This window comes from Tympanuchus pallidicinctus, unplaced genomic scaffold (genome assembly GCF_026119805.1).
Source record: "Tympanuchus pallidicinctus isolate F22 unplaced genomic scaffold, pur_lepc_1.0 scaffold12, whole genome shotgun sequence".
Lineage (NCBI taxonomy): Eukaryota > Metazoa > Chordata > Aves > Galliformes > Phasianidae > Tympanuchus > Tympanuchus pallidicinctus.
The window spans coordinates 11,940,263-12,062,158 of NW_026294637.1; the positions used below are offsets into that span (position 1 = coordinate 11,940,263).

The 121,896-nt window shown below is 36.0% G+C and overlaps 1 protein-coding gene across 8 annotated transcripts; it reads right to left on the reverse strand.

Moving 5' to 3' along the window:
• Nucleotides 1–13,814: 13,814 nt before the first annotated feature.
• On the reverse strand, nt 13,815–120,126 carry WDR72 (WD repeat domain 72). 8 transcript variants are annotated; one of them, XM_052671591.1, is made up of 20 exons: nt 119,793–120,126; nt 110,395–110,556; nt 109,304–109,410; nt 106,536–106,614; nt 104,502–104,673; nt 103,899–103,975; nt 102,425–102,544; nt 100,755–100,900; nt 100,297–100,393; nt 98,617–98,758; nt 97,905–98,147; nt 97,115–97,230; nt 95,988–96,183; nt 82,429–82,631; nt 66,456–67,276; nt 62,136–62,227; nt 59,303–59,385; nt 53,164–53,275; nt 19,713–19,811; nt 13,815–14,393 (listed from the first exon to the last, which is right to left on the reverse strand). In XM_052671591.1, exons 2-20 carry the CDS (start codon nt 110,545–110,547, stop codon nt 14,338–14,340), a joined length of 3,114 nt encoding a protein of 1,037 aa, XP_052527551.1. In that variant the 5' UTR covers nt 110,548–110,556; nt 119,793–120,126; the 3' UTR covers nt 13,815–14,337. The 8 variants fall into 8 exon arrangements, 7 of the variants coding, with proteins under 7 accessions (XP_052527551.1, XP_052527547.1, XP_052527553.1 ...); XM_052671587.1 differs by having other exon boundaries at nt 97,115–97,335; nt 119,793–120,122; XM_052671593.1 differs by having other exon boundaries at nt 97,115–97,335; nt 109,324–109,410; nt 110,395–110,468; nt 119,793–120,121.
• Nucleotides 120,127–121,896: the final 1,770 nt, after the last annotated feature.

Here is a 121,896-nt window from a genome sequence, read left to right on the forward strand (position 1 = left end):
AAAATGCAGAAATGAGAGATCTTAAAATGTTACTTAGGTGTTTCAGATTAGTACATGATTCAAGTTGGAGAGCTCTACAGACAAGTTAAAAGTATACACTGCTTCAACCCAAAAGGTCTGTGAATGGATTTTCTAGAACTAAATGGATGCCCCTTTTATTTGTAAGCTATTTTGGATATCCATTAGAAAGCTGACCAAGAAACACTGGCTTCTTGCATTTAGTTCAGGACTGCTCAAACAGAGAGAAAGCATGTGTGAGGAATGATAAAGCGTCTCATTACAGTACTGCACAGATCAGGGCCAGTTATCAGAGGAGAATCACTCTTCTGTTAGAGATGAGGTTTTCAAGTGAGCAATTCTGTGTCAGTAGTTCCCAGTGTTTTGTTCTGCCCAGCTCATGGAGAGCACTGGGGAAAGCACCTCTTGTATCACTCAGATATCCCCTGGTGAGTGAGTGCAGCTAAGTGGCTGAATGGGATGTTGGTTCAGATACTTGGAAAGAAGATGTGGGAGAACAGATCTAGATGCTTAGCTGAGCTTTTATAGGTAAGAAGATACGGAAAATTGATGTATACTTCCAGAAAGTGTCCAGTATTCCATTTGGCAACACAGCAGAGAGAGAGCGGTGCAAGGACGTGCCAGGAAAGTGACGTTCCCGCCCTGAACATAAGACCTCCAAAACAGTCAATATTGCTGTAGATGAATAAGCATAGCTTTTGTGCATTTCAGTAACTCTGACAGCTGAATGCCTTATTTCTTGGGTTTCTTTGAAAATCTCAACTAGAGATGAGAAAAACTAACGTGAAAGCAAAGAACAAATACATATAAACTGCTCTGTGTGTTTTGTGTGAAAGCTTGGAATGTCATCACCTATCATCATTATTATTGTTCTTTGTCAGCTAGCAAAGGAAAGTAAGAAATTGTCCTTGTCCAGTTTTCTTCAGAATCAAACCTTGCTTCAGACCTTAAATAAACAGCCTTCTCTGAGAACAGGGGCATGTGGTATTATCATTACGTTATCAGATATGTACCTTTTTCTGAACTGCACACAAGACTGTTGGAACAAAGTCTGAATATTTTTAAACCTGCATCCCTGTGCTAAATAAGACTAAATCTGTAGTTTAAGATAACCTACATGTATATTACGAGATCAAATTAACTGTTTCTGAAATTATTTGGTATCATACTAGATTAAAAGACCTTTCCAGTGTTAGTGCCAACCAATCTAATTATATTTACTCACAATAAGTTCTGAAGAGAATACTGCATCTGCTTTAGACTCAGGACTCACTTTATAGTTGACCCTCTCTTTGGCAGGACCTGAATGTTTCAGCATTTGCCTCTGAGTATCGTGAATCAAATTGCAGAATTCATACTGCAGCAGTGTAAAGCACTAAGGAAAAAGGAATACATTTCTGCATCAAAGCCAGCAGTTGAAGGACAGTATTACTAGTTTTTGGTAAATAACAGAAGCTGAAAGATGGCTTCTTCAGACAAACAGTTTGCCATAAATTCTTGGCTGCAATTATTTATTCAGCTGTTCTATAAACTTAGCAAATGAATTTTGACAGATATAGCATTGGTATTTTTCACATTAAAAATACAAATTAATGAAAAGATAGAATGTGTTGAGGGTGGGAAACTTCTTTCTTAATTCTTGTGGTAAGTGGGAATGAAGCACTGCAGGTAAAGCTTCACCACTAACAGTGAATTGAGCTAGCACTCATCAATATCTCTAAATTACTAGGAAGAATCTAGCTAATCATTATTTTCTTACACCTTCTGGCAACCTTGTAAAGATTGGTATGAGTTAATATAAATCCCATATAGATCCACAAACTGTCCTTTGACTACCGGAACTTTGTGGGAAACTAATGTAATAACCAACCAACAGGTTACAATACAAAACATTTGTTGAAGGTACCTTGGTATCTGAGTGTGACTGACAACATGATGAATGGTGATTGCTGGGCTAGCTTTGAACAAGCATTCTTATTCCAGCAAAGTCAAACAGACCTTGCAGAGGAAGTTATGGAATTTGCTTTTTGTTAAGGCAACTCAGAGATCAAAATCTATATGCCAAATCTTTAAAACTCTAATCCAGTCTCACGAGTAGGTGACTCTTCTCAATTCTGTCCTTTCAGAGATCAAAATAAAGATTCTCTTTGGAGATCTCATGTAATTGCTGCATGATAGCTAGCTAAAGACAGCTGATACACCTGTGCTCACAACAGCATTGACTGGCAAGAAAGCCCAGGGCAGCGTACAGAGGACAGCATGCCACCCTGTCCTGTCTGCCAGGCAAACTGCAAAATATTCTGTCCAGCACTGACAAAAGGGAAATTTACTGGGTGTACTTGGCAGATTTTTTGCAGAGCCCTTCAAAGCAGGCAGATAGTAGTAAATGTAGACTTTCTATGAGTGAATTTGAATGCCTGTGTTGAATTTCACCACCTATGTTTAAAGATTTATTAGTCAAACTGTCCCTGTGCTCATCGCAGGCTGTATACATCATAGCATTCATTCACAGATACAAACCAGTCTCAAATATAAAGTGGGAAAACTAAGGATAGAATTGGGTAAAATATGCAGGAAGCTATTCTATCCCCCTATGGCCTGAAATTTGCTCAAGGTATTATACAAGTGATTAGCAACTGTCTGTCAACTAAAGGATAAAGCTTGACAATTTAAGGAGGATATGGCTTTTACTGAAGTTGTGGTGGTCAGACGTTAAGTGATTATAAAAAGAATTATGAATTTCTGCCTCTGATTTTGAAGACAGGGAAAACAAATGGCCAGGTTCTACTAGATTTCTTTTGTTACCATATTAGCTGAGACCTGCCTTGTTTCAAGTGTGCAGATAAATAAATCAGTTGTATGTTCTGGCTTGACTGTCAGGATCAAAATCAGACTAATTTTTCTTTAAAATGTCTTTAAGAGATCTAAATGTGTATACAAAAATTTGGAAGCTTTATGAGGCTAAATTATTGATTATGAAAAGGCATAGACTAATACAAATAAAAATTGGTGCATAAAAGATACGTACAGTGGAAAGAGTTAAGTATTCAGTCTGCAGTCCTGTAACTAACATTTAATGATGTAACTGAAATCTTCACATTCCATTTTAAAATAAGACTCAATACAGGATGTATAATTGATATATCGAAGTACATATCTATGTGTGTACGTGTTTGTGTATGTATACATACACAGGACTCAATCTGAAATCATCTGTAATCAATGAGTGCATTTCAGTGGACATACAGCAAATACTATCAATACATATATACAACATTCAATTTAATGACTTTAAAATGCTATTAAATGATTTAATTTAGGTATTTTGCATCCTAACATATATTCCAGAAAACCAATATGAGTCATGAGCACATATCTTTTTGTTTCTTTGGCAGTAGAATATTTTGTATTTGTGCAAAAGACATATTTAAAGAAACTTGATACAGTAAATTACAATCACTTGAGATTTTCCCTTTTATTTTTACATACTCACCAAATATAAACTGTAAGTTAACATGCAAAACTTTCTCATCTGTTATTTATGTAACAATATTAAGAATAAAATCTATCAGTATCTCTACATAATGACTCTAAATCCACTTGAGATATTCTGACTGGCATCTTAAGAAATCATAGTGTGAGTATACCATTAGAGTTTATCTTGCACACAAATACAAAACGTTCTATGTTAGGATATAAAATATCTGCTATCAGACATGCTAAATTATATAATTTGACAGTTTAAAATGCATTAAAAGTTAACGTTGCAAATTTATATTAATATATAAAATCTATTATGTATATAATTTATATAATGTATATAAATATGTGTACATATTTTGTCTATGTTTATGTACAGAATGAGAACTCAAGTTATTTACCTGCATTTGTTCTAGTAAAGAAATACAATAGTCAGTATCTTCTTCAGAAAAACCTCTGTTGGTTTCTTTCCTTGCCTATAACTGGAAGAGCAGAAACCATCACACCCTCAGTGGTAAAGCAGTTCTATCTATTTAGCTATTTTTTTCCTCAGCCCTGTAGAGGCAATGTGCAATGTTCTCCCAGGCTTAAAAGAGAAAGAACTTACTGAGTCCCACGCTGCCGAAGAACAGACAAGACCATAGAAGTGATAACATGTAAGATAAAATAGTAACCCAGCAGCGGGTTGAACCCTTTTGGACCTACATTTTTTTTAATGTCACTCATTACAGACATAAACTAAGTTGGAGGGATCAGATCTGTACCAACAGCAGGAACTAAGCTCTCCAAAATTCAGTATCCCCTGCCTTGGCTTCCTCCCAACCTGCTATGAGATGAAAATGTAATAGGAAACTGTCACAAGAACATGCATTTTCAGCTCCACAATTTAATTAATATGTGTAGAGCACTTTCAAGATGACTCACACAGCATTCCGTATGTTTCTCTTGAATGCAATAAGATCCACTTATAAAAGAGGATCTGAGTTTTATCACTTCCAGAAATGCACAACTACTACACTTAATGTATGCTTCATGTACACGCTTTTGCTACATATATACGTAATAGCAAAATAAGTGGGCCTACATTGGCTGCCTGGCAGAAAGCCAACAGGCAGTGGAAGACCTGAAAGAAAAGTTGAGTGAAAAACGCTTTTGCCTTCCAGCAGAGCAAGGACATATGTGTTCAAGCATTTTCTAGGTGTTCTCATAGGGATCGTGCTATTTCCTACAGGTCACAAACATGGAGTGTCTCCTTAATTTATCATAGATAAGATAGTTCCCATACCTGAGAACTTTTCCCTTGCTATATTTTACTACTACAGATATAGCATCTAAATCTAAATCTAGCCACCTTCTCTGATGGAACAGGCATACCCAATCCTAGAAATACTATGTATACTACAAATGCTATAGTACTAAGATAGTGAAAGAACAGATTTACTTCATGGAACAAAGCAGATTAGTACTTATTTTCACACAGTTAAGCTCAAATAGACCCACGTTGTGAAAGAAGCCTGGTCTTGGATTAGTAGTGCCCACCTTTTTAGCTACAAATTGTAATCATCCTGTTTTCATTATGACTCACTTTCTAAGGACAACTACAGGCACTACAGACTTACTTTCATCATCAGTACTGAATTCATTAGTAGTATTTTATTCAACAGTCATTTCTGGTTGTAGTTGAGATAAGCAAGGCCAAACTGGCCAGTATGCTTGGAGCTGCTGGTCTCATCATAAGCACAGCATTGTGAGAAAAAAAAGAGAACAGGAATGTGTGTGTGCTGGCAAGGAAGCACATGAGGGCAGAGGGAGTGAATCAGCTGCTGGTTTTTGCTCCAGATGCCAAACCAAAGCTTTAACCACTGGCTGTCACTGAGGATTCTATGATAACTTTCACAAGAACAGTTCAATGCATTTCACTCAGTTGTCAGTTCTTTCAAAAACACTCTTGTGCAATGGTGTTTGTGTGGAATAGAAGTTGAATTTCACTGTGGAGATAGCTACATTTCAGTGGTGGGTGAAGTGATCCCAGCAGACTTTGTAAAGCACTTTGGGATTCTTACAGATGAAAGGTGCTTTACAAATGTCAGGTATTGTTATACACCACTTAGGAGAAATGTTCCCATTTATTCCCCTGAATTTACTGTTGAACGTTTTGAGATAATCGCCATTGCTGATAATAACAGTAAGAATAGAACACTGAAAGCTGCAGACTGACTGTGTAGATTTTTCTGTATTCTGCTTGTCTGTAATAGGAGGTTGCATACTGATAAGAAATTTTTGACAGTGCAATTACGGAGAACTAGCAATTTTTCTCATTATGTGGTCAAGGTGCAACTGTCTTATTTACATGGCTGCACCATTTTCAGCCCAGGGTTATTGAAAAGATTCAGCAAAAGGTAAAGTGCTTTCATGATGATATTCAAATCAGGATAGCCCTCTATTTGGGCCATTTGTTTTAGTGTATTATCTCTCTATATTTCTAAGTTCTCTATATCTCTAAGTTCTATTCACCTCATTTTATCAATAGTCTATTCAAATGCAAGACAGATTTCTAGCAATGCTTATCCAAGCACCTGTTAGAATTTCTTGGAGGGATTTCACTGTTTATCTTACCACAGGTACATATAGTTTTACTTTTTTACTTTATTTAGCATAACAGAATTCATAACATAGTCCAATACTGACTATAATAGGAATGTGAAAGGCTGTTTTGCCAGGTAGATTAGTAAGCTGAAGTTGCTTATGTTCTCTTGTATATCACTTACTGCTATGCTTTAGCAAACCAAATGGTCCTTTTAACACTGGAAAACTATCCTATGCCAGCAGTTCTCTCAACTGTATAATACCTGAACATAAAGACTAACATTTCCTCTTCATCATCTGCTTCCCAAGTCTCATATTTCTACCTTCCAGTTGGTTTATCTCACTAACCTCTGGCTCTATCCCTTTCTCATCATCTTCTCCTGAACACTGGGGAGAGAAAGAAGTGTGTATTAACCCACTAGTTGATGTTGACAAACTGGTACCTAGGAGCCCTGTTGGAGGTAGTTTTTGGCTGAGTAAAAGTGGGTGGAAGACAGAATGCCCAATAAGAAATCATGTCATCTAATGTGGGACTCATTTTTTCAATACCTTCCAAAAAATGTATGTGCAAGGGAGTTGAATCTATCTCTAAGGAAGTCATACAAGCCTCCCTCCTGTTTTAAGTATGTTTTAGTACCTTTAGAGAAAATGTAAAAGTGTTAAAATGTGTAGGACTACCTTCTCTCCTAGCTAACAAGGACACTTTCCTGGCTAATCCAAAAAGTCTAGCTCCAGGGGAAAGTGTTAAATGCTTAAGAAAATCTTAAGTGTTGCTGAGGTCCATTTTATTGTTCCATTTCCTTTTCAAGAATTCTGAGAGTGAGCTCAGTGCAGTGGAGAACTTTGCCCACTGCACTTGTGTACAGGATTGTGGCTATGGCTATATGTATCCTACGTAAATTCCCATAAATCCTTTCTTCCTAGAGTACTGACCTATCTTTTACCTTCAGCAGCTCTGGTCAAAATTACCATAAAAGATCAGAGTGCAGCTTGCAGGTCACTGTGACCATAATTTGGCCATGCTAGTATATTTACTCTTGTTAATAGAGTTTAATTCTTCCTATTCTTCTTTATTGCTGCTTTTATCTTGTTCTCTCCCTATGGAAGTTTAACCCCTGAGTGTCCTTGAAGGAAGAAAAAACTCAGAATTCTGGGAACAGTGTGATAGATTTGTCACACACGGAAGGAAGAAAGAAGCACACACAGATCTACAGATTTAGGCACAGAGGAGTAACAGAAGTTGATACGGTTTTGTGGGCTAACCAACAATCTGTGTAAAGGACTTAAATAAAAAGAAGGCACTTTTTAGTAAGAAAACTAAAGAAACCAGTGAAGCAATCAGAGTTAGTCAGATATGTGATTTAAGACGCAAGGAAAGGACTTTCTGAAACCTCTTGCAAAAGGAATTTTAAAGATAAAGATTTCCTAATGTCCAGACTTAGCACAACAAAAACTAAATGCATGAAATGTCTTTCAAATACCAACACTTCAAGTGATACAATATTCTTGAGTGTTTAGTTGAATAAGCAAGTAAGCATAAGAAGACTCATGTTCATGATATGATAGATGGTGGATTCGCCTAACTCTTCCCAGAGATTTCTTTATGGAAACCACCAAAGAACCTCTGTAATTTAATCACCAGCCACTGCAATTGGCTGACTGCCTGTTAATTGCTCAGATGACTCCCAAATTGTCAGACCAACAGTCCATCCAGTGATTCATTGGGCTGTCACTCTATATAATGAAAGCAACAAATATAAGAAGCAGTGGCTAGAATGAATCTTCCCTTGTAATGTCATCCCCAATTTTTTCTCAGGATCCAATCCATTAAAATTGTTCAACCTCTTTAAAAGTTAAAAATCTCATTGTTGCTTGTCTCACACTCCTAAAGAGCAGTTTTAAGTTATACTCCAAGGTGATTCTGCAAAAAAGTCACCAAGGAAATACACGCTTTGATGGATAAGCCTAAAAAGTTTGGGCAGGGATTTATCAACGTTTTATTGAGTAATTTTTGTTTTATATTTTACTGACAATATGCAGTGACCACCCATCCACCCTTTCAAAACAGCAAGGTTGTGCCTTGTCACTATTTCTATTCTGCAAAGTACAGATACACAACTTTTTTTTGCAGTCAGTGTTTAAAAAGTATTTCCTAACACAAGGAACTAACATCCTCACACTTTTTTTCTTTTTTTGTGATAATTTTTCCTCTGTGCCCTATCAGTGAATACTTCCAGTCACATTTGTAACAACTGCTTTTACTTCCCAGGGCCTAAGGATGATCCCACAAAGCCTCCCTGAGGTTTCAGCCGATGCTGCAAAGAGACGGAGGCTGTAAAGACAAATTTGATTCCGGGTCTCTGCTTTGTGGCTTCTCTTTCAAAACCTCTCTGTACTTCTTAGGCAAAGCAAATGTCAGAGCGCAGACAATTCTGTACAATTAGAGATATTTGTACCTCAAAATGTACTCTTTCAGGATATTCTTGATATTTTTATGAGGTACTACAATTAGCAGAGCCTACAGCACAAAATCCTACATTGTGCATTCCACTACCTTTCTCTGCATTTCCCATGAACAAGAATGCTCTGACAATACCACCTGCTAGCTGCTTCTCACTCTGCAGGGAAACCTATATATCTTGGCAACTCTTAACATTTTTGGATCTTCAGAAACATTGCATGTCCTAAACCTAACACAGTAAAAAAAAATAGTGGCAATTTAATTTACAGAAAGAAAATGTCATAATGGACAAAGAACAAACTGTGACATCTATATTCGCAGGCAGATAAAATACCTGGCCTTTTAAAAATTGACTTCATGATGTTACAGGCTTGTTTAAGAGTACATGTAACTAACCTGATATCCATCTTAAAAATAATCTTACTTTCAGTTCATTTATGACAATAACATTCTTAAGCATGGAGATATGGAATAAGCTCACTGGTGTGAATTTCAAGGCTTGAGTGCTGCTGCCATCTACATGGCAGGAAGACTATAAACCGAAACAAACAACAATACGTTTGCTGCATTTTACTTGGCACACTGTTTGCCAGCGTGGCTATAGAAAATCAAGTTATGAAACTGGACAGAATATTTGATTGCCTTAAGTTTCGGTGTGGGAAATTTGTAGTGACTTAAGAGTTCTCCAGATCCATATTAGTAAGAAGTTTACAAATTATTTATATAAAATCTGAGAATAAATAGGAAAAATACAATTATTTTACTAGTTCTGCATACTGTTAATATTTTTCTGCTGAGTATTAAGCTTCCAAATGCTAAAAATAAATACAAAAATAATTCTCTCAGTTGCTGTAAAAATGGAGGGAGTGATGTACTTAATTAAACGACATATATTACTTGAGTGATGGTACTTTTCCTGGCTATCTTACTGAGTATATTGCCAGAGGAAGAAAAATAGCTTTTAGCCCCACATTGTGAGACACTTAACGGGAAATCAGGCTGCAAAGCTCTGGTCTTTAGCTAAAGTTTCTAGAACTACATAAAAAGATAAGTGCAATTAAATTAGTACTGTGTAACAATTTCATCATGTATACAGTCCACCCTAAAAGAAAACAGCAGGTATTTAGATATCCTAACGTTTAATATTGTTTAAGAACTTGTGCTGCTTTACTTTGGCAGGTATATTTGTACTTACTGATCATACTGTAGCCAGGACTCCCATATTCATCAGAAGGTGGAGAAGGCAGTGTTTACACGAGGTACCTTTGTCCTGCAGCACAGCTCCTGGTCACCCTTTAGACTATCCAGCAGCTGCCATTCGAGAGATAAACTTCCCATGGTCCTCGATTAGACAATTCTGAGTTATTATTTTTTTTACTTTGGTTGCATCCATAGATCCATCTCAACCCATCTCAAATAATACTGTTGAAGGATCTGTAATAATAATTACTTGGGGATCAGTGGACTCAAATCATAAATCAATGGAGTCTGTAGTAATACTACCAAGAACTCTGCCAAGCACTTCATACTGGCTTTTCCATGAGTGAGGAAAAAGGTAAAGATCAATCCTCTAAATTCCTCTGCATGCTTATATCATACAAGAATGGCCTGTAAAAATCAACAGAAATATCTGAAACAGGAGGAGCAGGACTTTTTCCTCATAGAACTAACATCTATTAGCTGTTCAGTGTTGGCACAGGGACTTTGAGATTTATGCTCTAGCTCATTCCCCTAACTTGCTTTCAGAAAACATACTCTTTCAAAAGGAGTAAAAATCTGAAGTGATGCTCTTCGTTACACCCTTTCCCATTTTGTTTCCAGAATTTTCAACACCTTTAGCTCAGTCAGATATGCAAAATCATTTCCATTTATAGATTCCTGGTGCCTTCTGGAGCTTGTGGCTCTGTTACACAGTGGTCTTATTGAAGAGTTTCACTCTCTTCTCTCTGAATCTCATATAACTATTTCAAGTTCTACGCCAATGTACTTTAAGGGCATTTTCCACTGTATTGGGGAAGAGCCTTGTTTAATAAAATACAAAAAAAAAAATACAACTCAGGAATGGAAGTACATGATATTTCAAAATGCAATGGCTTGTATTTAGAGCTATATATGAATGGTTCAGTATTTAGGGATGTTTTCAGGCAGAAATCTCCATCAGTGATCATTTAACAAGTATGAATCATTTGGAAAACTCAAAATCCATCAGATTAAAGAGATGTCAGTGACTTTAGGCTTGGGCTTATAATAAAGAATCAGCGGATTCTTATTTTTTTAATATAACAAATTATAAGCATAACTATAGATATAGCATATATAGCTTATATATAAATATAACTAAACGATTTGAAAGCCAAATGTCTATTTTCAAGAAACCCCCTTTCATAAAGCATACTAAAGCTCCAATTTTGTGCTGAGATAATATTGGTGTAACTGTGGCTTGCCACCATCTTACATGATACCTCACCCATCCTCCTGGCCTGAGCTGCTTGTTACTCCTCTGTTCCATGCACTGAGACTGGTGTTCGTGTTGACACAGCCTAGTCATATGAGTGCAAACATAAGTGAGGAGACATAAAAACATAGGCTGAAGTAGGGAGAAGCTGCTCTGTTTAGTGGTAGGATGTCCTAATGTTGCTTAAAACACTACGAATTGATCATTTGAACTTAAAAGACCCTATGACTTCCGGAGGAAGCAAAAAGTAAAGCCTTGCTCCCCAAGCAGTGTAGGCTTTCATTAAACTTTTATCCCATACCTAAAATTTGGATGGGTATTCTAAAATATTATTATGTGACTTCTTTTGGTAGGAGTCTTCCAACGTAACACAACAGAGAGATACATTCATAATTACCTTGCAACTTTGTTGTAAAATCAATCTCCATAACAGTGAACAGAATGGTACATCAGAGTGCACTAGAACATAAATATTTCTTCAGTTATTACGGCTCATGAGAAACAATTGCAGGGGGTTAGTATGTATTTTTCTACAGAGATCTAAAAATCATCACTTTGATACACAAAGATTTTTCGAAGCAAGAGTTCATCCTGAGCACATACTGTATAGCTCTTGCTTGAAAGGCATCCAGAGCACACTGGAAATAGGTTCATTTTACTGGGACATAAACGTACCTAATAGGAAAAATTCTTGTCTTCCTGTGGTGGCTTAACAACCAATAGGCAGCTCAGCACCGCCACACCTCTCTCACTCCCCCTCCTTAGAAACACAGGGGGAGAAAATACAATGAAAGGAAAGAAAAGCTTGTGGGTTGAGATAAGGAGCAGTTTAATGAAAAGGGGAAAAAAAAACGCAAAGGTCATGTGGAAGCAAAAGGAGAAAAATTATTCATCCAGTTCTTGGAAAGCAAGGCCTAAGTACACTCAAAAAGGCCAACGCTTTCACAGAGTTCCCCCTTTCACCTTCTTTCAGCCAGATTTTATTGCTGAGCATTACATCATACAGTACGGAATATCCTTCGGTGAGTTTAGTTCAGCTGTCCTGGCTCTTTTTCTCCCCACCTTCAGCCCATCCCCAGCCTGCTGGCCTTTGGGGCAGCAGACCTGGAGATACAAGTCCAGAGCACAGCTAACTCCATCCTAACCAGACACAGTACACGTACCTCGCTGATACCGCAATTGTAATTAGCGCAAAGCACACATAAGCACGTAGCGAACACCAATCGTCATCGCACAACCCGTTCCAAGGGCTGTCTGTATTGGCAGTCTGCTGATGTGCACTGCTTTAATGAATTAAAGACAAGCAATCAAATATTGTGCTGCACAAATGTAATTGCTGCCACAGCAATACTGGGTGTTATGGACAAAGCCAGTTCCTTGAGCTGTGACACCTTTTTGAACACAGTTATTTTTAAGAATACCTCGTAGAAATGGCTTTAGGAGATTTGCTGCTCTTGTACTAAGAACATGCAAGTCAGTAAATACTGATAAAGCAATAAAGTTGGTAGTGAAGGGAGATGGATGTTTCAGTGCCAGTGGAAGATTACTTAAGCAAAATAGAGATGACTGCTGATGAGGGTGTGTGGTGAAGAAGATAGCAAGGTTCAAGCTTTTGGTACATTTGGTTTACTGTCTGCAGATTTTTTGTAGTAAGTTCCTGTAATCATACTTTATTTTCACTTTCTTGATATTTTGATCTTTGATTTTAGCATAACGTTTGAGATGGGGGTATATGTCAGCTGAAGGCTTGTACTGCTCTTGGCTGTGTAGAACTTGCATTATGCAAGTATAAATATGTCAGTGAAATTACTACAGACATCCAGCATGATAAATGAAAGACTGAAGCCATACCACTCCATGTCTAGATTGTTTAGTCACCATAATTCAAATATAAGCCTGTATAAACAAAAGGCATGGTTTATCTATGAAATTGACCCCTAAGAATAAGGAAAGTTTATGGTGTGATTTTTGGGTGGTCCTGTATGGATCCAGGAGTTGGATTCAATGATCCTTACGAATCCCTTCTATCTCAGGGCATTCTGTTATTCTATGAAAGCTCCTCCTGAAACATACCAAATATGTAAAACACATTGACTTTTCTATAAAAGATGTCATTTTATGCATGGTATACATAATTCCAAAGAAAGAAAATTAAATATCTTTATCTGCCCTGGGCTTCAACCTATTTTAATTGCTGTATTTTCAGCGGAATGAAATTCAAATACTATTTCTTATGATGTTGCAGTCAAATTCAAGCCACAGTAATAACAGCAACCTGGTTTGGTCACACCTACAGCCACGACATTTCCCCACAAAGAGGACAAGGATTCATTGCCAGAGGATCTTGTTGCACTAAAGAAATCCAATTTTCTAGATAAGGCAGATTATGGCTAACATAACAGGAAGCATAATATCAGGCTATGATTTCCACCATCATACAAATCCAAACAATGCCATCTTCAAGTCTCTTTGACTTCATTAGCCTTCCTACTATTGATAATACAGAAAGCAAATGTGCTGCTCAGAGAAGCAGACCAGCAGAAATCCCTCAGAACTCTACATGATATATGAGTCTCATGAACCGCAAATATTTTCCAAACACAATCTTTTTTTTTAAAGGACAAAGATGTGTATCTTCTTTTCCCCATGAGCACAAACAGCAATTCAACAAAGTGCATCAGTTGAGAACTCAGATTGGCTTCCCCCATTTTCATATCAGAGCACCTTTATTCAGATTATACTGCTGGCAGTATAAAAGGAAAGTTCAGATGCTAGACATGACCAGCCTTAAAATCAATTTCCCATGCAGACCTGTGAGCACAAAGTTGTTTATATTTTATTGTTTCTAAATATTTCAGTGCATTTTCATTTAAATAATAATAAAAAAAAATTTCTATTTTTTCAAATTAGCCAAATACTTTCTATTAGTGTCAAAATGCTATTGGCAATAAAAGTGAGAAGAAAGGAGAGAAAAAAATAAGTTTGATTATTTAAATTAGTTGCATTCAAAAGAATATTCAAACTGAAGCAAGTTTACAGTCAATCAGTACTTGGAATCACTGCTGTAGCCAATGAAAAACATCTAAAATAAGGACTCAGTATTTTCTATGTTAGAAATATCAAATTAAATTGAATAACTGTAAATCTATTAGTGAGAGAAGTGTGAATTGAATTCAGTAAATCAGCAGAGAGCAGCTGACATTATGGAAGACACTTCTTCTGAAAATGAAGGTATAAAATAATAACCACAGTAAGCCACCCCATGTCCATTCCACCTTTATCTTATGCCTTGGCTGCTCTTGTGCATCTTCGTATTCTTTCAGCTAAGTGGGGTCTTCTAACACACCTTACAGGAGCACACCTTAGATATCCAGGGATGTGCCTTCATGTCATCTGGAAAAGAAACAAACATATTTTGTTAAAAAAAAGAAAAAAGTTATTTGAAAATCTTTTTGTAGATTTAGAATCTATATTTTTGTGATGAAATTAAGACTCAGCATCAGCACAGTGGTGTTAAAAAACCAAAAAATCGACATCCAGAAGATTTCTATTCTTTTCACATCGTAATTGCAATTTACATGAGGAAATATGGAATCCAAAGTAGCTTAAGAGAATGCATAGCCTTCCTCAGAGTTTTTCTGTGAAACAGTCCTCCTCTCGTCTTCACCTTTTCGTTTTGAATGAAACACTTTCTAATAGAAACACAAAAAATAATTTCTGTTTATATCTAACAGAGGATTTGCATTTCCTATGGAAAAAGCATTTTCAAATTATATATATATATATTTCAATAGAAACAATCCAGTGTTAGCTGTAAACAGTAGTAGTAAGAAGCTTTATTAATAAGGCATTAATAGCTAAATTTGTAAGGAGTAATCTCAGTCATCAGTTTTTAGCTTCATGACTTTCTCCCATTTAATTCATATATATTTATGTATTTACAACCTGAATTTAAAGTATTACTTAAATTAGAAGCACTGCTTATATACATTCAGCACTCTTTATGAGTACATGAAACACACTGTTCTTTCCCAGCCTAATGGCTATCTTCTCAGGTTGTCCTATTGTCTGTCATCTATCTGCCTATCTATGTCTTAGACATAAAGAGAGACACATTTTCCTGTTGTCAACTATATAATCTTCTGGTTTTACAGTTTCAAATACAAGGTCAAACCAAACCAAACAAACAAATACTAGCAATGCTGAATGATGATGGGACACAGCAACACATTCAATACAGTGAAATTCTTATGGGCCTAATTTCTGCAATTATCTCCAGACACTAGCATTTCATACTCAGCTAATTAGTATCTGATCTTGTTATATCTCCACATTTTCATTTCTATTTCCTGCAGTTCAGCCTCTAAAAGATTGTACTTTAGGAGCAGTCAAAGATCTCTCCCATCTCTGTGTCAAGGTCTACCTAGGACATGCAACTATGGCAGACTGTGAAAACTGTATTTTCACTGTTATCTGTCATATGATCAGAATCACATTCTGTCCTGAAAGAAGAAGGAAAAAAATTAATATCTACAATGTTATTGCAGTGAAGATATCACAGAGAGCAATCACGAGCTGCAGAAGGGACCAGCTGACTCAGCCAAACTTCCTGCCTACTGAAGGCCATACATACATTCTTACTGTTTACACGATTTTCATCCAAAAGATAGAAAAAAATTTAATTCCAATCTACAGCTTTCAGTTGTTGCTTTGTTTTGCTTGATCAAGCTGAATTTTCCTCCATTACCAAAGAAAGCAACAACCTATTGCTTGATCTACTGCAATATCTCTGTTGGGGGAAAAAAGAGGTAAGGGGCATCTGTGCCTATATTGTTCCTTCTGACTTCCACTCAAATCTGTTTTTTTAATCTCATGAGTGCTATGCTTGCAGAAGCTTCTTTAATGGGACTGCAGCACATATGAAAACTAAAACATCTGCAATTGTGTAAACTCCTGCTATGTTCCTCTCAGATTCAGACTGACAAAATTCAGAGCACTTTCAATACCCTTAACTCTTAAGCAATGCCCTACGAATAGGATTATCTGCCTTCTAGGGTTGTGAATTTTCCATCACTGTTTACATAAGAATATTTGGGTGAATAGCTCAGACATAGAACTCAGACATCTAAGTTTGATCAGCTTCAGATTCTTTCTCGGTTTCTGTAAGAGCAGAAAAAATGACTGCTGAAATGGAAAACAATGCTATGAATATTTATTTCTACTGAAGAACCATTCTAAGGTGCAGTGAATTCTTTGCAGCAGTTTAATGTGATTAAAAGTTCTACAAAATTCTGTTGCAATTCCTATTTGATTATTATGTTCAAGGCCAGAGCAGAGTTTGAAAAGCCAAGGCTTTGCATATCAAACAGAAGTAGTCCTCAGCATGTAGGGAAAATGGCAGTGATAAACCTACTATTAGGCATTTGAGAGAGAAGCCCAGTATCTCCTCTGTGTGAGGGCTAAATAGACGTGAGCCACTATCACAGATAATGGCAGCTTGTAGGCACATGAAGGGAGAAACTAAAATCTATTTCACTTAGACAAGAAACTGCAGTCTGACATTTACCTGTGTCCATCACACATGAAAAGTGTTTGCTGTGAATTATCCAAGAGAAAAGTGCAGGTTGAGGGGTTTCATTTCCTACCTAAGCGTAGCTTGGATCACACACTGAATACAAGAAATCACAGGTAAATCTCAGATTGGGGTCTTGGTTAGTCAGATGGATTCCTGCCATCTGAGTACAGGCCTTTTTTTCCATGACTGCTGGAGGCCCATCTCTGGAGCAGTAAGAACATGTACAGGAATATAAAGAGTGTGAAAGTAAAATAAGCAGAGTACTCTTTATGTGATTTAGAAAATTTAGATCACTTTGAAAATAACTTTCACTCTTATGTCAAGGTTAGAGGCTGCACTTTTCACCGGTAGAAAGCACAGTAAACAGATATGTCTACTAATGGCTATGTACTCCAGCCTCACTGATGCTGGTAGGAGATGCAACAAGGAACCGTGTCTAGAAATATTTGGAGTTCCTTTCTGGTATGCTGTTATACTTTCATCTTTTCCTCATCAGAAGAGATAATAAAGTGAAGATATTTCTTAACATCACTTTTGCACATATAATAACATATTCTAAATGCAACAGAGTCTGCAAAACAAACATAATGACAGCTCTTTAGTTAAAGTTTATAAATGATTGTCAGTTGTCCTGACACTGAATATGAGAGAGAGCTAAATTCACAGGTTTCACCAAATCAAATGCCGACCTTCCAGGCACTCTTAAATTCCGAGATCCATTTCAAAGTCAAAACACCTGAGAAACACTAGAGAAAATCTTACCCAACTGAATGCCATATTATTGTTTCAATGTTTGCTACTAAAAGTAAGTAGTAAGTTTTAAGTGAATGTAGTCTGTTATTAAATCTCTTCTTTCAAACAAGCACTTCGGTCAGAAGTGTCTTAATTTCTTATCACAGAATTTCATCCGCACAAGGAGCAATAAATAATTCATGTTCCTGGCTCTTTGTTGTGTGTCCCTGAACTGCACAGAGCTGGAAGGCTGACAGCTGTGTCAGGACAAGCACCAAAGATCTGACATGACAAGTGACTAACAAGTTTCTTTCAGTCTATAGTGAAAGAAGACAATGGCATAAAGTGCAAAAACGAAATCCTGAAACAAAATGAAACTGTTTCTTTCTCTTTACCTAAGTGTTTGCTATGAGCTTATTTCCGACCCATAACCTCTGGTCATTTTATAGTACTGCCCAACCCCCTTTACTCCTCACATTCGCCTGGCCATTTACGCCTGTCCACGGATCAATATGAGCAATTCTTGGAGAAATACGATGTCTCCATGACAACCAAGCCACAAATTCTCAGTGGAAAGCAGTGAGACCAGTAGTGAAATCTCCTGAGGTTTTCAGACCTATAAGACAAGATGTCTTAAAATGCAGGAATGGACAGAAACAAAAGCCAGAGTAATTCATTGTTTATTACCAGTTTAATGATGTCAGATGGACCGCACGGAACTCAGTTTTTAAGTTTAGATGCTTTATCAACATGTATTTTTGCTAGCCAACATTCACCTCCTGATAGTTTTTTATCCTTTCCATTACTTCACATAGACATGCAGAATGTAGAATTGGTATTCAAGTTCCCATCCAAATGTGTGCACTTTGCTACGCATAATAATTTAAATCAAGGTTCAAATTAATGTTATCTTTAATGTACATTAATTCTCACCTCAACACTTTCACATCACATTGCTGAAATTCTTTTTCACCTTAGAACAGACCTTGGAACAGATCTTGGGCAACACACACTTTCACACAGGATCATTGTAGAAACCATTGTACAGATGGTTTCTGAAGGATGCACCATGCACCAGAAACAGCTTGAGGTGGTCATGGCAAAGAAATTACATGGCTCTCCTTCCCAAGTAGATTACATATTTCTTTCTAAATCTCATACTGCCTTCTGCTGTACAGCAGTGAGTTCAAGCCAACATGGCTTTAAAATGAATACAAATTTACAATTCATTGGTTTCAATTATTCTAACGTATACTTGTGTTCATTTCTGTGGAAAAGATGAAAAAGGAATGTAGTTCAAATCAGGTATATGACGGCAGTTGAACTCCCAAGGAATCTTGGAGGAGTGGAGTGTGCTGAAATATAATCCCCCAGACAGGGGTCCTTTCTGGGTTCTGAGATGACTTAGGGGACCTGACATGGATTTCAGACTGCACCCTTTGACTGAAAATTAAATCTCAGCAGTGTTCCTTGGGGAAGGATCAGGGGACTGTTGGCAGCTGCCCCCTGTCAGCACAGGCTGCAAGATTTGGAAATCTCTTAACTAAGCTGACAGGCCACAGAGACGATGAATCAAAAATATGATACACGGATCAGCACACAAAGATGCAAGAGGGTACACAGAAACCAGATAAAGCAGGGGAGGAAAATACTGAGTGAAGAAAGATGTTTAACTCTTTCGTTAATGAGTACTATGTGCAGGTTTCATATATGGTGTATGTGGATTAAGCCCATAGACTGTAAGATTTTAATATTTAGTTGCATAGAATGTTTTAATCAGCTGTGATTGGATGTACTTCATACTTGTTTCCCCTTGGGTTTCATTTAATGAATTTCTTAGATATTCCATAACTAGGAAGATAATGATAGTACATGAAGATAAATCTTTTAGACACCAAAAATAATGCACTTTATGGATGTTCTTGTATTTAACTGAATCAATGTTAAGAGTCATTAAAATGAAATAATGGTTGTGAACTGATTTAGAGAAAAGAATCAAGCTATTTAAAACTACCAATTTGCTTTCCTCCAGAGATACAGTATTTGAATGTCCACTGCTAAGTTTAACTGCAGCATATACAGTGCTTCTAGTTTTTCATAACCTCATTCTACCTTCAAAGGGTCAGACATCGCATATATATTAAACAAGAAGTGTAGTCCAAAACTAATTATAATGAACTAGTTGTGTCAGCTTTCTTTTTGGTCATAAAGACCTTATCCTTTCTAAGACCTGAATTCTTGATGAAAGAGGAAAGGATAACACTGTGACCCCTAGAGGTGACCGTTAATTTGACACTGCAGCTGCTAAAAAGGAAACAGCATTACAGTGTGCCTTTTTTACCGACCCAAAAGCTGTGCCAGATTTATCACATGATACTTGGTAACTGCCTTGAAATGGTTCTCACCTGGAGTCTCAGATTCTTCTAAGACACATCTGTCAGGTGCACCCTCTGCATCTTGGAAGTTTGCCGAGTTTGAGCTCTTGTCATGCTTCAGCACACTAACTGGAGCAATAAAGAATAAAAACAGAGAGGGAGAGACGTAATTTATATTTAGAAACAAAAACTTCCTGATATTCTGCAGACCATTCAATGTTGAAGATGTATTTTATAAATACAAGTGATAGACTGAAATAAAACCCAAAATCAAAATACTTATAGGCAGCCATAACACTGTTGAAAAGTCTATAGACAAGAATTCATCTGGGGAGAAGTTTGAGGCACTGGCTCAATCCTAAAATAAGAATTTAATTTCATAACCATAAAAAAAAAAGTGCTATCCTGTTTCATGAAAGAACGCAGTATACAATATCAAAGACTAGTTAGCTGGTTTAGTAATGGCTGGAGACAATCAGTAGGAAGAAAAAAATATGTTAAGATGAAAATATGTTGAATATAACAAGCTAGAACGTGCAATAAAATCAGTTGTAACTCAACATGCAGTAGGATACAGGTGAAAATGCAGTTTAGAGATGGTCAAATTTGATTCCTTTCAAATTGCTAAAAATTTAGCAAATTAATTGCTAAAAATATTTTCATTTTTGACTAGGGAAATATTTTCATGGAAATAATTGTCAATATGCAACCTGTAGCCTTCTTAGCTTTCAAACAAATTCCACATAGGTTTTCCTGAAAAGCTTAGGGGTATTTCTCTTGACAGTGTTCATTTCTTTCTCTTCTGCTTTTATGAACCCAGAGCTACATTACAGAAAAGCAGACAAAGGACTAAATCTCAAATATTCAGTGCCCTTAAAACTCTCATTTCTTGAGGAAACAGTGGTGACTGGCATTAATAAAGACATTTTTTCTAATATCTTTAAAAGTAAGCAAAGTCCTAGACTTCAAGCTAGACCGTGTGGATGAGGATCACAATGGCTACAATTGCAGTTTTGTCCTGTATTCAAAACAAGAAATGTCTTCCCTTTTTGCATGTGATGGATTTTTTTTATCAGATGAATATTTGCTGAACAATTAATTTCAGAACCCATTTAAATTTTCCAAAAATTTGAGTGAATTAAAAAAGCCTCAGTGTACTATTCAGATAGGAAGATGTCAAAATACACATATTCCACTTTGTTATTTTGTACATTCCTTTGGTTTGCAGCTATTGACCCCAGGTCATCAAAACTTCCCATAATTCTCAACTCTGACATTTACCCAGAATCCATGTGAATCAATCATGCTTCAGCATGACTGAGGAGGCAGATCCTTGAAAATGCAACATTACGACATAATAAAATAATAAAATCTATGACACTGTACATTTCATCTGGAAAAAAAAAAAGCAAATTAAAAAAAGTTAAAAAGTAGATTTTGCTAAGAATAGCTGCCAGAGATGGTAAGTACACAGCATACAAACTGCCTAGGAATAGCAGGAACACAGGTTACATTTCTAACATTACAAGAAATGACAGTGGACTTGGATCAGTGGTCAACCTCTCCACATAAGGAAGAATATTAGTTCATAACTCTGCCATGGAAGTGTTGACAATACAACCTGCGTAAGGAAAACCGACACTGAAGAATAACTTACAATAAATATGTTCTTTTCCATGAAAAACTATGATGTGCAGGAAAAAAAAGTCTTCAAAGATTTTTGTGTTTTCCTCTGATTTTTACAACATCTAAACAATTTTCCATACCATCTGAAGGCTGGCATTCCCACTTCAAAAAGAAAAACTGGAAACCACGAGTTTGCATATTATATTTAGACATTTGTTTTGTTCCCAATTTATTACAAGACTTTTTCTAAAACAGTTCATTCTATCAAGTACTCAGCTCTGTTTGCTGAGTGATAGATTGAGCCATTACAGCAGCATGAATTTATAAGACAGAACTCTTCTGAAGCAGAGCAATAGGAAAATTTCCAACAGAGAACTTTGTGGTAAAAGGGCGAAAACAAAGCATACAGCAGCACCTCTAGAGAGAAGGAAAAATCACAAAATCACCTCTAAAAAACTAACACTAAAAATTCAGAATCAGCCTTTTGAAATGGAAACCTCCCAGCTTCAGGATCAACTGTGAATAATGTTTTCATTCAGTAAGTGACTCTGAGTTTCTCTCGGGTCTACTTATAAGAAGCAACATAATTTGAGCTTAGTTAAGATAAGGGGATTCCAGTGGAAGAACAACAACAACAACAAAAAACTGGCTTGGTGTTTAATTTAATATGTAATGTGGTGCTGAAGCAAAATATACACCTCTGAAACAGATCTTTGATGGGGACAGACCAAACAGTATAAACTCATTATCATATATAACACATTTTTGATTCAGTTCAGCTCATTCTGTTAACTAAAAGAATTGAAATGCTTAAAGCAGGGCTACTGGGTGCACAGTTTTCTAGGCATCCCCACAACCAGACATTAAATCACATCTCTCAGCTGAGATACATGCGGAACATGCACCAAGATTGACACAAAATGTGTCTAAAAGTTTAGCAGAGTAAAGGCTTTGGCTCAGGCCTGGGCCAAACACGCAAAAGTGACATAATAGAGGGGTCTGTTAAAATACTGATGTAGGGTTGTGGAAAGAGCTTTCAGTTAAACACGACTTGGAAGTATAAGGAGCAGATAGCTGTAAATCAGAAAGTAGTGGGAAGGCTTGGAAGAGATAACGAAGAGATCTGATTTAGTTATTTATTCTAATGCCAGAAGAAACACCAGATAGGCTGAGAACTGGTAATGATGAGATGACAGCTGACATAGATGACATCAGAAGGACACTATGAAGTGATGGGAGATACCAGAGAAGATGGAGTTATAGAAGCCCAAGAAGGACAGAAGTGAGATGAGAAAAAGGGATCAGGAGCAGAGCTGATATAACCTGATGTGATGGAAAACAATGATGAAACTTTCACTGATGGCAGGTAGGAAAGGAGTTACAGGAAGAGTTTAAAAGGAAGCAGAAAACAGAGATGGAAAGGGCTTTTGCAGAGACAGAAAAGCAAACCTCAATTAGCTATAGCTAAAGTAGAAAGGGCTGCTGGAGAATGGTGGTCATCAGGTGAAAATGAGGCTGGCAAGAGGATCTTTCAGAAAATCAGGCTAGGGCCACTTGTGCAAGTGAGGGAATGTATCTTAAACTTGTCACTTACCCCAGTGTATGCATATCTCCCTACATAAAACTCAGGCAGATACACTTCACAGTACCCTAGTTTATGATGTTACATAACAGTGCAGTGAGAAAGAAAGGGATTTAGGCAGATGCCTCCAGGTCTTTTTTTTTTTTTTTTTTAAGCATCAAGTTACATGCTCAATTTGAAGAGGAAAGTACCTTAAAAATATCATAGAAGATGGAAGAACAAAGGGAATTGAGAAGTTAAAAATAAGAAAAGAACAGTGTGGCCCAAATAAAGTATGAAAGTTTAAAAAAGCATTATATAATTTTTGAAAAAAATATTTTAAAAATTCCATTAAATAGATATCTACTTTACTGTGTTATAGAATTTTATGCTCAAATGTCAGTAGTGGAAAGATAGTTCTGAATTTCTCATGCCCAGGACATTGGTGGAATTTCAGAACTAATGGAACCATTGACAGTACAATCTTTACTCGTTCTGAGGATACCCTGTCCTATACTGGGTTTAAATGAATCCTAACATTACTTTTGATTCCATTTGAAAGATATTTTGTGTAGCTCAAGTGATGTAAATATCTAGAGTGTAAATAAGCCCCAAATCTGCAAGTCAGAGAAAAAAGTAATGCATCAGCCATTTCTGATAAAATGACCCCAATTATTTTTTAGCTCAGTAACATGTAATTTAAGTTGCTACATAGATAATAGAAATTACTCTCGTTAAGTAAAGTAAAAGGAGAAATTTCATGGAGTCAAATGACATCAAACAGCATGTTAAAATGAGGTATATCTTCCTTGTACGGAATCAGTCCTGAGAACTGCAGTAATTTTTTCCTGATACATATTAATAAGCTCTTAAGAATTGTTTACTGAACTTGATTGTCTTATCTTCTAGCACTAAAAAGAAAAAGACAGGCAAAATAGGTGTAAAATTTAGAATAGCAAATGAATGCTATCACAGTACTCAATGAAACATTCATGTAAACAGTTTCCAAGTATTTCAAATGCAAAAAAGAAACCGAAACAAATTATTTCCATAAAAATATAATGGACTCATCCGTGATAAGTCTATGAAAGAATGGTCTTTATGTGAGAGTGCTGCAAAATGATAAGCTCTTCTTTGTGAATTTGTACCAATCACGGCAACAGCCAATCACTACCTTATTTCTTCATGTTATGTTTGAAGCCCTGAAAGCCTTGTTCCACTCAGAAATGAATTATCACATACCAAACTCCAAGAAACCTGTTCTTTATACCAACTTGCATAGGGCAGCTAAATTGCAGAACACAGGTGAATCAACAAATAAACATTTCTTTCTAATAAGATGCTTTGTGTATTCATCAGAGGGATTAATAATTTGAAGAGAAATTATTTAAAAATATATATAAAAATATTAAAAACAAAAAACAAACTGTTGATAAGTATTCATTTCCAAAGGGCTTTAAACCAACTCTGCTGCAATGCTGCAATGGCAGTTCCAGGATGCCCTAGGCCTACAGTTACCATATTACACCCAAGGAGCTGGGCTGACAGCTGGGAAATGCTTAGGGTACCATTTTAAAAAGGACGTTTCTTAGTAAAACTTCATCAGAAATGTCTCCAAAACTTCAAACTGAAACTCAGGTTCCAAAACTAGTCTTCTTTTATTATTTGTTTTGTTTAATATTTCTGTTCCACAAATTTTTCCCACTCTTCCCTTAAACGTCTAGAATTTTTGCACCCTACATCCTGACTTGCTTTAACATGGGAGGCTCTATGTTATACACATAGGGAAGCATCCCCTTTTGTCTGTTCAGATAAGTTCCTGATAGCTTCATGTCAACCCCCCAGCTCTGGTATGAGAAAAGGTGCACCAGCGCTGCGCATCTCTGTGACATCTGTGATTAACAGTCCTTTGTTGCAACAGCTAAGGATTAGTGGGCTACATTGTTTTTTTCCCCGTGTATTTTGATGCTAACCTAAAAGGAAATAATTATTTCACTAATACAAAAAATGCAAAAGGTACTCATGTGAAATAGTATGGTGAAATAGCAGGTGAAATAGTAGCAGTACTTACTACAATCAGCTAGAAGCAAGAAAATAATGAATCAACTCCAGACTGCAAGGAGCACCTTCCCTTACAGTGGGATGAGAGCAGTGCAATGGAGCAGTGTAGCAGCAGCCTGGGGCTTTCGCCTAGGTGTTACCAATGCTGAATAGAGCACACGGATGACCTCACAGCTTTTGCAGGTGATACTCCTGTTCACAGAGCCTGCTATGGGGTTTGCCTTTGTTGCCACAGTGTGAACACTGTTGAATCATTCTCAGTTGGTATCCAGATCGTTTTCTGAAAAACTGTTGCCTTGCTCTTACCTCCCATCCTGTCTGTATGCAAACTAACCAAGTCCACCTAGAAACCTTGCTTTCCAAATTGAATTCAACTTTTGTGTTTTTTTCCCAAATCATTTCTCAGGCCATATAACTACTAATTCACTCGAGGGATGAAGGACATCCGTTGTTGGTCCTTTCATAGTCTTTAGTCCCATTCAAAATAAACAAACAAGAAATAAAGAAAGCATTCTACTGACGTATTTAGTCAACACCTAATTGCTGATGGCATGTCATTTTCTGATGTTTGAATGCCACACTCTCTAAGTCTCCATTATATTTAAATTTTAAAAATAGAGATTAGGAAAGTAACCCTGCAAAATGTGTAATTCTAAAGTGACTGTAGCATCACACGAGAGCTGGAACAGTTTCTGAAATAACCCAGCATGGAGCTAGTCACATTGGAAGCTAAAGTAATTTAAATCCTTGCATTAAATGCAGTAACAGGTCCAATCACTGACGTGTATCACATGCACAGCTCATTCTGCAAAAATATGAACCACGCACCCAGAGGAGCAGGAGCCAACTGCTGCACTCTGTGTGCAAATGAAGTTCATTGCACTCCCTTCTTGAATTGCAACCAAATAACTTATCTCCTAGAAAAAGTCTAAAATCTGTTTAAGATTTTTCTAGATTTTAAATTAAAACACACAAACAAAACAAAAACACACTAGAAACTCTATTTTCCATCCCTCTCTATAACTATGAGGACAGAATTACCCCAGACAGGAAAACGAAAATTTTCAGTGATTTTTTCCCCAATATCCCTTGCAGTTTTATTCACCCGGAGGGACTTCCCTTCTTCTCGCAACTAAAATATGGCACTGTGTAACAAATTACATTCTCAAAGGACATCCGTTTTTGTTTCATTAGTGCAATGAAACATTCATTCAATTTTAAAGCAGTTGTCTCCATCTTAGTTATGATTTACACCAGAATGTGCCCATGTATTCTATGTACTGTATATAATAAAATACCCAACTAGTTAAATTTGTCTCAGTGGGTTCTGCTACAAGAAATAAAATTATTTCCCATAAAATCCCACAAAGCGTTTATTGCAAAGCTCAGAGCATATGCTTCTGTAAAACTTAGGAGGATTATGAAAAGGAAAATGTAACCTCGAGCCATCCTTAACTCTTCTACCATTACATAATGCTTTTTCTTCTCCATATCCTCTCTAGCCAGAAAGCCCACATGTCTTTTTGACAAAACATGATGTAGGACTGAGTCGTTTAATCAGTTGATTATCATTATTAGCCTCTTTTTTTTTTAATTATTAAATATATTTTTTTCTTATAGGAATTAGGAAAGAAGGCCTCACTGCAGTTCTGGTAGTTACTAAATAAATATCATCCCCTATCCTGTCTGTACTTCTAAAAAATATGAAGCATATTAGAACAATGGTATTGGATAGCCCATACTGTAGATATAACTGCCTATCAGTACATCAATGTCTTCTCCAAAAACAACAAACAAATTGGGAAATCCATACCTCATATTTTTAAAATTACATTATTGCTAGTTTTTTTCATGAAGATAGATTTTTTTGGTATTCAACTGTAAAATGTTTTTAATTCTTTTACACACAAGAATTCTAGTTGTTGATTTCTTCAATTTTCTTTGAAAAACCAAAACGAAACAACAATGTGCAGCACTTTATGACACTCACATATCCCTCTGCATAATGTGGATCTTATCACTTGCATATCCTTTCTGTCTCTTGATCAAAGCTTTCCAAAAGGCTTAATCCACAGGGAAAAAAATATACAGAGAATCTTTATTAACCTCTTCTGTCCAGATTATTGTTATTATTTTGCATTATGGCCTTGAAGATGCATTACTGATAGGGAGGTAAAGCCAACTCAGCACAGCATGAAACTCCTGAATGGCTGCTGTATGAAAGTGGAAGTACTTATTTCCAGGACATTTCTGTGATGCTCCCTACTGTTAAAATGTTATCTGACTTTAAAAGATTTTCAGTTCAATTGTAAGCAGTAAGTAAACTCAGGCAGTACAGTACTGTATACTGAAGAGTTTCACAAACTGGTCAAACAGGCATTATTCCAAGAAACTAATGTTGTATAGGACTGCTTCCTGGTGGCTGAGACCTCTGATTGGCAAAAGACAGCAGACTTTTCAGTCAGCAAGCTAGTTACCCATGGATGTGGCTTGAGGCTGACACACAGATTGACTGGTTCACACTAATTTACTTCACACAGATTCCATTTATCTCCTAGAAGATCCCCTGGCAGCAGCTTATAATGGCATATCCTAGGATGCCTGCCTGCATGAGTTTTTAAAGCGGCAGAGCTTGATGAATCTAAGTCCAGAAAACAGTTCACAGATTGAGGACTAGGTGCAATCAAAAAACATCAAGTAGCACAGCTGGGACTTGCTAGCTTGCTTGACTGGTTTGAGCAGCTGAGCATTAACTACGCTTGCTTTCCTGCTGGCAGCCCTGTGTCACTAGGACAAATAGGAGCACTACCTGACAAAGAAAAAGGGGGGGGGGGGAAAGAAAAAGAAAAAAAGAAAAAGAAAAAAAAGAAAAAATAATAAAAGAAAAAAGCAAAAAGAAAAAAAAAGAAAAAAAAATCAAAAGGAAGAAGGAAGAGGATTATGGCATTACACAGAACACTATTAACAAAAGCAGGGAAAACTCATTAGAACATTTAATCTTTATGCAACTTGAGGATTATCAAGCTAAATAACAATCTAGGAAGCAAATTTTGAGGCCAGGAATCTATAAAATTTCTTTTGGCCATGCTAAAAGTTGGTAAGAAAAAAAAGACCTGAAAAAATCTAAAGCTGTTGCCATTTATTTCCTATTGAAAATAAAATTACATTCAAGCTGGTAACACACGTACTGTGAATAACAGTTACCAGTACGCTGCGTTTTACAGTATAACAGTGAGATATGGGTCGATGTAATTCCTCACCTCCACAGAGAACAACAGACTTCAATAGGAGCAGGCTTATATTTTTAAAAAGACTAAAAACATAAGCTTACACTGTAGCTCTCCAAACTCAGGTAGACAGAGGGTATTTTTTAAAGTCCCTGTCAGAAAGGAAACAAAATTAATATTATTGGACAGCAACATTTCACAGCAAATGTACTGTGAGAGATACAAAGCACATTTAGTACTTAGGAGGTTAAAGACTCAGCTGTAGTGCTAGTTGATGAAAAAGTAGGATTAAGGCTTTAGTTTGAGTCTTGACATGATCATGTTGTCTGCCTGCTGTCTTAAGCTTTGAAAAACAGCTGGGATCATCTTCTTCTAAGCTCCAACTCAAAGATGTTTAAGCAGTTCCCAATCCAATTAAACAGAGGTAAATATAAGGAAGGGCCCTACTGAGCCCAATCATCTTATTTCTTTAATGAAAAACGGCACAATTGTAGGTTACACAACTCCTTAATCTCACTTTAAACCTAACAGACTGCTGCCTTAAAGTGCACATGGCAGGCCCAGTTAACCCAAGCATTCTGTATTGGTGTGCTTAATTTTGGTCATTATCCGTTATTATGTTACTTGTAATCCTAAAAGCCTATGATTGTGTCCAGATATTTGGCAAGGATTGTACCTGGATATGTAGGGATTCCTCTTCTAAAGAGTAATGGATTAATTGGATACTTCTGTATGAGTAGTAGTTGGTTTTGTAGTGAAACTGCTATGCAATTTTTAATTTGTGAACACCACTTGCTTTCTCTTCTGTCCTTTAAACAAGTTGTCTTTTTGAACATTAGCCACGGTGCTGTAGGAACCTATATTCTCACCACGAACATGATGGCACTACAAAAATAACACTGCTGTTCATAGTGGACTGTTTACTAAAATCCTTGTCATAAAAATAGAAGAAAGATACAGAAATCCTGCTTTTCATATGGAATTTCATGTTCAATTGAGAAGTAGCTATTTCACACACACAGCCATGTTACAGTATTATCACCTAAGGGCTTGGTGCATTAGGCCACTTATTTTCCATCCAGTCTAAAAAATTTTGAGGTATGCATATGTAGTCATGCAATGCAGTGTAGGAAATATTTGCCAAGGTATTTTTTCAGTGATTAGACTTAATACTATAAAAGCAAAAATCCACATATGTAATCGTTCTGCATTATCCTACAAATACACAGCGGGACATTCCCCAAGAATGTAAAATCAAAATCTTAAGAGGGACTACTTCACACACTGGCTCCTCATCTCTGTAGAAGCAAGAAGAAAATGTAAATGAGCAGGAGTGGACATTTTGCAGTAGCTGTTACATTATGCATGATTCCTGGCTGCACAAGATTTAATTAATGATTTTCAGTTACATTCTTAAATTTTGCAGTGAACTGGTGTTTAGGGCAGAAACTAGCATCTGACACATTTGTATCATTTTGTGCTTGTTCCCAAACAAAAACTGCTCCAATTAACCGTCCCTTTTCTCGTATTGTTGGAAACCTGTTTTGCATAAGAGGACAATGATTCTGGCCTCTGTTACAGAAGCATGACTCTAAATTAATTCAAATAGAGTTACACTTGTGATGCAATTGAGAACAAAATCTGGACATTGCTGATCTGTAAATTAATTATATTAATAATGAATTTTCACCATCACTATCAGCAACAAGAGACATAAATTTGGAAAACAGACCCTTTCACTTCAAGCTCTAGAAAAATGAGAGGACAGGCAAGTAACGCTGAAAGAGTGGGTAAAAGAGAACCTCTCTCTAATACTGCATCCTAACACCATTCGCACGTGTTTGACTTCATACTTCAACCATCAGCAACAATATCTGTAAGTGGAAATAAAGGCCTGGATCCTCTGTTTTGAGATGGGTAATAAATAGGTAAAAAAGACACTATGGACACTGGCAAGGACAAAGGCATCTAAGAAGGTGACTTCCAGTATCACTGTGGTTCAGAGGCTGTGTGAAACCACACGTGAAGAACTGAAAAGCACTGTTCTAAAAACGCAGATGATCTTTCTGTTGATACGTGAAACACGGTACAAGACTATGCTCTTACTGCAGTTAAGTTTCACAGGGAGATGAAGAGCTGACGAGTTACACGAGTACCAGCTCTTCCTAGCTCTTTTTTTTTTCTCCAAGTATTCAGTCTCTCCAGTTTTTGAGCCCTTATTATTCTTCAGGAATGCTGTTCTTCTGTTTTCATTTTTTCTTTTCTTTCTTACGTGCGTTTGTGTGTTTGCTTGGACTTTCAGAAAAGAAACACGCTGTAGCCAGAGGCTGGCCATAAAATGGTGAAAGTTAGTGAAGTTACATGACGTTCATGGTAACTTCTTCTCTTATCATGTCAGCCAAGTCAGTGTTTAGAGTCTGATTTTTTGTTCATATCTGATAATTAGTTTCTTGTTAATTCTGAAATCAAAGGTTTTCCTTAGGGTCTATACAGTGAGAATTTCTCTCTCTTGAACTTAAAATCAACATTAAAAAAAAAAGAAGCAGTTCTCATAGACAATGTTAAATCAAATTGGCTCCATTGTGGAAACGTGCTCAGTAAAGAAACTATCTTTGTCTTTTCAATAAAACAAATATATCATTTCATGCAACCTCTGATTTTCTGATTCTAAAAGTGGCTGTTTTGTTGCTCAAGTGATTTTCAGCTCCTGCATTAACACCAGCAGGGGTCTGTATATAAAACTCAAAATACTGGAAATATATTTAGGTTTTCTGAAACCTAATTCTTCCATAGTGATGCTTATTTATGCACATTCCTGTGTTTTAAAGGTAAGCATATACTGACTATTTGGAAATGATCCAGCTATCAACAAGAAATTCCATGTGGAAGTGCCCTACCTGTTCCAAACTGTAAATCCTGTTACTCTTCTCTCTTTTACTGGTTAATTTGTTTCTGCTCCTATATGCTTTCAGCCCATCTACAGAGTCAGAGGTGAATCTAGGGACAGTCACATATATCCCTCTACATATTGAAGGATAAAAACAAATTTAGTATTTCAGGAAACAAAACTGCCTGTTCAGGGGAGCTCTAAAGGTTGCACACCAGCTTGTAAGATGAGTGAAGTGGAAAAGCCAAAAGGGCTCTTGCACAAAAAAAAGGTACAAATGTGCAGCAGGACCTTGATTGCAGTTTTCAAAGACACAGTGCAACGACTGTAGCATTACTAACAGAGAACAGATAGTTCTCATAAAGTGTATCACAAAATGCACACTCCCTGCCCGGGGTACTGAGTTCACACCTATGTTATCTAGACGCACTTTAACAAGAGCCCCATGGAACCGCTTTTGTTTAATTACAACCTGAATTTGGCCAAGCAAGTAGTGCTTTTTATGTACCCAAATTCTGGGTACGTAAAAAAGAGAAGAACAGATACAGTGCGTAAAACAACTTTCCATAATTATGTTCAGAAGAGCTTGCCATCACCAGAATATAACTGGCCCTCTAGATTCCTTCTAATCCTTTCCTAGATATAGTGAAATCCAGACCCAAATCTGAAAGAAAGCTTCAGTTTTCTTAGTCCAAAAATTTGAGAATACACAGCAGTAGCACAGCTGTATGCCTAGTTTCAATGATGATTAGTTAAATGCAAGAGCCCACTGAGGCTCTTGGACATTTCAGTCTTTGCACAACAGAATTCACGGGTAAATGACAAACGCAGGTGAACTTCCAGCTACAGACTGCTCCCAAGGCCTGATGCTTTTTACAGAAGAGAAATGCCTTGCTCTGCCAAGAGAGCTCCACTTTACATTTCTACATTTTCAGACCCCATCTCTCTCGTCTCTCTCAGCCCCTTCCTTGTAAGAGAAACTCAAAAACTGAAACATCCTTGGTCTTTGCAGCACTGCTCAGCAACCACCAAAAAACATTGGTGCATTATCGACACTGTTTTTTCCCCTAAAGGCAAAACATAGCATTATACCAGACACTATGAAAAAAATCAACACTGTCCCAGCTGGAAACAGTACATAGACGTAGGATAAAGAACAATTTAAAGGAATTCTATCAATGTGGAGAGTTAAATTCAAATGTACACATTTGGGTTCACAGTGGTATTACCATATTATATTATTATCAAACACTTTATCTCTGTTTATCTGACACTTTTAGTTCCAACCACCACTTCAGGTTTTACTTCAAGGGAATCGCTCCATTATTCAGAGCTAAAGAAAGGTGCAAAGGGGTTTTTGGGAAACAATCACTTGTTTTGTCTTAGTCCATGAGGAAAGCTATTGAGTGCAAATGAATAGGGGTTACTTTCCTCATCTCATTTTTTTTATTCTTACAATGACATCTAAAAAGCAGATGTTATTTTATGGCTTCACTGGGACTATGAACTCTACTGGATGTTTATACATGCTATTTCCTTTAATTTTCAGTATTTAAGAAGTCCAGCTTCACTTAATGCTTTATGTAAAGATCCATCTATCCATTTTCTTACTATTTTTGTTAGTTTACTTTTTGTTTGATTGTGTTTTTTTGTATTAATTCCTGCCTGTTCTAGCCAAATCAGCAAAGCTCTTTATACGTAAATCATGTTTCTTTAAAAGATGACGTAACAGTATCTTATGGAAACACCAGCAATAGCTCATGTTAGCTATTCACAGAAACCGATCGTGACTGGAAAGATTACTAATGATGTGTTTAAGATGAGTTTTGAATTGGGAATTGTTCCACTATGGTAAACACTGCCCAGCTATCTTGCTATCCTTAAATGAAATAATTCACACTGCAGTTCCAACTAATTTACCCTCTGTCATCTCTTTACGGGAAACAGATGTATAATACTAAACACAGCTCGTTGAAGATCCAAAAAGCCCACAATGAGAGAACACATTTTTTTCTTTAAAAGCAGGTGCATGCATGAAAAATATGTCTATGACAAAGATTAGACAAGAAAAAAAAAGCAATATGTACAGTTCACCTAAAGATTTACACAATATGTAATTATAGGAACAATGATGGATCCCCAGGAAGGCATGAAAATTTGTGAGCAGATAACCATTTGCTAAAATATGAAATAAAACCTTTTCATTAACCTACTTTTATGTCTTCTATATATTTTTCTTTTCATTTAATCCTATGAAATTTGCTCTCGACCTCTCTTGCAGATACACATCCCACAAAGTATATTTCATGGACATGCAACATTTGTAATATAGACAAAAGAATGACAAATGCCTTTTTTCACGTTGTAAAGTACACCAGTATATGTGCTAGGATGTTTCACAAGTGAAGGCATTTCTCAGACTCTGTGACACAGTGTGAATATTCATTGCAGCACGGCTGTACACAGCATGATAAAAGTGGTAGTAGAACCCGGATTTAACTCACAGGCGATAGTACTTGGTGACTTCTCTAAAAGATTCAGAAAGAAAACTAACATTAATAGTTTGTTTATACTAGAAACAGCTTACCTGTTTGGGAGTGTGGTACACAGCTATACAGCTAAAGCAAATGAAAATGATACACAGAAAAAATACTTGCAAGATACAGATATTACTGATGAATGAGTGAAATGCTGTACTTCAAAATGTCCTGCACGGGACCAAGTAACAGCCTAGAAAGTTAGCCTGCATTTCAGTATCACGCATTAGCTTTACTTAATTTTCAGTGAACAAACAAACCAACAAACCACATCAAGAGAGCTGTAACAGATACAAAACTGCTTTTAAAGGTAAATAATTTGATCAAAAGGACTATTACGTCATGTTATAATTCTTTCCAGAACAACAAATCTCCTAGCTTCCCATTCTTACTAGAAAACCCCTTGTTCCAACCAGCTGTAATGTATGCTTTGAATTCATACTTGTATGTAGTCGTTTTTCTTTACTGCAAGAGAGCAGCTCATAATTTCATTGAATACTGATTTATGATAGAGCTGCACCTACAAAGACAATTGACTGCAAGATATTTAGAAGACAAAAACTCTTCACAACAATGTAGGTCTCTCTCTGAATACAGAGGTTCAGGTATTCTACGTATTCTTAACCCAGTGTTGAAAGTACTTCTCTTACCCCTATCCTCTAAACTGGGTTGGCCACATTTCAGGTATGTATCAATTATGATACTTCAAGAATATGTAGTTTACAGCAATTTTTAACTAACTTTAGATTTACTACAGTATTACTAGAGGAAATTCATTTCTATGAAAGCTGTATATTCACAGTACATTGTCAAAGTATTATATATTACATTAATACTTCACTGTGCTTATAAACGTTAATATAGGTTATTTGTTTATTACTATGTCAAGGTTATTTATCATATGCAGTGTCAGAAAACACACGCTGACATCTCATATCGTCTGCTTCAAGGGCAAGAACCAATGTGACCTTTGACACCTTCTTTTAAAAAGGATGAAATCATTCCACAGGAATAATGCTATACTGCACAGCTCCCTTTAGGAATCAATCTGACATATATGGTTTCCAATTTTCCATACTGTAGCATGGCTTGTTAAGCTAATTTTGGCTAATTTTCTCCTCCAAGTTTAGACCAGTAAAACTTCAAAATATTTTTTCTTATTTGGATATTATTTATTATTATATTATTATATTATTCCTACCTATTCACTACAAAATGAAAATTTTGAATAATTGGTTCTTCATTTATTTAACTAGAGACAATCTTAGTTCTGCTTGAGCAGGGAAATCATGCCTACCAGTGATTTTCTGCATCTGTACTGCATCTGTAATCAGGAGATATTTTAAAACTATTTGGGGCTGTCACTGTTTTTCCTTCCAAAGTCTACTAAAATCTCCAGGAAATCCCTCTTCATTTTTATTCGTGTTTCTTGCTTTACAGTTCTCTTAGTACTCCCGTTGTCAGTGGATAAACATATGTGCAACCGAAATTGGAGGTACAGTTTCTACTGAAGAATACAGTGAATATGTATATTGAAATAAAAAACGCTGGAAAGTAATCTAAAAGAATGGCAGTGATAAAAATGAGAGATTATCTGTGAGCAACAGAGCTCTGCTTTCAGCTGTTTCAGTACCACCATAGTGGAAACCAGATGCACAATTTGAAGGACGAATTTAGATGCAAAGCTACATGTGTTATGACAAGGTATACACATGCTCTTGAAGCATACGTGCATTTGTACAGGTAACTAAATGAACTTCATCAGTCTCAAAGTGAGTACATTTTAGGAGAGAGAGGGATGAGATTCACATGAATTGGTAATTATATTATCTGCACATGATACTGATTTCACTATAAAATTCAACCAAGGAGAATGCAGCATACTTTGACCTAGCTGATAAAAGGTCAGAAAGCAATTTTGAATAATAAATGAGACCTGCTGACCTCATGACCCGAGTCTGGCAGGGTCAGCAGCAGTCCTCTCACCAGATGCTGATGGCAGATATACAGACGCAGACAGCTCAACTAATGAGCTTCCTGCATAAGGGTTTCATATCCAGTGACATTTAAGTGCTACGCAGTATATAAAATAAACTTCCAGATAATCTACACCATAAAAAATTAAAGTGATACTTACAGAGAGGTGTAATACAACATTGTAATCCCCGCTACAGCAATTATTTTACTGCTTCATCTAGATTGCCTTTAGCCACAAAGTATAATACCTTACTGACATTTCCTATGAGGTCTATTCTCTTCATATGTATACAATTCCCATTTGGTGGATGTACTTAGAAGAGGCATAAGTTTGATAGTACCTCCTGTAATATGAGTCAGCAAAAATCTGTTATAAGATATATTCAGTTTTATTCCATTTAAATTTTTTATTTAGGGGGTAAAAGAGAGGCCTAAAGTATGTAAGGCCAACAATGATTTTCTCCTGACCACTTCGTAAACCGTGCCAGTCAGAAAGAGTTACAAAGCAGATGACTCACGAAGAAGACAGAACACAATACTAGAATTAAATATCCATCATTAGTTTCCACTCTACAAAAGGCCTAGGATCACTACCCCATTCGGGTCTGAGCTGCACAGATTGCTATTTCCTTAGTCAGCTATGCTCCAGCTACTTGCATGAATTTGCAGCAATACTTCTACATCTTTGTGTTTGTCCTCCATTAATTAGCAGCTTCACATTAAGCTTCTAAATACCATTCTGGAAGATGTTGAGATCTGATCAGCAAGGAAAAATAACTGCTTGGTTATCCCGATATCTAAGTATTTGTCTGTGGATAAAATACAGGAGCTATAAAATCCTTAGGACTTATGTCTTAAAAGTTGCTGTAAATTACTTTTCAAAAGAATGCTCCTTAGATACAGAAGTCTAGAGTCTACATTAAAATTCTACAGAAAAGTAACTGTGGTCTGTTCAGTTCTGCATTACTGTGCATAAGTAGTGTTTAACTTACATAGTGGCTGGTATTTAAGAACTTAGAACCTTTCGACACTGAACAGAGATGGAGAAAAACTGCAGCCTCATTTAATAGGAGAAAGGGAGGCATTATATATCATGAAGATTTTCCTCCAATCATTTTAAGATTTCCTCCAACCTTTCAGTTTAGCTGGACGTCTACATGCTCTTGGCATGCTCTTTATATTTGTCAAAACATTTGAAATTCCATATACTTCTGTGACTTTTAAAAATATTTATATTCTCTTTAAATCAACCAGCTTTTAAAATTACATTTATAAAGAAACCTTATAATTTTTCTTGCCTTTCTTTAAGCTCTATTTTAGCCATATATTTTCAGAGACAGAGTCAACGGAAAGGAACGTGACCTCCCCAAAAGGCCATACAATCAATGTATGTAATAACTTTGTAATATTTGCAGAGTTATTTACATTCTTCTTATACTCCCACAGTCTATCAGCTCATCTGAGTGCCGCTGTGCAACTTTTGACTGAAATGCAACACCTGACATTTATAGATGAAATTTACCTCCACAGTGGTGAGTGGCATACCACTAGGGAGAGAGAATCTGCATCCATCTGATCCAGGGGCTGCCAGGAGCCATTTAGATCTTTTTAATCAGTGCTGATTAAGGCAAGTCAGATGACTATCCTCAAATTTATCACTGCCTTTAAAGACCTTGTAGCAGCCAATAGCTAGGGTATCCAGCACAAGGGATTGTCTTGACCACATGTCCTCCCTTTGCACTTGTAAAGACTTTGCAAGGAGAATTAAACACTGTCTCTACATAATCTATCCCAATTTTTCACTGAACCATGTGTGTGTGTCCAGAATGCAATTCTTGGACTTGAGTATCGTGTGCAGATACCAATTAAACTCATTGTTAGTGAACTCAGCTTTTAAATCTTACTGCATTCATTTAGGGAACCAGTAACACTAATCAGCTCCTGTACTTCCAGCCTGTATGCAATTGAAATAAAATTTGATTATAAATATATTAGATTATAAAAGTTGCTTTAAAAAATCTCCTTGTAGCTTTGCTTCATGTATTTAAGGCAGCAGCAGACTACATAAGGAAAAAAAATATCTTACTGCATCCAGGGCATCAGGAAAAGTATTTAGGTTTCCTTGATTGCTTTTCTGCCACAAAATAACATGTGTATTCCAGAGACTCTGCTAGACTTCCTTAAAAATATTACCTTCACTCTGGTTTACAACTGACATGAGTTCTATAGTGGACAACCACTGTCAAACCAACTTTAACTACTTCCATGCTGTTTTCTCATCCTATTGACAAGTGCCTTGGTATTCCAACATCATACCTCTCTTAAAAAAAAAAAAATAATAATAATCCTGGGATCTTTGGGAAATATCATAAAAGGACAAACAAACAAAAATCCCTCTATCCAGACTGCTCTGTTTAATAGTCATGGAAGCACAAGTCATTCTGAAAGCCAATGAAGAGTTGTTTGCAAAAAATTCATACTTGATGAGTCCCTAGAGGCTATATGCACCAGCAGAAGCTTCTGCCCAACAAAGTGAATATTCCATTACATACATCACATAGGTTTATGCTGTTTACTGGTAAAACAACGGGAGGCAGAACAGTGCAGTCTGGAATTAGATTCACAGCCCTGAGATGCATTTCTTAAACCATATCTGAAAATATTTTTTTTCAAGAGAGAGGAGGAGCTCCATAGATCTGGCTAATGGTATCACCTGTAAGCAGAAATTCCATTTTGCTTTGCACAGCAGCTTTCTCTCACATATGCTATTTGAGAGCCAGGAGCCAAAAATGCACCCTACAGAGTGGATCTCTGGGACTTCACTATGGGAAGTAGAAGTCAAAAAGGTTACTGTATTCAACTGGTAACTCAATGATAGCAAATAGGCAAATATTTCTCATAGAAAATCATCCCATGCAGGTCCTTCACAGTGAATTTGTTAACCAAATCTCCTAGCTGTGCCCTAATGTACCCCCTGGCCTTGTGCAATTGTGACAACAACTAACTCAAGGTAAGCTGCAATTTTCCTTCCTTTGCCCTCCTTTTCATGCAGCACAATGCCAACCCACAAAGAATTTTATTTTTGGTACTGCACATCTATGTCACAGAAAATGAGAATTGTCTCTATATCTGTATTGTTTACTTCACAAACCCAAAGGATGCATTTTTACTGTTATTTCTGAACTCTAAATGAGGAAAATGTAAATTAGTACTGTCCACTAAAAATCAACATGCTTTCCAGACTGTACAATATTTATTCTTCTTAACCTGAAATAACGTATTCCCAAGAGCAATTAACATGCCTTATCTTCTTCCTTTTTCTACTAAAACTGCTACAGAGAAAATAAGAAAATTAATGTTTCATTTGTGCATGTTTGATCTAATCTTGATCCAAATTGTAGTCTTAGTTGCTAATCTTGAGCACAATTACGCTTGAGAGGACCTACATTTGTATGCTCCAGAACAGATTTTGCATTCTGTGGCTTTAAAATTCTATTACAATGTATTTTCACAAACCATTTTTTCCATGAGAAGATTATGAATTGCCTTGATGCTGACCGCGTATTGCAGTTTCGTAATTTGCATAAACTGGTTATTATTTAAGTAGAACTTTAACTTTTTTATAGCAATTAAACATATTGCAATCTAGTTTTATTTCACAGTTTATCTTCGTTCCCAGCAACACATTTTATATGGTTTCTGTTAGTCAAAAAGCAAAATACTTTCTCAGTTTGGGCTTGTTTGTTTGTTTGTTTTTAAGATTTTAAGGCCAAAAGATGAAATGCTAAAAATGCGTGAGCTACAAAAATACTTGTAAAGTTTGAATCTATATATGAAAACTCTTCTGCTTCCCCCTATTTTATGCAATTGTCCTCATATCCATTCTTTAACCTTTACCAACTTTGAAGTCCATTTTATATTGTATCAGAAGTGCAGCTCATTTGCAGACAGCTGCAACGTGAGTTTTCTTACCCTGCCCTGCCATTGACCTACAACCTGATTAGAAAGAACCACCTTCTTTCAGACTGAGAAGTTATTCATTTGCCATAATAGCTCTATTTTGGGCCTTCTCAGCAAAAACACGCAATTGTGCCCAAACAGCACAAGGTTTTGTGATATCAGCCCTATTTTATATATGGTGACAAAAACACAAGGATATTTCACTAATGACTAGCTCACAATCAGAAAAAAGAAAATTCATAATTAAAAATAGACTTGAAACATAATTTGTAAAAAAACAAGTGTTAGAAATTGATATTTCACATTCATAAGAATTTGTTTTCATTTTATTCTTTACATTATGGACCTTATTCATTGAATCAAATCTAGTTTTCTAGTAGTCAATTATACGAAAGTCAACTTTCAAGTGTCACCATTCCTTGAGAATAAATGAAAACATGAGATAATCAGAGACTATTGGATAGCAGAAACAAAATGTTTCTGATGAAAACAATTAGTCACAAGCATTACAAGTTGAAATTCAGTTCAGTGTTAAAGAGACAGTTTAGAAGCACATGGTACATTTATCACAGCTCCACAGACAAGTTATTGAGCTGTCTGTGAAAAACAGAGCCAAACAGGAAAGCTTTCAGCAGAAAGCAGTGGTTGAGGTCCTTGATTGATAGAGTTAGATGATGCAAAGCTGTCTGATGGCCTTTCTGCAAAATAAAGTGAAGGAACTCAAGGTCTTTCATGACGATCTCTGACCACAGATGAACAGCTACTTTATTACAGCACAGATTGAGGTTGCACCTTAGTCCATATTCTGCCACTTTTGGATGCACACGGGTAACTTTTACCAACAATCCACTGTGTTTAACACGTCTGCCATCTTTAAATGGTTTTAAAAGGGACAGTAGGTTGCAGTAGTTAAAAGCTTTGCCTCCTGTCTGTGACTGAAAATAATACAATCATTTTTATCACAGGCTTCTTACTGCAGAGAAAGGGCTGATTGTTCAGGAACAAGTGTCTCATTTAAAAGTAGTAGAAAAAACACCACTGTGCATAAAAGGCAGTAACAACCTGCTGTGCTTTTCTAAAATATAATCTCTCTCTACCCAATATTTTTCAAGTGTGGTTCTGTTTTATACTGACATGACGCTACTGATAGATCTCATAGACTCACTATATAGTCACCAAAAATTACATTACAGTTGCTTTTAGCAAAAATGATACGTTCATCTCTATGCTTGAGTTATATGGAGAAAATATCCTCAAAGCAAAAGAGTCAATTCTGCATTTGTTAGTGATGTAAAAAATTTATAGCCAATTGCCTGCAGTTCCAGGTTTCCCAGTCTCAGAAACCAATGGGTTCTGCCATTTGAGTCATGGTGTGAAGCAAACTTAGGTTACAACATTTAAAATTAACGCGCTTACTTAAGCCTTATATTATTGTCTGATATACACATACATAGGAGAATATATGAACATTTTATTCACTGCTTAATTGTCTAAACCCTGCTCACTAGTACTCAGAACATCTCTCTCATTATCCTTTACCTGAATACACTTTCAGACTCTGTTTTTCAAATGAAGATAACCATCATCTTGTCACTGCTGTCCAACTCTGAAGAGTCATAAAGAAGTAAAAAAACATGGGGAGACTATGCCTGTTTCACACTGTCTGATACTTCTGATTTTTGAACAGCAGAAATTTCCACAAACAATCTTCCAGAGTGTATGAGTTTGATTATCCCTTCTTTTAGCTCAAGTCCCTATCTCAAGCTCATAGCAAGCTCAGCAGAAGTTGGACTCACATCGCTCTCATTTACACTCTTTTGAAGAAAAAATGTATTTTCAGACATGTAAGGTTTTTCCTTAATTCTCTCTTTTTCTCTCTCTCTCTCATTGGCAAGGCCAAGGCAGCGCCACTGATATTTAGAAGACTTTCATTTATCTTTGCAGTCAGTCATATATTTCAATTTGTACTATTCTGTTAGCTCCCTTGTTTCAGTGAAGTGCAAGAGCTTAGATCAGAACACTTTATGGTAAAGCCTAAAATACTTATGCCTCCTCAGGAGATGGTTCAGCAGAAAACCAAAGTGTCAGTGGCTGCAAAAAGCAAAATTCTAATGTTGAAAGTTCGTATACGCAGACTACACAGCTTTCTAACAATTTCTGCTCACAGGTGAGGAATGAGCCTTACTGATGAACCATCTGTTCAATACATTTCTTCACCACCTCTATCTGCCTTAGTTTTAAAGTCTGCAATAATTACTGCTCCCCTGATTGTCTTCCTCATAATAGTTTCTACTTTCCATTACCTTGGTTTAATATTTACTTTAGAGGCTGCTGCCAGAATTGTCTCCTGTTATGGAACTCAGTCTTAGCTATCACAGGATCGACAGAAGGAAATCTTTTTGAAATCTTGACTTGGGAGGGGCTGGTTATAAAGTTTTTTAAAAATGATTTTACTATTTTTTCCTCTAATTGCACACTCCAAATATGACAAATGTATCTTGATGTAAAGTCACAGTCACTTTAGATAAGTTTATATAATAGCTAGGATACTACTATCTAGTGAAATAAGGCAAAGTTGACAGCAGAATACCTGCCAGGATTTGGCATTCAAAATAAACAGTACCTCTTATGTCAGGAAGATACTATGTAATTCTGTGAGCTGCTCAAAAAACAAAGTGCATGCAGTAGCTATGGTCTTTAAACAGAAAATACATAGACAAGTACATTAATTAATGATAGTATTATTACATTTGGAATGTAATAATGAACATTTAGGTTTGAATTCAGAAGCTCCTTTTTCATGGTTGTTATGGATAAAAACTTGTGTGCTCAGCTTTCAACTCAGTTACTTTAAAAGAAAAAATACCCAATTATACAATAACATATGCCAATAGTTGATTTAAACTACACTGTTTTAAACACACTACTTGATTTGATTTGTTTGGATTTATTCCTACCAGTGAATACAGTAACAAGTCTTGCAGGGATTTATGCAAAAGGAGATCTTTAGTCTAGGATTTGCTCCTATAACATGCAAAAGACTTTCCTCACCACAGTGCAACCTGATAAAGAGGCCCTCAATTGCTTGGGCTAAATACTTGAATACACTGGTTACTATTAACAAGACAGGTGTTAGGAAAAAGATTTCCTTCTTAAAACTTCAATCTGATAGTGTGTATGTACCTACAAAACTCAAAAGAAACATCCAATGCGTTTTCAATTATTTCAAAGCAGCATTTCTCTTTGTTTAATACTGGGAGCACTGTTTTTATATCCTAAAATTGATCTATGAGATTGCATGGTTGCATAAGGTCAGTCTTGGAATGAAATCCCTTTAAATATAAAACACCATGTCTGCTTGAAATAACTCAAGGTGTTTTTAAAATGTGCATTGGCTTTTTCATTTCATTAAGATTTTTGGATGAATCCAGTTGCTAAATGGTTGTTCTAGTAACTGGCCTGTCATCTGGAAATGTTCTTAGATTGTTTTTCTGACACAATGTCCCTGAAAAAAAGTTGGTCAGTGTGACATAGAGAGCACAGGTTTGCCTATCACGCTGATTACTTGATGTAATAGTAAGCAAGCTTAAGTGAACTGTGTGTCTTCAATCTTTCCAATCACTTAGGGATGGGCACCAGAGGATACCATCCATCATCCATGGCCTGAAACATATGGTGCATCAGCAATCTTAGGCTGACCTAAATGATAGTAAAAGCTGCTACACTGTTCACAATAAGAAATTGTTGTTCACTGAATTACAGGTTTGTGATTAGATTGCTAACATGGTCAACTTGATGTATAAGTGAAGTGTCCAGGAAAGATATTCCCTAGGATCCTCTGAAGATTAATTTATACCCTTGAAATGTGCACCAATCACAAAATGAAAAAATACGTCAAGATATTTTTCTTGTGAACAAAAAAAAAACACTGCAGTGGTTACGGCTATTAATTTATTTTTGGCAGTTTTAGCCAACAGAATACAATAAACAAGGTCTTAAAGGTTTTTGTTTTCTTGCAAGACATTTACTACTTGATTCCTGAAAACACAGAGCACTACAAATCTATCTTTTTCTATAAGAGACAGCCTCTTCCTTAAAAAGACTGATATATTATTGCAAATATCACACAGCTGGCAAAATACTGAAAATTCTTCATTTTGTATTATTATATTCTCCTCTATTGTTTCTACAAAGCATCTATTTTTAGGATAGTCCACAAAACAGAAATCACACTGTAACGTATCTGACTGCTGATCCCAAAATTATTAATCTTGCTTCTCCATAAAGTAGATTATGCTCATAATGTTATCCTTAATCAATTTTGGAAAAACGCATCTTCATCACACGATTAAGGTTTAAACTGCAATACCAACTTTGGAGTTACAGGGATGAGCGGAGAGAGGAGGGAGGCTATTACCCCACAGCAGCTACCTTTCTTGTATCCACTCCAGGTGACTGCACTGAATTTCACCACAAATGGTGAAATACATGTTTTAAGAGACACAGTCAAAGAGTGAAGAAGATTTCAAGAGCATTGACTTATGACTGTGAACTGTATTAGAGTATAACTGAAAAAAAATCAGCACACATCTATGATGACGACCATTCAAGATCTTGTATGAAAAACAGCTTACTCCAGGCTAACTTCAGAGAGAAATTACACCCTTATGAACTGCAAACTCCAGACAAGTGATTTTGCAAATATGGCTATTATATGCAATTATCACAAGAAGAGATTGGAAAAAGTGATTCTCTTTGCTATACTTTTCTATCAGTGTAACACTTTACTGTCCTGATACACGTGAGGCAGATCTTCTTGCTTCTTCTGTCAGATCTGACCTCCTACTGATACTTTAGATCTTTTTTTTCTTATGACATAAAAGTCCTTAACCCCATATGAGCCAGCTTAACATTCCTAACCATGCAGCTAAATCATTAAATTTCATTACACAAAGGAAAGCACAGCTTTGCAATCATGATCACCTCACTACTCTTCAATGTAGCCTATTGCCAGTAGTACAATTTATATAATATACCATATATCATGCCTTGACATCGATAACAATGGTCACTGGTAAAATTGACTCCTTTTGAACCTTCCAAGAGGTGCTAATTAATTAACTAATTTTTTCCTGTGGCTGAAGGAGGTCTTAATTTGCTAACTTGACCAGGGGCATACCTATTTGATCTCCCTTATTTTTTTTATCAATGTTATTTTTTTTTTTTTCTGAAAATGGAGATTAAAACTAGTGCCTGCTTATATTATATCTAAATACAAAAATGTGTTGATTTTGCTAAATAAATCGTAAACCTGACCTGATATAGCAGTGGTAGAGAATAGAATGTACATACCAACTATTAATTACTTTAAAAAAAAACATCTCGCAGTTTCAGATTCCTTCACCCTCCTCACTAGGCTATCTGAGCATCTTGTGGTAGTGCAGCAGGTGATGCAACTAACATCCATCATATGAGAACAATGCTGGCACTTGGTCCTTAGGGAATAAGCAATAGGTATTTCAAGTGTGACAGAAGTTTTCCAAGAGTAGGAAAAAAAATATTGTGCAGATATTTACTTTGATTTGATGCAAAATCCTTAGGTGTACTGGAAAATTTTCTGCATTTGTTATCATTTGAATCAACTTTATTTTGGTACAATACAAGAAGTGAATCTAAAATAGATTAGTGAAGCAAGATATGTGTGGACCTAACTTTACGACTTAAAATAAAAATAAAGCTTCTGTTAAAATACCTGGTGTGGAATAGGAATGAGAGCAGAAAACTTTGAACAATACAGCTATGAATTTCCCAAATTTGGAAATCTTTTTCTGCTATTTGGTTCTACATACCACCTAAACATGAAATACTATTTCTGTTATCTTTTATCTGCTTTGAAACAATGAAATAATCATTATGTGAACGCAGAGCTAAAGAAAGCTTTCTATGAGGAAATAAACTGGTTCAGGTTTGACAGTATGCTCAGCAAATTAAATCTAGGATTAATCAGAAAATAATGTAGATTAACAGATTTTATGCATTAGAGGTCCTTCACATGACTGAGTGTAAGGCCACTGAAGCTGCAGATGCTTGAAAGAGATACTAGGAAGCAACTTTTTAAAATTTAATAAAACAAAACCAGTAATACAAAGAAGAGCATAGAGTGAGGTTTGCTTTATGTTATAAAAAAAGCTAAAATAAAACCAATACTTCTCCAATAACAAGATTAATCAAAGCATGACATAATCCATTAATCGCACATGGCACACTAGTCTGGCTTCTTAACTGTCCTAGACAATAGAAGTCATAGCTACCTGAAATCAAAACCACTCAAACCATTTTACTCCTTACAATAAGAAACAGACAGAAAACACAGCCCAAAAAAAAGTACTGCCAACTTCTTCCAAACCTTTTTCAAGCAGGGCATGTAAACACAGAAAAAACTCCCCTAACCTAGGGAACTTCTCTCTTTATCTTTTCCCCTACTCCTTTCTCAGAGAAGCATCTAGCTCTCCAGTCCTTCTCATGTAGGATTTAAGACTCTCATACATACATCCTGCTTTTCAGTTCATATTGAATCCACATGCAGTGTTCCATTACAGGCCTGAGGCTGCATTTGACTTGGATTTAAAAAAAAAAAAAAAAAAAAAAGATTCTGTGAACTTCTAACAACAAAGTTAGAAGCTAATTATTTTATTGGAAGAAATTAATAAACATTGTAAAAAGGTGAATGCAGAGCATCACCTTCAGTTCAGAAAAAATAGTGGAAAACTACTCTAAGTATTATGTTATTGATTTGTTCTGCTCTGCAGCTAGTAGCATGGAGCTAAGCTAATACTCATAATGAATGCCTATACATACGGGTACTTTTTCTCCCTACTTTTCATGATAGACATATAGAAAATTCTCTACTTCACAAATATTAGCAGAGATAGCTCCAGAAGAGGAGCTGCTCTTAGAACTAAAGTATTCTGTGCACTCTTTTTTTTTTTCTGTTGTTTTAGTCATTATCATTGTAGTGAGTGGAATAAGGACAAATAAACCGTGCTCAGTGAATTGCTTACAGTACAGACAATGGACAACTGAGAATCTGAGCCCTTAAATTCTGGATATTTTAAAGTTAATATAGAAGAAGAATAAACTTCAAAATGTAATGTAATAGAATTTTTAAAAAAAGATTTTTTAGGTTCTCCATTTTTTTATTAGCTCATGTTCATAGATAACGGTGAAAAGAAATTCTGACATATAAGAAATCAAACTTTACATTGTAATCTACACACTTATTTTCCACATTATGTTCACATCTCTTACATTTCTAAGAGAGCACCAAGAGGCTTATTTGACTCAGGGCCCTGTATTCTCAGTGATAGAATTAAAAAAAGGATTCAAACTAAACAGTAAGGAAAATCAAATGTGAGAAATCTGAAAACTCTTTGACTAAGAAAAATAATTTATGCAAGGACACCTTCAGAACAAGGAAGCGAGGTGTGACAAGAGGTGGATCTTCAATAAAACAACAGACAACAGAGATGGCTAGGCTTGTTTCAAGACAGCTAAGGTACTACTTCATACAAGAAGTACTTGCCATTCATTTATATTGAAGCCTCAACTCAGAACCAACTTCCATGTTTTTAAGTCCTGTACTGTAGTTTGCTTTTACCAAATAAACCTTTAAATAAATTTCAGAAATAGACTAAAAATGAGCCAGTGACAATTTTGTCTACATAAGCAAACGTTTTAATTTTTAAAGCTCGAAATAGAAAGTTTGAAAATTTTCCTGTTCAGTATGTAAATACTGAAAAAAGCACAAAAACTATATTGTACATTTGAATTCAGAATATGCGTCATCCTTAATCCTTCCTTGACCAGTGTCCTAGAGCAATCCTATCCCTCCTAATGTTTTGGAGGAGTCTGAGATGGCGCCTGTACAATTTGATTTTGTGTAAAAATATGCACTAAATCTGATTTCTGCTACATTAAGGAGTTCTCTAGTAAAATATATGATGCATGGAATGAAATAAGCTGTAGTTCTAGAATGAGTCTTTAAGCTTGCTTCCTTTAATACTTGACCACTAATATTAAAGACTACTGGATCAAAATACAGTTTTAATTAGATATATAGGAGATGATACAGTAGTATAGATAAACCACAGGTTAGATGCTAAAATATAACATTGATTTGTATTCTTTTACTGGAAATAATTGTAACATGAACCTAGGATATAATACACTCATTTTTAATGCATATTCAGTACAGAAGAAATCTACTGCTATTACCAACCTGTACTTAAAGTCTATTCATCAAAAAAAATGCTAGATTAATTTGTTTGCTCTTTCAAAATCTAAAATGAGATTACAAATAAATCTCATTCCAATTAAGTGCTGAAAGGTTGATTATACAATCATTTCTTACTTTGCTTATTGCTAATGTGCACACACCACAAACTGGTCAGAGAGCTTTTTTTAATGGCTTGAAATAATTCTAATAATTTAATGAGCTTTTGTTAAACATATGAACTTGTTCAACACAAAAAGTATAAAACTTCAGTTTTGCCTACAGAACATTCTGCTCCTCCTGGCTAATAAAAAGAGGACATGGAAAATAAATTCCATTTTATAGATAACATATCATTTTTATTTCAGAGTGAAAATATGCTTGTTTTCAACAAGTGAAACCCAAGAATCTTCCCTGAGCAAAGCATGTTTCAGGAGTTTACAGTTTCATTTTACTGAATAAAACATAATTCATGTAATTCTCTGACTGCTCAAATCTCTGATAATTATGAATTTTCCTCTAGGAAAAATATGTATTTACTCAGAAAGAAGTTGAAGCATTTTAAACTTCTTCCCTCACACTACTCAAAAAAGTTGACCATATTTGTTTCATTTCAACTCTTATCAAATTTTTGACTTTGACTTTTTCACTGTTTTTGCAACTCCACATATCTTTATCTTCTTAGAGTAATTTTGATTTTAGAATCTCTAAAGTATAGTCACTCTTCTGTATCAGTAATCTCCAAATCATTTCCCATATTCATTTGAAAAAAATCTGTAAACAATTTCCGTAAGTGAACTGTGCATTACTTCCCTCTCTAACAAAACAGGTAGATTTATTATCCTTTTTCTTTGAAATGTCTCTAACTTCAGTACCTTCTTAGCTCTATTATCTCCATTTTTATCACTCTGGGTTGGTGGAGTGACCTCCTCAGATTCTGCTAGACAATGAACTGTAAAAGATGCTTAATCTCCATACCCTTGATAAATTGAACTAGTTTGAGAAAGAAGCAGGAAGTACTATTGGTTCCTCTTCATCAACAAAAATCTTTAAAGTAGTCTGCATGAGGTAAATCATCTTTGCTTCCTTCAAAAATCTGCGTATCAAAAAAATATGATAAGATTCATGAGACTCACAAATAGGTTATGAAAGCTTGCACAAATCGTTCACTTGCTTTCCTTTAGGAAATATGCCATACTGAATGGTGCTTTTAATTTTCTTTGGCTTTCTTCCAGATGACTTGCCTTGGTCTTTTTTTGCTTTGTGTTATTTGAATGAGCATTTACAAAAAAATAATAAACGTATGTTCCACTTCAAAATGTACACTGTTAGACTCTCAACTGTTTTCACATTTAATCTCTTCTCTCAATTTGGAAGAGAAGAAGGTTATCAGTACTAGTCAATATGTATTCATCAAGGTTATGGCATCTCCTGCTCCGGAGATATTCAAAACCCAGCTGCACTCCATCCTAATGCCACCTGCTCTAGGCAATCTGCTTTAACAAGAGAGTTGGACTCAATCTCCAAAGGTACCTTCCAATCCCAATGATTCTGTGATTGTGAATTTCTTTCAAGGAAAAATCATGCACTGACAAAGTGTCCTTTTTACTACATCTACAAACCAATCTCAATAACCTTCATCATATCAGAAACGAGATCAAATTCTATTCCTGAAAGTTTTTTTTAACTAACAGTCAATTTCTTGGATTTGATTTCCACTAGAAGACTGATAAGCTGCTGCACATACATTCTATGTTTCTATTAAAAATATTTTTTCATATTTTATTTTGACTTTCATGTAAACTTTATTTCTTTCTGCCCATCATCCTTTCCCTTTTAGCTGTTTATCTCCTTTTATTTTTTTTTCTGGTGACTGCTAGTTCTAAGATATTCTAATTGGAAACCTTTTTCCAGATTTTGCTTGATTACTTGATTACTGTTGGATATAGAACTAAGCAACAGCAAGAAAAACTGTTTTAAAGAATGAATATTAAATATGACATGAATTAAATCAAAACTTGAAAGTAGTATAGTAAGGGAAGTATAAAGACATCAGTCATGTTTTCAGCAGTCAGGCAATCAAAGCTGAAGTTTTCATTGAAAGTAATCTCACCGACAATCCAATTTTTTTTTGTTTAAATATACAGCCAAAAAAACTCACCTCCACTAATATGAATAAGCAGGAGACTATAGGAAGAAGACAACAAAAGAAAGTATCAAAGATAGAAGAACAACCCTTGTCCTCATCTGTACTTTCTTGACAAAACAATAAGACTGCAGGCAAGCAAGAAGATTCACTTGTTATACAGACAGATTTCCTAAAAGATGTGCATGAGGTCACATGAAAAGTTGCATGTGCCCAGACTGATTTCTGAAATTAAGATAAGTGAAAGTCTCTGCTGCAGCTCACTACACATATCTATGTGAACAGAAGCTGTTATATCTTGGCTTGCATTGATTTATCATTAATGAGGAAATAGAATTCTATATTTGTAGATATATAGATGAGTATTTGACAATACTTTACACTAAATTCTAAAACTTAGACTCTGCTCTCATGCTGGTATTTATCAGAATCAGCTTCCTGCAAGAACTTATTTACTTAATTTATTAGTTTAAAAAGCTCCAAAATCACATATAAAAGACAAGGTTATAGATAATAGCTTTCAAATATACATACTTAAAACCCTGAAGAACTATTAGTTTCTCGAACTAAGAATTTTTAAATGTTAACTAGAATTTATTGTAATCAAAACATAGCAGTGTAATTTTTTTACAAATCCAAGTGGCAGTTAAAATAATATACTGTATTTTGGAATAAAGCACAAGTCTAGTATTTGTTTTTAATTTTTCCAGCTTTCAGTGTTTCAGAAATATCATCTGCATCAAATCCTCAATTTAATATTTGATCATGAATACCAGAACACAAAAACAATTAAAACAATTTTTCTGAAATATAATTGAATCCACATTCATGCATTTATTCACATTTAACAAAAAACTGAGGCACAGTGCCAGAAAAACTTTTTTGCTCTACTGCTGTCTCAGATAATATAATTTTGGATCCTTATGCATTAGAAGAAATAGGCATACAAGGATGGCACATAGCAAAATGCTTCAGTGCATTAGCTAAAAGGAATTTACACTCCTACATGCAACACACAATTGGAGGGGAAGAAAGCTAGTTTCTAACTTTTACCTTTGCAAGTGTGTTGAGATTTCCATTAGAAAAGAAATATTTCTGTAGAACTTCACAAGAAAAATCACTGCAGAATGCCCAGTGGGCTCAAATGAACTACAAAAGGGACTATCCCTTTTCCTTGTATCCAATCAGAGGACTATTGGATGAAATGGAATGAGCCTTTCTGCCATTTTTCTAGTAGTCTAGCAAGTTTGGCACATGATTGGGTATTACTACGTATGTATGTCATAAGATCAAATACTGCAAATTAAAGACAAAAAAAGAACACCAGCAGATTCATTTCCTCTTAGTTTGGCAGTGGAAAACAACATCATTAGTAGTACCATTAATATGAGTTTATCAGCGTTTAGGAAAAAACAAGATAAGATCAGTACAATGTACTTCCTCAGAATTACAAATAAATGTCAGAAAGAAAACAAAACAGATAAAACTTCAGCTTCTCTGATGAACAGAACCAAAGTTTACCAATATACTTGGAACTTGTTCCAAATGATCACATCTCTGACATTAGAAAATTACAACTGTTTGCATTTATATTTCCTTTTAATAAAATAGGAGAACGTAGTAGGACACAGCTAATGCCCTGTGAGCAATAATCTGTAAAAACTGTAAAGATAAGAATGCCAAATCCTGAAAGTTCTATTCAACATCTTAAATAAAAATTCGGTTTACTTCAGTAGCAATGTAATGAGTAAATCAACATTAAAAAAATCTTGGGAATTTATTAATTCCAGTAAAACAGAAATTCCATGCAGTATAATGATTCTGATCTCCACTTCTACTCAAGGGGTCAGAGCATGTTCCCGGTCTTGAACTATGACTTGAACTTGAAACAATATTTAACCTTTATCTTCACGTTGCACAGGATGACTGCTACTGTGCCACTCATCTATACAGATTTAGTAAGATATAAAATGACCTATGTATCAAATGAATGAGTAAAAACAGATATAATTATGTGTCTCAGTAATTACACTGACTGGACTCAGTCCTGAGCGAGTTTTAAACAATTTCTACATATAATTACACCCCCAAACCAGTTTTATTCTAACCTACGAAAAATCCCTGAAGATTTTGTTAAATTCTTAATAAAATCAGCAAGCTTTGCAGTGCCTATCAGTAAACCATAATAGGCTAAAACAAGATTACTTGCTTATATACTGTGATGAATATTTTTGGGAGATTTCAGTTACAGTGCATCTTCTCTCAGACTGTACAGCAATAAAGTGATCCAAAGCAATCTCAAGTGTAAACAAAGAATAAGTTCATACGTAGAAATTACTCAAGTGTTTGCAGTTTGTTATATTCCAGCAATTCAAGTTTTAGAGAGACCATACTGTTCTGCTGCCTGAAACAAGTATTGGTTTTAGCACCCTGAAAGAAACAAATACATAATTTTTTTTTGTGGCAGGCACACACATCCAATGAGATCATAAATTAGTTTCCCAAGAGAGGGCTCACAATTAAGATAGGATCCGAAATACAAGCCATTTTATTTTAAGACTCAGCTAATGGATTAGGGGGAAAAAGAAGGTTTAGTTTCATAATATAAAATCTAGCTCATTTTTTTTTACTATAAACATTAGCACCACTGTAAAGTTGCGGAGAGTAGGCTTCTTGTAAAATGAAATGATCTAATTGTAAAATGCATTTGATATCTCCTTGCAGAGAGGTTATTTCTAAAAGAAAAATAAAATATTCTATACTAGATTTCAAAGTTATAACGTCAAGCAATTAATTTTTAGTGCTAAGACTGATGTCATGGAAAAGAAATTTGTAAAAATTTTAATGAGGTTTTACTGTTCCTATTTCAAGCACACTGCTTCCCTTATGTATTTACAATACCAGAATTACTGTTTGTAAGAAAAATTGCACAAGCAAGGAGACTTTATCTGTTCTTCTTTAATGTTGAGAGAATAGAAGTCCTTTAACTCCCCAGCAATTATTTGAAAAAAAACTATAGGCCTGCTAGGATCAGAAGTAGGTCAGTAAACTTGTCTTGTATGGTAATAATGTATCATGAACTCATTCTGCTAACTTCTTTTGAGTACTAGAAGATGTTCTGTTAAAGGAATATACCAATAAATTTTGTACTTATATGACAAAGTTTTTAACGTATTGCAAATTCATCTGATTAGCTTTCCCAGTCTTTGGCCATGTCTGCAACTTACCATTTCCATTCTCTAATATAGCCAATGGCTCTCTGCAGGCTGCTGTCTTTCTCAAGGTTGTCATAGTCCTCTGAACTTCTGCCAACAGCACTGCTTGCATTGCCTCAATAATCTGCCATAAATGCAAATTATTATTGGATGATACTGATAATTCAATTTCACAATTTTAAACAAATACTAGACAATGTTAAGACAGTTCCAGCAGATGCCATTAGAAAGGTAACTTTTACCATTAGACAGTGATAATCACGTGGCTCAATATGAATAACCAAATGTTAACTGGATAGCAGTAAAATGATGCAAGTTATGAATTGTGACTACTCTTCACAAATTAAACATTCATTTTCCTTAGTCTCAAAATTAGAACCAACAGTCTACTGCCTCTTCAATACAAGGGGGCCATTGCAATACTTGTTACTGAAGAAAATATCTTCATTTGTATGTTTGCAATAGTGATTTATGGACTGAATAAGAACCTCCTACTCTGATGTTTTCAGAAGTGTAACAATTTAGAAAGTAACGATTAGTTTGGTCTCTGAAAAATTTTGTTAATATTTTGCTATAAGTAGTAATCTCCTATTCCTCCAGCTTAATCATGTGAATACAATTTTTTTTGCCCAATACGAAGAGTAAAATTCCCCACTAACTCCTCTTATCCAAAAGAAACTGTTGTAAATATGGACAGCCTATAAATGGCACACGATACGTGTTGCACCACACACAGGCTTTAAGATAATGCAGTTTGTAAATGATATGGCAGAGTTACAATTTTTACTTGCCTTTGCTTAAGCAGAGAAGCCCAAGGAGAACTTGGGAAATTTTAAAACCTAAGGCATTTCTAAATCACATTGAAACCTTTCACAATGGACCCAGGTTTTTGCATTTCCTGGTCAATCTACATTTCAGCATAGCACAGAATGGCAGCACGTGTACCTTCTTTTAATTTATTATGTCTTACAGAGAGCAGATAAAGTTTCTCACCCCCTCACGTAGTCATTCTCAACTACAAGAAACTTACTGAAAGACAGAGAAAATATAAAGTTTCCAAGACAGCTTACACCATATAAATGTGAATTTAAGTTGCATATGAAAATAAGTTAAATATAGAATATTTATAATATAAATATATTTGTTCATTTTTATATTGTGTAAATTTATGTTAACAAATTAAATGCAGACTCCCTCAAACTGCCTGGAGGAGTTTCATCTCACTAATCAAGTATAGTGAATTCACAGGCCATCCTCAGTCACAGTTCTAGCCACTGTTATAAATTCAAATCATTAAACAGAACAAAGGCTTTTAGGTGTCCTTCATGACAAAATATCTTATTATAGACAAGAATACCCTGGTCAGGTCCACAGTGTGAAATTTCACAGCAAATGAACCCGGTTCTATGTACTGTTACATAGTGTAAACCTTCATCTTGTCATAATAGTACTTTATTTTACAAGGGAAACCAAAGGCAGTTTCCATTTCCTCACATCCATAAAACACTGAGCTTTGGTGATTACAGATCCTACTTTATATCAGACTCTTACAACGTATCTATAGTAATTAAGAGACTGAAGGCCTGAGAAGTTTTCATTGTCTTTAGAAAATTGTTGACAAAATGAATATTTCTGACAAGAATCACACAAGGAAATTGTGCACATTACCTATTTCTAGTGTTTTTTTGATCTGCTAAAAACATGCCACTAATTTGGATCAGATATTCATCATCTGTTCCATTGTTGTGTATGCCATCCAGGCAGCATTTGTAACATGTAATTTCCTCTAACATCTTAGAGTAGAATAAAAAACCTGTTCCAAATGGCACAACATGATATTGTGGAAGCACCTGTATGTCTCTGCAGGCAGCCTGTCTATCATTCTGTTGAATCCACATTACCACAGGGCTCGCTGTGGTTTCACGTTTGGTTTTGTTCTCTCACTGTGTTTTCCCCAGTAATCCATATACCTCATCTGACATTATCACAAAGTTTAAACACCTCATGAAGATTTACCTGTTTTTAACACAAAGCACATTTAAGTGAATAGTTTTAGTCTTTGACATTTTCCAGTCCACTCTTAGCACCCTTCTGGATTACATGTATTGGCTATCTTGTTGGCTAATGTGTTTTTATTATCCGTGATTGTGAAAGACGACAGAAATTATGCTTCTCTAAGGTTATACCTGATGAAGTATAAATAGCATATGTCCAACTACAAACAGAGATATTCAAGGGTAAAAGGCAATTGCCTGACTATCAGGGTCTGCAGCTGCAATACCAGAGAACAATTCAGAAAGATAAGTGAAAAGTTATATTGGCTTTCCTTTCTACTCCTAATCAATTATTTCCAGGCATTACTATTCTCTTTATAATGACTGGGCTTGATGAGAAAAGGCATTAGACATCACCCCTGGTTATTGCTCAGACCATAACCTCTGCAGGGTTGAGCCTTCCAGAAGCTGCCTCCCAGATACCTCCATAACAGTCACATCTGTGAGCAAAACCCTACAGATCAAAACATCAGACTTGCAGTACCCAATTTGCTTTCCTCTAATTTAAAGCTCCTACAGCAAGAACAGATAGATATATTGGGGAGGGAGGGGGGAGGTGGTGAAGGGCAGGAAGAAGAAGCTGTGACCTACCATGCACTAGCTGTAATGATTTTTTGAGCAGTTTTTGGGCGTAAATTAATTTCCTTCCTTCTAAAGCACAGTGGTATGGCTATACAGGGGATCTACTGGGCAGCAACTATCAAGAGAATTATTATTGTTTAGACACTAATAATGTAGTCAGTTGGCTACAGGTAAAGAATCAGGTACTGTAAAAAGAAATGCATTCAGAGCTTGTTAGGGAAATTATTGCAAACTTAAGCAACATCAATAGAGAAGATAGATCATCTTATCAGCAAGGTTCTTGAAATGAGATGATCTAACATTTTCAAGTAAAAATCTTTGTAAAATATTTCAGATTCATCCATCTTATTTTAGATATTAATAGAAATTAAGTAACTAAAATAACAAAAAAAATACAGATGTTCTGCATAAATTAATAGAAAGAGATGAGAAAGTCCAGAGTCCAAAAATCTGAACAGTTTCTATTGTGTCCATCTTTTCCCATAGATGAAAGAGGGAAGCTAAACCAACTACAATCCTCATGCACATGATTACTTCAGAGATTTAAATATGACATCATTAGTTTCCCTAAGGGGAGAATTACCTAGCTAAATGGCTAGCTAATTAGAGATAGTGCAAAGTTTCTTGCAAAGAACAGGAATACCTGCTGTGGGTTGGGGGGGGGAGGTTGTGAACATCCAAACCAGGACCCAAATGCTATACACTGAAGCTATATAAACTGTTTTTCTGATGATGATCCTGAATTAATACAGCCAAGTTCTAACAAGATCTTATTACTTGGGTTTATATATAAGAGGACAGTTTTAAAATTAGAACTGTCTCATGACCAGGTATATCTGAACTAGTAGGAACAGATGCAGCACTCCTATTGCTGATGAAGGTATTAGTAGTTGATGTGATTAAGCAGACATTTCCATATGGGTGTGCTACACCACAGTGCCCTGACAGCATCATACATAACACAGAGGCAAACTGCTGAGGACCCATAGACTGATGTGTGCCATACAAGTATGATAGACTGCTTGCATGCTGTCATGAATTGAATCCTTGTTTATAGAAGCAAAGACAGGAGACGTTTAAACATCTATCATTTAAAGGAGCCTAGGAATAGCAAAGGAATTATTTTAAAAGAAAGTGCCTGGTGGAAAAAAAAAATATATCCTTATCTCTGTTAGATTCAACTTGTGTGCTGCAGTTCGACCATTTACTAAATATTTCTTAGAAATCTTGTTTTAATGTGCATTCTTTGACATAAAAAGGTTTCATAAAGCACCAATAATATAATAATGTAGAATATAAAAATAAAATATAACCAAATAAGATAACATAGAGTAGCAGATTATTTTAAATATAGAAAAAGGACAACTAAGGGCAGAAGTACAATCACCGCTACCTCATTATTATGTATTTCAGGGCAAGTCATTGTGTGTGTGTGTGTGTGTGTGTGTGCATGCACACTTCTAAAAAGGCAGGGTAAGGTTGGAGTGTAGCAACAAAATGCTATATTTCACTTGAAGAACAGGAAAGCGCATTAAAATCAGTTGGGGAAAATTGTTGGAAAAATATTTTAAAAATACATGCATTTTTAAAGTTTAAGACAAAGACCCTCCCTTGGCCCTTCAGTTTCAATAAGTCAGTTAGTCAGTCAAGCCATGATCAATCATTTGCAGCAGGTTCTTTCCGTTTCCTTGCTTGCACAAAACCTGTTACAGTACAATAAGAAGATGAAGAATCAATAAATGGCAAGTCCTAGGAGTCATGTCTGAGAATCAGTATCCTCCACAAAAAAAAAATAAAATAAAATAAAAGAAGAAAACTTTTTTTAAAGCAGGGTAACTTGGGCTGGATGTACATGACTGCTTAATCAGGCTGTTCAGGATTTATACGTTGGCAATGGAATTGTTGGTGTATAAAGAGAGCGTTAATGCCATCCAATTATTGATAAAACAATCATTTTATGTAAGCCATGGGTAGCTGAATACTCGTTACTGTTGGTAACACAAATGATTTCAAATATTATATTTACAATTGCTTAAAGCAAACAAAAAACTGTGCTACAAAACTGGTTTGCAAAGATGGCTGCAGCTACAAACCACTGTCTGAATAATGTTAAAATGTGAGTAGAGCTCATAGCATGGTATTTGCAGTATTTCACAATTTCACTGGATATAAAATCTTTTCAGAAGAAAAAGATATGATGTAGCTTATTCCAAATCTTATCTTCCTGCAGACTAATCTCCTTTGGCAGATAAGACCATTAGCATTGTATAAATTGATCAGGCGCTAAATTCATCGGGAAATATAAATACATAGATCTTACATAATCAGCTATGCTGCAAATGCTAGTTTCATGACTATATAACTCTACTCCATAAAGAATTTTAGCAGCTGGTCAGGCCAGCAAGGGATTAAATGGATTTCACGTGACAATTGCAGCTATAGAAACTAAGTTATTATTTTCCTTTTTTTCATTAAAAAAAGATTCCAGAAAGAAAAAAATTACTATAAGAGAAGTGGGGCAGTTTGTGAGGGAAGAATGCTGAAATAATATGCAAGACATGTAGACAATGGAGATATGATAAATAACCGTTAAGTTCAAGATAAAATGTTGAATTCAACTGGATATATTTACAGAAACCATTAAAATCTTTCTCTAACAGAACAGAGATCTACCACCATGGTGCCATCCCTTGTGTCAGCCCTGGAAAATATTCGTTCAATTGAAAACAAGCAAAGAATTGCAGTCAATTTTAAAATTAGCATCATAAAATAGACCCTTTACAGTTATTTCCTTTTCTAGAGTAAAATCCCTTGTGGATGCAGTATCATGTCTTCAGTTTCCTAATTTTGAACGTTAATTGACTCATACATTTATTTAAATGCGTATTTCCAAAATTAAAAATGAATTCTACATTTCACTCTTCAGACTGCTTCATAGTTTCCTGTGAATTCTCAGGAAAAAACAATTTATCTCTACAGACATGGGATTTTTCACTAACACGAGCTTTCATTGACACACCTTCAACTGACCTGGAAACCTGTAACTTATATTGTTTTCTAGCTCATTCCTGAGGAGTGTTCTAATGCTATATATGGGATTAATTTTATGTCCCTTTAAGAATGCATTTTCTGTTTCCTGCATAATACATTAATGTATGATGATGCCCTTATTATAGCCTTTATAAGTTACATCTAGCCATCGAAGAACAGGTAATTCATCACTAAAACACAAGATAAAATATCATTAAGTATGCTTTGCTTGATAATTACTATTCATTCAGATTAAAGAACAGTTGCTTTCTCATATTTAAATATGTACTGAAAGGCAAGATAGTTTCATTAGTAGCATATCCCATACTGAAATTTTTACTGATTTTTGAAGATACTAATAACATGAGTTATGTGATATTTTTACCATACATTACTAACTATTGCACCGTATGAAAGATTCCAAATACTGAGGTCAATATTACCTAAGGATTTCATTATTGTAATTAGCACAGACTGTTTCCTACCTTTATAGACTGGTCACTCCAACAACAAATGAGTTTCAGCAGTGAAGCATTCGCAAAATCAGAGGAACGGCGTCTACTCTTATCTAAAAAACATGCGTGATTTATGAACTGACAGAATACACAGTTGACAAAAAGAAGGATACTTCACATTTTGAATTTTTCACTTCAGCAACATAATGATTCAGCGAAAATAATTTCTCAGAAAACATTTTTATCTCATAACATAAGCATAAGGCATGCATACATTTATTCTCATCCAACATCATTTTGGCTCATTTTGTTTACAGTGATCTAATTATTTGCAAAGAGAGCAAACCCATCATGGCTTTTAAACATACTATACTATGTATAATCTAATGGTTAATTTAGAAGAGATCTATGCAACTGTGCAAATTTATACAAACCCAGGAATTTATGCTTTGTGACTAGGAAGTCTTTGAGCATTTCAGTGTTCATTTTGCAGACTTGTACCAAGATCCTTCAAACAAATTAAATTTGAAGTTTATAGGATATGTTTCACATTGGACAAGGCTAAGTATGAAAGAACTGAAAATCTTTTTTTTTTTTTTAATTAGTCAAAAATCAACCAAATCTAGAAGAATCAAAGCTATAATACCCAGATTACTAGGTAAAAATGTAATTCTCCTCATTTGATCCTTTTTAAGTGTATGACAATAAGAAAGAGAAAACAGGCTCAGATGGAAAAACATAATTCTATTCTACATATATTGCTCCCACTTCCAGCTTGCAGCAAATTTACCTTAATTCAATGAAAAGCGTATCTACAGATTCTGTAATGCGGTATGCTCATAAAATGAGCTGTTCCACAGTTTTAAAGTTGCTTATACAAAGAAAAACAATCAGAGCATTGACAGTTTTTTATTATTCATGCTATTATGAGGTGGTGGATCCTCTGAACTTGGAGAAGAAGCTGACGAAGAAACTAGGAATAGCTATGTTTTGGTCTTTTCTACATCCAGTGCTTATTACAGGATTCTCTTCCTCAAGATCTATAAAATGATGTAACCTACAGTTTTAAAGAAAATACCTATACTTTCAAGTTGTAAGATCAGAAAATCATTTTCATACACTTCTGCAGTTTCCAATTTCTACGCGTGACTTTGTCCTTCTGTATAGAACAACTAAGAATCTGTCCACCACATTTCATTACGTTCTTTCTCTTTTGTTAATACTTTTCAGATTTGGAGCATGTAACTATGGTTTTTTGCTAGGTAAATTCTACAACAACTTGTATGTTTCTTTACCAATAAACAGTAAAGTCTAAGCAAAAATACACTGAATTACATTTTGTGCAGTTAATCTGCCCAATTTGCTTTTCTGCTTACGGGCAACAATATTTGTCTGTGGTGAAGGATGTCAAATAATTGCAAGCAAAACTGGAGGGCTGCTAGTTATGAAATGTATTCCATATATTTGTGTATGGCTTCTATTATTATACATTGACTTTTTAGATGCTTTCTAAAGTAAAGCACAATTTAAACTATAAGCATTTAAACATCACGTGTTCAGTCCACTTCTTCCTCATTTAGACTTCAATAGAGAAATGTCACACATCTCAGGACTTTGCTATGAGGTTCCTTGCCAGGCATAAATCAAGCAAATTAGTTGTACATTCTTTTGAATCCAGACACTAATATCTGAATGCCAATACAATATAATGTCTTGAAAACAGGAAACTGATTTGGTTTTGGCAACTCTAAGTGTTAAAGTATCACCAAAATTCACAAGCAACCTAAACACACAACACAACCATCCATCCACTGAGATGGTTCTTACTAGCTGATAGAAGAGCTAACCTGAAGCAGTTCTATTGTAAACAAAGTGATCTTTCAACAAGCATCCCTGAGATTGAAAAAGAGTACAGGAAACAGTATCCTATCCAACGTTATCTTCTGCTCTCATCCAAGCAGACTTCAGCTTTATGTCCATGTATGTAAAAATACATTGAAGGATCCTGTTCTAATGTGACTTTGTCTTTAATATTTTAGTAATCTCTACTTCTGTGCAATTTATCCATTTACTTTTTATCATCCCTTAACTTCTTTTTTCTAGCAAGTATTTTTGCTATCATCACAAGTTATATCACATAATAATTACAGCATGTCTAAGAGAGAAGAAAAGATACAATAAAAGATGATTTAGATGGGGTTTTCAAGGCTTATTTACATACCAGAAGGTCAAGCCATTACTTAAAAGAGTTCATGTTAGCAGTTTAGACAGGACTTAACCTATAACAGGAACACTATCTGCTAGGTAGCATATTGTGAAAAATCTACATTCCAGCTTCTATTCTTTGGTTCACTGCATGCTGTAAGAACAAATTTACAGTGGCCTGCAAGCCAAGATCAGTGAATGACTGTCTATGGGACATTAGCATGAAGAGATTACTTTATTTTGCCTTAAGCCAAAAGTCTAAGGGCATTATTGAACAGTCAAGATAACCCTCACATTACTAAGGCAACAGTTTGCTTGAAGGGTTGTATATATTGCAGGGTGGGCATGTAACAGTGCTGAGGGAGATGGGGGAGGGTAAAGATGACCATTTCATTATATTTCAGTTTTTCAGATAACTAGAAAATATCTTAAGAAATTCAGCTAATGTGTTTTGCCACATAAAATGTTTCCTTGAATACAGCATTGCTTATCATTCTACATGCTTTTGTATGTAAAAATGATACTCACAAAAGAAAAGAACAGATTAATACAATTTCTTTATGAACATCATTAAAACTAAAGAATATATATATATATATTCATTATTGAAGATAAGCAATATATTTTAGCTAGTACTGCCATATTTCCATATACTTACTGCGTGGTAACTCTCCATAGAAACTGGGAAATGAAGATATGGCTGCTTCCACATTTTGCCATTTGCTGTGTACAGATTCTGGTTGCTGTAGGCTGAAAGAATATGAAACTTGAATAAAATCTGAACATACAAAAATTTTATGTTTGATTAAAGGTGGATATTCATAGAGTCACAGAATGTCTTGGATTGGAAGGGACCTCAGGAATATCAAGTTTCAACCCCAGTCACAGGCAGGTTTGCCAGCCACTAGATCAAGTACTAGATTGGATTGCCCAGGGCCCCATCCAACCCCGCCTTGAACATCTCTAGGCACAGACTACCCACAAGCTCTTTGGGCAACTTGTTACAGCACTTTACCACCCCCTCAGTGAAAAACTTCCCTTAACATCTAATCTAAATGTTCTTACTACCTATTTCACTTACGTATGTTATAATTTCTCTTCAAGAATAATTTGAATTTTTCACCCTCAACTTGCTATTGAAACAGTCAAATATCCACAAGTCCAAGACCATCATCTAGATGCAGGAACTATACATACAACCCAAAATATTTTGATTATGACTTTAACATGATGTAAAGAATTGCATTAAGATAAAATTTTCATGCAGTATTTGGGTCATCTTTCTATTACATAGCATAAAAGTCTAAAAGCGATAGCTTTATTTTATAAGTCTTTCAGAGTTCTAAATTTTCATTTAGAATATGGCTGCGATACTTGGGATTTTGATACAGAGCTAGAACTTAGGAGACTAACATGTATATGAATACCTCCTTAGGAAAACCCTTCAGTACTTGTCTCTGACTAATTCAAGAATGTAATGAAAAAAAAGAATGAAAACAGAAGAAAGCAAGGGAAAAGCCTTTCTGAACTCTTACACTATTTTAAACAATGTTCTAAATACTTTTCCATAGAGACTCTGAAGTTATAGCATTTAAAAATATTTCATCTTTAAAAATCAACTAGTAAGTTGTACTGTTACAAGAACTTCATGATACTAAACTCTGAAAACTGTCAGCTTGAGCGCTGTTATAGACACAGATATCAAAACGAAGATCTTGTGATAGCTTTTTCCTTTTTATATCCCACTTTTATAATGACATTTTTATGCAAGTTCCTTCATTTTCACAACTGTGATCAAATTGCAAAAAATTGCAGATTCAAAAACATCTTCATGAATAATAGTTTATAGACTCATCTCCAACTTCTTCCAAAATCATGCTTTTCATACTTTTTTCTTCTTTGGATTGCAAACTGTTTTGTGAAATGCTCAAATCCTGTTGAAAGATACTATTTTTTATTTGTTTTTAAATATTTAAATAAATATTTATTAATTTATTAATATTTAAATAAATATTTAAATATTTATATTTTATTTGTTTTTAAAACAGTTTAGTACTGGTTTGATAGCATGTTCAAAACATGTAATTCACTGTTCATTGTTTTCACATCCCAACAATTTTATTCATGCAGTCGGGTAGACAATATTAGACCAATATACTACATCCTGAAACTTACTGATTGAAGTCATTACCTGAATTGAAGTCATTACAAAAGGTCATCAAGAGTTCTTCAGCCCATGTTAACAGAGGGTGCTTAACAGTCAAATTCATGGTTTAAGCAGAAACAGAAACACACACATGCTGACAAAGACAGAATTTCTGCTCAAAATAAGATTATTTTCAACCAAGAATACCAATAATATATGAACTGCATTTTTCTAGTTTTGATTCTCCAGATTAAAAGTGTATTTACTTAACAGAAAAGAAAATCCTTTTGCTCTCCTTTTGTAATAAAATCAGATATGCCAAAGAAATTTAAGTTTTATTATTGTATTCCCTGGATCTAGGCACAGTTGTCTGTCAATGAAATAATTCTCCCTATAGACCAATGAGTATTTCATTGCCACATGCAAAGAGATACAGCATTAGCAGAAGAAAGTTAGAATCCTGAAATCGTAAACCACAAGGCCATGGTAGCATTGTAGTAGTAACATACCTAGACATCCAGCTACAATGCTAGAAATAAATGTGCTTATCTATTAATATGAAATTGGGCAAGAATTTGAATACCAGCTACATACATATTAAGTATTTACTCACTGGCTAGTCTGTACACATTTTTTTAACCTGCTCTGAACTTAAATGTTATAAAGCTTCACATTTCTTGGATTTGTACTCATGTGCCAACAGAAAATAAACTTTCACAGGATGGAAGGTTATATAGCTGTGAAAATGAAAATACTGAAAAGATAGAAGAATCCTGACTAAAGAAATTGAAATTGCTTTTTATCTTCCATATTAGTAATTGAGCTAGTAAGAGTTGTGTTACTGCAGTAATAATTAGTAGATCAGGACCCTTGCAAGCTGTATAAAACATCTTACTAACTTCTTCAGTAAATGCTGCAGCAAATTAAAATTCAGTATTTAGTTTTTCCCTTGAGCATGCAGTAGTTTTAACTAAATCAACTGCTGGAGCAAGTGTGGCTACTTTGCACTTTTAGAAAGCAAATTGTAGAAAGTCACATGTTCTTACTTTCTTTCAAACTCTTAAAGATGCAAAGTGCATTATTGTACCACAACTCAACATAAACAAAGCTCATTTCAATCTTGAATACAAAGTGAACAATGAAAGGATATATCATACAGGAAGATTTCAAGAATAAATTAACATCAACTGTGATAATTCCCTCAGAGAAATCATAGAGGAAAAAGTTAAATGAATGATGAATCTCAGTATCACATTAAATAAATAGTCCTATTCATGCTATGCTTAGAATTAGGGGACAAAAAAAAGAGGGAAAGGAAACTTACAGACCACATATCAAATATTTTGTAACAGTTTTTGCAATATATGGGAAAAAAATACAGTCTGAAGAAAGAGCCATGATGAGAAAAATACTTCGTCATCAGCAGTACAGAGGAAAAGGCCGGGTGACTAGAGCCTTTCAGGTCTGTGCTGATTCACCTCATGTAGTCTAGTTCTGATCTAGTTCCCTGAAAAAGAGTGCTATCCTTCTATATTAGGAAAAGAAAAAAGCTTCTTCTCAGTTATTTTCCAGATGTGTGAGAGACAAAGAATAAAGAAGGAAAAGCCTCTAAACTTAGTATGAGTGTGCAAGTACAGCCAGGACAAAAAGAGGAATGTTATTTCTTACAGCACATATTATTCCTGCTAAGGAGAGCAAAAGGAAAATTCGAAGCTTAAAAATACACATAAATATTACATAACAATTTAAAAAAAAAAAAACAAAAAAACAAAAAACAAAGCATAGGGAGAAACTCAAGAGCTCTTATTCAGATGAGGTCATTTTTTTCTATACAGCTTTCATAATTTTATGGAAGAGATGTTCCAAATACAGAGTTTATGCCTGGCAAAATGTTCAAATCTAAAATGTTTCTGTATTTATACATCTCTGCCAGAGCATTGTACAACAAAGTGCAAACAAATTTTGTTTGTACAAAAAGAAATTGAAGTCCAATCTGGAATCCTGGAAATATCATTTTGTGTAACATCTTGCATTGAGTATGGAACAGCAGGCAATGTAATAAGCAAGAAGAGCAATTGAGAAATCCATGTTTGTCTTGTAGGATCTTGCATATCTCCTGAGGCATCTTGAACGCCTACAGCTTTGTGGAAGATGCACAGTCCTTTGCAGCACAAGGATCAATATTTTTTGTTCTTCCTATTGCCTCTAGGCTATAGCATCAACAACACTGAAGTTAATTGTCCCGAAAATACTAAATACAGACCAACATAGGTTTTCTGAATGACAACAGTCTGTGGACAGACAATATCCATTGCCTGATTAGTATGCTCTATTTGGCTGTGTCAAATAATGTTGAGCATGCTATTTTTTTTCCCCTTAATGCTGAAAGAAGCACTAAGTCAATTAAATTTGTTTTGAGTAACAAATGCTATTTGGGATCGTTCTTACAACACGAGAATATTACTTCAGATAGGATAACTAGGACAGATTGTTTTTGGCTCACATTTTGTTTATCTATGAAGACAGGGTAAGTATATTACAGGAAGTGAAAGTCAACACAGCGCAAATGTGTTAATGCGTCCAAATATGTCTTAGGAGACCTCATTACTCTCTTTAAACTCTGAGAAAAAGCATTCCTTCTGAAAGACAGGATGTGAAGTTGGATAGATCTAATTCTTCTTCAGATGAAACAAGTTTACTCATCAGCTAAATAGAAAAACAGATATTTAACTTTCTTGCAACCTCCTTTCATTTTAAGAGCATTCTACAAAACAAAGCTCTAGAAGAAGAAAGCAATTTGCTGTTAAGGAAGAAAAGACAAGATTTTCTTACCTTTCAATTTGACTCGTATATGCTGAAGGCATGTTAAAAACTCTGTTGATTAAAAGTATTCTGCTTAATAAGAAAAAAATTATTTCAGCTCCCTTTGTTCCGTAAACATTATTCACTGCTCCATCTTTCTCACCAGTGTGCCCTTCGGTTGCGGCAAGGTACTTGTTTGATAAATCAAGCACTCTTTTTGAAAACAAGTTGCTTGAAGTGTGTTCTTCCAGCACACCACCATCAGTACATTTCCATCCCGGCAACATTAATGAGAGGTGGCTTTCATTTGACACAAGTCCAAAAGCAACCGGGCTCTGCAGCCTTAAGATATCTAATTGCCCAACACAAAGATTATCTATTTCTTTATCTACACCCCAGGGTAAGAGACATGACAAAAGCAGTTTAGCTGTATCTGTGGTGATGTTCACATCAATGTTTCCTGATGGCTGCATTTTAGTCTTTCTTGAACTCTTCATTTTTTTCTGTCTTTTTATGCCACCACTTTCTTCCAAAGGCCTAATTGTGTTAGAATCTATATTGACCTGGTTTGCACAAACAGTACCTACTTGTCCATCCACTGACAATGTGAACCCAGCAGTTTTATTTCTTTTTAATGTTAGCGCTCTTTTCTCAATAGTACTTTTGGCTCTTTCTAGAGCATCATAATTGTGGAATGAATTTGATGACTTCAATCCACAGAGTTGAGATGACAGCAGAATATCCACAAGTTTTTCCAGATCAAATAAGAGAACATGAAAGTTTGCGTTGTTCCATTTTGTCTTAACTGGTAAAACAGTAAAGGGCTGTTGAATAAGGCTGTTATCTGTTACCTGAAAGAAAAATATTTAGCATTTAAACAATTCCATAGTATTTTGTAGTTTTGGAGATATCAGCAAAGTTGCACAAGAAATAGGCTAAATCCACTACATCCCCCATTAAGTTCAACATAATTGCATTTATTCACTTGCTACTTCAGAACAAGATTTTTCTTTTAAATAGTTTATGCAAAGTGACATGCTTTTAAATATTGTAATCAAGATTCTCTAATGACTTTGAAATATAGAATAGTCCAATACATTTTTATTGCAGAAGTCAAAATACATACTTTTTTTGAGACACACTTCAGATGCTTTTGTAGAAAAGCAACTACTTTAGTTCACAGAAATCACTGTGACTCACTTTGCCAAAGGGAGCTTTCTGAATGTGCTAAGAGAATCACCAAGTGTTAAAGTCAAATTTTGAGATGGTGACAAAACGGCTATCAGAATCCTGATTTATTTGTTAAAGAAGTACTTCTATCTTCAGGAAACAGCAGACATGAGTATAAACTTCATTTTGATTCCTTTACCTTTTTTCTTTAAGCATTTACAACTCATATGCTTTTATTGTCCTGCACTAGCCTATGCTCTCAGTACTGTGTTCATACTAGGGATCTTTACAATCATAGAATCACAGAATGGACAGGGTTGGAAGGGACCTCAAGCATCATGAATCTCCAACCCCTCTGCCACAGGCAGGGCCACCAACCTCCCCATTCAACACTAGACTAGGCTGCCCAGGGCCCCATCCAATCTGGCCTTGAACACCTCCAGGAAGGGGGCATCCACGACCTGCCTGCAGCACCTCACCACTCTCGGTAAAGAATTTCCCCCTGACATCCAACCTAAATCTCCCCTCCCTCAACTTAAAACCATTTCCCATTAGCAAGCACGTGCAAGAAGAAACATAACAAAGGAGCAAATTTTCAGCCCAGTGAAGCTTTTGTAGAGAGGCAACAGTGTCAGAGGAAAACAGGATTTTCTAGATCATTTAATTTCTATTGTGACAATCAGAAATACTCTACCAGTGCAAATTAAGAGCTGTTTCTGCTATGCGTATGAGCTGAATCTTACAATAAACCATCAGATATTAGTTAAAAAAAAGAAAAATTGACAGCTAAATTTAGCTTGATAATGATGTTAACCATTTTCATTCAAGAGTACTCTTTACATAACTCCTTTTACATTACGAACAAGTTTTGTAGGATTAATTGTTCCTGATCTGTTACAAGAAACAAACAAACAAGAAAACCACAAACAAAACTTTTGACCCTATTTATTCAACAAGTTATTTGACTATTTAGTTTGGAGTAATAAGATGACCCGATGTTCTGTTAATTAGTGAATGATATTAAAAACAAATGAAAACACACTCTAAATACAAAACATTAAGCCTCTCTATGGAGATCCTTAGATAAACAACGGGTTATAGCATAATGTTCATGCTTTTTTTTTCCCCCCCACCATCTCTTCCCTTTAAAAAAAATATTGTAGTTAAGCATTAGGATTATTTTCCATCTTTAATTATACTGCTTCCTAACACTCAGGTAAAGTACACACTGGAATTCACAAACTAGTTCTGAAATAAACAGAAGATTCATACATTTCTGTCTGTTTTATACACTTATATTTTGTTGATTCACATTTAGAAGCTTTTAGGAAAAATCGCCATTCGAACTAGAAAATATCTTGACAGTGTCAATTGGTTGAGGAATCTGGTGATGCTACTGGGCGTGAGGTCACAATAAATGTTTATTGGCAATTCGAAAGCTTATTGACATTGATCCTAAAAGCATCTACCAAGTTGTCTTAGCTCTCTGCAATAGGCATTTCATTTCAGTGAAAGCAGTGGACATCTAAAGCTACAAACATAAAACACTATTTAGGACATATGGACAAGCTATTCTCTCTAACATAAGATGACAGAAAATGGAAGGAAGCCCATAAAAATAACTGAACTAGAGTGCTGGGAATAACATCTGATGATGGTTATTGAAAAGTAGATTAAGTTATTTACATTCTGAATGGTGTATTTGTTAAAGTTCCACAAGTGTTTTACAAAACTAGATTTATTGGCTACAAATAGGTATTGTCATTAATTATTATTATTATTTTTATAATAAACACATGAAGAGTTTAATAATGGCATCAGAAAGTAGGCTAACAGCAGCAATAACAAAGAATGGACTGCCTCTGAGCCATGTGGTCTAAGAGTTCTCCCTGTTGTCATCACACAGGTCTTGCTTTTTTTTTTTTTTTTTTTTTTTTGACAATTTTTGTTCAATGCAGTTTTATTTAAAGTTTGAAAGACAGTCCTGGGTTAATGTGATCACATTCTATATCCAAATATCAAGCTATTTAAGCCTTATTCCCCAAATGAATTTCAAATTATTACATTAAGAAGTCCTCCAATAATACAAAGGCTTCCTTCAGTTCTGCAAGTTAAGTGACAACTCTGTGTTGTACTACTAAGCATAACCCACAGATTTTGATAATCACCAATTTCAAAGGACAGTATAGAGATCTCCTCTTTTTCTAATTCACCCTTGCTAATTAAAAAAATTATTTTTCATATAGCCTACCTTCTGACTCTTCAGTGATGAATACACCAGCTTTCTTTTACCTACATCCATTAGTAGCAATTAGGAAGATTACTTTTAACGGTCTTCTGAAAACTATTGTAGGGACAAAGCTTTTCATGGTTTTAATAACTTGATCTAGATTTTAAAATCTAGCTACTGTCCTTTTCATCACTGTCAAAGTGTGTGACTCTAAAACAATTATGAACATTCAGACGCTCCGCTTGACTTGTTTATAAGAATTAGCTGAATACGCTCTCCTTCTGCATCACTTGCAATAAGTTTAAGAAATTTATCTGAAGTATATCTGTACCAGCCAAGAAAGACAAATTTCTAAAAAAATAAACATTTTCATGAAGTGTAAAAACTGAAACACAAAGTTAAAAGTGTTTTCATTGTCATAACATAGCTAACTCATTGTTTTAAATCTAAAACTAAGAAGTAGCAAGTACTTCATTTTTATCTGAAAATGGTGTCATCGTGCATCATTCCAAAAGCACCATCAACCATTTCAGCTAAAATGTTTCCTAGTCACAAAGTACCAAACAAAGCTTTTAAAGACTTACAAAATCTTATTTTAAACATTCCCAATCCCAGTGTAAGAGTGCTGCCACCACCATCCAAACCAGCAAAACAACATTAGATGCTAAAGTTCAGTAGTGAGGCCAGATATCCCTCATTCAAAAAAAAAACCAAACCAAAGCTTTTCACATCAATGACATTCATGCTAGCAATTAGAATTCAGAATATTTTGCTTCTAGGAGAAGCTTGCATTCACTGAGAGTGTTCCCTTTGAGCCTTCACCTGTGAGCTTTTAAAGAAGCATGGCTACAGACCAAAACGATACCACATTCATGAATCTCTTGAGCGTCGTTTCTGACTGAAGCACAGCTTTCCATATCTAAGAAAGAACAGGGATTCAGGAAGGCTTTGAAATGGTAAGTTACATTCTGTGCATAGAAACTATAAGATAAGAGATCCCTCATTTGCTGCTAAAGGTATTATAACCAGGACACAAGCCATTGCAACAAACTGAAAAATCTCTCATTTCTTTTGACATGGAATCCCTTCCTGCTCTTGGAAGATTATTCTTTTACACTCCTCCTTCTCCCTTTTTCAAATCTTTATCAAATCACCTTAGCACCAGGACAGTATTTTTTTTCTGTGGGATTTGGGGGCTGCCCTCTCCATAGTCATGAAATACATCAGTGTTACCTTAAAAAAGTTAAATGCATACACATTACAAAACTTTCATGGGAAGTAAAATTCGAATCTTTTTTATCTAGCTGCCTTTTCTCTAAAGGCACTTTCCCACTGGGATCCTCCTTAATCTAGGAACACTATTCCACTTAAAATACACACGTCCATTAGCTGGCAGTGACTCTGTATTGTTTCAAATCCTCGTGTATATGTACTTTATTTTGCGTTCCACTTTTCTTCACCAGAAGTACTTTTTTTTTTTCTTATGAGTTTTGTGCTAAAAATACATTTGACAAAAATGGTCCTGACGTTCATTTTACACAAAAGAAATAAACTGGCAAGCAGACTTTGGAAAGTAAACCAGACTCAAAAAATACTTAGGGGTCACTTTAATACCACTGAAAGAAATAGTTCTCAAAGTGTGAGTGGTATCAACTTCTACACAAAAGCATGCCTGAAAGTATTAAATGCAATTCTTATATTCTTTTGGTCTTCTTTATCTATTGTACATATTTTTATATCAAACATAACATACAGCTAACAGGCCTGAAATTTCCCAGTGCCTTCAAAGTGAATCAATAATGTAAACGTGAGTTAGCCTGATGAGAAATATCCGTCCCTTCCTTCCTACGCTACTTCTTCTCCATCCTCCATTGCACAAAAATAGAATTTAGTTAGATTTTGGGTGCAGGTAGTAGTGATTTTTCAAAGTACTATCAAAAGAAAGATTCATTAAAATAAGCACTGCTTCTGATTTTGGAAGAACAAGGTATAATTTCTAAGAATCCTGAGGATTTTGGTTTTGTTTTGTTGGTTTATTTTTTCTTAGCAGATTTATATGTTGCTATTTTCACATATACACTCTTAATAGACTACTAACACTCACCCAACAAAACAGAGCATTTAAAGTCCATGATAATATCTGCATCAAAGGAATGAGAATTCCTCTTTAAAGAATAAACAATCCCTTATTAAATATAAGTACTGATAAGAAATTGCTAATTAATCAAATACTGTCATCCTACTTATGTGTATTCAAGGAAGACAATCTGTAAACAAAAGTTCATATATTTCACCATTCCACACGTTTTTAAGCAAAAAAAAAACACACAAAACAACTAAATCATTAAAACTGCTCTTTACAGTCATTACAGACAGACTATATTTCTGAAATAGTACCAGAGTGTGAGACAAAACTATCATTACGCTCATTACAATAAAATGAACACTACAGTGAGGAAAGATGAGGCAACAGAATTTGCCAACCAAAATTTATTGGAGGCTAAGAATTTTCTGTCTCTTGATCATGACAGTTAACAGGATGTCAACAAAAGTTCAGAACTAATTTTTCTCAGAATCATGACCCAGCACTGGTCTCTCTCCAGGCTCATAAGAAAAGCACGGAAGTGTCATACAGTCGATTATAAGAAGCCATCCATTCCTCCTACCCCCTCTTTGACATTTTTGGTTCATGTATCTGGAAGAAATATTTTGACTGAAGCAAGATTATTACTCATAGGGATCTTAAAAATCCACTTGTTCTGAAAGGATAGCTCTACTCTATTCTCCATTATGTTTAGTCCCCAACAGCAGGAAGAAACAAATGTTACTGCCTTTGTGATGTCATTTGTTGTATTTGTCATTTTAAAAACAGAACATGGAATACCTTAATAAATGGCTTCATCTTCATAGGTCCTTTTCTCTTCGATCTTTTAAATGAGATGAATTACCGATACAAGGGATGCTCTGAAAGTAACGCCTCCTATTTTATTAAGTTGGCCAACAACATCAGAGGTGGATGTTGGTGATATGGCAGTACAGGTTGAACCTACCCACCAATATTCCATTACATGTTATTGCCATGTGACAGATGGCAGCAGAGAGGCAGTCTGACAAAATGGCACCTGATATGAAAGCGTAGATAAAGCAAAACATTTTTCCTCCACGTGGAAAAAAGGCACCCATGGGCATTCATTAATGTTTCTTAACATTTCTGAAGACCAACCATTGAATGTGAGCACAGTGAGGTGACGGGTGGTGCATTTCAGCAGTGGTGACAGTGAGTCACCTCCACTGGCACAGATTTTTATGAGTGCAGCATGCATGCTCTTGCTCATCACTAGTAAAAATGCATGGTTAACAGTTGAAAAAATAGTTCTAGAATTGGTTCTTTAAAAAAGTATTATTGTTCTCTTTGTAATTGTTGCAGTTTTCACAAAAATAAATAGGAAGTCTAACTTTCAGAGCAAACTAAGTAGTATATATAAGAGAAACAACTATGTTCCAGGGACAGGTTTGCAGGCACAATCTTTGACAGTTTTGCAAAATAGGAAGTGTGGATTTCTCACGGAATTGTCTCAAAGAAAAATACATTCTAAAAATGCACAAAATGGTTGGCACAGTGCAAATTAAAGCATTAAATTCATTTCTAAATCCTCTGAGCCCTGGGCTGCTGGAGATGGTAGTCGATAGCAGTAAAAAAAAATTGCCTCCTTGAGATGTGCTTGGTGGACAGCAGCTTGATGATTGGCAGCACAAATAGAAGACAAACGAGAAAGCCTTCAATCTGCAGCTGATGCACAGGAAGAACATGGGGAGCTGAGTTTACAATAGAGAAAACATTACCAAGCTAATGGCACAGGCAATCATTTGACCACCATGCATCTCTGATAGCAGCAGGGCATCCATTTTCAGTTAAGTGTTAGAGTACCTTTTTGCTTTCTCTGACCACTGCAGGGGTAAAACAACCTATGCGTGAAACCCACTGACTGGTAATAAATTACTATATTGGATACTTTTTGTTTTCTTTCAGCAATGACTTTACTGTGTATTCCTGCTATCATTACCAATTAAAGTGGAGATTGCGTTAGCAAGCTATATCTAACTGTATATCAGTCCCTATGCTCCAATTGCTTTAGCAAGTATCACAGGGTCAAGAGGCTCCTTTGACCTTTATCATCTAAGTCTCTCTGACCACTCACTATTTGAAGCAATCTCAGCTGAACAGATGGACACTTTTGCAGATTCTATAAAGCTTAGAATGTAAAGATAAATGAAATTGTGTTTGGGGCTTCAAACTAGTTTATGAACATAAAATATTGCAAGCAAGTTTCACAAAAAATCTCAGATTACAAATAGCGTTTCTTAAATTCATACTATGAATACAACACCTATCAACTACAAAACATTTGTAGCTTCAACATATAAAACTAAAGGCTTGATACAGCCTTCACAGATAGTTATCATGAAGTTACTACTAAATATATAAAGTTTAATGGTTCATTAATGAAAATTTAATCCAGCATTTTTCTGTGACTAATATATACCAAATGTTCCAACAGATCATACAGTGGAGAAATACTAAAACAGATAGTATAGAGCACTCAAGTAGAGCTTGGAGTTTAATTTCAAATTTCCCTGATCTTAAGCATTCAAAAAGCTCTCTAAATCAGTACACAAAATTTAAGTCACACAACACTTAAAGTGAAAGCAAAGTTCATTGTGATGTCTGAAAAACTGGTAATAAGTATAAATTATATATAAATCTTGTTCATTAATGACATTGAATAATCTTTTCAGCTAAATTGCATCAGAAATCTGCATTGTTAAGTTCATAATCTTAAGTAACAAAGGTAATGCTCTCTTAACTGGATTCATTGTGGAAAAATTATTAAATTGGATGAAATTGAGGGGTTTTTGTTTGTTTGTTTGTTTTTTTACACTGCTTTTGTTTTCAGGAAAATAATCACTTAGGAAGTAAAGTTCTGACCTGCATGTTCTGCTAGAGTGTCATTTATGTTTTATACGAATACTGCCTTAAAACATTTTTCGTTCTTTTTTCAAGCACAATCTGAATTCAATCAACAATTCAAAGCAGTCTCACTAATGATGAACCTTATAAACATGCAGCTTTTTTTTTCTTAGCTTTGTTGAATAGATGAGGAATCCAGGATATGGGCAAAGATGCTTTTGGTCAAAAATGCTGCAAATTATAGGTGTGCAACTAAAATGGCTAAAACATACACCATTTCTAAAAGCCTGCCCAGGAATGAAGGATGAAAATCATCAGTTGCTCTTTCACCTCCATATTAACAGGCAAGAAGCACCTTCTATCCCAACAGAACTCCTACAGATACATACACACTCCTATGCCTACCGTGCTTAAGGATCCCTTCAATTTAGGGAATACATACAGTTTATCACTAGAATTTTCTATAGTCTCCTAAAGCTGGCACAGACAGGCTGGAACTACCTACTCCAAAGCAATGCTGTCTTTAAGCACAGAGGATCACACAAACCAGAGGCATTACAGGTCAAACAGGATCCTCTTGAGAAGGACATACATAATTTTCCAATATCATTTACCCTTTTAGTACCTTTAACAAAGCCTCTCAGATTTTTATTGTAGAAAGAATGTCAAAATGAACTGAGGACCCTCCACTTCAAAATCAGACTCACCTTCTACACTGACAGTCTGTGAGCCATGAAAATTTTAGATGGTAGGAAAGTATGAGATTCTTTTTTTAAAGGAAGACATTAGTATTTGCACATTCAGTACATAAATTATGTCAGCATCTTAACATACCAATGTAGAGTAAATTTTCTAACAAAAAATGATGCAACTCTAGAAACATATAGATTTCAGAGATGGGTGGCAGTGAAAACTTCCTCAGCATTACTCAGCACTTAGGAAGGAAAGCTGTAATGTGGAACATCCACTGTGGTTCCTACATAATTGACTGGACAAACAATGCCATTGTAATCCACAGACATGATGCTTGCACCTGGGAATTATTTTACTGAATCATTTACTGGATGAATGCACACCCAAATATTTGTGAGAATAAAGCTGAACAGAGAAACCACTAACATAACTAAAGGAGATTAAAACATGGAAATATTGCTTTGTTCCAAGAAGGACACACGTATGTAAAAATTAAGCTACCAATATATTGCTAGCTGCTGACTCCAACTGGGATAATGTCTTTGCCCTGGGATTCTCTGATAAAACTTACCTACATGGAACTGCTAGATCAAATTCTAAGCAAACGAACACTGGTTCACATTAGTACCAACACTAGTAATTTTGCAGTTAAGTTTTAAGTAGTATAATGCAGCCTAGCCTTGCAAATGTCATTCTTAAAAGCATATGAAACTACAGACTGGAGTTCAAGATTCTATAGGGAGGTATCAGAATAGCAGCTACATCCCTGTACCCTGTATTGAAAAATAAATATTGAGACATACCTGGTTTGTTGATTCATCTTTCTCAGAACTACTGAAAGAACAGAACCTGGCCATCCAAACAAATTTAGGTTTGAGGATTAAAATGTAGAAAAACAATAGAAAAATGGAAATGTATGCACAGTTGTTGCTGCTTTGTTGTCTCTGTTGTTTTAAAATTGAACCACAATTTAGTACTTAATTCTCCAATAATTAACAGAAATGAACTAGTTATCAGAAGGAAACTGGAAGACAGTGAGTCTTTTCTTGCTGAGTAAGATTTGGTGTTGGTTTCAGAAGTCATTTTGCAAGGCCTAGTTCCATGATTACATTTAAACTCTCAACATATTTCTAAAAAAGTTACCACTGTTTTTAATAGACAAAGGAGTACACCTCAGCAAAGGCCTGCCTGTGTTGCTCGCTATCTGTATCTGTACAAGTAAAATATGCTACAATATCACAAAGGTAGCCTTTCCTTTTATTCTGATTTGTGGCAATGAGTGGAGAAAACACCAAAATCAACGAATTCAAAACTTGGTAGAGGAGTTCATAAAACTGCAGTAACTTTCAGCAATGCTGGCACGTGGTCCAAGCTATCACTCTCTCAGGATCGTGATGCCCTTTGACTGTCACCTATTTGATCTAATAATTCTGAAGCGATTCCTTCATTGTAGTTATGCTGTCACATTGGTCTCATTGCGTGTTTCACAGGAAACATGGTGCTGAAATGCTTTGCATCTGCATCACGGGAAATCCATATACAGACTTTTGTTTCTTTGCTCATTTTACTATTGCATTTAAATAACTTACTATCATATATATATATATACACACACACACACACATACATATATATAAATAGCTTCTGAACACAAATCTATATATAAAAAAAAGAAATAACCTGACAGAAGAACAAAAAATTACCCTTTTCCTGTTACTGACATTCTCCTACTTGGTGTTAATAGTTTAAATTAAAGTGATCAAAAATCTGTATCTCTTGTGCTACTCTAGACATCAAACTGAAATAAATGGAATTCACACCTAAGGTTCCACAGTTTACAGTATCTGATTTCATATTTGAAAAGTAATATTTTGTATTTATGTTTATATCTCACTTCCATTATTCTATCAGACTTCACACTGGTAAAATTTACCTTGTCGTGATTTTTCCAGTTTCCCAATAATTAAATTGCACTTAATAACTTACTAAAACAAACGACTGCTGTTGTTCCAGTTCACTTATGTCTTGCTTATTCTAGGTAACAAAGTAGTTTATTATTTATCATTTCTGTACATTCTATTGCACATTGATTTAAGTAATTCTATAAAAATACTAACTTCCTACTGAGGAAATACTTTTGTTTCATAGGCATCCTGCTTACACATATTTTGTTTCAAACAATATATATGCTATCACATACATGAATGGGAAGCTCTGCAGAACAAATATTAGGTATGTCAACATAACAAATTTAAAATGTGCTTTAGTACTGTTATAGTAACTGGTACTTTACTCCAGTTACGTTTTCTTCTAACAGCTGCATAAGCCCAATGACTTCTTATGAATCTTGTGTTGACACTTCAGAAATTTTGACTTTCTGCACCATTCTCTAATGGTTATGTGCTCAAAGATTCGTACTTTAAGGAAATGTCAAGTGAAATATATCAAGCGGTAAATATTTCCATAAATTTTCCTATAAAAATGTATTTCTTCCCCTTCATTATCTTTCTCATCTCACATAGCTATGAAAATGATCTTAAAATTATTTTTTCTAATCTAGCTCTTCAGTAGTATAATTCAGCAGATCAAGGATTTCAATGGAATTTGACTTAGCAGTGATTGCTCAAATTGTAGAAGCCTCTCTTCTTCCTATATCTTTACATAAAGGAAGCTCTAATTACATTATTTAACCATGCACTAAAAATAGCAATGCATGATAACAGATTTATATCCAAATTACTCCAACTAGCAGCTGGAAAATTTTCCAAGGTGAAATGTTTGTGGAACATCAGGAAAACAGATTCCATTCAATTTTTATGTGAAGATTTAATTGTTTCACATAAAGCAAGGCATTTAATTTTTTTTTTTTTTTTTAAATACTCAGTTTCATTTTCAAGAATAACTGATTTAAAGGTATAATAACAGCTAGTTCCATACAAACACCACAAGCACACAATCTAGTATGTAGTCTATTGTAATTAAGACCAGAAGATTCAATACCTATTGCTACTGGCCAGGTATCATAGCAACCTTATGTCATTGAATACTACTGGAAAACTGTTCAGCACCAGCAAGACTATGCTTCAGGAAAATCTACAATGGCACTACAGATTGTCAACATCTGTGGGGGTTGTTACAGAATGAACAAAAAAGAAATCCTTTAAAAAACCAACAAAGCAGCAATAACAACAAAGAAAAACAACCGAAAAATGATAGGGATATGGTAGTATCATTAAAAGTAATATCAAGAAGGAAAGACTCTCTTTGTCATTAGTTATATAACTTATGCATCGACATCCTAATATCTGTCCACATAAGCTGGTGTTAAAATAACACTGTTACCACATTGCATGCATAAATCCTCAAAATATTTTCTCTCTCTCTTTTTTTTTTTTGACTCATTATTTATCACTAATGTTAATTTGAAATCACAACAGAATCTTAAAATAATATTTAAACTCCCAAAAATGAATTCTAGATAGTCTTCTATAAATCTGCAAAAAAAGGAAAAACCGGTTACTATGAACAAGAACCCAATATTGATTTTTCTGCGGTGCAGTAAAGCATCTCCATTCTATTTGGCTGCTGTCAAAGCCACTCTTTAACAGCTGGAGTCAAATTGCACTATTTACAGCAAGAACCCTTGTCAAGTGGACCATAAGTAGTCTAACAATACGCTATTCAAATGGCACTTTGCCGCACAAATTGCTGACTTGATGAATACCCTATGTCAATGACTAAGGCCAATATAGAAGTTTCATTTTTATGAGAGATCTTTACATTCACATACTAAGTACAGCTTTCTTGAAGAGCTATTAAACTATATATTTGGGGTCTTCTGACATTGAAAATAATTAAAATCTGTTTAAATATACCTAGGGTATTTGACAATACTAATATGGATCTTGCCTTAACTGCATTTGTCACACTCATCTGTTATTGGTACTCCCACTGGCACGTGCACCACAATAAGAGAATTAAAATGGTCAAAACACCATGAAATCAAAGCATTCTGCCTTTGTATCTGTGATTCACATGATGACAAATGTTTTGAAATAAAGCCTTTGAAGCTGGTCTGCTATGTGAGGATATTTTTCTTAGGATAGAAGAAAGAGACCATTGTCTTGCAGATGGGTTTTTTGTCTCAAATATATTATTAATGATAAAAAAATGCAATAAATATTAATCTTGCCTATGAAGTTCATGTGGATCACTGTACAAAGTAAATATTTCTTACAAACATAATGCTGACCTGACAGAATAGATGGAATCCTAACATTTTCTGTTACATAAGTCTTTGAAAATGAATTTTTATGCAGACTGAAGTGGAATTTGTTTGTTTTTGGTAAAATTGGAGTGTTATTATCAATTTAGCATGTTAACTTCCTATTATACAATTTGTCAGAGAAGCAAATGGATAATGAAATATTGATTGTATACATGCATATTAAAGCATCTCAGATTTTCATGATAGTTTAATCTGAGAGGACATTGTATACAATATGGCATGAAGGCACTGAACTCACTTATATCCATGGAACTTCCACTAGCTTCATGAAATCAGATTTCAAGGATATATTTAAAGATGTTAAAATGCTGTGGTTCAAAAAAGTCAATACAAACACTTGGAAAAAAACTGAAAAAAGTTTCCAGATCAAGAACTATAAAAATTGTATTTTTCTTAAGAAGCCCTTGATTTGGACTTCATAACAAAACAGCTTCAACTATAAGCAGCCACATGGTCCCTTTGTGCAGTCCATACCAGGTTTCTAGAATAACATTATGCAGACTTCCATTGTTCACTTAATTGTTATGCTCAAGTTGGCTACATCCTATACATTTGACCACCAGCATCTCCCACACTAATCTACAGAATCTGGTCTAACAGGGTTGGAGGTGAGATGAAATGCTGGATGCAAATAGTGGCAGAGTTTGATGAATGCTGTTTCTCCAAGTACAGACATTTCTTTGTTAGGGAATTAGACTAACATGACTGTAAGGACAAAAAAGAGAAGGTGAAAGGAAAAAAAAGTATGTTGTCAATCATAGGGAAGTTTAAGAGCCATCAATAATATTTTCTAAGGGGTTTTCATTAGGGCAAGATAACTAATGAACAAAGTTGAAAGATGAAAATAGAATATTTCATTGCAAATTCAGAGCAGTCAAGACACATGCCTGATCAAGAAGAGTGCTATAAATTATTACAACTCTGTCACCTCTTGTGACATTACTTCAAATTTAAAATCATGGTAATCCACAAAGTACATTAAACTCCTCACTTCACAATTTGCCAAAAACTACTTTCCCATATTCCATGAACAGCACATTCTTTTTCTTAAACACTTTGTTAAACTCATGCAATTTGAAAATTGAAATATAATATGTACAGCCAAAACACTGCTCCAAAGTCATCTATTATAACTTTGTTATTTCTCTTTGAAAACGCTAGAAGAAATTATTCCTTTAACTAAAGTAACAGTGAGATCAGATTCTGTGTCAATGGCCAACTAGCACACCATCTGCCCCACAACATGCTCAGCAGGATTATGCTTTAATAAGACTTTTCAGAAAATGGGATCAAAAAGAACTTTAGAAATCAGACTAAGATTAGTAAAAGGTCAAAGAGAAATATAAAGAGTTGAACAATTATAAACTCAAAGGCATATTTAAATTGTAAGGACAATTAGGAAAAAGACCAGAAGAGAAAGTTTACAATAAGGACTTGGATTAAGCCATCCCTTATCAAACTGATTTTTGGAAAATCTAGTATTTTGTTTAACACTATTTAAAGAAGGAAAAAGACAGAAACCATTCAGAAAGCTGTTTCCACATATGAGTCGAAGTAAAGCATTTCTCATCTTCCCATGTTTATGAGAAGGTAGTTTTGATCTACATTCAATGGCTTCATCAATTTTACTGCAGGGAAAAGCCATCCTGAAAAACTAGTAACTAAGAAGGACTACGTTTGAACAAGCAAAGTTGAAGTCCCATTCTTAAGATTCTTTTGTATCAAGAGTTCAGTTAAATATACTTAATTCCTGGTATACAAACTAAGTGTCAGAAACGGTACCAACATTCGTCTTTCAGTCTGAATAAGGGTTATACATATTGTATTTGAGATTGCAACAAAACCAAGGTTGTATTAATATCTGGTTTTACATTGAGCAAACACAGTCTTTTAAAATATCTACAATAACAATTAAAAATATACATATTTAAGCAATAAATAAAAAATTACTATTGCACTTTCAACTTTATTTCTCATTTTCTAGTATCTCTTATTAGTTTTCTCGGATTTAATGGTACATTAGTAGTAGCTACAGTAAGGTGTTTCCATCTATTGCTTAAAAACAACAACAAAACACAATAGTGTAACTTTTCTATCTGTAGCAATTATTTAGTTTAATGATATCAGTGAAAAATTGTGAGAGAAATATAGGTATTTTTCCTGGCCAGATCACTCCTGAAGATTGATATATACATTTGTGGCCCAATATCTCACACAATGAACTTTTTTTTTTTTAAGCAATAAAGTGTCAAGTTAATTGCACCAACATCAATGAAAGGCACTTTCACTCTGTTCTCCATAGTTAACAAAACAAACACCAAGTAAAAGCTACCATTGGATAACAAAAGAAATCGGCCTCTGTAGAAGAGCAGAAAAGACATATGAGACTTTTCCCAAGACTCATCCACCTGAACTGGCACATGCAATAGCTCTGATGACTCATAGATGCAGTCTTAATTTAGGTTTGTAAGGAGATATGCTCAAACTGTGCTCAGCAATTTGTTCTACGTAATAGTACTGAACAAATAGGAGCAAGGCTTTACAAACTTAAAATCAAGGCTACACAACACAAATGCAGGACTACACAGGGAAGGTGAAAAGTTAAGGAACTTGGATCACAATTATTTGCTCACACATTAATTTTCATTCTTACCTTATCTGAAGATTTTTCTGTCTGAGTAAGATTGTAGATCATACCACGCTTATAAGAGCTGGAGGATTTGTATTGAACATTTTTATTTCTTCTAGACTCCTGAGATTCAGGATGTAGAGAATCCGCCACTAAGTATTCTGACTCTTCAATGGAAGAAAGGATTGCTTTTGCTACTTCACCTGTTTCATGCCGTTCCAGAGTGCCTAGAGAAACACAAGTTGTGATTTTTTAAGAACTACAGTCTTTCACAAGGCAATTTATATTAGTATATTTCACAGGAGTATGCAAGTCATGAAACTACACTTACAGATTAGCCAACTAAATCTTTACTCTCTAGATCTTAGAAAAGTATGTTCTGTTTCACTGTTTAAAAAAAACACTAAAAACTTAACTTCTTTAGATGTTACTGCAGCAAATATCTTAAACTTCAGGAAACTTAGGATATTCTGTATATTGTAAGAAGCTAGATGCACTTTTCAAAAGGAGAAAAGGAATTCTAGAATACGACTTGCTCAAAACTGTCATTTGTCTTCTTCCCTCAAGCCTTTGCTATGTACATAATTAACAGTGCAAACAGTAATACTTATGTAATATTTCAGTGCTGTCCTCTAGTGTTCTAAATTACAAACAGCAAGGGAAAGCTCAACTTTTTCCCTCTGAAGCATTTTAAACAGTATAAACACAAATACAGCACAACTAGATTAAAAGCCCAGAATACAAATACAGGTTTTAAAGGATTGTTTCCTCACTTGTGTGGATATAAAGAATCTGATTCCTTTAAGCATCATATCCATATTATAAATAGATTTAAGTGCTATTTCTCTAATTAGAAGAATTTGTCTCTGTTCTTCTCCAGATATTTCCTCAGTTTTACTTTTCATTCTTACCATACTTTCCCTATTCCTCCCAGTGAGTGAATCAGAAAAAAGGTAGCATATGCTGAATGACAGCTCCTTATTTTAGGCTTCTTTTATTGCAGCCAATGAAAAAGAAAAAATCATAGGGCCTAAAACCAATTAACTTCTGACAGGTGATTTAATTCTCTTTACTTCCTTCTTGCTGTATTTTTCCACACTTCATATGATTTCCTAGGTTAGTGCAAGGGAATTAAATGCTATCAAGCCAGCCATGGGGCAGGAGGCTGACATTACTAAACAGAGCAAGATTGTTTAATTTTGTTTGAAGACAGCAGAACATCTCTTCCACGGTCCTGGACTGTTCATGGGTCAGTCAGATAGACTGAAAGCCACACAGATTTGCCCTGATTCCCTCTGCTTTAGGTTACATGCCCAATTAGAGCTTTCTTTCTTCTTCTTTACACATTGTATAGTGGGCTCCCAAGAACGTAATGAGGTTCAACGAGGCCAAGCACAAGGTGTTGCACACAGATCAGAGCAGTCCCAAATATGTGGACAGACTGGGATAAGAGTCCATTGAGAGCAGCCCTGTGGAGGAAGATTTCAGTGTCCTCTCAGAGGTAAAACTCAGCATGAGGCAGCAGTGTGCACTTGCAGTCTGAAAGCCAACAGTGTCCTGGCTGTGTCAAAGCAGGGGTGGCAGCAGGGAAGGAAGGGGACTGTTTCCCTGTGCTCTGCCCTCTTGAGGCCTCTGTGTCCAGTCTGCAGCCTTCAAAACAAGAAGGATGTGGAACTGTTGAAGTAGATCTAGAGAACCACAGAGATGATCAGAGGGTTGAAGCACCTCCCTTCTGAAGAAAGGTAGAGAGAGCTGGGCTTCTTCAGCTTAGACTGCAGCTTTCCAGTACGTGAGGAAAGCTCATAAACATGAGGAGAACTGGTTTTCTACATGGTCTAACAAAAATAGGACAAGAGGAAACAGCTTTCAACTAAAAGAGGAGAGATTTGTTAGATGTTGGGCAGAAATTCTTTACTCAAAGGTGATTGGGCATTGGCAAAGGCTGTTCAGAGGACTGTAGATGCCCCATCCTCGGAAGCATTCAGAGCCAAGTTGGATTCAGAGCCCGGGCAGCCTGATCTACTGGGTGACAACTCTGCCCATGGCAAGGGGGTTGTAACTGGATCTTTAACATTTCTTCTAACCTAGCACTCCATAATGCCTTCTCAGTCCAACCCTAGCCCTAGACATGGCCTTGCTGAAAGATTCCCCACGTATTTTTCATAACAATCTAGAAGAAAACATCAGTCTGAAGATTGCAGAACATTTAACTATAAACAATTGAAACAGTTATTCATGACACAAGGAAGCATGTATGTTAGTTACCAGTTCAATAAATACAGCTTTAATGTTAAGTATCAAACTAATCTTGAATAGTTTTAAATCACTTCAAAAATAGTGTGGTTTTTGTATCTTTTGTAGTTTCCGTGTAAATAAATGGAAACTACAAAAGATACAAAAACCACAATAACACTGTTTGACAGAACACATCAGTCACAAAACATTTCTCAACAGTCACCACTGTTATCTATGCATTTTTACCAGTGATTACTGCATAGAGCCAGCATGCCATGCTCGTAAATATCTGCATGGCCATCCAGAACACTGTTTGACTTTCATGTTATTGTCACCACTGCTGAAATGCACCACCCATCACCTCACATCCACAAGTTGGTCTCCAGAAACATTCAGCAAACTGTGATGAATGTCAGTGGGTGCTATTTTACTATATGAAGGAATTCAGTTTCACCCCTTTGCTTCACCTGCACTTCTGTATCAGGCACCATTTAGTCAGATTGCCTCTCTGCTGCCATCTATCACATGCCAACAAAATGTAACAGCATACCAGTGCAAAGGTTCAGCCTCTACTGCCATACCACCATCACCTGCCTCTGATGTCTTGGGCCAACATAATAAAATAGGAGGCATTACTTTTGGAATAGCCCTAATGTTTTAAAGAAGCTCTTATATACCATATACTTCCTATAGGAATTAAACTGTAATTACTCATTTCCTACAAATAGATGAAATAAAACATGGGAAAGATATAAAAGTATTAAATATCTACTATATCCTGAAATGTTTTTTCTCTTAAGTTTGAATTCTTTGTAGCCTCAAGTAATACAACATGAATTTCCCTTTTCACTGCTACTCAAAAAAAAAACAACCATGTAACACTGAAGTTCTAACAGTAACACCTGCTAAAAAATATTGGACTGGGATTGAGGGATCTCATACCACACGTTTGTGTGTATAAAACTTCTTTATCACAAATTATTTCTCTGAAACTCACCCATCTCTGTTAACTGTAGCATCACTTCAGTTATTTATGTGACCAAGAGCCTCTATACTCAGGGCAGAAAAAAGCAATGCAACTGACTCTTTGTCCACTACAACTCAGTTGAGTGCCATAGATTATTCTGTAATGTCACAGAGGAAAAAAAAAAAAAAAAAAAAATGAGGTTTGATTCCTTTTAATATCTCATTTTATTCAACTGCCTCAGGATTTGCAGCCAGAGACAGAGGTTGTTACAAAAGCGAATATTAACTGTAAGGAAAGCAACATTTCTAAGATCTTTGAAGTCAGACCGCCTATGAGTACTTCAAAAAAAAACACACACAAAAAACCCTACCAGTTGCAAAGCTTCCAACATTATAATATTTAAATATTTCAGGAGCAAAACCTACATACATAGGTACACACAGGATCAAGGAAGGATTATGGAATCTGTACTAGACTTGCATGAGTAAATATGCTTGAAATTATTAACGTATTTAGAAATAATACAGTTATTCATTTAATATTATTTTGGCCTCTGTAAGCATGCAAACAACTTCCTGCAATGTTTGGACCACAGGACGACCAAACCCAACATAAAAATAGTTCTCTCAAGTGTAGAGAGCTTGGCTTTCTCTGCTATCTGCTTCTAGAAGTCTCACATCTTCCTGCGTTTTCTATATTGCTTTATCTGTGCAATTCACTAAATATTAAATACTTTGAAATAACAATAAATCTGTAAGGTTTAGATTGTGATAAATAAATCCTCAGTAAATAAAAAGAATTTTCAGGTCCTGGTATTAAATTTAATAAATAATATGTAAAATCATGCCTTAGAGCTTCAAATACACAAAACAGGCTTTTGCTAGCTGCTGGTGAACCTGAATATACCACACCACACACAGTCAAAGGAATACAGTAGCTAAGTGGTTTATTCTAGAAACAGTCTTTACAGAAATGTTCTCCAGATATGAAGGAAAAGGAAGTTCAAGAGCAAGGTGGTAGGAAAGAGTATAAGTGACACAAGTCCCAAACTTGTATTTTAAATAAAGAAAACCTAGAAATTTTATATTGGGAAGTATAAAATGACAATGGATGAATGAGAAAAGATAGTGTTTTCTGCATAGCAGCATCACTACTGCTGTGACCCCATAATGCACACACAAAATACAGGAAAAGTCTCTCTCAGACTGTGACCATGGCAACCAAGTCTCCTGAACAGACAAGAGTGGAGTATTTCATCCTCCTGGGCAGCTTTGGACCACTAGTTGTGACTAGCTAGAGACTATTACAACATCTTATTCTTCTTCTGGACCAAGTAGTACAAATTGGGTCTCTGGGTGTTAGTGCTATCTGTGCAGTTCTCTGGATTCTGCTCTTACTGAATAATGCATTTCTGCTGGGAGGTCATGCATATTATGCTGCCGCAAGACGAGGCTTTCACTGGCATCACATGACCTGCCATATCATCAGGCTCCACTGCTTTCTGTTCGCTGTCACAGCTCAAGTATTGAAAAGACATTCTCAGTATTGCAGTGCTACTGTGACCTAGTGACTCAACTGAGTCTCATAGCATAAGTAATCTGTGTGCATTAAAAATGGTTTTAGAATTGATTTTATTCTAAAAGAACACGTAGTCAAGAATGAACCTTTTTCTTTAAATTTACTAGTGTCCAAAACAAAGAACATCTCACATTTCGGACCAAGTATCACCTGCCAAGTATTAGCTGTTTCTCAGTGTTTTATTTTCTGTCAAGATACTCCTTTCACAGAATCACAATGACACTTTCCATCCTTTATCATCTTAAAAAACTTCCAACCACATATTTTCTATTCTATCTAGTAGAATCAGAAAAACAAATATTGCATTCCTCACAAGATTTCTATTTATTTTAAACAAGTTTACTACTCTCCTTCAAGACCGTTCCAGCACTTCACTTGGGAGCGTGGGAAAAAATCTCAATTGCTAGTTCTATTGCTAATATCACATAGCATAAATCAGATGGAACAAACTCTTCAGAAGTAAAAATATACATTCCAACCAATATCAAGCCTAATAAATATGGTCTAAAAAAAATATATGTAGATTGTTCCAAAAGTAATACCTCCTATTTATTTCCATGGAAACTACAGCAGATGCAAATAGCATAGTAACATGGCTGGATAGAGCACATTCTCAGCTACAAAACACTGCTTTCTACAGACACCACTATTAGCTATGGTTTTTTTTTGTTGTTGTTGTTGTTTTTTTGTTTTTTTTTTTTTTTTTCCAACTAAGAACAAGAACCTGCATGCTGCACTCAAAAATCTACCTAGCTTCCAGAACATGGCTTGTCTTTTATGTTGCTGTTTTCACTGCCGACATGCACCACCCCCTGCCTCAGTGTGCAGATAGCACTGCTTGGTCTCCATCTTCATTAAGCAAGACTCAACGAATGTCAATGTGCGAATTCCTCCACGCAGAAAAAAATGGCAATCTCACATCTTTGATGTGGAAGTGCCTCTGAAGCAGATGTCATTTTGTTAAACTGTCCCTCTGCTGCCATCTATCGCACAGCAACAAAATGTAACAGCATACTGACAGAAAGGTTCAATCTCTACTGCCATCCCACCAGAATCCACCTCTGACGTTGTGGGTAATCTTCCATATAATAACATAGGAGGCATCACTTTCAGGGTAGTCTTCATAGATCAAATAAAATCCATCCTCCTCAAATCTACTTATTTGTAGAAGGATATTTTTCTAGAACTTCAGCACTGAGTGTTCTGGAGGATCACGTAGAGTAATAGAGGAAAACAGACTTGGCAGACACTGCTGTGATTTTTTTTCATTTTGAGGATTTACATCACACAGCCCAACTGCTGAACATCGCTGACATTTTCAGACCTGCATTAACGAACTTGTCAGAATGTCTTTTAATCAAAGATAGTAATTGAGAACAATGTAAAGAAAGACTCTGAAATATTATATATTTAGCATAGGCTTACATAATAGGAAAAAAAAAGAGCAGTTATTCAAAATAATAGTTGTCTCAAGTATTCTGCTGCAGAAAAAATACTCTGATAGAAGAGCAATTAAAATTCACATTTGTTTCTTGACTCTGCTTAAGTTATCGTAAACAGCAAAGGAAAATACCCTATAACAGGAATTGCTGAAACACGGTAAATGAACGGAGATGGATTGAAAGGAGGAAATGAACAGGAGATACACAGGCAGTTACTCTATTTCTACTTTGCCATGTGAAACGGAGCAAGAAAAAGAAGGCCACCCTCTCAGTGTCTAGAATCAAGGTCTTCCATAATACAGTTGAACTCTTCTAACTACAATGGCCAAGCAAGAAATGGCAGCTATCAACTGTTAAGAATTCTTTTAAGTACATATAGCTAATTCCATGCATTACTCCACTGAATATCCATTAAGTCTACACGGACTCATGACGCATGAATATACATCATCATTCTCTACATAAACGCATGTTTTTAGCTTCCCTAGATTGAGGAACAAAACCAAACTTCTGAGACATATTCATCCAAGCTGCAGTACCTTTTATTATTCTGCATCTCTAAGCAGTTACTGAACAAAGACTCAAATTTAGACAACTATAAAATGTTAAAGTGCATGCTACCGACTGACACAAGGCTTACTTACTCTTGCCTGATGACGTGAAAAAGAAAAAAAAGTTTTAAGTTCAAGCCTTACAAAATAAAAAACTCTTCAATGCATATGTATTTTCATTTTTATGAAATATGTTGAATCATTCACATTTTCAAAAGAAGGTAACTAATAGAAGTTTCCTGATCATTTGCCTTTTAGAAAAGAACTTAAGTCTTTGCTTGGTAAGTCAGGCTCAGAGCAGAGGACACTGAGGGGTGCCATCAATACTTTCTTCGTCTTCCTCAGGATGAGGAGTAGAGAGGGAGATGCTGATCTGTTTTCTGACTGGCAATAGGATGAGGAAAAGACTAATGCTGCATCAGGGGAAGTCCAAACTAGATACTAGGAATAAGTTCTTCACCAAGAAAGTAGTCAGGCACTGGGAAGAAGTTGATACATCACTTTCCAACTTACTACACCATCATTTGCACTGTTAGACTTTTAGCAACAAATTTCTGCCCAGAGATGCTTTCTTAGAGAAACATTCTTTTAACCAGAATTTATTTAACATTGCACTGCAAATTCATAAACTTCCTTACTTATGGCCAAAGAAGTCATCTTCTTTCTAGTTCATCAGCATGAACAAGGTTAAATCACTGCCTGCAAGGTGTCCCTTTCTCCAAGGATACCTCTTACACGTGAAAGGAAAGAGGGCAGACTGGAAGTGAAGATCTCAGCCCACATGGTATTTGCCTCAACTGTTAATGTTGAAGGTCAGAACACAAACTAAGAACAGAAGAGCTAAAATCACTGGAGCCTTTTTCCAAATGCTAAAAGTTCCCTTCAGGAAAGAAATAAGCTTTTTAGTCCTCAATAAACACCTAATATTGCAAAGAACACTTAATATAAGAGCCACAGTTTCATAACGGCTATTCTTTATAGTTTCACAGTGATTGATGAAATTATGTGCAATAGAACAGTTTTACATCATTATTAGAAAAATCAAATGACTATTTATTCTAATATCAGAAAAAGTGAAGTAAGTAGTTTTTGTATAAGCAAGCAGACTTTGAGCTTATTCACAGATGCACATCTGACAAGGTGAATCTTATTTAAATAACTTGCTTATAATACTACCATTATTTTGCTAGCCAAAAGTTCAACAAGGATTTGATAAAAAAAGACTTGATTGGCTTTTCTGTCAAGTAACACCTATCGCAGAAGTTGGCCATTTACCACTTCTGAAGACCAATGTCTTATTATCAATTACATCAAGTTCATTGCCCTGCCCACATGAACTGCACAGAGACCAATCTGGTGCCTTCTACCTAACAAAACAATTTTACAGTTACTGCATCTTACATTCACAAGTGCAAGCAATTTGAACTTCTGACCATAAGCACAAGGCCTAGAGACAAAAATACATTAGTCAGGAGAAAGTAAATGAGCAAACAGATTTCTAAGTTTATAGTTTATATTTATAGGCTGTTTTTTGCACCCAGTAACATGGCACCATGCAGTATTTTTTTTCCTGAACACATGGTGCTTCACAAAAACATTGCCAGATGCAGTTACCAAGGAATCTAAAAAGTGAATTCTGTATCAGTCAGGATCTTCAAGCTATGCAGAGGGCATTGGAGGAAAAAAGAAAAAAAATAGTTTGACTGCTATGATCTTGACACTAGCTGTACCACAGCCTCTAGCATATGAAAAGCAACCATGGGATTTATCAGCTAGGCCATACTCATCCACTCAAACATAGCTCTGACCGATGACCTAAGGATAAAAAAAAAAAAAAGAGATGGAAAGAAAAGAATGAAAATGAAAAATATCAAAAGAGACTGTAAATCACTAACTTTTACAAGGACAAAAGGGTTAGAGAATTGTAATTATGGTTGCTTCTACAACTGCCTAGGCACAAACGTACAGTCAGTTATTAAGTTTACTTTGATACAGTTGTGAGAGTTTCATTAAAAATGTCCAGATTATATCCTTACAGACACTAGAAGAAATCTAAATCTTAGGGTTGTTTTTTTTTTTTTTAACAGTTTAATCAATTTGTTCTGAGTGAGTAAAGCTGTCGGAAATACTAAGTGAGGGTCAGCTTACAAAAAGGAAAGGAAACACCACGTATTCTGCAGCTAATATAACTCTGGCAGAGCTTATCACAAACTTGGAAGATTTCTTGTTGGCACCAGATGGAAAAATGTTGGACCACAGATATCCACAAGTTAACTTTGAACAGCTTTTGAAGACGTTCCAGTCTGTCTGTCAGTCAATGTGAAACAAGCTTGGTCTACAACACCATTCCATAAAGTCTTCGTGCCTTAAGACACGGTCTCATAACTGAATGGAACGCTGCTGTGAAATACAGTCAGCGTTGATGTCCTCCTGGTGGGAACAGGACAACTTTAAGGAAAATAATTACATAGTCTCATTACCACTTCTGTTTACTCAAAAAAACAGCTATGCAGACTTTTCATGTCAAATATCAGCATACAGACTCAACTTCCATTAAGCAGCAATCACAGCGTTTCACTTACCACTATATGAAGAATTAACATAATGCTGAAGTGACAGAAATGGAACAGAACAGCAGAGAAAATATCACTAAGGTTTCTTGCATGTATATGATGCAAGAGATTTCCCTTCAAACACACATCTTAGTTACGTGACTACCTACATTGCTTTTAATAATGTTTTTACTCTTTCATAGCAATTTGTTTTAACTTAAAAAGTGAGGGCTATTTGCTTCTCTCTTTTTAATAAAATTGCCCTGCATGTAATAAATGGTACAGAATATTGCACAAGTAAAAGATAACAGATCCATAAATAGTTTCAGATGTAAAGTTAGTCATAAACAAAATAGTCAAGCATTACGTTACAAATTTTATTTCCCAACAGCCCATAATTCAAGCAACTAGTAAAAGCAAGCTAGTAAAAAATCATAATTGCCATTAGCAGAAAGTCTTGCTCTATAGCTATAATAACAGAACAAAAGGTCTGATTTAACTATTTTATTCTGTCTTAAACTCACAATAACCACATAGTTGAACAATAAAATAAAGCAACACTTCCAAGACAGAATAAAATATAGTAAATTACTAGAAGGTACATTCTGCAAGAATGATGAAAAAAAATGACATCCAAGTAAAAACTAAACCTACCTTCGATAAATGAGGATCGCTTTGCTACCTCAAAACAAAGAAGATCCCTCTTTTAAGTCTATCTACTATTTCCTTGCTCTCAGTGTGTATTAGACAAAGATGTAGCTCCATTGGCAGGTTTCCACATGATTTTTTTTAACCAAGAAAGAAAATATGATCCTGTTGTTACATCTTATGCCAATTACCTTTTTAAAAAAATCTCAAATATATCAACTCCTCAGAAAAACATAAGAGCAATATAGATTACAGCTAATTTCCTTATTGAAGTGGACTTCAAGTGGTGGCTATTGGAAGAAATATTTTACACTTTAATTAGAACAAAATTTGTTATTGATTTTCATATTCATCTTCCAGCACACAAGTTTGGAACATACCCTGGGAACATGCTATATTAATATTCCATATGTATTATTAGATCAATATTTATTGTCATGGAAAATATTCTACTTTAATGGGAACTTACCATATCCATATATTAAAATGTAGGCAAAATGTTTGCCTACACAAATACTAGTTCATAGCATCTATTTCATTTTCCATATCACTAACCACACGCACGTTCAGCAGCAACATTTAAACTTACAATAATTTCACTTCATTGAGTAAATCAAAAGTACTTAAAATGAGATTCAGTTCATCTTATTGGGGACTTGTAATAGTAGCAGCAAGTAATTTGTTTTCAACCCCTCTTCTTCATGCTCTCCTTGCAGTCAACGGAGAAAAGATAAGCCCTTCTACTCATTCCTAATTTCTCCTAAACATTAAAGACACAGCCTAAACTACTAGCTGCTAGTTACTACCTTATATTTATAAGCATAAATGGATGTCCCTAGTTCAGATGAATTTAAGATGAAAGTTAATTTGAAATTAACTATAACCTTGTTGGGCTCTATCAAAAGAGGGGTCGCCAGCAGGGACAGAGAGGTGATTGTCCCCCTCTACTCTGCTCTTGTGAGGCCCTATCTGCAGCACTGCGTCCAAGTGTGGAGCCTGCAGTACAGAAAAGACAGGGAGCTGTTGAAGAGGGTCCAGAGGAGAGCCACAAAGATGATCAGGGGACTGGAGCACCTCCCCTATGAAGACAGGCTGAGGGAGCTGGGCTTGTTCAGCCTGGAGAAAAGAAGGCTGCGAGGTGACCTCATTGCAGCCTTTCAATACCTAAAGGGAGCCTACAAGGAAGAGGGGAATCAACTCTTTGAAAGGGTTGATAACTGCAGGACAAGGGGAAATGGTTTTAAGTTGAGGGAGGGGAGATTTAGGTTGGATGTGACGGTGAAGTGCTGGAACAGCTGCCCAGAGAAGTTGTGGATGCCCCATCCCTGGAAGTGTTCAAGGCCAGATTGGATGGGCTCTGGGCAGCCTGATCTAGCATTAAATGGGGAGGTTGGTGGCCTCTGCATGTGGAGATTCATGATCCTTGAGGTCCCTTCCAACTCTGTCCATTCTGTGATTCTGTCATTCTGTCATTTAATGCGTTTCAACATAAGCCATCCTCAAATGACTATTTGGAATAATATAGGCAACCCATTGTTTATCATTTATGAGGCAAAAATAAAATCTTTGACAGGCTAACAAAGAGATGGATACAGGCTGCACACAAATGCTGGGTTAGATTTTAATCTGTATGACAGTGTTTTTCCCACCTCATAAGAGAAACAAAAGTACACTTGCTAAGAAGAGCCTTAAATTTAACTTCAGAATACTTTTTGAAAAAAGTATCAGCCATCAGTATCTCACTGAAATTTGGAAGATAAACTGTAATATATAATAAAAGCTTTCTTTTGCTTAAGGATTTGTTTTCTTAATGACCTGATAGGACAGCTCTGAAGCTAAAGTGGTATAGCTGAACAACTATCAGGTACTAAGAGTCCCTGAATTTTTGTGAAGTCATTTGTCAAATTCAGAGTTACTGCTGACTCTACAGCAATGTAAATACTGAAATATTCATAGAGATTCCTTATTTCACATCCCCAAATTATAAGCAGATTGGCCGTTTTCCCAGTTATCCATTATCTCCAGTACAGTAACAGCGTTCAGTATTTTTTTTTAAATGCAAACAGTGATGAATGAGGCTGACACAAAAATTGGGTCCTCTGCTGACTTCCATTTAGAGGCAAAGCCTCAGTCATGAAACTGCACAGTCAGAAGAGGAAGAAAAAGAACCAAACCACTTTTTGACAACAGGAACTACTAAAACTATTCCATGTTCAAATCCACGATGGAATTTGAGCACAAGGCTATTGCTAAGAGTACTCTCCAACTATCTGGGAACTCACAGGTAAACAATTCTGCAAGTGGTACATGCATATCTGTCTGTTCAAATATTGACAGATGAAAACTGTATTAAAAGGCTTTGCTTCTGCTGAGTTTTGTTTGATACACCATTCTCATACATCTAAACAATACTCTGTCTGCCTGGGTGACACTGAAGTATCTATACGGTTCTTGATCTAGGTCAGGCCAATTTCAAGGATCAATGCTACGACCTCTCAAGTTCTCCCATAATAAAGATTTAATTTACGTTAAAGCAAGTATATCCTGGTTAGCTTAGATGACATTTTTCAGCTACCAGTGCAGAGGTGGAATAGAAAAGAAAGTTGATATAGGCTTCTACAGCAAATAACTGCATCCCTTATGCTCCACACATTCTTTAAAAGTAGTGATTGCAACCCGCATTCCAGCCAGTGGCAACAAGAAACAGAAAGAGTAATTTAACATAATTTTAATTGACCCATTTAGAATATGTAATATGTGAGCATCCATTTTACTTCCTGTCAAACGAGCACCATTTTCGTGGCTAAAGAAGAGAGAATTCAATGCATACTGCTTTTTGCATTCTTGGTACCAGTACAATCCAATGGTACTAAGTCCCACTGATTTACAAATTATTCACTGCACTTTTGTATGATATTATCTAATCACACTGGAATAAAATTGCAACTGGCATATAATCATCTCCCTTGAAGCATTTTAACTTCTTGGGCTGCTTTAGTCATTGTATAGGATAGACAGAATAGCTGATGCAGAACAAGTTAAAATGATAGCAGTGATAAGGACAGATTAATAAGGAAACAGTAAAAGTTCCATGGTTCTTTGTCACATCTGCCAAGCTCTACTACAGTTTTAAATGCAACTGAATCTTCAATGAAATTTAAATGACCTTTAGGGACATCTCAGACTCAAGTTTTTATATACAGCTTATTCACAGGATTTTGAAGCACCCTTCTTAGTTGCGTATGAAACAAGGAAAACATTCTACTTCACAATTTCTCCCACCTAAATTACATACTGTTTTCACCATCAATTTTAGAAGAGGAAAAAAATTTAGATGGAACAGTTAGAGGCTGTTAGCATCTTCAAACACCATAATCTCTATTAAAAATGCTTGTATTTATGAATGACTGCTGAGTTCAGTTCACTGCAATACCAGCTAATCATTCAGTCATCAGAATCTGACTTAAATCTCTATATAACGAGTTATAGGTAAGCTATTATATTAGTGACGTACCTTGAACAATATAGAAATTTTAACCTCCCTAATTAATCTAAGATGTTCATAAACATCACAGATAAAACTTCAAGTGAACAAATAATCTGATATTACCTGTTTCAATTTCCCAAACATAAACAGAATCATCTTCACACCCAACAATTAGCAGATTTTCAATGGGGTCAAATTTTATCTTCTTCACAGGAAACAGATGCTTTCTGGCATGTAAGAGACAAACTTTCTTCTGAAGGTGTAGAACTGCTACTGAGTGATCACTACACACACAGCACACTACACTATGATACTGCAACTGCAAAACAGAAGAATTTTGTTATCAATACTGCATCAAAAGTCATGATATCATTGTCGTAAGCCTGGAAGTTATTTAGTCATTTATTTCCCAGAACATACTAATATTGGAAAATGCTTAATTTCAGACTACATCTCCAAGTCATTTTTAGCAGGCAAGCTGTAAAACAGATCCCTAGATCCTCTTTAGATTTTTCAAATGTAAGAATAGTTTAAACACCAGTACTTGGCCTGTAAAAGCAGTCAAAGTTGAACATGGGAAGTTCTGTACTACCATGTAGAAGAACACCTTTACGTTAAGGGTGACAGAGCACTAAAAGGTGTTGCCCAGAGAGGTTGCAGAGTCTACTTGTATGGAGCTATTCAAGACTTGTCTGGATGCCCACCTGCGAGTCCTATGGTAAGGTACCTGCCTTAGCAAGGGATTTGGACTCGATGGTTTCTTGAGGTCCCTTCTAACCCCTGTGATTCTGTCGTTCTCATAGTAATTTTTGGTGATATGAAGGAATTTACCTGATGGAAAATATCAGCCCCATAAATGAACTGGATCATCATCCAAGTAGGTAAATACAGTTTATCTAGATGCCAGAAAAATTGCTTAAGAGCCTTACAAGCATTAAGACCTTGAACTAGCCCTTTGTGAAGTATTTAAATACATACCATTTACAAAGATTTGTCAGATTGAAATACAATTTTACAATCATGATGTGAAAAAGGATGAATAGGCTGTTAAGAAGAATTAAATCCATCACCATTTTAGCATTTTTCTGTACCACTGAAATTATAAATTAACGAAATCAACACCCTGAAGTTAAAAGCAGCTTTCAAACAAAACAATTAAGTAAATAACAACTGCAAATCAAAGATCAAGTGCCACAGGGCAAAAGCACGTGTATTTATTATAAATTATTTATTATTATAAGTATACTTACTTTGCAGTTGTCTGGAGATCTCAATAGCTCTGTCACTGGACCAGATTGCAGACTAAATCGGTGCAAGATTTTTCCAGTAAATATATCCCAGCAGATCACAGTAGAATCCTGGCCCCCTGATAACAGCCAGCTGGGATCAAACCTTACTGAATTACCATGTGGATAAAGTAAACATGTAACTCTGCTACTATGACCATTCAAAACTTTATGAGGTAGATTACCTGAAACAACACAGTAAGTTACTTATCTTCTTTAAAAGTAGAAGTTCCATATTTGACAATACATTTCATAAAACAATCAAGAGATTCAGAAGACTAATTACAACTAAATTTTCATCTAAAGAGTTTTAAGAAAGGTAACATCCTTTAACAGTTAAACAGATTAAACAATTGTGGACACATTCTCTCTGAAAAAGGAGAGCAGAGATGTACATTCAGACCTTCATCCACCAGAAAGCATCTTTTTTTTTTTATTTCTGAAGTGGAATTATCTTTCAGAGGGAAAATGACAAAGATGACTGCTGCCTCTGTGATATCCCACAACTCTAATTCCAGTTGACTCCAATCCCCACATCCATCATAGGACTAGCAGTACCAAGTCGTCTGGTAGTGATTTGATAAGTCACCTACAGGGAGGCTGCAAAGACTATCATAATCTATTTTCCTCATTCAGATCCTGAGCCTCACCTCCGCTTTCATCGAATGTTTAAAGGGATGACTGAAGGGAATGTTAGAAACATGAAGTCTTCCATGCGTCATTCAGATAGTTAAGCAAAATTGTTAATACTTACTTTTCAAAGATGCATTTCCTAGAAATCTTGCTCTTGCAGTTTCTAGACCTAGTGTTATGAAAATTTCCCCATTTTCACATCCACACACAAGCTTATCCAGACCGGGTATGTACACAGAGGAAGTCACAACTGCGTTTTCAATTCCATCTTTAGACTCACAGAGATGATCTATAATGCCCTCTGACACTGAATGGGCTTTATTGAAATTATCTTGAAGAGTCCATGTTGTTGAAATTGGGATTTCTAGAGTGTGGGGAGAAAAAGGCAGGAACATTATTTGTTTAAACTCAAAAGAAAACCAAAATGTATTTTTCATCTCGCAACCACTTCTAAACTTATCCCTCCTGCACTTTTAGGTTAGAGTTAATGGTTGTCACTCCAACATGTTACATCATCTCACTAAAATACTTTATTTTAAATATACCTGTCTATGAACACCGTAAGCAAGATCAAATAAGCAAATTTCCATGACATTTGGTAAATATGTGCTTATGAGCAAATTGAAAAGAAATAGAATATTCATTCATCCGACCACATGAAACAGAAGTGTCAATTACTGGACACTCCCTGTTGGTGTGTTGCTGCTGCCTACAGAGAATCACCACACAGCGGATGGATAAACAGCAATTTTTGCCATTAAGAATTTTCACAAGTTTTCATGATTTGCAGACATAACTAAAGAGTTTGCACTGAGAGCACAGAGTTACCAAACCTTTTGGTGAACCATCAAATGCAGATGCAGGAACATCAGGAACATGCCACAAAGTGATTCTTCCTGAAGCTTCACCGGAAAAAAGAATCTTATAGAAAGGCTCCTTCCTTTCATTCATAAAGCCCATGACAAAAGGGAAACTCTGCCAAAAATAACAGTAAGTCAAACTCCTGATGTGGAAGAGGTGATAAAATAATGCAATAATGAATTTCAAATTCCAAGTTTGAGATCAGAAGACATTGGAAATATCAAAAATCAAACAATACACTCTTCCAGAAAATAAGAAAATAGGAAACTCCAGGTGTATTTCCTGTGAGACATTTTAACTTAGAGCAGGAGTGTACTTTGGAAATTGGTGCTGCTTTTTTGTGTTTTGAAGTCATCCTGGAGTACCACATCAAGACTCCTTCTGGCTGAAATTGAACTGAAAGATGCATGCAGGAGCACAGATGCTGCATTTCAAACACAAAGAGACTTGCCAAAAACAAGCCAGAAAAAAATGCATGCTGAGTAGCATGGATTGAACAATCATCAGCACAGTTTTCCTCTAAAGAGAAGCTTTAATTAATAGTGTCAACACAGCTAGGCTGTATGCTCCTTGAAGACATTTTAATAACATCCCCATAAGCAGGATGCGTTTTATATACAACACTGAAGTTTGGGAGTAAATTTCACAATAAGCAACTCCTTATGCAACTCAGGTTACAATCTAAAGAGATGAGAACAGACTGTCACCAAGGGAGCTGTGTCCTGTAAAACAAATCCACTATAAAAATTATTTAGGTGGTAAATATTTGAGGAAAAATATTAGAAAATAGCAGCAGACATTATTAAAAAATGCACATATTTGGGGGAAGTAAAAAATATGAGCTTCCTTCTGCAACACCCTAGCATTACTAAACCATGCATTTTGGCTATTTCTTTCTTTTTACCAAAAGGTATCTGACCTTTTGGCATCCTTCAGCGGTTATCCCACTTTTGCACGCAACAAAAACAGTTTCTTAAGTCTCTGGCTGCCAACAAAAACAAAAGCTCACTAGAAAAAGCCTATATATTTGAGAAATAGTGAAAAATAGGTATCTATTTGAGATCTACATAAACTGCTTAAAAACCTGTTTAACTTCATTCACTGTAAGTTCTGTCAGTTTGCCCACACTGCAAGAGTTAAATGTATGACGACGACTATGAAGGCTTGATATAACAGTAATCTATATAAGATGTCACTGACTCAAAACCGTTCAAGTCAGGACAGGCATGCACTGAAACATGTATGCATTTCTTACTAGAACAAGAATTAAATAACCTCGTTTTCTTTGCTTGCTTGTTTTTTTGTTTTTTGTTTTTTTTTTTTTAAAGCAGAGGTGAGAGTAAAAGGTTCTAAAGCTATTTTAGAGTGCTTTTAACTTAAAGGAAACCTCTGCTTCTTTATTAAAAAGCAGGAAACACCTGTATCTGAAAATGCAGGATTTCTGAGAAAAAATTAAATAAGCCAGAATTAAAGACAACACTGCGAACATCTCCAACTTTATAAGTAAATACATTCATATGAAGAAACGTCTTCCTTGCAGTTTAAGTCAAAAACCCACACTTACAGCACTTAAATCTTTGTTGCAGTTTTGGAGATTACAAACATACATTGAAGCAGCTTTTGAATCTCACTGTAAATCTTTATGAATTTACCTTATTTTCCTTCACATCAGTAAAGCAGAGTAAATGAGGATAAACAGTTTCTTTCAGCACCTTCGCATCTGCAGGATATGTGCTTTTGGAAAGTCCACTGCATAATTCAGAAAGAAAAGATTTAGAAAGCCTTTTTTTCTTTTTTCTTTTTTTAAAGGAAGGAGAACAGCAACATCTAAGATCCGCAAGTTAAATTAAAAGTTACCAAGCAATTACAAGCGACTTTGTGAAATCACAGCGCCAGCTGCCCAAGTTCTACATGGCTAATCTTATTCCTGTGCCCCCTGCTGTGTCAAACAAAGACTGAGAGCTGTCAAATTCAGGGTAAATCTTTGAGTGCCAAAGTGTTTTTGTTCTGGTTTTTGATCACTTGCAACATGCAGAGATTTTCCATAATAAACCTCCCAAAGTTCATCCTGTACCTGAACTTTTTGTGTGAATTTCCCATTTGAGCCCACCTGTTTAGCAGCTGGTAGATGTAACTGTAACCATCTTCTGTCCAGATGATAAGCCTGTAAGCTGCTAGTACTTCTCCACCAGCAAAGCACTGACCACTCTTACAGAACTCAGTACACAGCAAAGAGAAATCACAGTAATCATAGACCTAAGTCCCAAAAAAGAGTGAAACACAAACAAACAATATTGACACAATCAGATTCATTCAAGCTAGTTTTAGGCAAAGAATCAATGCAAAGAACATTATCTTGACTCTGTAGTTCGACTACTTCTTTTAAAGCCAAAGCAATATTTATAACATTAAACTAGCATAATGTCAGAATCAAACCATACAACAGAAAGATAAACTGAAAAAACAAAAAACACTAAGGGCTTCTGCTATGTTAGAGGATTTTAGATAGAGTTTAGTTTGTTTTGCTTTGTGTTCATTACTAATGTTTACTGGACTGTTAGGTAGAAGCAATGAATTTAGTACATAACAATATGACATTGAAGATTGATACATGCAGTTAATGCTTCTGTTCTTTTTCTTTATGTATTCTTTAACCAATAATCTGCTGATCTCAGCAGATTTTAGGAGAACAGATTTTTCTTTGTTTGTTGAACAACAATTTTTTTTTTTCCACAAATTAATTGAAAGTGAGGAGATTTACTTGGGAGAGTTCTTGTAGCTTTTCTGTTTTTAAGACTAGAAATAAAATAGTAGCTTATTACCTTTGGCCTCCCCATCTTAAACAGAAACTTGGCAAAGCAAGATATGGTCTTTGTCTATGTTCCTAATAGTCTTCTTAGCCACATTCTACAACTTACTCCAATGGCATGAGGAAAACTTTCAGAATGAGAATTATTATGATTTATATGGAGCACAGGACTTTTAGATTATCTGCTCAGTGTTCTCATAACCATAGAAGTGAGTTGAGTCACTAAGGATACATGCGAGTCTCTCTCACGGCACGTGCTACATAACCTTCTATTTAAGCAGTAATATCATGATTATCTTTTCCTTGAGAGGTATATATTTATTAAAACAGAAGTTTAAAATAAGCCACTTGCATATAATCTGCTGTTTGAAGCAGCCATATAGATAAGTACACAAACACTCTAAGAAACATGCATTTTGTGAAAAGCATCACAAGTTTATAAACAGGATATTACTCTATTTTTCCATGCAAAACCTGCCCATTCTGTACAAGAAAATTATCAGTGCTTTTATACAGTTTTTTTTTCCAAAATAGCCCAAGAGGAAACTCAAGAATACCCTACAAAAGCGTTAGACAAAGCTGACTCAGCTCTATGAACTCCAGCTTTCCACACCTCCAGAGGCACCTGAATTAGACATTAATAGTCCAAAATCACCTTCAGAAAAATATCACAACACCAGTTTGATCTTTAATGTACCACAGAGTGTGCTGTAATGCACCCAATGCTCTAAAACTGGGGGATACTGAAAATAATCCCCTTCCTACAGAGCCGATTTAATATCAATCTTTTAAAGCAGGAATACTTAAAATGAAAACCTCAGTAAGACAGTTAAGATAACTGAAGGGAAGACAGCACACATCTGACAATTAGCAAGCACTAATTTTAAGGGAAGCATTTACATGTCAGAATTGATTACATCAGCTTTTCAAGGTTCTTAACAATCAAACAAATATAATGCTCAACAGCATACCTGCCAGCATATGGAAGACACAATCAGAAGGAGCCTTTCTGTGTAAGTGCAAAACCGTATTGCTCGGCAGTTCATACAGTCCAGAGACTTGGACTCCTTTTCACACACATTTTGCCTCTCCTTTGAGCAGCGAAGGAAAAAACAGAGCTGTGATTTATTCCAGACAGCTTAACTTTCACTTTTAGAATAGAAAGAAACTATTGAAAAATCACGTAAAACAACATATATTTCCTAATTAAAAGACTGGAAGACAGAGTTCACAAGCACTGTATAAATAAATTACATTCTGCATGGCTCAGATCTTCATCTATGATTATACTGGAGTTACTTTAATTATTGATTAAATGATTGAAAAATTACATTTTCTGCTTTGAAAGATAACTGCCGGTATCGTAACTTCCCTGAAAAGGAGTATGCTGGTTACAGAATCATTGCACAGTAAGAGGGCAAACCATTCTTTCATTTCACCTCATATTAATATCAATTCAATCCAACAATATTTGTTAAAATTCTATTCTCTAAGCATCTGCAATAACTTGATTTTTACCAACTCCGCTCTCCTCTCTTACAAAGAAAGTCCCAGGCAGTAAAATAAAGGAAGCACATGGTATGGTGCTATGTGCTGATCAGTTCTTACATTCCCCAGAATTTCTACAGTGTAACAGTATTTTTTTCCCCTGGGAATGTTAGAAGGAAGACCCAAAACATTGCAGAACAGTCAAAAACATATCATGTGAACACTTGTACAGTATCAAACTTGACAGACTGTCCTGAGGGGCCTGATCCTATCAATTAACAAGTTGTGCAGTGGCATGCTCTGCAGTTTGTCAAATAAGGCAGTAATGTATTATGGATGCCCCAGAGAAGATTGATGACTTTTTGCCACTTTGATGACAATCCCTAGTACTTAGCTATAATGCTCTCATCTCCTTGCGAAACCAGTCCTCAGAGTTTGACTCCAACCCAGAACACCATTTTTGACTTTTAGCATCTGTGCAAGTCAAATGACTGCTGCTGAGGATACTGACAAAACTCAACAGAAACAGGCAGTCTGAAGATGGGCAAATTGAGCACTTGACGCAGCAAGAGTATTTTCTAAGTGAAGACAGTACTATGAAAAATATTAAAAAGTATAATCTAAAGAATCATTTTGAGAAAAGTAACAAAGATGAAGAGGGAGTACAAAGCGTGGGTTTTTAAGAGCTCATAGCCTAAGGAAACATATGAACACTGCAATGCCATGGCAAAAACTTGCCAATAGCCCAATTAATTCTAAATAGCAGTAGAAGGATGAGTTTTCAGGATTTTGTAGAAACTTAGAGTGTAGCGCCTTCAAAAACAGAAAAAATTAATCAATCTGGATTAAATCATAGTCATAAGATCTTCACTCATTCATATTCTGCTTCAGTGCACCTTCACTTGATGTTATCTTTATGTTTATGTTATTGTTGCAATTGTCATTTCACAAACTGACCTGTATGCTGGTCAAAGATGAAGATAGGTCCCATGCTTTAAGAACTCCAGTTACAGACACGGCAACCAGTGAGTCTTCTGTGAAAAGATAACAAAAGATAATCAGTTTGAAACAGAGTCCAAACCACGCCTAAAAAAAAGAAAAACCTTGGCATAGACACTGGTGTGCTACATAGCACTCCATCTGATGGATTCTACAGGGCACTGTTTAAACGAAATATGAAACAGCTCATTCACACTTAGAAATACAAAGCACACAAGCAAACAGTGAATAATTATTTTGTCCAATCACCTATATTCCAAACAAAGATAAAATAGCAGTTCTGTTCCATAATTTTCCTGATATTACCAAATTAATTTGTACTCATCTCCAAACAAGCTGCTTACAGTCGTAGAGGTCCTTTGTTTTTCTCTTTATGAAACAAAGAATGAAACATGACCAAGGGTATTATAGACACCTTAAGTTCAAACAATGAAACAATGTCTTACATATAAGTGCATTGTACAACATGACGGAATATTTGTTATTCTAGTAAGATCCCACAAGTTATACAGAAATGCTTCATTAAATTCATTGGTCTGTACTAATATCTATGCTGCATACCTTGAATTCTTGCGGAGCGAACAATACACATACAATTTATCCAATCAGAAGACTGAGAAGACAAAGTATGCAGAACATCCAAAGTCTTAGCATCAATAATAAGAACATCTTGATATTCTCCAAAACAAAGAAGCCAGCCTTCACCTCTCATTCGGAATGAGCAATGGTAATACTGTGCAAGTGGAGAGAAGAGAGTCAGCATAACGAGCTCAGGAAATGTGCATGCACATCATTCACATTAAGCATATCACAGAAACATACTCAACACTCTGAATTGCTAAAAATATACAGTGAATTACACACATGAAACGGTAGAAAATATTGGTAGAATTGCAAGTGTTCCACATACATTTATAACAATTTAATAGATGTTTAAATTTCAGAAAAAGGGGACTTAATACTGAAATTGCTATCTGCCCTGTCTAGCAACTAGGATTTTTGAAGTCACTAAAGATGTTGATTTTCATTGCAAATTGCTAAACAGTTTGGTAGTGATTTCTGAGAGCTCATCTCCTCCAAACATCTGATAAAACTTCATTTATCAAGAAGGACAAAGACTGGGGATAAGTTGGGTAAAAATGCAGAGGAATCATATTGAATTTCCAATTATTTTCCAGGAAGAATTTCTACTCCACAAGATATTTTCAGTATAATACTAATTGCCCTCCTGTTCAAGAAACCCATTATTTCTCAAAAATCAAATAAAAAAAGGAAGAACACAGAGCAAAGGGCTTGATAACAGGGCACAGAGTGACTATCTTTTTTCCAGGTGTTTTATATGTTCAAGGATATTTTTCGTACTTCCAGTTTGGGTTAGATAGTTCTCAAAGTATCAGTTAACTAATTCAAGTCTGAAAATAAAGGTTCCATAAATAACTGGGAATAGGATAAGTACACAGAAATGAACAATCAGATGGAGAAATGCTCAGAAACAGGAAGAATTTGTAACTGTTACTCAAATATATAATTGGATAGTCCTCAGTGTATACAATCAATCAGTCCTCTAATGAGAAGATCCCACTTCTCTTAAGATCCCACAAATGGTTAGCAGTTGACCTTGGTGTTAAGTTTCATTGCAAATTGGAAGTATTGTTTGAACTGCTTGACATCTGCCATTTATATTAGAACTATTGATGCTGAACAAAAGGAACATACTAAGCCAGATAATGGCAACCAAAATGTTTTTAAATAATGATGCTAAACCAGAACACACTACAACTCCCAGACAAACATTCTGTATGAAGTGATACTTTTTGAACTCGTCACAGGAGAACAAAAAAGAGAAAAAAGCATAAAAACACTCAAAAAAAAACCCACAGCCAAACAATACCAAAGAACAAAACAATTACTAGTACTTGAAGACTGTATTTTAAGAATTGTTTCTTGTCCTACCTACAGAATTTTCTTTCCTAGGGAAGTTTTGTTCTTAGGTGCTCACATTGTCCTTTTGCCATCTTACTGTGCTAAAATCATAGGCCAAAAAAGTCATTATCTAGTCACAATTGCACTACTTTTAATGGAAAAGTAACACTATTCTGAAAGTATTTGCCTACTTGAAGGAGAAGAACTAAGCTTTTGCCTCTGTTCTTCACAGAAACACACAAATCAGCAGATAATCAGCCAGGTCACATCTGCCTGCTTCTTTGTGAAAGATCTCCAAAACTATTAAAATTTAATAAAGCAATACACAACACAGATCACACCATACTTCAAATACATAATTTTAACAAAGGACAAGAGTAAAGATTACAAGGCAACTTTCTTTCACATCATATTTTTAAAATACATAAATGAGATCGCATTATCGCACTCTAGACACGTGGCTTAATGAGAATCAGTTTGATTTGATTAAGGAATACCAAGTCATAGTTATTTTCTCAGAAGGAATCTAAAAGGAAAAATAACATACAACTAGTATTGCAACGATTTTCTATGAATTATGTTTAGAACTGCATTAGAAAATAATAAAATTAATAGAGGAAAAACTCCTCTTGTAATGAAGGGAGATATTTCATGAGAAGTTTCTATACTTACATAGATTGCTGTATGCCTATAAGGAAGCTTTGTTTTCTCAATGCACAGTCCACTAGTGACATTCCAAACACACATCTCCCTGCCAAAGATAACTTCATATTATTCTCTGTCATTTCTACTCAATTGGATGGAATAATTTTGTGCCAGCAAGTTTTTCTTTAGTGCTGTACTTAAGTGCAGTCTGGTCATTTATGTGGCTTTTTGTTACAGATTACTGGGTATGAAAACGTTGCAGTCATTAGCAGGGCATGACATACAGTATCTGTTGCTTTTTGTTTTGGTAATTACACCCTGCTACCTCGCAGCAAACCTGACTTTAAGGCCAACTCTAGTCTACAACAAATTGTAGGTATACTGCCATTATAGCTTGTCAAAGCGTCACTATAACTATCATTTGTTGGAACGACATCCTCCTGAAAATGATTCATTCAACTGAACTTAAACCACACGTTTTGAAACACATAATGCTGTCATCTGCTGCTGCAGGCTTCAGCTCTAGGGAGAAACTGACGCTCTCAGTGAAGAAGAAACAGTGCCACCATGAGGCTGCTGCCGAAGTCTCTCGGCAACCCTAACGTCAGTTCTACTCGATAACATGCAGGAGCTGTTTTAGAAAGTCTCATCAGCGAGCTTTCCTCCTCACTGAAACATTGGTCAACATGCTACTGAACTAGAGTACAACAGAAAAAAACAACTATTTAAATGTTATAAATGAATTTTTACCTGGCTTGCAGTCATAGCTCAGCAATTAAATAATAATCTCTGCTTCAAATTTTAAATAATTATATCCACGATTTCCCAGATTACATTCAAAGGCATTTTTAATAAGAGGAGTTTTAAACATTAGGGGGAAATATTTTAATATATCAAAAATACTTAGTAACTTGTATTTTAATCTACTCATTAACTTAATTATTTTTTTCACTTTTGCAGGAGTACAATCTATATATGTTCTATGTCAGATTTCATAGAGCAAAAACAATAACTTTTAGTCTTCAGTAATCATTTCAAGGCAGTGAATTACTTCTTGTTTATATCAGAGTGCATGGAATTTTACCACTTCAGGGAAATTGCTATAATACATACAAGCACACACAAATTAGAACAGAAAACAGCTTCAGCATCTGTACACTGCACTTAATTTACTTTGCATATAAAAAAGGAAGAAGGGGTGCAGCACATCGATAATACTGTCCTACAGCACATTCCACAGGCAGACACAGGACGAGTGAAAATTTATGAATAGCAGGGAATTGATGGACTCACAGGCCAGGAAATAGTTCAATTCCATATCTCCTAAAGAGGAGGTTTCCTATTTGTACTTCTCAACTTCATATTGTAACCTTCCAGGGATAAGTAATAAATGTTCTGCATTTACTCAGTATAGAATTTAAGCAAGCAATAGCTCTGTAGTTTGGAAAGTAAGTATTTAAAGCAGATTGAAAACTGTTTAAACCTAGCAATATTCATTCCAAGCAAGCCCTATATGACAGAACCTTCAGAATATGAATGTATGTATCACATCTATTGCAAAAACCTCATTTGTTTCTTAACACATTTTATCACAGCTTTTTTGGAAATAGTATCTTTTCTTCCAATATGATCTGGAAATGATATTGCACCAAGAGAGCTTCAGAATTAAGATGAATGATTGATTCACTTCTTAACTCTTGAACAGAATTATCAGTGAGCAATCAAAAACTGGTTCTGTAGTTCTCCCACCTTTCTTTTCTGATGAATCCTAAAAGCTTAGATTGTCCCACTGGGCAGACAGAGGTAAATAGTTTGATTAAAACACTCGAATCACATTGCTCAGTTAGCCTCTCCTTGCAACCTGAAGTTTGAGAGAGTTAGAGATCCTAGTAGCTGGATGGAAAGGATAAACAATGTTCTCAGTGAGAAAGTAGAACCCTCAAGGCAACAAAAATTGTAGCTTGGAAAGGGCAACAAGTGTTCATCATGGGAGGAGGTTTTAACAGAGCTGCCTTGTTAAGTGAAAAAGGTGAACCTAAGTTGAATGAGGAATATTATCAAGCTTCAAGACAAAGTCTTCTAAGAAAAGTCATTAAGGAAGTAAAAAACTAGCTCTAACTGCTTTCAAAAGCTGAAATCTTCAACAGATAGGCTTCAGATTCCAGCACAAAGGATTATAAAATAACCAAGAAATAAAACCTCTCATATGTCACTCTGGCAGTACTGCAGAAATTAGTTTGATTTAAATAGAGTGCCAAATCACAACAAACATACAAGAAAAGATCAGGAAACTCAAGGGTCATATACTAAGACAGCTGATGCAATTTAAGTAAAGACAAAGAACATTAACACCTTGTATTCAAGAGTTGTTTTTTCTGTGTCTCCAAATGCGGTCACTGAGCAAGCACAACCTGCATCAAGTACATGAGCCTCCTTCCTGATTCAATTCTTGAGATCAAACTCAGGAAGAAAAAAGTCACCATGATATTAAAATTCCGAACCTCCCAGTCCCTCCCTCCACTGTCTGTTATTCTCCATTTGAATGGGGCCTGGCTCTTGAATAACTCATTCTCCTGACTGTTAACTGGTTACCTGAATTTGCCAAGCTCTTTATTGCTTAAGAGATGAATTCTTGGTTAGCCTATTGTATACAAGAAATAGTCATTATCATAATTGCTATTCTTTTTATATAATCAAGAAAGTGGATTAAAAACTTTCTGCCAAATGCAGAATTTGATCTATGTTTGATTTACATTTCATGATTTGAAAAATAAATTGAGTATTCAGTTACCTACCCATTTTCAGTAGCACTTACTACATATGGCTGTTTCTCAAACTCTCTTGCCTTTGCCAAACAAGTTACAGAAGCAGTATGGCCAAAGAGAATTTCTTTAGATGAAATCTAGGAGAATAATACAATGGTTTAACTTAAACAGAGCACTTTATAAACTACGAAGATCAAAAAGCTAGTAAATCCTACTTGTAGACATTACCAGTAATTGACAATGTGCTTTATATTCTTATGTTCTTCAGCTATGTTTCTGAAATATACAGAGATGTGTGCAGATTATGCAAGTTTGCATGCTGCCAATAGGAATTATAGTCTTTAACCACTGTAGTCTGGAAACCTCTCCTGAAAAATTTCTGGAGTGTCAAATGTTATACAGCAGGCAAAGTACAGAACCTCTCTGGCCTACACTATGCTGCAGAAGGAGAAATGGCAAGTGAAGCAGGGAATTGATACAGCAAAGCACTTAAGCATATATTTAATACTGTGTGTTTAAGTAACACCTCTGACTACAATGAGCTTCATCTCATGCAAAGATCATCTTTATAGGAAAAAAGTAGCAGCATAAAAGCATAAACTAAAGTGTCATGTTCAAACTGAAATGGCATAGCAAAATCCAAGAACAGAACCATCACTAAGAACACAGAATAAAATTTTGGAATTGCTTTGATTTCATTCCATTTTCAGAGAGATGGACATGAAATAGAATAGTAGTAACTTGTCAGTAGTTTTGCAGTTTAATTATATCATAATTAAAATATTTCATCTTGAAATGACAGGCCATACTCAACCACTGTATTAAAGAAAAAAGATTTCACAGTATAAGAACTGCAGTAGTTGTATGTTCACTTACAACAATTATAGCACATAATCTCAAAATAACCCATAAGTCAGCAAGCATCTATGAAAATTTTTCTGATGTCTGTAAATTATTGGTTACTTGTACAGGTGCTTTAACATCTACAACTTTGCTTCATAATGTATGGCTTATTATAGGAAACTTATCTTTAATAACTAATTTAAAAGCAAGAGCCTAGGGAATTCCACTGTTGATAGTAAAAGGTAAAACCTCAGTTCATCAATTTAGTAGAAACAAACCTTTAATTCTGATGAAAGATCCCAGAGACATATTTGCCCCTCTTGACTTCCTGTAACAATAGTGTGCTGGTCATCTGTAATCATAATGGCAGTGATGCTGTGAGAGGGAGCAATTCTCCCCCACACTGCCACAGCTGGTATTGATACCCTCATCGCTCCCACCTGAAAACAGAAACAAGTCAAGGTGAGCTGACTGTGAGCCACATGGAACGTAGGAGAAATAATTAAGATAAACAACCACCAAATAAGCAAAACAAAACCACAATAGAAAAACACACAACACACTTGAGGGGGAAAAAAAAAAAAAAACACAACCAAGCAATTCAATCAGCATTTGAAAATGGGAGCTCAGAAAAGCTGATGAATGAGTCTGGCTGTTGCCAATATCTAATTAACGCTTTTATTAATAGCTTGAGAAGAAAGGACAGAGAAAGGCTGCTATTTTAAATCTGTGCTGTGCCAAAAAGGACAAGTACTGTTACAATATAAGCGTAGCCTGCCTAACATAACACGCCTGATCTCTGGTGGGCATATCCCACTCTGTTTTCTTGCTGACTTAGTTTGGTAGTACTACCATACTTCCCCTATCTCCCCCTACCACGGGTGTTAATCATGCTCTGCAGCAAACTATCAGAGCGCAGAAGTTGGCAGGTGAAAATGGGTATCAGTAAAGAGTTTGTGGTTCCTCAAAAGGTAAAGAGGATGAAGAGCAGTGGCTGGAAGGAGAGAATGGATCGAGGGTGGTCAGGAGAGCAGAACCTCCTAGAGACAGAAGCAGCCCAATAGGAAGGTGTGAGGTAGAGACATAGCTGGGAAATGAATTGTTGAACACAACAGTTAATTCATCCTAAATCACATGTGCCTTGTCCCAAAGATTTATCAGCACAATAATTTCAATCACTAGTAAGAAATTGGATCTGTCCAAAATGAATACTGGTCACTACACTCTTGTGAGCTAAGTATGTAAGAAAATATTCCAGTGTACATACAAACAACAGTACTGAATATTTCCTTTTTACAAAATATTTTACTTCTCCACATATAAAATTTGACATTTGTTTGTGTTAGAAACACTTCAGCCCTCTGTACTTCCTTCACTTCAATCAAAATAGTTGCTACCTCATTGCTACCTCAATGATCTCATAAGCATTCTACTGCATTTTTCTTGCCTTCAGGTTCCTGCATTCCAAAGTGTCTAATGTCTTTCTAGAGTACTCCCAACAATGTCTTCAAAATGAAAGCCAGCAAGTAGCAGAACATTATTTGGTACTTCAATAGACAGTTTTACCTAAAGAGCTTCTATTTGTTCTGTTAAGACAAATATTCAGGGAACTTAACACACACAATTTCATCCTTCATCCTTCATCTTATGTGAAAGGACTGGTTGCCAAAGAAAGGCATAGATGAGCAATACCTAGCAGTGTCTTTACATGAAGTATTCCCACAATAAAACACCACGGTCTATCCGAGTCCAACTGCAAACTACTCCAGTGTGTAAAAGCTGCTTCAAGATTCCCCAGTTAAGTGGAGTACCAATACTCTACCCTATGGTGCTCTTTCATTTTTCCAGGAAACCTATACAGATGCTTCAGGAGCATCTATTTATCTCCTTCCCTTTCAGTTTATTAGAAAATAATGTCAAAACATTGTTGCCTGCTTCTAGCTCTTGTCAGGAATGGAGAATGGTGTGAAATGGACTTGTGCCAATCAAACAACTCCACAGAAAACCAGAATTCTCTTAAGCTTTAGTGAAGGCAATTTTGATTCCTACTAGCCCGAGAAAAATGGACAAATAACTGAAGGAGTCTCAGTGAAGAGAAGTGACTGAGCTCAGTGAAGACAGTGACTGAGACAAAGGACTGAAATGGTTGGTATGGCAGTCTATCAAGGCAGGTCAACCTACCATACAATGTCAGCCAGAACATCAAAAGCAGAAGAGGAACCTCAGAAATTAATTACAAGAATTTCTTTGGTAACTCACACATAGCATATTTTCTAATCTCGCTGTGGGTATGCATCAAAATATTTAGAGAAGTAATTGATCTCAGCTTTAGAATGACTTCTCTCAAACTTATTTTTATAAATTTCTGGATATATTAAGTATAATACTTGCTGAACAAGAGTAAAGTCTTTTTCTTTTGCTTAGTGTCCTGAAAAGGAAGGTTTTTTATCCAAAGTATAAAAACATATTTTTAGGTATTGGCTAGACAACAGAACTTCACTATTATTACAATCCTTACAGAATGGTGTCTTCTGAGTTAACTATTGAGTGATAAACCAAATCCTAGCTCTTTAAAGTGTATTTTCTCCTGCATACACATAGCCACTTGTGCCATGTGAATATTCAGTTAGTGTAAAACACTATAGAGCAGCAGATTGCAGGTTCATACTGCATTGAATAAAAACCTTAAGTCATATTTTCATGTGAGAGAAATACAGAATCAAGATCAATACTCTTAGCACACCTAGTGCTGAGCAAGTGGTGTACAGTGGAATTAACTACAAATTGAAAATTAAAATCCCTAGAATTTGTTGTCATTGAACAGGGCTGCTCTGAAAGTAATGCCTCCTATTTGGTTGTGTTGGCCCACAACATCAGAGGCATATGGTGGTGGTGTGGCAGCAGAGGTTGAACCTTCCCACCAATATTCCATTACATTTTGTTGCTGTGACAGATGGCAGCAGAGGGGCAGTCTGATGGAACAACACTGTTTGAAGCGAAGGAGTGGAACTAAATACCCACCTGCAAAAGAAATAGCACTTACTGACATTCAACAATGCTTGCTGTATGTTTATGGAGACCAACCAGTGGATGTGAGCACAGTGAGACAATAGGTGGTGCATTTCAGCAGTAGTAACAAGGATCATGAAATGCAAGCAGTGTTTCGTGCAAAGACTTCTCAATTGTCCTTGCATTCTACAGCAATCTTTGGAACAGAAGGAGTGTTGGGAGGAAGTAAACGACCACCCCAATGACTAACAACGGACCTACAGCGGACCATCACAGTGCTAGCTGACAATGAAGGTAGCCAGATAAGGCTACATGTGTTGAGCAATCACTAGGGGTGGACAGGATGATGAATTTGGGAATGTAGTGAATATGCAATACGTGTGAAAATATAACCTGTTCACAAAAGATCAAATAAAAAAGTTCAAGACAAAGTGCTCAGCAAGTACGGTGATGAGCGGTGTCTTTTGGGATAACAAAGTGATGATTCTTCTGGACTTCCTAGAACACAGACAAACCATCAGCTGTGACTGCCACATCATGATGCTCACTAAGCTGAAATTTTGTGCTTCCAGAGTCAGGCCAGAGAAGTAGATAAATTCTCTCTTGCAACACAATATAGGCCAGACCCCATACGAATTTGAAGACCACGGAACACATTGCCAGTCTTGGCTGGACTATCCTATCACACACACCATATAGTCCAGATTTGGCACCAAGACAGGCCACCTGGGCAACATCTTCCTAGGAGCAACATCATGGTAGCAGCTGTGAAACAGTGGGTCACTCACGCTGCTGCACATTTTCACAAGCATGGCAAACAGGCTCTTGTTTATTGCTGATGAAAATGCATAGCTAAGGGTGGTGTTTATGTTGAAATAGTGTTTTATAGCTGAGGATGCCCTCTATCAAATAGTACTATTGTGCTCTTCGTATCTGTTGTATTTTCCATGAAATAAATAGAAGGCATTACTTTTGGAGCAATCTAAGATAATCCATTTGTACATTTTCAGACCATAACTGTTACGATTTATAAACAGATTACTCTGGACAAATCATTCTAAAATCCTTTATATGTAATTTTTCACACAAACATTTTGCACTTTCGTCCTTGTGTTGTGACTGAAGTGCAAGAGAAACAGAGGGCAAGGCATATGAACTAGCATTAATATTATTGTCCTTAAATCTTCCTCCTCTTCTTAACTTTAAGATCAAGATATTGATGTACAAGATAAAGAGTACTTTGCATAAATGTTTTGACTCTACAAATACCACAGCTGCCCTAGAAATACTGCATGCTTATTTGCACAAATGCGCATATTCACACTTTGTCTGAAAATATTACTTTTATCAAAGGTATGTAGTGAAGCTGATAGCACCTGGAGCAAAATTTCTTACTTTTTAAAAGCAAGTGATTTATCAAACTATTCCTTTAAAGAGGTAAAGCATTTCCACAAAGTCAAATACTGCCCAAGGCATGTCTCGCCTGCATGTAAGCTTATCAGCACATGTTAAATTCCTCCAGCTTTGCCCATTCAAGCATGTCTGATTCACAGTGTTAACTCATAATCCAACTTTAAATCAGGTTCCTCAGTCATGTTCCCATTTCTCTCTGCTTGCAACCTAATCAACTCGTTTGTCCTGCCTTCCTGACTGCCAGAAAGCACTCCCTCATAACCGTAAAAATTTTTTTGTTCTTAGTTAAAAATATACCAGTTCATTCCATCTGTAACGTCACATCTCCACCATCCTGCCCCTACTTTTATGAACACATCTCACCAGAAGCACAGCACAAGCCTCTTAACTTTGAAAGTAATCACAACTTGTACAGCTTAGAGGACTTCAGCTGTACTGCTTTAACAAATGTGGACAATTTATACAGCATCAAAACTTCTCTTTGAGATGCTGAGTACCACTCTTGCTGAAGAGAAGCTGCTATGTATTTAGAAGTCCATTCAAAAACTGTAATGGAGCAGAGAGGAGGGGCTGTGATCTTGGACATCTTCTTAAGCACGTATTCACACCAAGTTCAACAGAAAGTCAATTGTTCTGTTTTGCTCCCCATCAAGTCCAGAGTTTACATTCAGTATTTGGCTCTGCATTTACTTACAGGCAGACCTTGCTCAAAAGCATTAAGGAAGCTTTTAATTAATATGCAGAAAAATATTAAGTATGTGGAAAAATATTAAGTACAGTTATAGGAATCATTTCATTTAAAAAAAAAACAATATTCTGTGTGCAGACTTCAGAATTCATTGGCTCCAGTGCCAATCAAGGTCTTCATAACTAGGAAGTTAACTTGCCTGAGATGTAATCTCAAACTGTTCAAGCAATAAAACAATTGGTTTTGGCTTCTTCTCATGGCTACAGAACATTCCATGATAAAAGCAACCAAACAGGAATTTATAACTTATCTGGGGAAGGAGAAAGACTGCATACATGAAATCAAAGAAAAAAAATCAGGAGCCCTTTCCTTTTACTTATTTTGCATTTCCTAAGCAACCTGCGCTGTCCACATGGTCAGTTGTTGCAAAATCCAGTTACATATGTAATTATCAGAACAGGCAGAAAAAAAAGAATGCAGAAATTGTTACGCAATCGTGGAAGAACAATGAGATGAGAAGCACTTAGCTGTTCGTTTTGGGTTCAAAACTCAAATATTTGGGCAAACTGATTAACAGTAGCTATTGAAATTTTATGAAGGCAACATGCATCTTCAAGTCCATGAAATTCTGTTTGCCCGAGCATTTATAGACCTGATAGTTATATCAAACAGTGCAAGTTGCCCCTTCAGTCTTCTTTAGTTTTATTATAATATTATGGCAAGAAGCTAAGTTTTAATTAGAGACTGATAGGTATTCACAACAAACCCTTATGGATTTCTATTTTTTTGCCTTTATCTGTCATTTTATTAATATTTTAGTTGGTGTAAAAACTTTACTTAAATACTGCATTGACTTGCAGTCCCTACATTCTATATAGCTATGACAACTCTCAGATTTTTTCTTGTCCACAATACAGACCAAGTCCAACTAAGAGGCACAAATACCAAAATATCTTTACAAGGTTTTCTCTCTACTCATGTGACACAATGCTGTATTTGCAAGCTTTCTGACATCACATCAATGCCTGCAATGCTGCTCACAACTTTGCTATAAATTGCTCTTCAGAATGCCATTGTATTTATGAATCTGAACGCAACAATATTTTGCAGTTCATGAAGCTGCAGGGTACAAGCAGGTTTTTATAGGTTTAAGCAATACAGTAAATTAGAAAAGAAAATGAAATGCTGAGAAAGAAACTTAGAATAGAAATTAGAATACAATGGAGATGAAAAGGCTCCAAGGAAGAAGACTGTTCTTTGTCCCACCTCTTCACGTTTTAATACGCTTTTCAAGAACGTGAACCATCACACACCTTTCCCTCTACTTGGCTTTGGAAGCTTCCCCTCATTCTCATTCTGAAGACCCTGGCTGCCACTACACTGCTAGTTTAAGATTTAATGGGACTTATTCTGAGACCTGCCAGGCCTCCACCTTCATCAGCCAGAGGAGTCACTGCTGAGTGACCACCAGATCTCCCCTGGGGTGTGACTGCGCTGCTTTCACAGTCCAGGGGAGCAAGAGCCTGGGACCAGGGATCAATACAACTCATTTTAACTAGCAAGAACCACCTAGTAGTACCTTGTTTGTATTTCTCGAACGAGTGACACAAGAAACACTTATTTCATTCCACACAGTAATTCACCACAATCAGAAGGAGCACAGTAAGGGCAACACCATCACCCAGCTGCTGATTACATCAAAGGTTTGCAGCACAAATTCAATTTTATGATGTTAATCTCAGCCTGCCACTCAGAAATTTTCTCTGAGGGATATGATTTTTTTCTCTGGATTTCATTTTAAGAATGATTTTCTTCTTCAACAATCAATAAAGATATGTTTTCATCAAAAGACTCTATCTTGGCAGAATTCAATTGGCCATTTGAAAAGCTTTTGGTGACACAATATTAATTAAAATAGTTTATGTTGCTCCTAAACTGGAAAATGGGGCAGCAAAAAACCCTCGTGCTGTACACACTGTTATGGGGTACAGTAGAATAACCTTCACCTCCTTGAAGTTAGCACTGCCCCATAACTTATTTTAAGCTTGCTATAAAAGCACTGTGAGACACTTTTTCCAAGCACAAAAAAAAAAAAAAAAAAAATCTTGCAAGACTATAAAATCCCTTTCTCCCACTGTCATTAAATGCTTCAACAACAAAAAATCTTGGATGTGATAGCTGTCTACACTTTCGATAGCCATTAATGCATGTGAGCTAACAAACTTGTTTTTAAATAACATACTGCATATATGCAGTTCATTTGGAAAAAACATACAAGTGCTCAGAGGCATAAAAATGTAATTGGAAAAATTCTATTTGTTTTACTGTCTGCAATTTGACTATTCTAACATCCTATCTAATAGAATAGTTATCTATAAGAAAAGGTTTTGAGCAGTCCTTCAAGTGCGTGAATTCTTGGCCTCTTCTAAAATCTGAAGTGTATAAACAGAATTGCTTAAGTCTTCTGGGGAGTTACTCATTCAAATGGTGAAACGTGTCGCTAAAATGGCTTTAGGAAACTCATTCCTCCCTTCTTACAGGAAAGCCTGTGGGAGAAGACAGCCATCAGCACCTGCAGAAGTTAAGCTTTGATTTCTACAAAGCTACATCTTACTGACATAAAGACATGCTTTAACCTTAACTTTTATAGATGTTATTTGTACATTATGTTTATCTGCAAAGTTTTTTGTTTTTAAGTGCTGCTTCCTTGTAGTAGCAAACAGACAGCTTTGTGGATTTTTCCATTAATTATGAACAACTCTGCTCAGATGAATTAGTGTCTTTTAAGGCATTTAAGATTCCTACATGCATCAAAGGGTCTGCTAAGGTGGTTCCACCTCCAAGTTTGTGACCTACACTCCTAGGAAAACACAGAGTAATGAACTTCAAGTCTGTGTCAAGAAATCTCACAGATAGAAGCCAAAGTCATGCATCACCTACAAGAGCTTCAATGAACTTTCATTTTTATGAAATACCGTATTCTGTAACAAACTAGCCATAACTAAGTCTACAGAATTCATTATTTACACTGCTTTAATACAGAAGAAAATCTAGCAAGGTCAAGACGTTAAGCCTGAAAAACTTAAAACCCCCAAGAGAAAGGCAGCAAATATGCATCAAAGATTGAGTCATTCAGTTTGTCTTCCCTGAGCGACCTTGAAGTCACTGAAGATACATCACCAGAAGGGTGTTGGTCTGGATTCAGCTACACTGTACTCCAGAATGTTGAAATAACAAACAAAATTGGAATCAGATGCTAGAAATAAAACATTTCACCAGCCTTTGGCTTTTATATAGTGATGCAATAATCACTAATTAGTAGCATAAATCAAGCACATCATCATGAAGGTTTCCCACCTGTGACTATTTGAGAACTCTTCACTTTTTCCTTTTGCTCTTCAGGTACTCTTTATCACCAAACAGGTCTGTACACAATGTTCCCTGCTGTGGGGCACACAACTGTTTAGTGTAAACAGCCCTGAATGATTTATAATATACACACAGTCAGACCCATACAAAGACACAGTTTATTATGAAGCAAAACCAAAGTCCGAACCTGACTCAATCCTTTGCAACGCACAGATTGCACTCCTTGTTACAGTACATTTCTAATTTTAACATTTGAAGTGTTTAATGAGAAGCTTGCTCCTGTCACTCCACCAGCCTTGAAAGCAGCACAGACCTCTGGGGCAGAACCAGCTCACACAACAGCAGTTTCTGTAACGGGCATTCCTAAACTTCACATGCCCTTAACAAAGGCATTAGCAGTTTGTTAGTTACAAACATATTCAGGAAACACCACTACATTATGTAATAGAATGATAAAGGCTGGAAAGACCACTAAGATCACAGTCCAACAACCAAGCCACGCCTCTGACTGCTTGAGACCATATCCCTCAGTGCCATATTTATTCTTCCTTGAGTGCCTCCAGGGACAGGGACTCCACCAGCAATTTGGGCAGCTTGTTCTAGCGCCCAGCCACTCTTTCTGAGTTTTTCCTAATATCCAACCTGAACCTCTCCTTAGGGCCATGCCTTCTCATCCTGTCACCGCTACCCAGGAGCAGAGGCTGAGCCCCACAGCACCACAACCTCCTTTCAGGGAGCTGCAATCCAAGCAACGACTGAAGAAAGACCACAGGGTTCTAATTGAGCCCTCTTGATTAACTGAGCAGAATTCCTAACCAGAACCACTGCTAGGAAACAAGGTACAGAAAGTTTATATACATCCCTAGATATTTTGGAATCTGAACACCGACATCAAACATCACAAATTAAGGTTTAAATACAACACAAACATAGAGCCGTTGCTGACAGATACGCAGACAGGCCAAAACCAAATACAAAATAACAGTTAAAAGAAAAAGCAAGCTCCCCAGCCGGCCAGTGGAAGGAGGAGGGTGGCAGAGGCCGCGCACGGCGGATCTCGCCCTGCCCACCTCGAGCCCCGCGCGGGGCTGCAGAAGCAAAGGCTCGGGCACAGCGCGCGCCTCGCCTGGCGCCGCGGGGAGGCTGCACTCCGCGATGCGCAGACAGGAGTCAAACCGGGCCGGCGCAGCCCCCTACCTGGAGCCGCTCCGAGCACCGCCAGCGAGGGAAGCACCGAGAGGAGAGGCAGGGAGCGAGGCCAGGCTGCGTCCTGCTCCAGAGGGTGACACACGGCTCTGCGCTCGCCGCCGGGCGTGGGACGGCGGTCAGAGCAGGGCTGGTCCGAACCGCCCGCAGCTCGCTCCGCCCGCAGCCCGGTCGGAACGCAGAGGTGACGCGCTCGCACGGCAACTCTCCACCTCTATAGCTCGAGGGGAAAGGACAGTTAGCCTGAAGAAAGGAGAAACAAAATAAGAAAACAGGAAAAACAAAAAAGAAAAAAAAAAAGTACACAGAAAATAAAAAGTTAAAAGTGAGCGACGCGAAAACAGCTCGTCCGTCCACCCGCCCCTCGCTAATGAGGCGAGGTCGCGCCCCAACCAGGGCAGGTCCGACAGGTGAGCGCCCGCCCCTCGGAGCTCCCCCAGCCGGTGATGGAGCACAGGTGATGTTTAACTACCGCACAGGGCAGAGAGGTATTGCGCTTCTGCTAGCGGCAGCGGGACGCAGGTGTTCCGTGAGGGGCGGGCGGGGAGCGGAGCGGCAGCTGTGGGCTCCCAGGGGGGCGCTGCGGGGGACCATGATTCCAAACAGGTGTGGGGACCGCGCCTGAGGGCAGCGCGGGGAGGGGGATACAGGCTGCTCAGCTTCGAGGGCTTAAAGGGAGCTTAGGTGGGTTGAAGCCATTAGCGAGCGAGTGAGAGGAGAGAAGAGGAGAGGAGCAAGTAGGTGAGTGTGGTGTTGGTTCGTGAGCTTTTCTTGTTCTGTATGGCAGACATAACGTAGCTGAGACCTGGAAGTTGTTCCTGTGAGTATCCAGTACGGGCTGGCTGCGGTGTGTGCTGTGAGTTTGTCACAGATGCTGGAAAGCTCTTACGGAGCTGTGTAAAGGGCTGCAAACAAAGCTGTGGGAGCCGATGTTACTAAAGAGTTTGTGTCTCTAGATGTGCTACTTCCTAGCTTTGTTTGTTTGTTTTTACATTTATTGAAATAATACTAAAATGTACAGCGACCGCGATTGCAAACAGGTGTGGGGACCGCGCCTGAGGGCAGCGCGGGGCGGGCGCGGTCTGCGCGGGGCGGGGGGGTACGCGCTGCTCAGCTTCGAGGGCTTAAAGGGAGCACAGGTGTGTTGAAGTGAATAGCGAGTGAGTGAGAGGAGAGAGGCTTGTTTTTTAGTGCCTATGGTTTTCACATTTTAATGTAGTTACCACTGCGATGCCTTATGTGTGCTGTTTTTATCATTGTTTTATTCAGCTGATGTGTATGTTAGGGATATTTCTGTAAGATATCTGCTCTGAGATAAAAAATGATGTTCCGAAATACTATTTTGTGTTGTACTGGTGATTGTAGTTTTCATCCCTGGAGCACGTTATGGAGGTCAGTAACAACAAAGAAAAGAAGTTTGCAGAACTTGTGGAACTTTGAAGCATGCTTCCCCCCTATCCCCCCACCTAGTTCTGCAGTTCAGCTTTTGCAAGATTCATCGTTTACTTGAAAATGTGTTTTATTTCTTCTAAACAGCTTTGTGAGAAAGAACTTCTGATACTTCTAATGCTTTTTCATTTTGAGTGATTTCACATATGGAACTTACTACCATTGAAAATAGAACCCTGGTGTGAATGGAGATGTTTAGTTAGATTGCATCCCTACAAGTTATATAAAATTAAATATGGTATTTTATGTGAAAACTTCTAGAAGTACTTATTCTGGGCTTGTTTCTGGGTTTTTGGTAACAGTCATACTAAAAACAAAACATACTTATTGTAGTTTATTCTTAGCAAGTGAAATACTTTCATGTCATTTTTCCACATGAACTCTTGTCCCACTTTGTGTGAAGTATGAGTCAGGTGTCATTGCTGACGCTTTCAAGTGCTATTTCTGAACGTGGCTAAAACCGATTCTGCTCTCGAGCTCAACAGAGATCACTTTTCTCTACTGAAGAAAAGGTGACCTCTGGACTGTTGGGAGCCAGAAGGCAAGGGCAGTTAATAGGTCAAAAAATGTGCAGAGGATAGGGGTGCATGCAGTGAATGAAATGGACAAGGGGAGAATCTCTCCTGAAAGAGGTAAATTGTGGGTT

Coding starts and splice junctions, on each gene's coding strand:
- WDR72 (XM_052671586.1), bottom strand. CDS start 110,547: ATGAGGGTATCAATACCAGCTGTGGCAGTGTGGGGGAGAATTGCTCCC. Junction 102,545..103,898: donor CATCTTTGACCAGCATACAG/GTCAGTTTGTGA, acceptor CGCTGCTCAAAG/GAGAGGCAAAATGTGTGTGA. Junction 19,812..53,163: donor TATATTAGAGAATGGAAATG/GTAAGTTGCAGA, acceptor TTATTGCTCCAG/TTAGTGTGCTGAAGCATGAC.